The sequence below is a fragment of the Leopardus geoffroyi genome, chromosome C1 (genome assembly GCF_018350155.1).
Source record: "Leopardus geoffroyi isolate Oge1 chromosome C1, O.geoffroyi_Oge1_pat1.0, whole genome shotgun sequence".
Lineage (NCBI taxonomy): Eukaryota > Metazoa > Chordata > Mammalia > Carnivora > Felidae > Leopardus > Leopardus geoffroyi.
In genome coordinates, this window is record NC_059328.1 from 129,592,084 (window position 1) to 129,736,262 (window position 144,179).

Below are 144,179 nucleotides of genomic sequence, written 5' to 3' on the forward strand. Positions count from 1 at the left end.
TCTCCAAAGCCTTAAAATTGTTACAGATAAAAAACACTTGGGGCAAAGCCTGGAATCTTCTTGAATTTACAATAGGTAAATAATCCATACTATATGGTCATTTCTGTGCATAATTTAAGTTATTATGCTTTGGATTGGTGAATCCTAAACATCTCGTGTGACAAACACCAGACTCGATAATACCACTCTACCATCTCTAGGCATCTTTATGATGGTTGCACCACAATCCTAAGTAACTAATCCTAGTATTAACCAGCAGCTACCCTTAGGAAAGTTCTCCAGAAATCCACTTGGATTCCAAACACCTAATGCCAAAGACAAAGGGCGTGCTTCTCTCATCCTGTTTATTTGTGGATGGTTTTCAGTGATTAGGAAAAGGACCAAACTGTAAATGCAGCTTGTCAACCCCAACAATGTGGCTTTTCAACTTTTGGCTGATCGAAACATGAAAAGGTAACAATTTGACTACTTTTTGTATAAATATAAGTGCATATTTTCACAGCTTTGCTTCCAGACTTAAGCTCCTCCAGCTGATTATTAATTGCCAGGAAATGTCTGCCCAGTCTATCACAGGGTCTTAATTAAGCAAATTCATAGAAAATATAAGGGGGGGGGCAGAGGCCCATGGAATTCAGCAGGTGTAATGAATTCTAAAGAAGCAGTAGTTAGAGATTTCCCAGGGTGTGCTAATAATACACACAAGTTGGAGGACAATAGAATTAAGAATTCTTTTTTCTCCTTTCTACCAATCTCCTCCCTTTTTAAAAGATACTAACTACTCAATCTTTAACCCTCAATTCAGTGCCCCTTCTTTCCAGGGAATTTCTTAGTCTCCCTCTTCTGCACTCGATTAGGCTGCATTAAGTGACCCTTCTCCGCACTCCGACCGGTAAACAGCATTGCTATTGTTCTAACCACACTCTGCTTTATCTGTTACATGTTTGTCTCCCCACAAAAGTCTGTGGCTTTGCCTGGTCCATGCCTTATTCATCAAAATACCTCCTGAATGATATAAAATGTCCAGTCCACAGCTACCTCTCAAAACTTGTGTTGGTTAAATAGAACGTACAAAAATCACCATTTTGAGCTATCCAGAGCACTTTAGAGAGCAAGAGAGCAGAAGGAGTTATTTATTTTTACATTTTAAATATTATGCTTATGAGTGGCACCCACAGTGAGCAAACCTTTAGTTAATTTACTACCTATTTTTGCCAAGCTGGGAGAGAAAACATTTTTGGATCATATTCCCTGTGAGCTGCTGTGTTTTCCATAATTCATTCCTCCGAGGGCTTTACCAGGGGGTGGGGGCAGGGAGGGGCCCACCGGTAAACAGCAGATGCCCAGCAGGCCCAAGGCATGTCTGACACACGGATGATGAAGGGGAAGGGAGAACGGGAGCAGCAGCTCCTGGGATGACATATTTAGGAGCCTGAGGAGGTGTATTGCTTTAAAATTACTGATCATAAGAAATAGTCCCTGCAAATGGTGTGTGGTATGTGCCCTTCTGTCCACACTAATTCAGGTGGTAAGCACAGGGAAACAGAATTCTTCTTGTTGAAGCTCATAGAAATGTCAAGAGTGAAAAGGATAGGGCCGTTAGAATTCCTTTGCAATCTGAAGCTCTCGCTTGAAGATGAGACAGGAGGAAGGAGCTAAGAGTGAACAGAGGAGCAACACGCAGGAATAATATGCGGTTCAATACTTGCTTAAAGTAAGGGGGGATGAAATATTCCCTACCTTAGAAAAAGTCAAGTGATCACTTTTCTGAGGTCGTGCCCTTCCCAGAAGAGATATTTCTGGGCAGTAGATGAGCACTTTCTCCAAGAAACTGAGGGTTTGACTTTCTTAATCCTGCAAAAGAAGAAAAGTAAAATGCAGTCACTGATGTTTAAAGACGGAAAGGGGAGTCAGCAGTCACTGACTGCAGAACTGTTCATTACAATGACGTTCCTGGATTACATCCTAAGGAAAGGCACTGGCCCTGTTCAAGGAGGACCCATTTGGTTAATAATTATTGAATTTCCATTCACTTTGGAATTTAAAACAGCAAAGTGTAATAGCCACACATTATGAGCAAGGTAGTTAGGGGGTACAAGAAGCAAGAGACATTCTCTGTCCCAAATGACTTTAAGGGCTTGTTGTGAAGATTGTATAATACATTTAAGTGACCAAACAACAGAATATATGCTTGGCATAGAGTGGGCAACAGGTTAATACTGGCATGGATTTTTGCTGAGTGATGAAGTTTGTGGTCTATGTACTAGATACTACTAGATTTTAAGTACATAATATTATCCCAGCTATGCTCATCCCAGACAAATAGTGAGGCCTGGGCTTGGTAATGCCCCCTCCTCAGGCCTGCACACTGAGCCCCTGTGTTTGCTCTTCTCAGGGACTGCTGCCCTTTGGTCTCCTGGGGCTTTTTTCAGACCCAACCCCCTCACTCTGCCCTTCTCTGCTAGCCTGTGTGACTGTGAAAGTACATACTAATATACATGAGGGGAATATGGGATGATTTTTGTATTTAGATTTTGTATTTAGACAAGTGATGGATTAGCTCTAACACAGAAGATGCTGCACTTGGAGTCAGAGGTGCAAAGTGTGACCCACGTCTGTCTCTTATAAGCATGTCCCCTTGGGTAGCTCACTGACATACCCAGCCCAAATATCCTCATCTTCACAGGGATCCCAACTGTAGAGAAAGTCACAGTGTGGGCCCACCAGGAATGGAAAGTATTGAGTCCATTGAATGCCTGGAAATTCACATGTTCCTGGAAGTCCTTCATGGGTGAGTATAAGAAAAAGTAAGTAAAACATAGGTTATAGCCAATTTTTTAACCTCATTTATGAGTCCTGTGAAAACTGGGAAAATTCAGACTACATATAACAGGAAAGTATGTCATTTTCCTTATAAGGTTTTATGAGAGTCAGCCACCAACTACAGTATCCAAAAGTGTCTAATTGCATTGCCCAAACATTTCTTGAAGCTGCTACTTTGCAACTGAAATTATTTAGTAAAAAAAAAAGGGGGGGAGGCGCCTGGGTGGCTCAGTCGGTTAAGCGTCCGACTTTGGCTCAGGTCATGAACTCGCGGTTTGTGAGTTCGAGCCCCGCATCAGGCTCTGTGCTGACACCTTGGAGCCTGTTTCAGATTCTGTGTCTCCCTCTGTCTCTGCCCCTCCCCTGCTCATGCTCTCTCTCTCTCTCTCTCTCTCAAAAATAAGTAAAATATTTAAAAAAATAATTAAAAAATGTTGTTGATAGTAAAACTAGAAGGCTTAGGTCAGAGGCAAGTAATTCAGGGGTTGTATTCTTGTTTTTTTTTTAATTTTTTTAAAGTTTTATTTATTTATTTTGAGAGAGAGAGAGAGAGAGAGAGAGAGAGAATATGAGCAGACATATTCTGACAGACAGAGGAGAGAGAGAATCCAGACATATTCTGACAGACAGAGGAGAGAGAGAATCCCAAGCAGGCTCCACACTGTCAGTGCAGAGCCTGATGTGGGGCTCGAACTCACAAACTGTTAGATCATGACCTGAGCTGAAATCAAGAATTGGGCACTTAACCAACTGAGCCACCCAGGTGCCCCGGGGGGTTGTATTCTTAATACGAAGGCAATAGTCACACATTCTGTATTTCCTCTGGGGTCACTCCAGCTGCCAGCTTTCAGTACCTTGAGCCACTGACTCCAGCTCATTGATCTCCATGTCCTCCACAACAGCTAATAAAGTGGCTTATTGCACCAGAAGTTCAATATAGATGTGCCAAATAAAAGATGAATAAAATTATAATTAGAAGTTCATGACAGCAAGGAGCTGCAACGCTAATGCAGGTGATACTGTGTTTACCGAGGAATTGTTGAGGAGCCCACCATTGGGAAATGCTATGCTCATGGGGTACACCGTTAATTAATGAACAGCCAAGTGCTGAGTTCAGGAACGAGAAGAGACAATTATAGCTCTGCTGCTGGCGAAGCAGCTCTTTCACTGACATGTAAGCCCTGCATAAAGCCTTGGAAATTTCCATGTTAATAAAAACAACCCTGGAGAATCACAGGAGACAGGGGAATCTGCTTTTTATCCCTGACAGTGTGGTTGTCTCCTAAAATGAGGTTTTGCCAGCCTAATGCAAAATTCTGGTTGCAGGTTTCGTTTACATTCACAGGCCACCTCTTAGTGCTCTGTAAAAGAGATCAGAGAGAGGTTGTGGATATTAAACTCCTACCAGGCCTCCTCTCATGCTGAGTATAATTAGATTTTAGTCTGAGGTCAGAGGGAAATGGGTAATTGGGGCAAATTGCTATCAAGCCAGGCACTTTCTCATATGACTTAGATTCTGAACTCAAATGAACTTGACCTGTCTTGCACAGTCCTGCCTCTGCTGGGTCTCTCCTGTCACTCCTGGCATCTTCCTCATTACTAACGGCCCTCTGCACACAGCAGGCCTCTTTGGGATCTCTCAGTCATTATTTATGTTCTTGATAGACCCTCTTACTCTTTCCCCCTTAGATCTCTGGCTAAAGATTCCCATTTTCAGTAGTCGCAATACTTTGCAACTCTAAGAGAAACGCCCTTACTTAATAGTTCTTTGTGGATTGGCAAGAACTGGACCCCAGCAGGATAGTTTTTCTGGTTGACATCAAGGATTCAGTCAGAGCTGAGCTGGGTAATTGAAAGCATTTTTGTTTAAAAATTGTGCATGGAGAGTTCAATCGAGATAACTATGATTCATCCATGTGCTGAAAACAGTCACCTAAGTGCGTTTGAAACCTGAAGGGGGAAAAGAAGATACAGTATGCAACCCTCTTTGTCTCTATACAATGTCAAAGATTCTCAGGAGGTTTGGTGTCCTTGCCGATACTCTTTTCCAGGGGCTAACAGTGAGTGTGAGGGAGGACAGCCAGAGCTAACTCAGTGACACTCTGCAGTCCTGGGACTCCAAGCCAATAAGGAGCCAGGACTGGTCCACGTGCAGTATGGAGAGGTGACTGGGTGTTCTAGCAAAGCAGAGGACATATCCTGTAGGAAGAGGGAACCACTCCTGGGAACCAGGGATTAGGGACAAGGACAACAAGACCAGAGTAAATGTCCTAAACTAAAGCAACCAAGCAAGAGGACTTAATAATCAATACAATGTTGTCTTTTTTAGTTTCCATTACTGCTCTAACAAATTACTACAAATTTAGGGGCTTAAAACAATGTGCATTTATTATCTCACAGTTCTGGAGGCCAGAAGTACAAAATGCATCTCGCTGGGCTAAAAATCAAAGTGTTGGTGGGTTGCCTTCCTTTCTGGAGGATCTAGGGTGGCATCCACGCTCTTGCCTTTTCCAGCTTCTAGAAGCTTCTTTGACTCGCCCTTCAATCAAATGTTTCTCATGATGTCGTTTCTTTGGTTCTGCCTCTTCTGCTTCGTTCTCCCACTGTTTTGAAATATTCTGGACATCTTGTGTTGCCTTACTTCCAGAACACTGACTAGCAGTCAGAAGCTATACCCCATGGCAACAGTGAAGTCCTCTCTAGAGAGATGGAAAAGTCCCAGAAAATCTGTCTACATGTTGTCAGTAAAGGAAGGCTCGGTGAAAAAGCCAAACTTGGTAGCAAACTCTACCTATGCACCTCAAGCGAAACCCAAAGAAACTCAGTATTAGGAGCTCAGTATCCATGGGTGTTACAAACATGCAGACATTTATATAAACTGTTTTCATTCCCTAACCCTCAGAGAACCTGGTGTCTAGATCCATCACACTCTTACTCATTTCCTCCCAGAGTTATCCTCCTGAGATGTGAGAAAGCGACATTATGTATTCTAGCAGCTGTCAACCAATAGAATATCCAGAATACATAACTGAAACGTAAAGTGTCTGATCTGAAGGCCAAAGTACGGTGACACTCACACGCACTTAAACAGGTATGATACACATTATTTTAACAGGAGTAAAATGAGGAGTTGGTGAGAACACAGGAAAATGGAATGCAGAGTGGTGACACAGAGGAGAGAAACACTGTATCTCTCGGGGAGATTTTTAGAAGCCTTCCCAGAAGGAGGAACCTTTGAACAAGGAGTTTCTGAAAGAAACATGTAGATAGTATGGTTGAATTCCCATGTAGAAAGAGGCATCAAGTAAGGTATCAGGAAATCGTAAAATCGTCTGTTGTTCTCAAGAAATAAAAAGAAGTTATGAGCGATGGAATGTTGGCCCTGAGAAGAAATATTTCTTCACTCTCAGAATCAAGATGCACAGCAGCTATGCGCCTAGAGCATGATGTTGTTTCAGAAAAATACAGTTGTTTACTTACTCCTTAAAATGTTTTAGGCTGTCCATTTTCATTGTCTTCCTCACTGTGACTCTGTCTGCCCACCTGTTACTTCCTCTTTCCTTAACTACTTTGGTTCCTGTATGTCTTCCATTACTCAGTAATTCAGTAGAGATACGAGGCTTACTGAATCAAAAGGAAACAGGAGTGATGTAAACATATGTGATTGGAGCTGCAGTTTTAATCCATATCTACTGCTATCAGAAATCTTGGTGGATTTTAGCTTTGGCTGTGAGTTTTGTAAGAAATCATTAAAATGTAGATATTTACAGCTAGATGACTATATATATATATACACACACACACTATATATATATATATATAGGTCTAGATATGTTATAACATTGAACAAGGTTACATGGCTCTTAACCCTTGCACTCCAAAAACTTAGATCTCAGGTACACCATGTCAGCGTTTCTTTTATTCTGCTTCAGCCCTGCCGAAATCAAGAATCAAGTTTCTCCCTTCAGTGGAAACAGGGTCACAAGCCACCAGGTGGCAGTGGTTGTTAAAAGTGGTTACAAATCAAGAATATTCTGTACTCACTGCACCTCTTTCCATTCTGGCCATATTTGAAGAACTTTTACATGTTCTAAAGGTTCATCTAAAACACCATCCAGACATTCTTTTCTATGGGCAATGCCATTCTCTCAATTTCCTAAGTTTGGAATTTTAAATTATATTATACCCTTCTAATTCCTTAATAGTTATTATCCATTAATCTTTACTTCTTGAGAAAACACTTTTTATTTTATAAAGCATCTCAAATACTCCCAATGGATTATTATTATTTTTTTAATGTTTATTATTTTTGAGAGAGAGTTGGGGAGGGGACAGAGAGAGGGAGGGAGACAGAGAATCTGAAGCAAACTCCTCGCTGAGAGTGGAAAGCCCAATGGGGGGCTCAAACTCATGAACCCTAGGATTAAGACCTGAGATGAAGTCAGACGCTCAATCGACTGAGCCACTCGGGCACCCCCTCACAATAGCTTCTTAACTACTGAGCAGAATCCAAGCATTTCAGGCTAATAATCAGGACTCGAACAATCCATGCCGATCTACTTTTTATATGACCATGGAATCATACGGTATAGTGTTTAGAAGATGCTTAATAGAATTTGTCCTTTGATTGATATTTGTATATAATGATAAATACACAAGTTTATACAAATGAAAATATAAGAGATATTGTCCTTCAACCATTTTAATTACTGCTGGCTCTCTGCAAATAATATACCCAAAGCAAGAAGTCATTCAAAGGATACAAGCCACTGAAGCATAAATATTATTCAAGATTTCATTATCACCTCAAAGTTTAACCACAGACCCATGCTAGAAGACTGTACATCCCCCTGTGTAAGAACTAGCCCTTTCTTCCATCAGATAAACTAGTTCAGTTCATTCATATCAGGAAACAAGCTTAACAACTGATTTAAAATTTCATGGACAGTATTGGTAATAATAATTTCATCTTGCATGCACAGAATGATTTATAAGTACATAAGATGATTTTATTTATTATACCACTTGAATTTATTATATCATTTGAGATATCACATGTGGTTGACAGAAAAGTATTAGATGTTCTATCTTACAGAAAAAGGAATTTAATTTTAGTGGAAATAATGTATTTGCCTTGTCCTTGTCCCTGGTGACAAGGACAAGAAGTGGCAGAAATACAACTTACACTGGGTCTCTAGACCCCTGGTTACAAATATGAACTGAATGGTCTTGGAAAGCTGGAGGAGAAGCAGGCAGTCACTCTGGCTCACTTTACTACTAGAATTTCCCACCCACGTCTGGAAGAATAGCTCTGTCTTGGTATCTAGGGGAAATCCAGAAAAATTAATGGAATTTGATACACTAAAGAACTTCTTTGCCACCCAAATATAATTTCTAAACTTTTTTTTTCTTTCAGAAACACTTTTTCATAAGAAAATGTTAAATTGAGCTGCTCTGGTTGAAGGGGACAAAGACCCCAGGAAACTGCAGGTCTGGCTTACTCTGTTGCTCCTGAGATACTTGCAGAACCAGAAGATTCTAAGAAATAGAGAGAGAGAGAAAAAAAAAAAAAAAAAACATGTGCAGTATTCAGGGTCTTTCTTTACCAGCAGCACAAACTGGGTCTAGTTAATGTGGGGGAAAAAGACATTACTTTAATACTCTTGAGGACTTTGCTGGTCTTACAGGGAGGCCTGGAGAAGACAGACCAGAACCATGTCTGAGATGATGCACTGGGGTTGACGTGGTGAGGTGGCTGCAGCTGCATACATTTATATCAGTCTCTACTGGGGAATCTAATACATGGTGAACATTGAAAACCACTGGCTGTGCTGGTCTCTAAAGTAGTTCCAGCTCTGTTTTTAGGATTTGATTACAACAAGCCCAGTGCTCTTTCCACAATGTTTTGCACATTTTACTTTTAGGAAACTGAGTATCTCACACCAAAATAGAGCAGACCCCAGGAATAATCATCCTAAATCTTTTGCCTTCCAGCCTGTCCAAGTTTCACAAGAGAAAACCTTTTATCCCTGTTCTTAAGGCAGAAAGAGTGACTTTACATTGTCCCAATGCTACTCTTGGGGGGCTGCCCATGTACCCAGAATTAACTGACATGAAGTCCATTCTTCCTACTGACCAAAATGAGGAATGAAAGAGAGACAGGAAAAGTCTTTCTCTGACTTACAAAGGAAAGGAAGCACAGCTCTTCTGAAATATAGTGATGGACACCCCCTTGCAATCCAGTCCATCTATTAGTTTAACTTATTATCATGTTGCAGGAACCGTGAGAGGCATTGGGGATCCAATCATGGCTCAAACACATGCTTCCTTGCCCCCGTGGCATGTCAGCCTAATGAGGGAGAGTTTTACAAACACTTTGAAGGAAAAGATCTAAGTTCTATCGGAGAGTAATAGGCTGTAGGAGGCCAGGGAGGGGACTGGATTATGGGGGGCGAGGACCATCCCTCTGATGAAATGACTCCGGTGCTGCTTGATGAGTTACTAGGACCAGGTCAGGTCTCGAATGGAGCCACCAACACTCTTCTACGTTTTTTCTCAAGTCAAAGACAATTTCTTTTTCTCCATTTAAAGAAGAGATCAGACAACCAGATGGGCATTTGCTCAACTGGTTTGCTATTTATACTTTGAAACATATTGAGAAATACTGAATCTACTACAGAAGGCAAAACATACAACATTTGGCAAAACCAGTCTCTTGAGGAAATTTCTCAGGAAGTGCTGGGGCCCATCTTTCTTGAACTATATCTGGTTAATAGGACCAGATTTGTGCTTTCCTAGACAGCTCTCTCCAACCATTTGTGAAACAAGGCACAGAATAAATAAAGATATTTATCTGTAGTTTACCACCTCCTGCCTCATAAGAGAAAGCCTGTCTTACGTGTTCATCCTTGAATTGGTCAAATTTCTCTCCTTCAGCACATGGGAGATGAGATCTCAGGCACTATTTCCTGCGTTTCGATTTTCAGTTTGATGATGCCTACTCTGGAGGTGGTCTTTCACTTAAACAACACTGTCCCACTGGAGCTACCTATTTCTGTGGCTTTTCTACACCCAGTTGAAAGGGTAAGAGTGAGCCCATCAACCCGGAATTAGCTGCAGTGCCATCCCTAAAAGACAAGCCCAAAGTGGAGATCATTGATTCACTTCCTACCCATGTCCTTTGGGCAGCAGACCCCAAGGACCTCAAGGATTTCACTGGGTGTGACACTGCTATCAGGAGCTCTGGACAGCAGGGGCTATCTGTGGTTGGTTGTAGCCTGACACCAGTGCTTAGAACCAGGAATCCCAGCTCAAGTACAAGCTTTTTCATGTACTAGCCTTGTGACCATGGACAATTCATTTTTCTGGGCCACAGTTTTCTCATCTATAAAATGGCGGCAATGACTCCACCTACATTAGCAAGGTGTCAGAATATTAAAGGAGCCAGTTTCAGATTATCATAAGCCATGACACACTTTACAAATAGAAGGCAGGGTTATCATGATAGCCTTCTATTTATTTCTTCCCTATTCCCCACCCTTTGGTTTTGCAATTTGCCCCCGTCAGACCAACCTGTCTAGACGCCCTGTCCCTGCCAACGTTCTATAAATTTTTTCCCAGAAGCACATTTTCTCCACTATCAGATTGCTCTTGCCCAGGTCTGAATTCTTTTCATCATCATTAATTTGAGGACTTGGTCCGCAAAGGTTTTGTTTTGTTTTGTTTTGAAAAGAAGAGAAATCAGGAAATCATAGCAAACCCTGGGAAAGAGGTGAAACTAAGGAGAGGTGGAAGGGAAGTCTTTGAAATAGTAATTAGGGAGGCAAAGAAGTACTGGGTAAATGTCAAGTCGACTGGTGCACACATATAACATAAAACCAAACTGATGCACTTTTAAAAAATGTCAAAGTTGACCATGTTTGCTTGTTTGTTTAATTTTTAATTTACAAAGAGTAAAATCCCTCTTCCTGGCATACAGTTCCAAGGGTTTTGACACATGCACTACCATGGCACCCAGAGTACAGAGTTCATCACTCCAAAAGGAGTCTCTCTTGCTTCTCCTTTACAGTCTGCTCCTCCCCTGACCTTTAACCCCTGTCAACCACTGAGCCAGCTCTATGTTGCTACTAGAATTTTAAAACGGGAAATGAAAATCTCCCATCTGGTCGGTAAATGTAGTTTCCTTCCTATCTCAGCATCGCCCTTGGTCTGGAGTTTTGTTGTACTGTAGCTCATAGTAATAAAGTTCAAAGAAGAGCTATTGTTTTCTAAGCATCCCTATCATTGTTTTGGCAAATGCTCTCCTGTCTGGGTGCCAGAGAAAGGTCCTGGGGGTGGGGATATATTGTGTTTGCAAAAATGAACACGATCTCATAGAAAGGCCATTTTCAGCACAGAAATTGCAACGCTGGTATAAAATTAGAATTGCTTCTCAAGGAGAAACAGCCTTTATTAAAGTAAGTACAAATTCTTTCTGGAGAATCCCAGGTTTGATATAACTTTTAATTAAGTTTCTCAAAAGCTGGAGCTCATTTATTCTTCCCTCTGTCTGCCACCTAGCAGCAGTATGCAGGGCCCCGTATTCACTGAGACCTTGCTTTGAATTCTAATTCCAATTTGAGTTTTCATATATAATTTTGGCTCATTCCATGAGTTTTCTAAAATCATTTGTTTGAATATCATCAATATCTCCCTCCACTTTCACTATGGAAATCTCTCTGGATTTGGCTATTAAGGAGTTTGAGCTATCTGTTCTCAATACTGGATTGCCATGAGTGTTTTAGAGCCAAATTAAACAAAATGAATTCCCTAAACAAATTAAATTCCAATATGCATTCATTTCTTATCCTGACTAGAGATAAAAAGGTGATAAAATGAACTTTAGAAAAATGATTCTAACAGCAATATTATGAAGAACAGGTGAGCTTTTTGTTGTTTATCTGAGGAGTGAAAGGGCCAAATACTGCAAATACTGTGAAGTTTTAACCAACTTTGAAATTCCAAAGAGAGCTTCCTTTGGCATCCAAAGTTAAAAGCAGACTATGTAATACACAGCAGGCATGTGTGGGAGGCAAAACTCACTCTGCCTTTTTTTTTTTTTTTTTTTTTTCTGGTGGCATGACATTCCAGAGGCAAGAGAGCTCACATATGTATTCAGAATTCCCAAAAGCAAATTTTCAAAACTTAACAAGTCAATGCCACATACCTTCACCATCCTTGACACAATCTGCATTTCATTTCTGCTAGAACTGGATCAATGGAAGTATTTATTTGCACTAGGCAAATAGAGAAGTTTTGTAGGCACTTTGTACATATCATGCCTCCTTCCTTAACCCTGTGTTTATTGGCTGCAAGTTTCACTTGACTGCACAAAATGGATTCACAATTGATAACTCTGAAATGTAAGGGCAATTGTGTTTATGGAAGACCATCTTCTAGCTACTGAAACTGGCTGACACCCCCTGTATAATGTCTGATTATAGAACGTGCTGAGAAAGGAGCTTATTCTTCAGGTCCTTTAGGTATCCATGAAAACTCTTAGAGGCCTAAATAGGAAACAATAAAACAAACATTGACACATATGCTTTTTGTTTTTAATTAGCCATACTGATAAACAGATCTTAATTATTTTCCACTGCCTGAGAGCATATGGGTAATTAGAATGATTTCCTTCTGTTTTCCAAAGAGTGCATTCTGATGGTATAATCTGTGCTTAAAAATGGAAAATAGCTTTGGATTTAGAGAAGGGGTGGTGCCATAGAATCAGAGAATGAGGTATACAGAGTGCCAAATTTCTGAGAAGTGGCATCCTGCTTCCAACCGGAAATACTAGCCATATCTTTGAATACCAGGTTTAAACTCAAGTATCCTTAGAATTTTAGAACTGGAAGTGAGATGATGGGATCTAGTTCTTCACATTTGAAGAAACTGAACTCCCACTGACTTAAGTACTTACCCAAAGTCACACAGGGAGCTAGGGAGTAGAACTGAAGAAGAACCAGGGCATCACACACTACTCCACTTAGTAACTTCCTCCGACTGTCTGAGACAGGGACCTCCTGACTTTGCCCGTGGCTAACTCTGCAACTTTCAGAGGCTAGAGGAGTCCCAGGTGCCCACTGATGATTCTTCCTCATGAATTTAATGAACTCCGATGAATTCCGAAGAGATAATTTCCCAGCAAATACCTTCCTCATAAACAAAGCCAATCTTCCTGATGTCCTAAGGGAGTTAATGATCATAGTCAATCGTCTCCACTCTTTAAGATTTCATTAATACCAGCCTTCTTTTGACCCTATAGCTATCATATTAACTATAATAATATCATATAATATGCAACATGCAATATCATAATAGCTATAATAATATCATAATACAGTGAAAATACCTTTATTTTCACTATTTTACTGTGATTACCTGGCATTCATTGAGTATTTAATATGTTCTAGGTGTTTTGCTTTACATTTTTATACTTTTTTAATTTAATTCTCACAACAAATCAGCATAGTAAACACTTGTGCTGGTCACTGGCTGCTATCAGATCCACTTTTGGTCCTTCTCCTGCTCTGTTCAGTATTACAGGGGGCTGAATCTTCCAAGTTATATCACTCATGCTTTCTTGCCAGCTTAGTTTTCACTCAGCTTTAGTAAAGAGGGACACTGGCAAAGATGAGGGCATAAGAAGAGGGAAGATGCTGGGTATTTCTGTCCATTTCCTTTGGTTTCAGGCAGCATCTCCAAGAGTAGCTGTGTCTCGTCCATTGTTCTAGCTCTTACTGGGTAGCCCAGGCTCCAGAGCTTTGGTAACACATGTCCTCCCTTTATTCCTCCAGCCCTACAGGTGGTGGGAGCTTCCTGATAGATTGCCTCAACATCTCTGTTTGCCTTTTCAGCTCTTTCAAGACCTTTTAAATTGGTTGACAGTATTAAAAATTCCCTCTGAACCACCTCACAAGAATTCTGCAATTTGGACTGAAACCTGGCTAATAGAGTATTATTGTCCTCATCCTATAAACGAAGAAACTGAAGGTTAGAGAAATCTGTCTCACTCCAGAGAGATTACTATGGATTAAATACTATGCTGGACATTTTATACACATTATTCCATTTAACCCTCACAAAAATATTATGAGGTAATATTATTATTCCTATTTCACAGATTAAAAAAAATGAGGCTCAAGGAACATAAATTACCTATCCAATGTCATACTAGTTAGTGGCAGACCCAGGAGTAATGCTGAGATCAGTTTCTAGATCATAGTAAGAGAATAGCCAATTAATTAAGAGATGCTGGAATAGGGTACCACTTCTTCCAGAATTTGAATGGTCAAACTCTTTAGCAAGGTCATGCTAGAAAGCTGAAAAAGGAGGCCTTTGTCACATTGCCATAGCTCAGCTGTTTTACCAGAAGGCTCAGGGCCACCCAGCAGCTTTGCAAATAATCACAGGGCTAAAAGCATCTGTGTACTGCTGTTTAACAATCTGCCCTCCAGAAAAAATTAAAAAGTCCTGATTCATAGTGTTTGCCCATCTCCATAGTGTAAATATTCTCACCAAGGCTGATTTCAAGCTATTGATATGATATCAACCGACTCCCAGAATTCCTGAAACTCCACCATACTACTGGCTAAAGGTCTAAAAGGCACATGATTGGGGTGCCTGGGTGGCTCAGTCAGTTAACTGTCCGACTTTGGCTCAGGTCCTGAACTTGCAGTTTATGAGTTTGAGCCCTGCGTTGGGTTCCATACAGACAGCTCAGAGTCTGGAGCCTGCTTTGCATTCTGTGTCTCCCTCTCTCTCTGCCCCTCCCCCACTCACGCTGTCTCTCTGTCTCTCTCTCTCAAAAATAAACAAAGATTTTCAAAAAAAGGCACATGGTTAGTTTTTGTTGACCTGATTATATTAAATAAATACACTTTTAGATTAAGGATTTAAAAACTGTAAGTTGATGAATTTCTGTTTTTCAAAAGACATCATCAAAAAATGAACAGCATGCCACAACGTGGAAGATATTACATATGTGTATGTATATATATGTATATAATGTGTACATATGTATAGATACTCACACGTATATGACAGGACTCATCTAGAATATATAAAGAAATCTTATATAAATCAGTAAGAAAAGAAGCAAACAATACAGGCTTTTAAAATGGACAAAAGACTTTAACAGACCCCTCACGAAAGACTACAAACTTTTTATGACCCACAAGTATTTGAAAAAACACTCAAAGTCACTAATCAGTTGAAAATGAAAATTGAAACTACAAAGACATACTGCCATATACGCCCAGAAGGGATGAAACAAAAGTGGTTGGCAGTATCAAGAATTGATGAGGATGTGGCACCTAATATCTTTATATTTTGCTAGTGATTGTGGACATTTGCAGATCTTGTTTGCAATATCTTCTAAAGCTAAATATTTGTTTATCCTATGACATAATTTCACTCATGGCAACAAAAACTAGTGCGGCAAAAGACATGTATAAGAATGTTTCCATCAGGTTTATTTATAATAGCCCCAAACAGAAATGGCCCAAGTGTCCATTAAGAGAAAAATAGATAAAAAATAATACATTATAATAATATTCAACAATAAAAAGAATTAACTGCTGATGCCCCACCCCCCCCCCAAAATTATGGGACTATCTCAAAAATATTATGAAGAGAAAAGAAGCCAGGCACAAAAATATACATTCTGTGTGCCCCTTTTATAGGAAGTTAAGAACAGGAAAAAGTAATCTATGGGGATAAAAATCAGAATGGTCGTTATCTGAAGGGGGGGCTGTATTATTAATTGCAGACATAAATTAGTCTTCTAGGGTATATCACATATAAACCTTCCTCAAGCTGTACACTTGAGATTTGTGTACTTTATTATATATAAATTGTGCTTTGATTCTTTTTAAGTAATATCTGAGCCTCATAGGCATGTGCATCCTTTTAGTCTCTGGATCATGTACAAGCAAGGCTTCTCAGATGGGAGAATGTTTTAACCCATCATATACTTGAACAAATGCCTCTGTACCAAATCCCAGAGTAGTCTGTTTACCATTAACACTCTCTTTATAAAAATTTTCTTACATGAACCCTTAACCTTCATAGACCCCTAATTCAACATTAGACTTACAGTCACTGAGACAGTAACTGAGATGATCTGTATAATGGACTCAGGCAAAGGTTGTTTGATGAATTGCATCCTTTTATGTTTGTTTTGTTTTAATAATTTCCCAGTTCCTGATAATATATCAGGTTCTAAATATTTACCGTCTTCTATCTTTGGAAGGGGATCAAGACCTTTCCAGGTGACTTTAAATTTTTGGATTATTAAATAGGAATTAAGTTCTCTATTTCTTTTTTGTCTTGTCTCATTACTTATTCCTACCCTTAAACATTTCTTAAATCTCTAGAATATCATTGGTTACTCTTCTATATTTTTTTATTTTCTGTCTACCCATCCACCCTCTTACCTCCCAAGTAATTATTCCCCAAATATTTATTCTGCATTATTTCATTTGGTTTGTCTTCAATCTTATTGGGTATTTTGGACCTTTTTAATTTTTCTGTTCTAAGTTAATTAAAACAAAAGCATAAACTCCAGGCTAAAAAGGAGCAATTGAAACAACTATGCCATTAAAAACAAGACATAATGGCATTATTACCAGTTGTGTGAGTTTAAGAAATTTCCATTGATAAAATGTGGCCAGGGATATTTCACATAAAGTCAAGGGGCTGCTTACCCAGAGATTATCTTCAGGTTATCATTTATGATTCATTGATAGTCTTTGTATACGGTGGCTCTGCTAGTTATGAATACATCTAACTTTAGTTTCATAAGCCCAAAGTAATTTATCTTTTTTAAAAGATGAAGACTAATCAGAACTTCAAGGAACCTTAAAGGTCATCTAGTCTACCTTCTTTCCCCATATTTATATATAGTAGGGGTGGTAGGGGATGGGGGAGGAAGTTTAAAGCAGTTACATCATTTACCTGATGTTATTTACCTAGTAAGAGGCTAAGCTTGTATATAGTGCTCAAGTTTCTTGCTTCTTAGCTTGTTTCTACACTTACAAGAAACTTAGCTAAATGTCCTGTTAAAAGTAGGATTCTGATAATCTATCATCTGTGCCTGATGTTACCAATCAAATTGAGCTCTAATATTTTATGTACTATGATTTCAAACCTCCCTTCAAGACCACAGTTGGGCTAAACTGCTTGTTAAATTTCAAGTAAACTAGCACATCAAATAAGCCAACCAATTTGTATAAAATACCTTCCTCCTCCATGTTTGTCAAGAGAAAATAAAGTGGGACTCTTGTAACTATCTGATTAAGACAATTTAATAATATTGTCATTATCATTTACATATATGTTATGCTATGGGGCATATAGCTAAGGATAAGAATAAGGCCAATAAAAATAGTGTTCAAAAGACTACAGACCAGAGTGGAGACTGCTGAAGAATGTTACGTACCATAAAATGGGTCCTTGGGATTTTGCTATCGTTTATTCCTCTTTTGTTCATTTGTTTGTTTTTTGGCATAGCACATTCAAAGCAATAAGAATAAAAGGAAATTAAAAAAAAAGCAGAATCATACCTATAAATAGAGAATAAATTGATGATTGCCAGAAGGGAGCAGGGTGGAGGTTGAAAAAAGTGGGTGAAGGGGAGGGGAGATACAGGCTTCCAGTTATGGCAAGAATAAGTCACGGGAATAAAATGCACATTGTTAAGAATATAGTCAATAATACTGTAATAGTGATATATCAGGACAGACGGCAGCTACACTTGTGGTGAACACAGCATAATGTATAAACTTTTCAATTCACTATGTTGTACACCTAAAACTAATGAGACACTGTGTGTCAACTATACTCAAATAAAAAATAAAAAATAAATTTAAAAAAAAGAATAGGGGTGCCTGGTAGTTCAGTCAATTGAGTGTCCGACTCTTGATATCTGTTCAGGTCATGATCTCATGGTTTGTGAGTTTGAGTCCTGACTCAGGCTCTATGCTGACGGTGCAGAGACTGCTCGGGATTCTCTCTTTCTCCCTCTTTCTTTTTCTGCCCCTTCCTCACATGCACTCTCTCTCTCTCTCTCTCTCAAAATAAACAAATAAATTTTGTTTGTTAAGAATAAACAAGAGAAACCCTTTCCTTTATGACCTAGCATGGACATTATTATATTAATAGGTGATAGGAAGAATACAGAATCGCTCTACTTTTTGTTGGTTCCAGAGTTTTCTAATATGGAAAATAATCTTCATTTTGATAAGGTACAGAGTGGTAAGAAGTAGTATGATATAATTTTTAAAAATAGTCCATGGAGTTAAACAACATGAATTTGAATCCAGATTCTTCTCTCATGAGATATATGATCTTGTACAATGTATTTGTTCTGAGTCTTGCTTGATGATATCAATAGTTCCATTCCCAGAGGATTAGGAGTATAATGAGATAATGTGTGAAAGGTACTTTGACACAGAAACAGCTTAATATATGGTAAGTAATAGAGGACAGAAACCCCAATAGGTAAGAGAACATCTAAGAATTCTAATTAAGACAATCTTTCACAGCCTAGAAGAATCACATTGGAATATACCAATAATTTATAAGAGCAATGATGTTATTGCCAGTAAACTTTGAGAAGTCATGGCAAATGACAGATGTGCCAGACAGTTGCTCCCATTTTCAAAAAAGAGGGGGAAAGAGGGCTTCTAAAATTTAGTTAATTCCTACCAGCCAGCTAAATGTTTAATCCCCAGGGACATTCCAGATGCATTTTGGATTATGAAACAGATATTTTATTTGCAATTTTATTTTTTTAATGTTTATTCACTTTTGAGAAAGAGAGAGAGAGAGACAGTGTGTGTGTGTGGGGGGGGGGAGGGTCAGAAAGAGAGGAGGACAGAGGATCCAAGCAGGCTCTGAGCTGTCAGCACAGAGCCCAATGTGGGGCTCAAACTCCGTGAGATCATGACTTGAGCAGAAGTCGGAAGCTTAACTGACTGAGCCACCCAGGCGCCCCTCTATTTGCAATTTTAAAAGGAAGTTGTGATTGCTAAAACCAGCGTTCAGTTAAGTGCAAGTCATGCTGAAAGCAACAAGATTTCCCTTTTTTGAAGAGGCTAAAAGATTAATCAGAGAAATGCCAAAATGCCATAGACATGGTGTATCTGCATTTTAACAGGGCATGTGGCAAAGGTTTTATAAACCTTTCTTATGTTAATGTGAATTATGACTGTCCAGAGGAATCTGTTGAACTCGGGGCTTTTTTTGTTTTTGGGGTTTTTTTTTTGGAAAGCAGTAGTAACATCTGAAAGAACTCGGATTGGACAGAACATGGTTGGGAAATATTAGTCTAATCCGTACTGCTTAGGCAACTTTTGGGAGACTGTGTTTATTTCCAAACACCATTTTTTTAAAAAAATATTTATTTATTGGGGTGGGGAGGGGCAGAGACAGAGAAAGAGGATTTAAAGAAGGATCTATGCTGACAGCCCGGTGCAGGGCTTGAACTCACAAACCCTGAGACCATGACAGAAGTCAAATGCTTAACCTCTTAACTAACTGAGCTACCCAGGCGCCCCCCACAACACCAATTTTTTAAAGAAAACCTGACAAATTCGTTTGTCCAAAGGGGGAAACTAGCATAATGGATTATATAAAGCTATACTGGAAAGGAATGATTAGTAACTGTTATGGACCAAGTATTTGTGTACCCATCAAATCACATGTTGAAAGCTTAAGCCCCAATGTTATAGTATTAGGAGGTGGGGGTCTTTGAAAAGTGATTAGTTCATGAGTGTAGGGCCCTCATGAGTAGGATTAGTGCTCTTAGAAAAGAGATTCCAGGGAGCTTTCTTGTCCCTTTTAACATGTGAAAAGGCAGTGAGAAGATGACTATGCAAAGAAATGGGTCCTCCCCAGACACCCAATTTGCCAGCACCTTGATCTTGGCCTTCCCAGGCTGTAGAATTCTGAGAAACAAATGCTCCTTGTTTAAGCCACTTAGTGTATGGCATTTTTGTGATAGCAGCCCACATGGACTAAGAATTATGGAACTACGAAACAGACACCTTTGAGAGTAGGGCTATCCTATGAGCCAATTTCAAAATTTTCAATAAGTGTTATATGGGGAAGAAACTAGAATCCTTCCATTCAGTTTCAGCAGTACCTTGTATAAGTTACAGGGAGGCAGATTTGGGCTGAACATAGTTTGTGAGAGCACCGGTTAGGGATTTGAAATATTAGAATTACATTCCCAGTCCTGCCCCTTCCTTGCTAAGCATGCTTGAGCAAAGGACCCAACCTCTCAGAATCTCAGTTTTCTCATCTGTAAGATAGGCAAGCCCACAGAGGTGCTTCAAAGTGAAAAATCCTCTACTAAGTTAGAAAAGATCCATATAATTCCTGGCACATAATAAGAACTCGATAAATGGAATCATAGTTGTATATTAACAGAGTCCCCCAATAATGTAAAGGATGAAGAGTATCTGACAGTGGAGAGTAGCTCAATAGTGAAAATGATAAAGTACAATTTTAGTCATTTAAAATAACTGAAAGCCTACTGTGGGCAGCACACATCACGGAGAGTTGTGACTCAATTCCTGTCTCTATTAGCTAGCAATCACATAGGGACTAGCAGGGGGGACGAGGCAAGTATGTTAGTAAACCCTAACATAAGGACAAATGCCATCAAAGTTGTAAGAGGCTGAAAGTTAAGAGCACAAGTGCTAATCCTTTTGGGGGGAATATGGAAGGCTTCATGGAAGTGGTAGCCTATGAAGAGTAGGAATATTTTCAGTGGGTGGGGTAAGAGGAGGAACTGAAGGAGGGGCCGTTATGTGGAGAGGGATAGGAAGGAAAGCACAGGGATACATCCAGAGAAGCAGCACAGTTGAAAGGGACACACTGGCAAGTCCAAAGGAAAATGAAACAGAAGTCTGGATGATTTGGGGCAGGGGGAGAGGGTGAGGGGCAAAGAGTGAGTCTTGGACTTAACTTGGGGTATGGTGGAGAGACAGTACACATTTTGCAGGGAGAGGAGTGACTTTATCATTACTGTGCTTTAAAAAACTGAGTTTGGCAGTGGCAATAAAATTGGCGAGGATCTGTGTGACTCCTAAGGCACGAAGGCCAGGAAGAAAATAGCAGAGTAGGTCAACAACAACAGCAACCAGAATCTCAAGTAAGATAGAGGCCCTGAGAATGGGGAGGAAATCCTTAATGAAACATAAATGAAGGGCTGACTGTTGGAGAAAATTTGACAAGGGACGCAGGTGATGATCTCAGGTGAAGAATGAGTTTTAATTAAAAGCAGGTTTTAGTAGGCACTTTTGAAGTTAAGGTCAATGACATTTCTTCACAGCTGAATACACCCTTACTAAATATTTGTTTAGTAGATGAATATGTAAATGAATGATTTGGATTGAGTGTTTAAGAAAAGAGCAGAGGCGGTAATGAAGAACCAGAAGCTTGTGAGAGTCAGTTTGAGGAAGACAGGGCTGGTTGGATAGACATGGCAGTTGAGTAGCATATATTTGTATGTGTGTAGCCCTAGGAGCTAAGTTAGCGCCTGGTGGTCAAATCCAGCCCAGCAACATGTTTTTGTGCAGCCCATGAGCTAAGAATAACTTACATCTTTCCATGACTGGAAAAAATCCAAAGAAGAGTAATATTTCATGACATGTGAAAATGACATGAAACTCAATTTCAGTGTTTTTGTTTGTTTGTTTGTTTTGTTTCTCATCCAGAAGGGACCAGCTTGCATTTTATGGGAGCAGTAACAATGTGCTAAGCATAAGGTACTTGTTATCCACATAATTCTCACTAAAACCCTATCAGATTTTAATTCATTGTTCCCAGTTTACTGATGAGCAAACAGAAACTTGTCTTTCAGCCAAGGACACATAGTTACACACTACACCCACATGAATCTGCTTTTCCGGGTTTCCCACTCTCTCCTAGGATAAAAGCACAGTTCTAAGAGTAGTGAGACGATGAGGGCTCATAAAAGAGGATTTGTTGAATGCTTGAAGGGCAGTTTTGGAGCTGAATCAGAGCAGAGGAATGGCTTAGGCAGATACATTTCTAAGAGAGGCATATGAATTCACTCATTAATTCTTACAACTCTTCCATGAGTTGGATACTATTATTAACATCCTGTGCTGGAGAAGGAGTGGTCTTCTTCAACACCACTTCCCAAGTAAAAGCTCTGGCACATGAACACTCTAACACTGTGGGTCTCTGATAGGTGACACCACTAGGCTGCCAGAGGTTCATCCAACCCTAAGTATCTAAAATCTCATGTTCAGAAGAATTTAGGGAATGATTTTTAGGGACTTGGCTTTTACCCCTTCTCCTGCATTTTGTGCCCTAAGACTACTCTCATTCCCCTGATTCTTCCCCATACTCCAGCAGGCTTCTCACACCTTCCAATTAATAGTTTCCAGGTCCCTCCAGGATGGTTTCTGCTAAGGAGACTTCCTGAATCACAACAAACCAGCATTTGAAGAAACGCAGTGGAGGAGTGTAAAAAGTTCATGTTCTGAGAAGGGTGAAGGCAAGAAATTCTCCTGTAGAAAGCATGGAGGTGGACATCCATCTTCTGTCAAAGATTTCAGCAGGGGTATATTTCTGAAAGTGGTTTGTAGCCTTGTAACTGGCTGTTTACCCTGTGTTTGTCGCCTTTGGCCCTTAAAGCAGCCACTGTCCCACTTGGAATTCACTCCTGGCAAAGGCTGACAAAACAGGAAGTGATTAGAATGGGATCAGTTTTTATGACTTTCTGAACTTCAGACGTTTAAAAACAAGTTATAACAATGGATTTATTGCTTTGCTTTACCACCTCCGTTTCTTATAAAGGAACACTGCAGGGGTTAAAGTATCAGCTCAAAGTCCTGCACAAATAACTGACGTAAGAATGTGATTTGCACACCAGCCTTCGTTGCATGTTGAAACTCAAAGCAGGCTTTTCTGGCAGGGTGGGGGGAGTGGTGCGAGAAGTGGGGATAGGAATTGGTGGGGGTGAGTAGAGAGAAAAGGAACTGGGAAGAGGAGGGGAAGTTAAAGCTTCCCCTCCTTCTCTGCCTTCCATCAGAAACCAAACATGGCATCTTCCATGAGGAGCCTGTTTTCTGACCACAGCAGATACGTTGAATCTTTCCGGAGGTTTCTCAGCAGTTCCACGGAACACCAGTGCATGCAGGAATTCATGGACCAGAAGCTGCCAGGCATAATAGCAAGGTAACAAAAAAGGACGTTTTTGTCAGAGCCAAGCCTCGGGCTCTTTCTATGCGGTGATAGATGGGTCGAGCCCAGCCCTGCAGGCTGGGCGAGGGGATAAGAAGGAGCTACTGATAGCAGCTGCCGCCTGGCGCTCCTCGCCCCCCTGGCGCCCCTTCTCCTGCGGCGCTTTAGTTAGACGCTCGCTTTCAACGTTCACAGGCTCTGATTTGTGCAGTGCTTCCAGCCGCGCCGAGATAAGCGTTAACCATTTGAAGGCACACATCCATATGTTCATTTGGGAAAAGATACAGATCTTTGAGCTCAGATTTTTCAGCCCTCCTCCAGATTTTACGTGTCTCAAAAAAAATCCCAAACGGAGAGTCTAGTATTCTTTTCATTAGAATCAAATATAAATAATTACCAACTCCTGTTTGCCCCTGAGGATTGAGTGAGTGCTTCTCAGTTCTCCTAATGTCCATTTAAATTCACTTCTGTACTCATTATTATAGTTATCACTCCAAAAAAAATTGTCTTTTCCTTTCAACTTAATATTAGCAATGTGGTTCTTAAAAAAAAAAAAAGCATTTTTCCATTATCAGTGAAACTCACTAGCTCCTATCCTTCTTGCAGACTTCTTTTTTTGGTGATTAATGTGTTCAATTTGTGCCAGAGCTGATAAGCATTACGAGAGTAAAAGATTCCACATGCTAAAGATAATCAAATCACCTATCTGGAGGTGGATTGCTGTAACTTACTCTGCTTCAGGAAATAATGATAGAAAACTGGGAAGAAATGACTGACTGTGGATCCAATTTACAACAGCAACAGAAACTGATATTTTATCTTTTGCTGGATTTCTCTATTGTAGGCCTGACATTCTTTCACCAGGACAGTACCTCTGCCTGATCAGAGCAGGCATTGCTGGATGTGTAGGGGATTCCATTCCCCTATTTTTCTTTTTACTGTTAAAAATTTTTTTTAATGTTTATTTATTTTTAAGAGAGAGAGACAGCCTGACAGAGTGTGAGTGGGGGAGGGGCAGAGAGAGAAGGGAACACAGAATCCGAAGCAGTGTCCAAGCTCCAAGCTGTCAGCACAGACAGTCATGGGGCTCAAACTCATGAACCTCAAGATCATGACCTAAGCAGAAATAGGATGCTTAGCCCACTGAGTCACCCAGGCGGCCCTCCCTTTCTGTTTTTTTGTGGTTCAGTTTTTACTTTTTTTTTTACGTTTATTTATTTATTTTGAGAGAGGGAGAGAGTGCATGCTCAAGTAAGCAGGGGAGGGGCAGAGAGTGAGGGAGAGAACCCCATGCAGGCTTTGCACTGTCACTGCGGAGCCCAACACCTGGCTCAAACTCACGAACTGTGAGATCATGACCTGAGCCGAAACCAAGAGTCAGACACTTAACCTACTGAGTCACCCAGGTGCCCCATGGTTCAGTTTTTAAATGTTTTTTTTTAATAGAGTATTATATAATTTATTACTAATTAATAAGTAATAGATAATGATGCCAAAATCAAAGCATACAGTACATTCAGATAACTTCTTCTCTAGGAACTAATAATTTACTTTTTTGGGTCTTTTTGCTCATTTATAAAATTAAAAGTAATGACTTAATTTCCGAATTCTTTTGTAGTACTAAAGGTCTGTGTTCATGTCTGTAGTTTATCCAGATCCTTGGTTTTGTTCAGTCATCAGTGGCTTGAATAGGTACCATGGATGGTTATAACATAATGAATGATGACCCCTATCTTCACAGGGTATACAATCTAGTTGGAAATCTTGAATATAGAATTTCTGAAAGACTGTAGAACTTTCAAAGGCATAATTAAATTTGCATTACAGTGGTAAAAATACTGAAAATATTGCAGAAGTAAAAATTCCTAGCCCTACTCACTCCCATCTGAGTCCCACTCTCCAGAAGCAACCACCTTCAACACTTTGCAATATTTCAGTTGTTTCTTATGAAATTTTCTTTCCTAATTCTAAATAACATGTTATTCTTGTCTTTCTTAATTTTACTGCATTAAAATAGCTAAATACGCACATTTCCTCCCCTATCATGTCAGTATATTTACTTTTTTAATTTTTAAAAAAAATTTAATGTTTATTTATTTCTGAGACAGAGAGAGACAGAGCATGAGTGGGGGAGGGACAGAGAGAGAGGGAGACACAGAATCCGAAGCAGGCTCCAGTCTCTGAGCTGTTAGCACAGAGCCTGACGCAGGGCTCGAACTCACAGACCGTGAGATCATGACCTGAGCCGAAGTCGGTTGCTCAACTGACTGAGCCACCCAGGCACCCCTCATGTCAGTATATTTATGTCAAAATTTTTGGTTAAATAATTTGAATGTTTATATCATTTTGCCTATGTACATATTATTCATAATTGAATGATGAGTTATACTACAATCACATTTCCTTTCAGGTATTTTTTTGTTTTTCCTAGAGATAACTATTGTTTTCATTTTAGTTTCTTTTCTTAGTTTTCCATATATCTACTGATGTGAAAATGTAGGGGTTTGGGAAGGAACAGATAAGAAAGAATTCTTGAGACGTCTTTGGTGCAAAAGGTGTTTTTTAAATTTTTAGTTATTTAATTTTTCATATTTACTTATTTTGAGAGAGAGAAAGAGGGGTGGGGAGGGGCAGAGAGAGGCGAGAGAGACTCCAGAGCAGGTTCCATGCTGTCAGTGCAAAGTCCTACACAGGGCTTGATCTCACAAACCATGAGATCATGACCTGAGCCAAAATCAAGAATCAGACACTTAACCGACAGAACCACTCAGGTGCCCCAAAGAAGGTGGTTTTATTAAAGCACAGGGACAGGACCCATGGGCAGAAAGAGCTGTACAGGGGTTATGAGGAGTGGCTGATTATATACTTTTGAATTGGAAAGGGGTTAGAGATAGCATTAAGTGTCTAAAAATTTGGAAGCAATGTTTCCAGGACCTTGAGGAACTAGCTTTTGTTAGGAAAAGGTCATTTACTACTATTTAGTTAAACCTTAGTCAAGAGACCCTTCAGATGTATATCAAAGGACCATCTGCTTGGAGGATGATTGCTAACATATATCTGGGGAGAGTAGAGAGAAGGGAAGCTTCCAAAGGAATTTTTATATGTTAAAGGAGACTTCTAGAATCCTGAAGTTCAGGCTAATGTTAAGCCAAGGCTGCCTTTTGCCCTTAGCAAAATATTAACATCTAGGTAGCTAAGCTCCTTGAGGAAGGTCACTCTGTCTCAAGGACATGTCAATGGGCTGTAAGTTGTAAGAAAATTTAATTTTTTTCTTTTGTTTCGTTCTCCACATCACTATCACTACTTATACCCCAAGCAGAAGTATTAATCCTCTCAATACAGTCCAGCAGATCAAGACATCTGTTAACTTTTCCCCATGGGAACGTCTATTCTGGAGCTCTGTTCATTTTTTCAGTCTGTGGTGATTTGCTGTCCGTCTGCTATACAATTATTAAGATAATTTATTTCACCTTCTAGATATTCTCTTCCCTTCTCTGCAATATTGGATTCTCTAATTCTAGATCTCATGCCATTCTTTTCTTGATTTCTTTTGGATTGGAAACAATCCCCTATCTGTAGGTGAAGCATGGGGTGGGGAGAATTCCAGTATAGCTGTAAATAATAAAGTTTTTTGTTGTTGCTATATGTAATGCATTTAGAGCCTTGACTCTAAAGTCAATTAGTAAGTAGTAAGTGGTAACTTTTCAATAATTATTAATCATTACAATATATGAAATGGGATAATAATAGTGTCTAACTCATAGAAGACTTGTGAAGTTTCAGAGTGAAATCACTTAGCTGTGCCTGGAATAATAATAATTGCTAATATGTGTTGAGTGCTTGTCACGTACAGACATATTTCTAAGAGATTTACATGAATTAAATAATATAATACAACTCCTCCTTAAGCCAGCTACTATTATTACAGTCCTACACAGTAGATGGTATTATTATCCTATTTCATAGGTAATAAAGATGCAGAGAAATTAGACAATTTGCTCAAGGTAACATATCAGTAAGCTGGGATTTTGACCTTGGTACTCTGCTTCATAGCTTCCCTGTGCTATCTACAATACAAAGCAGTTTTAAGAATTAACCAAGAGCATAGATAGAGATGGGTGTATCAGGACTATGATTATGAATGGGAAGATAATTAGAACTAGGAAAGGCAACTCATTCATATGTGCTCTTGACTCTATCCTTTCCAGTTTTCTTAAAAACCTTGCTTCAATCTCTGTTTTTGTCATACTACTCTGTGTAGGCTCTTTCACTTCAGGGGGAAAAAAATCTAAAGTGCAAAGAAACAAGCACTACTCTTTCAGTTCCTGCTTCCTCTTCCCATTCTTACTCTTTAGACCTATGTCAACAATCTCTAGCTTCTTCCTCTTTATTTAGTTTGCTTTTAATCTCACTGCCATCAGACTTGTGCCCTCAACTTTCTTTTAAAACTATTATCAAAGATATTCATATTGCCAAATTCATTGGAGATGATTCCTCCTTTATTTTTTGGTAGTACACTCGGCTACTGTTGACACTACCTATGGCTTTCTCAGAGTTTCTCTAATTCTATCCTCTATGAGCTTTATTGTTTTCCTCTTTGTCCCCTTTGTGGGTTCCCCATAATGCAGTGACTTTTAAAAGTTGACATTGCATATCATCCCACTGATCATCTAATTCTTTGTAATATGCTTGGGTGATGAAATCTAGTCTCCTAGTTTTGACCATTAGCTTTATGATGCTAATTCTCCAGAATACATCATCGACCCTGATCTCTCTCCCACTCAGCTTAAATCTTGCATATCCAAATGTCTGTAGATACATATTTATTAAAAACATTCTTGAGGGTTTTTATCACGAAAGGATGCTGTATTTTGTCAAAGGCTTTTTCTGCATCTATTGAGAGGATCATATGGTTTTTATCCTTTCTTTTATTAATGTGATGTATCACGTTGATTTATTTGTGGATATTGAACCAGCCCTATAGCCCAGGAATAAATCCCACTCGATTGTGATGAATAATTCTTTTAATGTATTGTTGGATTCAGTTTGCTAGTAGCTTGTTGAGAATTTTTGCATCCATGTTCACCACGGAAATTGGTGTGTAGTTCTCCTTTTTAGTGGGGTCTTTGTTTGGTTTTGGAATCAAGGTAATGCTGGCCTCATAGAATGAGTTTGGAAATTTTCCTTCCATTTCAATTTTTTGGAACAGTTTCAAAAGAATAGGTGTTAACTCTTCTTTAAATGTTTGGTAGAATTCTCCTGGAAAGCCACTCAGCCCTGGACTCAAGAAAGTAGGGAAAGAAACACCTCATGATAATAAAGGCCATATACAAGACCCACAGCTAATATTATCCTCAATGGGGAAAAACTGAGAGCTTTCCCCCTAAGGTCAGGAACACAACAGGGATGTCCACTCTCACAATTGTTGTTCCATATAGTGATGCAAGTCCTAGCCTCAGCAATCAGACAACAAAAAGAAATAAAAGGCATTCAAATCAGCAAGGAAGAAGTTAAATTTTCACTCTTTGTAGACGATATTATACTCTACATGGAAAACCCAAAAGACTCCACCAAAAAACTTCTAGAACTGATAAATGAATCCAATAAAGTCACAGGATAAAAAGTCAACGCACTGAAATCTGTGGGCATTTCTATACACCAATAATGAAGCAGGAGAAAGAGAAATGAAGGAATCAATGTAATTTACAATTGCACCAAATACCACAAAAAACCTAGGAATAAACTTAAGCAAAGAGGTAAAAGATCTATACATTAAAAACTACAGAAAGCTTATGAAAGAAATTATAGAAGACACAAAGAAATGGAAAAACAATCCATGCTCATGGATTTGAAGAACAAACATTTTTAAAATGTTGATACTGCCCAAAGCAATCTACATATCCAATGCAATCCCTATCAAAATAATACCAGCATTCTTCACAGAGCTAAAACAAACAATTCTAAAATTTGTATGGAACCAGAAAAGACCCCAAATAGACAAAGTAGTGTTAAAAAAAGAAAAAGAAAGCTGGAGGCATCAGAATTCCAGGCTTCAAGCTGTATTACAAAGCTGTAATCATGAAGGCAGTATGGTACTGGCACAAAAACAAATACATAGGTCAATGGAACAGAACAGAAAACCCAGAAATGGAGTCACAAACGCATGGAAAACTAATCTTTGACAAAGCAGGAGAGTATCCAATGGAAAAAAGACAGTCTCTTCAGCAAGTGGTGTTAGGAAAACTGGACAGCGACATGCAGAATGAACAGGGATACTTCCTTACACTATACACAAAAATAAACTCAAATTGGTTGAAAGACCTAAATGTAAGACAGGAAACCATCAAAATCCTAGAGGAGAAAACAAGCAACAATCTCTTTGACCTCGGCCACAGCAACTTCTGAGTATGCCTGTCTGCAGAGGGAAGGGAAACAAAAGCAAAATTGAACTATTAAGATCTCATCAAGATAAAAAAGCTTCTGCACAGCAAAGGAAACAATCAACAAAACTAAAAAGCAACTAACTGAATGGGAGAAGGTATTTGCAAATGACATGTTGGAAAAAGGGTTAGTATCAGAAAATCTATAAGAATTTATCAAAATCAACACCCAAAAAACAAATCATCTAGTGAATAAATGGGCAAAAGACAGGAACAGATACTTTTTCAAAGAAGACATCCAGATGGCTAACAGACACATGAAAAGATGCTCAACATCACTCATCATCAGGGAAATACAAATCAAAACCACATTGAAATGCCACCTCACACCTGTCAGAATGGCTAAAATTAACAACTCAGGAAACAACAGATGTTGGCAAAGATTCAGAGAAAGGGGAACACTTGCAGTGCTGGTGGGAATGCAGACTGGTGCAGCCACTCTGGAAAACAGTATGGAGGTTCCTCCATAGAGGAACTACCCTATGACCCAGCAATTGCACTACTATTTATCCAAAGGGTACAGGTGTGCTGCTTTGAAGGGGCACATGCACCCCAATGTTTATAGAAGCGCTATTAATAATAGCCAAATTATGGAAAGAGCCCAGATGTCCATCGACCAACAAATGGATAAAGAAGATGTGGTGTATATATATATACAATGGAATATTAGCAATATAAAAGAATGAAATCTTGCCATTTGTAACAACATGGATGGAACTAGAGTGTATTATGCGAAGCAAAATAAGCCAAAGGAAGATAAATATCATATGATTTCACTCATATGCAGATTTTTTTTAATTTTTTTACTCACATGCAGAATTTAAGAAACAAAAGAGATGAACATATGGGAAGGGAAGGAAATATAAGATAAAAACAGAGGGAAGCACACCACAAGAGACTTTTTTTTTTTTTAATTTTTTTTTTCAACGTTTATTTATTTTTGGGACAGAGAGAGACAGAGCATGAACGGGGGAGGGGCAGAGAGAGAGAGGGAGACACAGAATCGCAAACAGGCTCCAGGCTCTGAGCCATCAGCCCAGAGCCCGATGCGGGGCTCGAACTCACAGACCGCGAGATCGTGACCTGGCTGAAGTCGGACGCTTAACCGACTGCGCCACCCAGGCGCCCCAAGAGACTCTTTTTTTTTTTAATTTTTTTTTTCAACGTTTATTTATTTTTGGGACAGAGAGAGACAGAGCATGAATGGGGGAGGGGCAGAGAGAGAGGGAGACACAGAATCGGAAACAGGCTCCAGGCTCTGAGCCATCAGCCCAGAGCCTGACGCGGGGCTCAAACTCACGGACCGCGAGATCATGACCTGGCTGAAGTTGGACGCTTAACCGACTGCGCCACCCAGTCCAAGAGACTCTTAAATAAAGAGAACAAACTGAGGGTTGCTGGAGGGGTGTGAGGGGGGGATGGGCTAAACGGGTGATGGACATTAAGGTGGGCACTTTTTGGGATGAGCCCTGGGTTTTATACATAAGTGATGAATCACTAAATTCTACTCCTGAAATCATTGTTACACTATATGTTAAGTAGCTTGGATTTAAATAAAATTAAAATGATTTTTTAAAAAACAAAACAAAAACAAAACATCTTACAAAATATAAACTTGTCATCAAAGTATATTCTCCAGCTTCCTTTTTCTCACCATGATTTTTGCAGTTATCCGAGCTTGAAATTAATCAGTCACTGTGTACTCTAACTTTTTTCTAATACCCCCCCCCCACCTTTTTTTATTAACATCAATCAAAAACAAGTCGATGTTACCTCCCAGTCCATCAATTCCATTCCATTTCTAGTACTAGAACCAAAATACTGGGCTCTATTTTTTTCTTTATTTTTATTGTTTTAAATGTTTATTTATTTTGAGAGAGAGTGCAAATGGAGGAAGGGCCGAAAGAGAGAATCCTAAGCAGGTTCTGTGCTGTCAATGCAGAGCTTGATGCAGGGCTCAATCTCACAAATGGCGAGATCATGGCCTCAGCCAAAATCAAGAGGCAACAGTTAACCAACTGAGGCACCCAAGTGCTGCAAGTATTTTATTCTTTTTAATGCAGTTGTAAATGGGATTGCTTTCTTGATTTTTCTTTCTGCTAGTTTGTTGTTAGTGTACAGAGATGGTATAGATTTCTGCAATTAATTTTGTATCCTAAAATTTTACTGAACTTATACTTTTAATAGTTTTTTAGTGGACTCTTTAGGGTTTTCTATATATAGTGTCGTGTCCTCTGTAAACAGTGGCAGTTTAACTTTTTCCTTACCAACTTAAATGCCTTTGTTTCTTTTTCTTGTCTGATTGCTGTGCCTAGGACTTCAGTATTGTGTTGAATAACAGTTGTAAGAGTGGAAATCTTTGTCTTATTGCCGACATTAGAGGGGAAGCTTTCAGCTTTTCACGAGAGTATGATGTTAACTGTGGGTTTTTCCTATTTGGCCTTTATCATGTTATGTTATGTTCCCTTTAAGCCCACTTTGTTGAAAATTTTTATCATGAATAAATGTTTAATTTTGTCAAATGTCTTTTTTTTGCATCTAATGAGATGATAATATGATTTTTATCCTTCATTTTGTTAATGTGGCATATCATGTTGATTGATTAGCAGATATTGAATCATCCTCATATCCCAGAATAAATCCTACTTGATTGTGGTGAATGATCCTTTTAATGTATTGTTGAATTCAGTTTGTTAATATTTTGCTGAGAATTTATGAATCTATTTTGGATCTTGGCCATTTTGTTTTGTCTTCTTTTGTTTTTGTAGTGTCTTTGTCTGATTTTTACTTTGGTATTAGGGTAATGCTGGTTCTGTAGCATGAATTTGGAAGCATTCCTTTCTCTTCCCTTTTTTGGAATAATTTGAGAAGTATAGGTATTAGCTCTTTAAATGTTTGGCAGAATTCCCCAGTGAATCCTTCTGGTCCTGGACTTTTGTTTGTTGGAAGTTTTTTGATTACTGATTCAGTTTTGTCGATAGTAATCTGCCTGTTCAGATTTTCTATTTCTTCCTGATTCAGTCTTAGAATCTTCTATTTCTTGGTGTATGATTTGTTGGTATATAATTTTTCATAGTAGTCTCTTATAATCTTTTGTATTTCTATGATGTCAGTTGTAACTTCTCATTCATTTCTGATTTTATTTGAGTCCTCGCTCCTTTTTTCTTAATGAATCTGGCTAAAGTTTTATGAATTCTGTTTATCTTTTCAAAGAATCAGCTCTTGGTTTCACTGATCTTTCCTATTGTTTTTTAAGTATTTAATTTATTTATTTCATCTCTGATCTTTATCATTTCCTTCCTTCTACTAATTTTGAATTTTGTTTATTCTTTTCCAAGTTCTTTTAGGTGTAAGATTAGATTGAGATTTTTCTTGTTTCTTAAGTAGACAAGTAGCACTATAAACTTCTTAGAATTGCATTTGCTGCATCCCAAACACTTTGCACTGTCGAGTTTCCGTTTTTATTGTTTCCAGATATTTTTTTTTATTTCCTCTTTGATTTCTTAGTTGATCCATAGGGTTTTTAGTAGCATACTGCTTAGCCTCCATGTTTTTTTTCCCCATTTTTTTCTTGTAATTGATTTCTAGTTTCATATGGCTATGATAAGAAAAGATGTTTGGTATGATTTCAGTTATCTTAAGTGTATTGATACAAGTTTTGTGGCCTACCATGTGCACTTGAAAAAAAAGGGTATTCTGCTGTTTTTGAATGGAATGTTCTGTATATATCTGTTAAGTCCATCTGATCTAATGTGTCATCCCAAGCCATTGTTTGCTGATTAATTTTCTGCCAGGATGATCTATTCATTGATGTAAAGGTGTTGTAAAGTTCCCTATTATTATTGTATTACTGTTAATTCTTTATGTCTGATAATATTTGCTTTATATATTTCGGTGTTTCTATGTTGGGTGAATAAATATATATAGTTGTTAATTGTTTTTGTAGTTCGTTTCTTTTTCTCTTGCTCTATTGCCATGTGATTTGATGACTTTCTTTAGTGTAAAGCTTGGATTCCCTTCTCTTTATTTTTTGTGTATTTATTACAAATTTTTGGTTTATGGTTACTATGAGACTCATATATAACATCTTATGTATATATCAGTCCATATTAAGTTTATGGTTGCTTAAGCTCAAACACATTCTAAAAGAAAAACATTTTTACACCCCCCTCCACATTTTATGTATATGATGTCATATTGTATATCTCTTTATTCTGTGTAATCCTTAACTAATTTTTGTAGATATAATTTATATATATATATATATATATATATATAATTTATTTCACTACTTTTGTGTTTTATACTTCATTTTAGCTTTATTTGCTTTTACCAGTGATTTTTTTTCCTTTCATAATTTTCTTACTTCTAGTTATGGCTTTTTATTTTTCTTGTTAAGAAGCCCCTTTAACATTTCTTGTGTGTCTGGTTTAGTGGTAATAGACTCCTTTAATTTCGGTTTGTCTGGGAAATTCTATATCTCTTATTCAATTTTGAATGTTAACCTTGCAGGTAGAATATTCTTGGTTGCAGGTTTTTTCCTTCTGGCCTGGAAAGTTTCTGGTGAAAAATCAGCTTATAGCCTTATGAGATTTCCCTTTTACACAACTGTTTTCTTTTCTTTTGCTGCTTTTAATATTTTCATCTTATCTTTAATTTTTTTATATTGTAATTATTATGTATCTTGAGGTAGACCTCCTCTGATACATCTTATTTGGGGCTCTCTGTGACTCCTGGAGCTGTTTCCTCCCACAGGTTGGGGAAATTTTCAGTAATTATTTCTTCAAATAAGTTTTCTGCCTCTTCTTTTCCTTCTGGCACTCCTGTAATATGAATGTTAGTACACTTGATGTACAGAGGACCCTTAACTTATCCTCATTTTTTTAAAAAAATTATTTTTTTCTTTTTGCTGTTCAGCATTGGGGCTTTTCACTATTCTGATTTCCAGATTGATCTGTTCTTCTGCATTCTCTAATGTGCTGTTGATTCCCTCAAGTATATTTTTCATTTCAGTTACTGTGTTTTCAAACTCTTATCGTCCAAGAGTTTCAAAACTCTTATTGGTTCTTTTTTACATTTTCTGTCTCTTCACTGAGGTTCTCATGGAGTTCATCCACTCTTCTTCCAAATCTAGTGAGCATCATTATAAACATTACTCACATTTCTTCATCAGGTAGTTTGTTTAGTTCTTTTTCTGATGTTTTGTCTCCTTCTTTTGTTTGGAACATATTCCTGTGTCTTCTAATTTTACCTGATTCTCTGTGTTTATTTCCACACATTAGGTAGATCAGCTATATCTCATAGTTTTGAAAGTAGTGGCCTTGTGTAGAAGGCATCCTGAGGGAGCCAGTAGTGCAATGCCCCCATTCACTAAGGGTACACTAGGGGTATCCCCTCTGTGGGATACATATGTATTCCTGTTGTGACTAGGCTGAAACTACTATGGGCACACTGATGGGTGGAAATAGCCCATAGCCTGGCTGGCTGAGAGACAAGCTATAGCTTCTGTGGACTCACTGGTCAGTGGTATGAGCTCCCAACACAGCCCGCCAAGAGGCCTAGCCACAATTACTGCAGTCATACTGGCAGGTGAGGCTGCCCCCAGTATCCTTGGCACAGAAGTCACTTTGTAGGAGAACTGATATCAGCTGGGGTTGTCTTCTGGGTGTGGTGGGGTATGAGCCGCTTTGAAGGGGTATCTGGTGGGGCAGGTCTGGTGGGGCATGCCGGGCAGTGCAAGCAGTAGATGGAGAGTGTCATCATTGGCTCCTACCAATATCCAGCAAGCTAGGCTGAAGAAGGGCAAGAAAAATGATGCCTTCCAGCATTTCCACTCCTGGAGAAAGCTTCTAAAGGTCCCTGCTCCTCCAACACAAATCCTAAAATTAGTCAAGAAACTTCCTTCCTATATGGTTCAGGCACTTTTCAAATTTCAGTCTCTGTACTGGGTCTCTGATTGAGTGATATTAGGAGCAGAGTCTTGGAGAGCCTGGGTGGTTCAGTCGGTTAAGCGTCCAACTTTTACTCAGGTCATGATCTCACAGTTTGTGAGTTTGAGCCCTGCATCAGGCTCTGTGCTGACAGCTCGGATTCTGGCACCTGCTTTGGATTCTTTGTCTCCCTCTCTCTCTGCCCCTCCCCACTCACACTGTCTCTCTCTCTCTCTCTCTTTCTCTCTCTCAAAAATAAACAAACATAAAAAAAAAAAAAAAAGCAGAGTCTCAGTTTCCTATAGCCCTCCTGGCTCTCCTGGAGTTGAGTCCTACTGATTTGCAAAGCAAGATGCTATGACAGCTTGTCTTTTTGGTATAGGTTCCCTGACAGGGGATGCCTCAGGTGGGGCTTGATCTCCTCACTCCTCAGGAAGGATCCCCATGCCTTTGATGTCCTTCCAGCCTGTAGTTGCCATGCTAGGGTGTTGGTTCCCTAACACATCTCTGCCCCTCCTACCCTTCTCCAAAGGGCTTCTTCTTTATGTCTTTAGCTGTAGAAAATATGTTTTGCTAGTTCTCAGGTTGTTTTCAGGGTGAGTTGTATTATATGTCATTGTGACCTCAGCGTGTCTGTGGGAGGAGATGAGCTTGGGGTCTTCCTACTCTGCCATCTTTCCCTTCTCTTAATATTGGGCTTTATTATCTCACATTTCAACTTTAAAGCAAAGTAGTGTCTTACTCATTTTTATATCCTCAATGCTAAATATAGACACATAATAAATGTTTAATAAACATTTTTTTCATTGAAAGGAAGTTAGCAAGGAAGAAGGAAGGCAGATATACAGTATGAATCTCCTTAGCCTTTTTCCCATCTATAACAAATGGCTTATTAGATCACTAGACTCAAAGGCCCACTTTTTCTGTTCTTACTCTCCAAGCAATCTCTAAATAAATGGTGTTTCCTATTTCTGAGATGTTTATAGTAATGTTACTAAAAGTCTTCCAGTCAAGATCATTAATGAGTGGGACATATTTTCTAAAGATTTCTAAAGACACTAGCGTAATCACTGACATGAGTGTGACCTTTCATGTTGGCCTAGTTTTTGTTCACTATAAATTTTTCTCTTCCACTAGAGTTGATAATCAGATTTTACAAGGCACATGGCAATCTTTTTCTTAAACTATATAATTTTTTTTTCAGGATTGGAGATACAAAATCAGAAATTAAGATTCTAAGCATTGGCGGAGGTGCAGGTATGAATAACACATTTTTAAAATTTGTATTTCACCCCAAACATCATGCTTTTTGATGGCATATTGTTCATTCTTTAAGAAAACTATTTTTCTTTGCTCCTGGAAGAGATTAGCTTATTAAAACTAGTAAGAGCAGGATCACTTCAACTAAGATTAAGGCCCCCATCGTTTTATAACACTTAGGACTTAAGCCTCCATTAGTATCCAGAATATGGATAAGATATGGCTTTTTAATTCTTTTTTATAAGTGGAAAACCACATAGGATGCCTTTGAGGATAACTTTTGTGCAAAATGATCTAACTGTTCACAGTAAAGGGAAATTTCATTAGACATTCCTTAAGCTTGTGCCACTTAAGTGAGGTCCATGGACCGCTTTCAGCTTTGCAAACTTACTGGACCAGGAGGAGGTAAGAATCCACTGGAATGAAAATCAGTGCACAGCTCCCTTCATTGAGAAAGTATCACTATGGGGGAAAATATGTTTAATGACATAGTTAACTTATACTGTTGTGACCCAACTCTGAGTTGCACTGGCTAAAACTATTTCCTTCCTCTGATTCAGTTCCAAAACTGCCCTCCAAACATTCAGCACACTCCCAAACCCACTTTTTTTTTTTTTTAACTTTTTTTTTAACATTTATTTATTTTTGAGACAGAGAGAGACAGAGCATGAACAGGGGAGGGTCAGAGAGAGAGGGAAACACAGAATCCGAAACAGGCTCCAGGCTCTGAGCTGTCAGCACACAGCCCGACGCGGGGCTTGAACTCACGAACCGCGAGATCATGACCTGAGCTGAAGTCGGACGCTTAACCGACTGAGCCACCCAGGCGCCCCCCAAACCCACTTTTATAAGCACCTCATGGTCTCTCTACTCTTTGACCTGTGCTTTCATCCCAGGAGAAAATGGGAAATCCGGAAAAGCAGATTGATGTGGGTGTGGTATGAAACGTTGTGCCCTTGGCTGATACATAACTTCTGTATAATCATCAGTAAAATGGAAACAATGAATTATATCTTATAAGGTTGTAGTGAGAATTATATAGATAACATTTATATCATGGTTAGCACATTGTTACTACACCTGTAAGGTACAGGCTGGTCCTTCAAAAATAAAACAAAAAATTTCACGTGCAGACTTTGCCTCATATCAAACTCCTGAGTAACATTTGTTTTATTTTTAACTTGCTAGTCATCTGGAGATCTGATTTAATATATCAATATATAAAATAGAGTTACATATATTATTCACATATTTATATCTTTCTTTATTTTCTTTTGACTGAGCAATGGTTTAGTATTGGTTACTTCTTGGTAACAAGTCAACAGTACACTACAACTTTTTATATAGTGCCAAGTGTTAATCTCTCTAGTTTCTTAAGTACTCTAGTGACACATGAATGAGTTAAATTGTGGCCCATGTTTACACAAAGATAACCAGGAGCCCTCTAATGGAATAGAATTACTAGTTTTATGTAATCAATTTGTTCATTTTTTTTCATAAAATATACTGTGTGTGATATAATGTAATGAGGGCTAACTCTTAAAATAATTTTTCTTTATTATCATCTTTCACCAAGAAAATAAAAACCAACAAGGACAAATAATGAAAGATATTATCATGAATGATATTATAGAGATTGTTTAAGCTAAAGTACCCTCTCGTTGCCTACTGATATTCTAAGTCCTAGGTATTATAAAAGGGAATTCATTTCACCAAGACAGTCCTTTCCAGTGAGTTTTGCATATTAGTTTCAGGCATCCAACAGTCACTGAGACTATCGTTTGATAGTGTCACTTGTGCTTGGACAAGAAGTGAAGCCCCACAAGGAGAAGTAATTAAAAACAATCTCTCTCATGGCCAAGTTAATTGACCTTTTAATATAAAGTTAATTGAATTTCTAATGTAAATTTATCCAGATGCTTATAAGCTACCTAGAGAAAGGAACATTTGGCCCGCACAGTGATTCCTTACATAAAGGTGCACATAGGAGCTAACATAGAGAACTTACCAAAATAAAGGTAGCAACACTTGGAGTTTTTCTGACTGAGCGCTAACACTGTATTAGTAACAGGCTCTGCCTTGGATAGAATATGGGTGCCTTTTAAGGTTATTCTTCCTAAGAAGCTGATCAGAAATAGAAGAACTCCAAGGGAAATTCAAATTATAGATAACTTAGTTTTCTCTGCTCCAGTAACTAAGCTACATGAAATTAAAATTGATTTATTTAAAATTCCTAGGTCTACATGTTCCTGGCATGAAAGAAGCAGTGTGTTGTAGGGAAACGACCCGGTTAAGTTAGTTTGAGTGCTCACATAGAACAGGGAGATGCTTATCTGATAACCTTACATTGCCTAACTGCAAGCACTGTGCAAAAGAACAATGTATCACTTTACAATGAGATACCTCCTGTCTTTGCCTTAGAGAAATGGTCTCCCCATATGTTCTGCAATCTATAGCATGCCTGAGAGTTTTGCATTGTCCTGTGGCTTCAATATCCTTTCAAGTCAGTCACTGAATTCCAATCCATGGCAAACAAGATCATTGGCCCTATCTAGTACTTGTGCTCAACAATGTATCTTTTTTTTTTTTTTTTAGTTTATTTATTTTGAGAGAGAAAGAGAGAGAGAGAGAGAGAGAGAGAGAGAGAGAGTAGGGGAGGGGCAGGGAGAGAGAGAGAATCCCAGGCAGGCTCCACAGTATCAGCACTGTTAGTGCAGAGCCCTATGTGGGGCTCAAGCTCGTGAATCATGAGATCATGGCCTGATCTGAAGCCAGATGCTTAACTGACTGAGCCACCTAGGGGCCCCTCCCATAACGTATCTTACAAGGTTCTACTTCGTTTTTAGCTTAGGGACCTCTCTGGTTTCAGTGTTTAAATGTTCTCTTCCTGGTTGTCCAGATACCTGCAGATCATTTTCTGTATATCTTTGGTGCAAATATTTCCTCTGCATTCATAATGGTGCTACCACTTCTTCCCATCACAACAGAAAAACAAATCAAAAGCAAACAAACTAAAAACCTCTCTAAATGAAATTGATGCTTTTATATCACTTAAGGCTCATGTTCTTTGACAGCCTATCTTTATTTTCAGAAACATGAGCAGGGGGTACATATGCACCCTTTCTGTCTTCTGCCTCTCTTCTGTAGAGGTTGGTGATTGTGTAGAGAGAGATTCCATAGTTTAAGAGAATGTAACATTTTTGAAAAAGGTGTTTGGTTATTCATTTCAGAAGCTGAGAAATTATTAGGGCTCTGAGCACTTCAAAAGAGAGGAAATTCATGGCAAACTTTTTAATGCCACTTTTAATCTTCCACATCAATTAAATACAATTGACAAATCGCACTGCTAGCCATAGATTATATATTTAATATTAGGAAAATGTATGAAATACGTATGTGAACCCAAAAATAAAGAGAGAAAATCTGGAGAAAAACATCATGAAAGGAAATACAGACCATGTAGCTTTTACAGAGCCCAAATGGGAAGTATAAAGTTGTGTTGTGTACATTGCATGAGCTTGTGCTTTAATGAAACACGAGGTATCTGGAATTGCTTTATTCAAGGTCTTGAAGTACTCACACTATGTTCACTTCAGCAGTTGTTTTTAGATATTGAGAACAACTGCACTGTTATTCTAAATCTCGTAGAATATGCTTTTTGGTTCATCCTCAATATTGATAGTTCTTGAAATTAACCACCCAATGGAGCTTCATTATTATTTGTTTTTTAATGAATATTGTGTCTTTATGTTACATAGTACATGGAGAAAAAGAAACCCATATTCTTTTTTGGTAAAGGAGAATGCTAGTTATTTATAGTGCATGCATTTATTCCTGGAAAAATGTTCCAAAAGGCAGTAATGGGCAATGTATTCTCCTTGCCCTGGGCTCTGCTTAAAGGAGAATCTGTGTTCAGTTCCTATGTTCAAACACCAGAAAGTTTTATAAGGATTAGACAAAATGATAACTCAAATAATCTAATTTTACCTAGCTTTCTACTTCTATTTTTATTAACCTTTTGTGTACTAACTCAATTGCCATAACATGTATAATAGTATGTATGTTAATAGATAATTTTCAATCAAGGTAAAACTCACATATGAAATACAGGTAGTATGAATGCTCCCATAACATTTTTTTGGTAATAATTTTGATGACATATATTGAGAGCAGTTAGGTAGTTTTATTGTTCTGCCACATACAGACATTGGCATTCCTACAGAGGTTAAAAAAGAGAAAGTTTGGAGACCATCAACATCTAATTTTAAAGATGTTGAAACCTGAGAAGCACCAAGGCAGAACAAAATCCAAGTCTCTTGACTTTAGTCCAGTTCAACAAATTATATTAAACAGATATAAAAGTTAATTATTGACTTGAAAAAGGAGATATTAGGTACTTAGTAATAACCAGCTATTTGAAAGTTTAATCTTTTCAGATTATTGATTTTGCCTCTGTTCATAAGTGATATGTTAAGGTGACACAGAAGTTTAATTTTTTAAGCTAGTTGGATAGAAGTGAAACAAATATAATTAGGGCAGGAACTAAACAATCCAGTGTGTCAGGTTAGAAGCCAGGAGGTGGCAAGAAGCAAAGATTAATGTTTTCCGGTGATTCAGAGTAAGCCAACAGTCTGTATTAGCAAATTAGGAATAACTGGAGAAACGCAGAGAATCAGGGATTTTTTTTTTCTTGGCCCAGAGAATAATTTTTTTTAATGTGCACATTCCCATCTTCATATATTTCCTGTTGATCAAACTACAGAATATTTGCTGCTAAAGAACCAATGATTGTAAGAGAGAAAGATTTCTTGATTCATTATGAGAATTTAGTAATGATCAAACCTGTCCAGAAATGAAAGCACACATCTTGAGAGATAAGGTATTATCTGTGACTCTAGGCAGCAGCCTAGGCCAGAAAGTTACTTTTCAAACATGCTGTGGAAAGGACTTAAGCACTGATTTCTTGGATGGTGGGGCCATTAAAGGTGCTTTTGGTCCAGAAAATCTATGGTTTCATGAGTAACCTTCTAGAAAAAAAGTAGGCATTTCTCCAGAGTGGAATGGCTAACACTGTGTTTGGCTATATTAAGGAGGTGGAATTTAACTGTGACTTGTAGATACCTAGATAATTTTTAATCTGTATTCTTATTGCTTATAACTTAAAATGAGTAAGTACTATTTTACTAATATGCAGCATGCTAGCAGTTAAGTCGATAGAAGGATAGAGACTCTACTGATTGACTAGAGAATTTAGGACTGTCTACTTTGTGTAATCATAGTTTGGGGCCTCAGATATAAAGGCATTTTTTAAAGGCATCCATAACTATATCATTCAAAAATAAACTTTTCTCCATATATAATTTAAACAAAATAATTAACCCCATTGTATTGTATTTAAAGCTTTCAGTGAACATAGAAGTATTGTTAACAACAGATACATTACCAATTTGAGAGAAGCAAACTAATGCTACAACATTGGAACCATTGGCATTAAAGCCAGAGTAAACAAGAGTGTTTTGACTAATTCAATAAGGCTTGAAACAGGAAAACAGGATAATGAGCAGAGTGAAGACAAAACTACCATTATTTGCAGATTAAATGACTGTATACTCAAAAAAGCAAATAAACTCAGTTGGACAGCCTTAGAATTAAGAATTCAGTAATGGCTTGATACAGGTAAAATAGATAAAAAGAAGTATGGAAGATCCACATTATTTTTTGTTAACACATGAATGTTTTCATTCACAGTTTGGAGTATCTACAATGTACTTGGAAGTCCTTAGCATGTGCTTATCTGTAATTTCCCTGAAGAAAAAATTTGTATCTTGCCAGTCCTTTTATGACACTTTAGGACAATCTCTTAATTAGTGAATAGGCTTCCACTTGACATTTACTATTGAATAAAACTTTGTGATTTAATATACACCCTCATGCAACTCTGGTGCAGGGGGTCTGTTATCATCTTCATTTTATAGATGGTAAGCCTAAAAATATAGAGAGACTGGGGTCAATGCACAGGGTCTTCTGTAGCTTTGTCTCTATTAGCAATAACAGACTGATAGAAATGATGAAAAAATGTTGGATTAGTTAGCTAATAATTACATTTAATACAAAAATAAGCAGCCTATTTGGAGAAAAGTTCAAATTTTTTACTGAGAACAGTTTGAGAAGATTTAAAGAGCCAATATGTAATACCAATGAGATGATAGGGATATGGAAGCTTTCATGTACAAAAGGTAAAAACATGAAATGAAATGAAATTTTCCTGAAAGAAATGTGACATTATGTATCAAGAAGAGCTCTGATGTTCATCTAAAACACACAGGCCTGGTCATGCTGGTGGTGAAAATATTGACATAATAAATAGCCACTCCCCTGCTGTCCTAACACACCCTAGCTGCTGCTTCAGCCCCTCCTCATGGACTCCTGGACATCCCTGCATCCATTCTGTACCCCTGCCCCCTTACCCCCCATCTCCAAGTGCTCCAGCAATTAGATTGGTCTTATCCAATGAGAGGGCCTCTAAGAATGTGCGACAGGTCATCAGTCTGCATCCTTTCTCCGCATCTGGCACCTTTGTCCTTAAGGTTTTTTTTTTGTTTTGTATTTTTATTTTTAATACCACCAAAGATAAAGGGTCTCATTCTAACCATTAATTCTGGTCCTTGGAATTAAACTGAAAAAATTAAGATTTTTTTCACAAAAATCATGGTTTATTGTCAGGTTCTTCACAATAGTGAAAAATTTAAAACTAACTATATAGTAACTATATGTAAAAATGTATTTACATATATAAATGTTTTATATATTTCCACAAATAAATGTATACATTTATATAAATTTATATTGTATTTATATTATAATATCAAAGATAATAATTAAATCAATCATTCCACATACCCATTTTAGAGGATATAGTGTTGCTGCCACAAATAATTACTCATTTAAACAAATTTTTGATATATTAGTGGTTTAACCCTCAAGTAAGAAAATCAAAATAACTCATATGCATAATAATCTCACCTGGGTAGAATAAAGAAAATTGTTTGTTTAAAAGTGAAAAAAAAAAAAAAAGGAAGAACTTACAAGGAAATAAACCAAAATGTTAACTTTTGTTTTCTCTGGTAGTGAGACATTTATTTTATTTTCTATTTTATACCTTTGTCTATTTCTCAAGTTTTCTACAGTAGTTGTTTATAGCTAGGTGCAGGAAAAAATAAACCTAGTTAAAACTATAATGTTATAGTTGATGAGACATGATGGTAAAGAGTAGACTGACTTCTGATAGCAACTTTAGCTATGTGGCTCATGTCCAAAGCGCTGCTCCCACACATATGTTTTCAGGACAGTTTTCCTTTGGCCATTTTTTACCCACTGGCGATAGCATTATACCTGTATAAATATCTGAAGAACTATCTCATCTGTGTTGTAGGTTAGCAGAGATTTTCTTCAGAGTACACAGATTCTATCATGCCTACTCGAAGTACATGTTAGCCATGATGATGGACAAAAAAGAAGGTGGCTGTCCACTGTCTCTTCCTTAAGATTCTTGATAATACTGATTATTTCTTTTTTTTTATTCCATGAGGACAGCAGGTCCTCAGTCTCTACTCATAAAGGGTATAAATCAGTGATAATTTTCCTCAACATTTGTGTTCTAACAATCATTAATGTTGCAGGCTCTTATGAGAGCTTATGAAAGTTATTTGAGAGAGAGAAGAAGAATGAGAAAGCATGCATGCGTGCCAATATCAATGAAATCACACCATCTACCTGATTATCTTGGACTGTCTTTGCCAGTCCAAGTACTTTCATCTTATAAATCCTGTCTTTGGGCTTAAGGAAGGTAGGAGAGAGTTGGCACTTCATTAAGGGTAACTCAGTATAACTTTTAAACATTATAATATTCTATAGATAGAACTTGCTACTTTCTATGTATGTGCTAAAGTAGCAGTCAAATATCTATATGTTTAAAATTTAAAAATTAAAAGGAAAAATTAAGTCTTTTATGTGAGCTGTCTATTAAATATCTCTACACTTCAATGTTCAACACCCTTTGGGAAATTTTCTCTAAGTTTGTATTTCATGCAACATTTTGGTAGCATGGCTTTTCTTAGGCTTCCTGCAATTGCAAAGCATCCAGGCAGTTTTGTTCCTGGGCTAACAGCCAGAAGACACATGAAAGCAATGGCAATGCCCTTTTGACTCAGAATTTATGTTTATAATCCCCTTCCTGAGACCCTATGGTTATTTTAATATTCTACTCTCATATTTCCATACTGACAGAATTGTCTCAGTGGTGAATACTCAATACTTACCCAGGAAAGAGAGAAAGAGAGATTGAGAGAGAAGGGGAGAGAGATGAGGTGATCCTGTCAACAATCTTCTATCTTTCCCATTGCTGCTCAAAATCAGATTGTTCTTGCTCTGGTTGCAAACCCATAGCTGAAATTATTTTTCATCACTAAGCACAGAGTTATCTGGGCAATTTTTCTCCCTACAAACAATTTTATTTGTGCTCGATATTCTGGTAGAGAGAAAAGGAAGATAATAATCTTAATGCAACATATAATAGAATAAAATTTTTCCTACTGATAATCTAAAGAATTCACACGTATTTCGATATGAGAAATGAAGCAATAATAGACGGAAATCAAGTGGCAAGAGATATCTCCACAGTTATTAATACTCCATTTTCTTGATCTGCAGATTTTCTCATTTGGGGAAGACCCAGGGTTCTCAAGCTGGGATTTGTGTTTCATTTGATGTAGGCTAAGATAGAAGAAAAAAGCAGACAATATGAATATGTGATGTGCACTCTTCCAAGTTGTCATTTTATTATGGGGCTGCCCATTTAGAAGACAAATCTTCATTCCCTCATTCCCAGCCTCCTTCAACTTTCTCTTAAGTGTCACTTTTTCCATGAAGCCTACTTGACCATGCAGTTGAAAATCACAAACTCCCCACTATGGCTTCCCCTCCTTCCTATTTGCCTTGGTTTTCACCATGGGGCTTATCACTATCCGCAACAGTTGAATGTTTTCATCTGCATTATTCATTACTATATGCCCATTGATTAGAACCTGGCAGTTAGTAGATGCTCAAAAATATTTGTTGAATTAACGTATAATAGTTTCAATTTATTGAACAATTACTATATAATTATGAACTGAAGTAAATTACCTCCATATAGTGCCTTCAACCTTTACAATGACCCAGTAGCATAAACCACATTATCCCTAATTTACAGATATGTACTTTAAAGGGCAGAGATATTAATAAATCTGTATAAAGTAATTCTGGTAAATACTAAATTTGAGCCCAGTTTTGTCTGTCCATAACCTCTAACTTTTCTTTTCATTTTGTTTCCATTGTTAATCAGCTGACCTTGGGTTTAGAGCAAAAATACAACATTCCTCTGCTATCTCAATATATCATGGAAGTTTAGGGTGAGAAAAGATGTCTAGAAGATGAGATTCCCTCCTTTCCTTGTTTTTGAGCTTTTTATAAGTTCCACTGTCATAGGTTTCAAATATATATCCCTCTAAATATAGGCATGATGAATTTAGAATATGGCTCATGTGAAATCAAGATATTTGACTCTAAAATTAAGTAAAGCATTTAACATAGCCCAAAAGGAATCATGAGAAGTTATTTTATACTTATGGCTGATTTGAGGGACAGGGTGGTACAAAGGAAAGAGATTTGCAAGGAGGGGGATTTTAAGAAATGACTTTTCATTTAACTTTGTAAATCAAAATCAGCATGTTTTGTTTGACAAAAAATAACACAGGAAGAAGAGAGAGAGAAGAGGGCAGAAAATTTATGTGAAGATATAATAGCTGAAAACTTCTGTAACCTGGGGAAGGATATTCAGATCTAAAAGCACAGAGAACTCCCATCAAAATAAGAAAGGCAGATCCAATACCAAGATATATTGTAATTAAACTGGCAAAATATAGTGATAAGGAAAAAGTTTTTTAAAAGTAGAAAGACAAAAGAAGACAATAATATGCAAGGGAAAACCTATAAAGCTAGCAGGAGATTTTGCAGCAGAAAGTTTCTTAGCCAGAAGGGAGTGGCATGATATATTCACAGTGCTGAATGGGAAAAATCTGCAGTCAAGAATACTCTATCCAGCAAGGCTATCATTCTGAATACAGGAGAGATAAAGAGTCTCCCAAACAAACAAAAACTAAAGGAGTTCATGACCACTAAACCACATTGCAAGAAATATAAAAAGACTCTTTGAATAGAAAGAGGATACCAAAAGTAACCATATAGAGCTAGGAAACACAAAAGCAGTAATAATCAATATTTCTATAAAAAGTCAGTCAATGAAGTCACAAAATGAAAGGATGTAAAATATGGCAACGTATACCTCAAACATGGGGAGGAGAAAAGTAAAGAATGGGTTCAAACTTAAATGGTTATCAACTTAATATAGACTGCTATATTCAGAAAAGGCTATATACAAACCTAATGGTAACCATATGTTAAAAACCACTAATAAATATCTAAAAAATAAAGAGAAAGAAATCCAAATATATCACTAAAGAAAATCATCAAATCATGAAAGAGAGAAAGACAAAAGTTCAGAGAAACTACACAGAAACAATCACAAAGCAAATAATAAAATGACAATACATATCTATCAGTAATTATTTTGAATGTAAATGGACTAAATTCTCCAGTAAAAATACTTAGGGTGACAAAATGTATAAAATTCCAAGACCCATCGATATGCTGCCTATAAGAAACTAGTTTCAGACCTAAAGACACATGCAGACTGAAAGTGAGGGGAGGGAGAAACATGGATGGCAAAAGAAAGCTAGAGTAGCAATACTTATATTGGACAAAACAGCCTTTTTAAAAATGTTTATTTATTTTTGAGAGAGACACAGAGTGCAAGTAGGGGAGGGGCAGAGAGAGAGGGAGACACAGAATCCGAGGCAGGATCTAGGTTCTGAGCTGTTAGCACAGAGCCTGACATGGGGCTCGAACGCATAAACTGCAAGATCATGACCTGAGCCAAAGTCACATGCTTAACCAACTGAGCCACCCAGCCACCCCCAAAACAGACTTTAAAACAAAGACTCTAACAAGAGATGAAGGACACTATATAATAATAAAGGGGAAAATCTAAGAAGATATAACAAATTGTAAATATTTATGCACCCAACATAGTAGAACCCACATATATAACTGTTTTATATAACAGTTAATAACAAATATAAAGGGACTAATTGATAATAATACAAGAATAGTAGGGGACTTTAACACCCCACTGACATCAATGCACAGATCATCTAAACAGAAAATCGACAAGGAAACAATGACTTTTAATGACATACTGGAACAAATGGATTTAACAGAGATATTCAGAACATTCCATCCTAGAACAGCAGAATACACATTCTTTTCAAGGGCACATGAAACATTCTCCAGAATAAATCACATAAAAGGCCAAAAAACAAGCCTCAAAAATTCAAGAAGATCGAAATCACATTCTGCATCTTTTCTGATTAACACACTATAAAACTAGAAGTGAACCGAAAGAAAAAATCTGGAAAGACCACAAATACATGGAGGTTAAATAACATGCTACCAAACAATAAATGGATCAACCAGAAAATAAAAGAAGAAATAAAAATGTACAGGGAAACAAATGAAAATGAAAACATAACAGTTCAAAACCTTTGGGATGCAGCAAAAGCAGTTCTAAGAAGGAAGTTTATGGCCATACAAGCTGACCTCAAGAAGCAAGAAAAATCTCAAATAAATAACCTAACCTTACACCTAAAGATGCAAGAAAAAGAACAACAGACAAAACCTAAGAACAACAGAAGGAAGGAAATAATAAAGATTAGAGCAGAAATAAATTATATAGAAACTAAAACCACAACAGAATATACCAATGAAACCAGGAGCTGGTTCTTTGAAAAACCCCAATAAAATTGATAACCCCCTAGCCAGACTTAGGAAGCAAAAAAGAGAATGACACATATATATAAAATCATAAGTAAGAGAAGAGAAATAACAACCAACACCCAGAAATACAAACAATTAGAAAAGAATATTATGAAAAACTATATGCCAACAAAATGGACAACCTAGAAGAAATGGATAAATTCCTAGAAACATATAAACTACTAACCCCCCCAAAAAAAAAGAAGTAGAAAATTTGTAATAACCAGCAAAGAAATTGAATCAGTAATAAAAAAAACTACCAATAAACAAAAGTCCAGGCCCAGATGGCTTCACAGACAAATTATAGCAAACATTTAAAGAAGAGCTAATACCTAGTCTTCTCAAGCTATTCCAAAACAGTAAAAATAAAAAAAGCAAAGAAAACTTTCCAATTCATTCTATGAGACAAGCACTACCCTGACACCAAAACCAGATAAAGACACCACTAAAAAGGAGAACTACAGGCCAAATGTCACTGATGAACATAGATGCAGAAACCTCAACAAAATGCTGGCAAACAGAATCCAACAATACAATAAAAAAAAAAAAATCAACACAATCAAGTGAAATTTATTCCCAGGATGCAAGGGTGGTTCAATATTCACAAATCAATCAGTGTGATGCATCAATCAAGAGAAATAATAAAAACCATATGATCATTTCAATAGATGCAGAAAAAGCATTTGGCAAACTACAACATCCATCCATGATAAAAATCCTCAACAAAGTAGGCTTAGAGGGAACAGACCTCAACATAATAAAGGGCATATATGAAAAACCCACAGCTAATATCATGCTCAATGGGGAAAAACTGAGAGCTTTTCCCGCTAAGGTCAGGAATAAGACAAGGATGTCCACTTTCACCACTTTTATTCAACATAGTACTGGAAGTCCTAGCCACAGCCACCAGACAACAAAGAAACCTTAAAGGCATCCAAATCAATAAGGGAGAAGTCAAACTTTCACTATTTGCAGATGACATGATACTTTGTACAGCAAACCCTAAAGATTTCACCAAAAATATAGCTAGAACTGATAAATGAATTCAGTAAATTCATAGATACAAAATCAATGTACAGAAATTGCATTTCTATATGCTAATAATGAAACAGCAGAAAGAGAAATTAAGAAAACAATACCACTTACAATTGCACCCAAAATAATAAGATATCTAGGAATAAACCTAACCAAAGAGGTGAAAAACCTTTACTCCAAAAAATATAAAACACTGATAAAAGAAATTGAAGACAACACAAAGAAATAGAAAGACATTCCATGCTGATGGATTGGAGGCAACAATATTGTTAAAATGTCTATACTACCCAAAGCAATCTACACATTTAATGCAATCCCTATCAAAATACCAAAAGCATTTTTCAAACAATTAGAAAAAAATTCTAAAATTTAGATGGAACCACAAAAGACCCCAAATAGCCAAAGCAATCTTGAGAAAGAAAAGCAAAGCTGGAGGCATCACAACTCTGGACCTCAAGTTATATGACAAAGTGTAGTGATCAAAACAGTACAGTACTGGCACACAGTGCCACAAAATAGACACATAAATCGATAGAACAGAATAGAGATCCCAGAAATAAACCTACACTTATATGGTCAATTAGTTGACAACAAAGGAGGCAAGAATATACAATGGGGAAAAGAGTGTCTTAGGTAAATGGTGCTGGGAAACCTGGACTACATGCAAAAGACGAGCCCCTTATTACACCTACATACAATTAAACTCAAATGGATTAAAGGTCTAAATGTGACACCTGAAATCCTAAAACTCCTAGAACAAAACATTGGCAATAATCTCTTTGACATTGGTCTTAGAAATATTTTTCTGGATCTGTATCCTCAGGCAAGGGAAACAAAAGTAAAAATAAACTATTGTGACTACACCAAAACAAAATCTTTTGCATGGTGATGGAAACGAAAAACCAAAAAGGCAACCTACTGAATGGGAGAAGAGATTTCCAAATCCTATATCTGATGAGGGGCTAATATCCAAAATATATAAAGAACTTTTACAACTCAACACCAAAACAAACAAACAAACAAACAAACAAACAATTCAATTAAAAATGAGCAGAGGATCTGAATAGACATTACTCCAAAGAAGACACATAGATGACTAACAAACACATGCAAATATATTCAACATCACTAATCATCAAGTTAATGAAATTCAAGACCACAATGAGATATCACTTCACAGTAGTCAGAATAGAGAGTATCAAAAAGACCAGAGGTGGCTCAGTCGGTTAAGGTCTGACTTTGGCTCAGGTCATGGTCTCACAATTCGTGGTTTTGAGCACTGTGTCAGGCTCTGTGCTGACAGCTCAGAGCCTGGATCCTGCTTCAGATTCTGTGTCTCCCTCTCTCTTTATCCTTCCCCTGCTTGCACGCTGTCTGCCTCTCTCTCTAAAATAAATAAACATTAAAAAAAAAAGACAAGAAATAACAAGTGTGGGCAAGGATGTGGAGAAGAAAATGCACCTGGGTGGGAATGTAAATTGGTGCAGCCACTGTGGGGAACATTATGGAAGTTCCTCAAAAAATTAAAAATAGAAGTATACATACAATCCAATAATTCCACTTCTGAGGATTTACCCAAAGAAAACAAAAGCATTAACTTGGAAAGATATATGCACCCCTATGTTCATTGCAGCATTATTTACAATAGCCAAGATATGGAAGCAACCTAAGTGTCCATCAATTGATGAATGGATACAGAAGATGTGGCACACACACACACACACACACACACACACACACACACACACACACATCTTGCTCAGCCATAAAGAAGAATGAAATCTAGCCATTTGCAACAACATGGATAGACCTAGAGAGTATTATGCCAAGTGAAGCGAGTCAGTCAGCAAAAGACAAATACTACATGATTTCACTTATAAATGAAATCTAAAAAACAAAACAAACAACCATCGGGTGCCTGAGTGGCTCAGTCGGTTAAGCGTCCAACTTCAGCACAGGTCATGATCTTGCAGTTCGTGAGTTCAAGCCCTGCATTGGGCTCTGTGCTGACAGCTCAGAGCCTGGGGCCTGCTTCGGATTCTGTCTCCCTGTCTCTCTGCCCCTTCCCCGCTAGTGCTTGCTCTCTCTCTCTCTCTCTCTCTCTCTCTCTCTCTTTCCCCCATCTAAAAAATAAATAAACATTACCAAAAAAATTTTTAAAATAACAAAACAAACAACCAAATGAAGTAGAAACAGACTCATATATACAGAGAACAAATTGGTGGTTGCCAGAGGGGAGAGGGTTGGGGGTATGGACAAAATGGGTAAAGGTGAGTGGGAGATACAGGCTTCCAATTCTGGAATGAATAAGTCACAAGAATAAAAGGTAAAAAGGGTAATAATGAAAAATAACCTATAATTCCATCACCCTGAAATAACCAATGATTGTAAATTGGTGTGTATGTTTCCAAACACTGTATATTGAAATGAAATACTCTGTAACATTTTGACATGTTTGGATTTTACCAATTTTGCTAAAATTTCACATATTAACCAACTGAGAAAATCAGTTACATCAGAATAACATGCACAGACTCCAAAGAAGGATGGTATGTTGAAATAGAGTTGTTTAATCATTATAATTTTTCCATTTGTCGCAGGAAACTGCAGATTTTCTTCCAAAACTTTAAGGGGAAACACATAATAAGGCTTTAGTTAACCCAAACAATTGTTGGCATTTATTTACCTAAGGTTAGGATATTAAAAATAGTCTACTGGGGCACCTAGGTAGCTCAGTCGGTTGAGTGTCTGACTTTGGCTCAGGTCATGATGTCATGGTTTGTGGGTTCAAGTCCTGCATCAGGCTAATGTTGTCAGTGCAGAGCCTACTTCAGATGCTCTGCTCCCTGCTCTCTCTGCCTGTCCCCTACTTGCACTCTCTCTCTCTCTCTCGAAAATAAATAAACATTAAAAAAATAAGTAGCCTACTATTGTCAGAACTATAATCAAGCAATGCCTAATGAGAGATCATATGTAAAAGGAAACTGACTTTGAGATAGACATGCATGCCTTCTTCCCCTTAAATGCTGTGTTTTGGAACTCAAAGTTAAGATTCCCAGGAGGCTTTTCAATACACAATACAAATAGGCTACTGGCTTCCACATTTCTTTTGTTTACCCCTGAATTTGCTGACAATTTCTGAATTATTTGATTGATTCATTTCTAGTTTACTTTTGGCACATTAGTTTGGCTTGTGTGCTCTCTAAAAGCATTTATAGGGTGCTTAATGCCTGATACTGGAACACATTCATAATGTTACAGCTCCTACTCAGGAGGACTCAGTTAAGAAAGAACAAATGGTCTCCTTCTCTCTCTCTCTCTTTGCTTTTGTTTGTTTGTTTGTTTGTTTGAATCTCTTTACTGCTGGCTCATGATACTATAGGGTCTGATAATCCCTCATATGCTTTTCAGTGATTGATGATCAAACCTGCTCAGTTGTTCAATCTAGCATTTTAGAGTCCTTGATACTTTTTAACAAACTCATTGGAATCAAGCCTTTGCTAGTGAATAAAATAAGTGAAGTAAAGCAATAATTTATATCAGGGCACACAAGGTTTTATCTTTGTTGCCAACTCTAGTCAAATGATGGGTAGTTTCTGTCTGAAGGATTTTGATGCTATCCCAGACTCTGTGGGAAAGACCACCAAGGTAATTGGTCATGTGTAGAAGAGTTCAAGACACATAGGAGTTAGATGATATAAGGAAGTGAAGGGAGAGGATTCCTGGCAGAGAAGCAAACATGGACAAAAGACTAAAGGCATGGAAGAGCATGGTGTATATGGAGGGCAGAGAGAAGGGTAAAAATGCAAGAAATTCAAAGTTCCTAGAGCTAAAAGTTTCAAAATATGAAGCTGTGAGAGATGAGAATAAGGAATCAGGCAGAATGGTCCATGCTCAGTTAAGGAGCTTGGACTTTATCCAGTTGATTAGTCCTTAGGTTTTAAGCAGGGAAATGATGGGTTTGCTTAGCATAGAGTTTTGGATGATTGTTGTAGTGATGGCTTTGGAGGAACATAAAATTCAGCAAAGATAGGGTGGATTTTTAGGGTATTTTTTGCAGTATTCCAAGACAGATAATTTTGGCCTGAACAAGGATTGCTAATAGGAGTAAAAAAAAAATAAAGAAACATTTGGCAGGAAAATTTACACATGGCTAGGGAAGGATGAAGCAAAGAGCAAAGCTTGAAAGACTCGATGGATAGTGAACAGCACTGGTGATTTGTTAAAAACATAAAGAATTGCTAAATGTTTAGGCTAGACTATAGGACATAATACTGTAGGTCATCTGTTATTCACTTTTTGTTGAAGATGTTCATATAAATCATTTTTTAAAATGCATGTCTCCTATTTCTGAAAGATACCAGAAAGCAAATTATGTAGGGTATGAGATCGAGGAATATTTTATATTTTGGGTGATCTCTACATCTATCTATCTATCTATCTATCTATCTATCTATCTATCTATCTTTTGCAATAAGAAAAAAGAGTCCATTATAAATAATAAGCATAGCACAGAAAATAAGTGTCCCCATATCACCATTAGCATGATGGTATTACTTACTGTCAAACTCAGGATGCTTTTATTAATGAGAGTTGTAGTGAGTGAGTAAAGAATTAAAATTATTATAATTTTTAAAAATATTTATTGATATTTTTATTATAAAACTTCTTTATAAAATAGTTATGTATAAAATACTATAAGTACAATGAAATACTAAGAATACTATCACTATAAAATAGTTATTTAAAAAACTATTTACAAAAATAAAACTCTAACAATATTTGTTTAAAAATAATAATTAAAAAAATCTTAGAATAAGAAACAAAACCAGATGGAACACCAGCACAATAAGCATAAAGTGGAACTGTCCCTGGCAAACGAGAAGTCTGGTTGCTCAACTTATGAAGTCAGAAATGGACTTTATGTGCTAATTCCTGATGGAATAGTTTCATTATCTCCTTTTGTTGTTCATTCATTTCTGCTAGGGATCCAGCAGTGAATGCACAAATGTTCATGGGCTCACATTCTAGAGGCTGTCATATAAACCCATGCTTTCCATGTTTCAGTTGTAATTCTAGCATTGTCTCTTCCATCACTGCCCTAAAAAGAGACACTGGCTGGCTCTGACTGTAGTAGAACATTCTGCTGGTTGGGAAAGTAACAATATAGGAATATACCGTGGAAATGTGCTGGATACATCCTGCCATTTGGGCAGATCCAAAATGTTGGGGTCCATCTTAGGAGAAGTAGCTCATCAAGGCCCAAGAGGAAATTACTGCAACCTTCTGAGTTTCAAGGGATCCTCAGAATTGATGAATCCTCAGAATTTTTTTTTGTTTAAAATATATGGCTAGTTTGATAGAGGCAAGAATAGAATTTTGGGCCTCTGATTCTTTGGGGCAAGGTAGAATCTGTTTCTCATTAGTCCACAGCGTTTTGCTCTAGTTATTATTATTTTTTATCATTCAAAAATAGTTACTGGAAAGAAGGGAAAAAAATTTCTTAAGCCCTTTTAGTATTTGGTGTCCTCCACCAAATACTTTCTTAGTATGACGTAGAAGAACTAACACTTCAGAGTCAGAAAAGTGTGCCTTAACTTTAGGCATATTAATATCCCCTGTGTGTCAAATTACTCAAATCACCTTATGTGGTTGGGAATAATATTGTGGAGTGATGACATTGTGTGCAGGATTAAGTGAGATGATGCAAGTAAATTGCCTAGCACAGTGTTTGACAAATAGTAGGTGGCCAGTAAGTGGGAGCTAGAAGAATTATTAAGGAAAGTATAAAAGGCTTCATGTTGGTGAGGCCAGAAAACTGTCACATAGGCTCCTTTATCCTCCATTTCAGCTTCCTTCCCGTTCCTTCCCCTCCCAACCCGCATCAGCTCCTATTACCAGTACTTGGGCTTTCATGATACGGTTAAACTATCCTCTTTTCCTGGTCTAGCATCTTTTGTTCTTGATTTATCTTCCTCATTTCCCTCCTTCCAGATTTCCTAGTCTTATAACTTATGCTTTTGCTGCTGCCTGCTATATCTAACCTTGTAAAGGTTCTGTTAATGTCATTTATGCCAAAATGTTAAAGACTAACATCATTTTCATATGCTAGTCTTGCCAGCACATAGGTCTACTTTAGTAAAGGTCAACATCATAACCTTAGAGAACATATGCAGAACATAAGTTGGAGGTATCAGGAATAGGGACAGAGGAGATATTTTCAAAGAGAGGCATGGCACTCAAAGATAACAATAAAACTAATGAACAGCTAACATTTATTGGGTGTCTATTTTGCACTGAGTTTTTATATGCATTGCCTCACTGAACTCTCACAACTAATAAATTCTGTACTATTATTATTGCTATTTTTCTGATGAGGAAATTGCAGCTTGAAAGGGTAAAGCAAATTGCTGAAAGTTATATACACCTAGTAAGTAGAGAAGACAGGTTTGGAATTCAAGTCCATCAAACATCTCTATCTCTCTCATGCAATCACTTACAAGCTAAATTTTCATGAAGACAGATAGCTCTGTGCTCTTCCTATCATTTGCTAGAGCCTAGTGCAGTGCTTGACACATAATAAACAAGTAATTGTTGGTGCATGAATTAATGAATAGGTATCTATTCTATCATAGCCTCCTCTTCATTTACCTCACTAGAATCACCTTTTGCTTGGAGGCTCTCCCTTGTCCAATATTCCAAAACTCTGAGCTTCCAGTAGTCCATGTACACCATTACGTTTTCTGATTTCATATCTCTAACTTGCTATCCTATCCACCTGCAATTCTTCCTTTCCCCAGAGGTCTCTCAGTTAACTTCCACCGAGCCTGTAACACAGAGCTCAGGAGTGGTCTACTTCCATAAATCTTTCCATTTCTCTGACCTCTCCTCCTATCCTCTTCCTCTCTGTCTCCTTTCCTCTTGCCACCATGGCCCAACTTGACAGGGTTACTTCCATGTCTGTGTCTTCCACTAGACCATGGTGTATTTGAAGGTAGATGTTTGGCATATTTCTGTATCATTTTTTTGCACCTAACATATTTTTCTTCTGACACTTCTCTAAAGTTTATTTATTTGTTTTGAGATGGGCGAGGGGTAGACAGAGGGAGAGAGAGAATCTCAAGTAGGCCCTATGGTGTCAGCACAGAGCCAGACGCGGAGCTCAAACTCATAAACCATGAGATAATACCTAAGCTAAAACCAAGAGTCAGACACTGAGCCACCCAGGTGCCCCTCTTCTGACATATTTTATATGGTTCTGGCTTAGCCAAGTGTATCAATTCTAAGGTGCTTTTTTTTCATATTTTAACATCTTTGAAATTGGGATACATCTTTCAGTTGATGGAATCTTAAAATTATAATTGACAGTGTTTTTTTTTTTGACTTAGTAGAAAAAGAAGAGTTGATTGAGTCCTATAATCAATGGCAGCTTCGAGTTAACATAATGCAGTACTAGATAATAAATAAAGGTTATACGAATGAAGGAATGAATAGCAATCATAGCCCTCCTCAAATCATATTATTATTCCTACTTGCAACCTAGCACCACAGACAGTGTGGCAGGGCCACAGTTGAGCATCGTTCTTTACTTATGCTGAACTTTCCTAGTACAAGTAAGACAGGCAATAAACTACCTCAAATTATTCCTAAGCATTTCTTTCTGGAATTACATGATTTGTTCCATATGCTTGTCTTTTAGGTGAAATTGATCTTCAAATTCTTTCCAAAGTGCAGGCTCAATATCCAGGAATTCATATCAACAATGAAGTTGTTGAGCCAAGTGGTGAGCAAATTGCCAAGTACAAAGGTACCTGTAACCCATGGTGTTGTATGTCAAATCCTATCCCAAATGGCTTATCATTCCAAATATGTCCCCTCAATCATTAACAACATAATTGCTGTGATATATTCTTTGTAAGCTTACTGGGAAAAGAACATATTTAATTTTTTTTTCTTGACAGACATGACTAACACCTCATAAATATGAACAGTGAATAATTAGACTTCCTTTTTTACCGACTTTTCATCTATTCCCTGGTTATCAGCTATTATCGTTGATGTTTTTTCTTAGAGACGGAGTCATTAATTCATTAATAAATATTTAAACAGAATCCTTGCTCTTAAAGAACTTGTGTTTAATGGATTATAACAGGAGTCAGCAAACTTCTCTGAAAAAACACACAGTCAACATCTTAGACATAGAAGGCCACATGATCTCTGTCACCACTAATCAACTCTACTAATCAACTCTGCACAAAGGCAGCCATAGATGATACTGATAAACTGAGTGTTCATATGTTCCAATAAAACTTTATTTATAAACATTAAAATTTGAATTTTATATCATTTTCACATATCATGAAGTATTATTCTTCCTTTGATTTATTCAGCCATTTTGAAGTGTAACGACATGAGATATAAAAGATAGGCATAAAGTCAGGAAGTACAGTAGTATATATATTTTAGCTTGTAGTCCATTTAGAAATAGGTGGTGGACCAGATATAGTCCACGGACCATGGTCTGCTGACTCCTGGGTTACAGAATCATATCACTTGTTTTCCATTGATAAAATTCACCAGTTGATTCCTCATCAACACAGAGATAATGTAACCTATGTCTGATAAGTGTTCTCATTATTTCTTACTGACTCTTTCTTTCATCTCTAATTTCATTTAACACTAGAAAAAAAAATCAGTATGAACTCTGGTCTTCCAGAGCTACATAAAAAAGAAAAATGTGCTTTATATCTGTTATGTATATAACATTGATTGCATTAAAATTCGAAATGGAAATGGATTCTGCATTTGCAATTAAAATTGATGGTGTGCCACCTCTTCCCTGTATTTTAGAGCTTGTAGCCAAGACATCAAACCTTGAGAACATAAAGTTTGTTTGGCATAAGGAGACATCATCTGAATATCAAAACAGAATCACAGAGAAAAAAGAAATTCAGAAGTGGGACTTTATTCATATGATTCAGGTAAGAAATATTTATTGTTGTATATTCTCAGAAAGGAGATTTTTCAGAAATATGTATGAAGAGTGCCTAATATTATACCTTTAGGAAGAAAAATGAAAATCTGATTTCTGATTTTACAAGTGAACATTATCTGTCCAAAATGAGGATAAAAATGTTTATAATACTAAGAGATTCACTCTAACACTCAAAAAGCTAGTTTTTTATACTTGAAATACTTTACAGTTTTTTTTTTTCAATGTTGGTTTAATTAACTTTGTAGGATTGAAAGTTCATAGGTAGGTTTGAGGACAGGAGAGTGTAACATATCCTAGCATAGTTCTTCAGTAGTTCTAATGGTCTGGATGGGACTCTGATGTCCCAGAGTTTTTCTGAATCCTCTTGCTTTTGTCTTATGTTGGTGACCTGGCTAATGTGCATGTAACTGAAGGGGCATGTTAGATGATTTGTCATGTCAATAAAGTTTACTAATACAGTCAGCCATTCAGTAGGAATTTATTTCCATAATCCAGCACTGATAGCGTATTTCTTAGAAATACACTAGAGTATGTCTTGGAAAGGACATGACTATTCATTATATGGTATGGGGACACAATTACGAGAATCACTGATATTTCTGGATAGCATATGGGTGTATAATCTTTGAGTGTTGACTACCATTAGAAAATGTGTGTACTTTAGAAATACCAATATTAACAGCAAGAGACTTCTTTCTTTCTATAGTCCATAAGTTCAGTCATCCCAAGGGAATAAACTTATAAGAAACCCAAGGAAGAAATGACTCTAACATTGGCATATCCAAGCAGTCCTACACCTCTGCTCTCCTAGCTGACAAAATCTTTTACCTATAAGGGAGCATGTAAATTGTCCAGCAAGCATATAATGTTTCTCTATCAGACTTACTTTCCTATTTCCTCATATATCTATTTCATACCTTCTTCTCTCTCCTTACACTTCCTGTAACCCCTCCCTCATGATTCATTCCTAACTGATGACCTTACTTCATACTGTATAGTGAAAAGTGAAATCATTAGATGGAAAGTCATCTTTTACCCTCCAAATTTACAAACATAGCTGCTCCTGTACCTACCATCTTTTTCTTTCATCTTATTATAAAAGTGTCTTTTTATCAAAAGCCAATCTCTCCACTTGTGCTCTGGATTCAGTTCTTTACCTGTTATAAAATGTTACAGCTTTAGAGATCATTCTCCCATTTCTCTCAAACTTTGCACATGTCTTCTTTCTTAGAGCAATTCTGCTTGCTCTGCATTACTATACTATTCTATTTCTCTATCTTCTTCTCTGTCTACTCTGCATTTTATGGGTTATATTTTTGTCTCTTCATTGCTCCCTATAGCCTTAACACTCTCATGACATTCTTTCAACTTAATACTCACAGTTAACTTCAGAGATCTCAGTGTCTATTAGATCAAATTTCAAAGAATCTGTTATGGGCCACCTTCTCTTTTTTAGCCAGGTCACATCATAGGCTGTTAGGCATCTTATGGATTAGATTATGTATCTGGGTATCTCTCCCCCTGTGAACAGCATGGAATGACATGAGACTAAATATGGCCCTGAAGCAGCATTGGCCATGTGCAGGTCCATTTTATCTCATTCATTCATGTGAGAGGGACACAGTTTAAGTTGTATTTGCTTTATGCAGTAAATTCTGTCATGGGCATCTACATAATATATTGAATTCTTGTCCAAGAGAGATGGAGATGAGATATAAGAAGTGTCTGTGGGAGTAGATTCCCAGGATGCAAGCTCTGGGGAAAATTTTCCACCGTCAGTGTATTCCAAGCTCTACCTGTATTGAATGAAAAGGCCTCTCCCTGTGCTTCACCAGATATAGTCCAGAGTTATTTAAAAGTGGTGGGTTGACCCCTAGCACCTTGTGTCCAAGCATGTAACCTCATGCTTTATTCAGTCCATTTTCCTAGAGAATCTGTCAACATCAGAGCCTGCCATATTTTCTGTGATTTTAAAAAAGCATTTGTGAGCATATGGTGAAGCTAGTGCAAAGGGCTTAATTTTAAAGCAACGTTCCATGAAATGGGGTCTGTTTTTATGGTGCCAGCACTATCTTCTCCCATAAGAACTATAATTCACAAAATATAGAGTACGCATAGAATCAATGCCCCCATGTGGAGAGGAGACTAAGTATCTCCAGCTATAAATGTCTGTGTTATTGAAGCCAGAAAGAGTAAATTTAAAACAACTTGGCTGTAATTGAGCAAATAGCATAGTTTTCCCTTTTCCCTAATATTTTATCACATTATTACTCTCTCTTTCCATATAACCTCTTTAATATTTAAAGTGTTTTGTTGAGTAAAAATCTACTCAATTTGAAAATCAAACTTTCTAGTGAATATCTAGCCCAAGTAACAAAGACATTGATATAGAAAAGTGTCTAATTTCTCTTTTCCTTCATTTCTAGATGCTGTATTATGTAAAAGATATCCCAGCTACCCTGAAATTCTTCCATAGTCTCTTAGCTACCAATGCTAAGATTCTCATTATTCTTGTGTCAGGTAAATTTTTTACATTCATCCTGAATTTTTAAATAGCAAAAGTGCATATGTGCTTGGATATATTTATTTGAAGGCAGCTGCTATATTTTGTCTTTATTATGAAATTCTTGACTTGGCTTCTGATCATAGTCAATTAATACAGTATTCAGAAAGTCCTTCACGATGGTTCTCAATATAGGGAGTTTAATGGAATTAAATGTCTATTTACTCATTTCTCTTGGGGAAAATTTGTCTTTATTGTCTCTATATAAATTCTTCTTTATATAACATGGAGCAAATAGCACTAATAGGAATTTTTTTAATGAGACCGAAAATAGTAAATATTTCTGTTTACCTCCTTTTTGTTTCTTGAATATCTCTTTTCCTTCTATGGTGTTTATTAATACATAAATACAGGCTTAAATATTTGGGATGCTTTCATATTTTATTAATTTGCATTTCTAGAGCTATTGCCAATATTGCTCATGATAGATTTTCTCAAATAACCAAAAATTGTTCACTTATTTTGTGTTATTATTTTCCAAAGAAGGCATTTGATCATGTCATGTTGCTCCCACTATATAATAAGTACCACACAGAAAATATAAGCAAACATGTTAATAAATGAAACACTGACACTGTCGAGTTCATTAATTCACTACTTATTTCATTCAGCATTCTTTGTGGATTGTGCACACAGTGGGAGTCAGGTTGATTCTACATATACAAGAGTCTTTATCTTCCTAAACTTATATCAGACCCCATACTCAAAACCATAACTCACAAAATTCACCTATTCTTAAATATGAGGAATGACTTTAAAGATGGCAAGCTTGCCTGTTGCTTGTAATCCTAGGCTTGAACTCATGTGGCAGTTTTGCAAATGAGAGCTCCGCCATACAATCTCTTCCCCAAAAGGAACATTTTGATAAACTATTTTTATCTCTGGTTGGTTAAAAATACCCATTTATGTGGGAGAGCTCTATCTTCCCATTTAGAAGGGCTTATGTAAACCGGATGCTTCCTACTAACCTCTCTCCAAATTAAGACACTTGGATAAAGCCTTTATAGTACATTTAGGAAATGTAAAAATTAGTTGTCACCATTGAGGGCAGTCTATTCTTGATAATCTGTGTCAATAGTGAAGAGAAAGTGTTACAGACAGAAACAGCAATTTATCCAGAAGTCATGTATGTTTTATTTTAGGATATATCTCATATCAATAGCATATCCACTCTTATTTATATTTTGTTTACTCTTAAATATTTTCAGAAGTGAAGTATTTCAACGTCAGAAAGCAGTTTTCTATGAGTCTATTTCTACCAATAGGAAAAAAACAGACTAAGGGTTAGAAAGTGGCATGAGTAGTCTACAAGCAACTGAGAATTGACTAAGTGCCCTTACAAATACAGTATTCTGCTCACTATCTCATGAATATATTAATACAATCCATGGCTTGTTGGCATCAAGAAATATGCAAACCAAAACAGGAACAGTGAAATGTATGATGACACATGCAGCAAGAATGCTGAGGCACTTCCTAGCTGTGTGAACTTGGTCTGTTAGCCTTCGTTTATTCCAGGGATATTTCTGGATAATCATACCTACATTACATTGCATCTATGTATATATGTGGTTCATATGTACTATGTGTATGTACATTAATGGGGAAAAAATCAAAGAAAAGGAGTAAAGACTCAACTATCAGTGAGCTTTTTCTTAAAAAAGTATTTTGAATCAAAAATTAGTCTGTGTAGTTTGATTTTACTAAGTTTGTATTTTACTATCTTTTCTTTATGCAGTAAACAACTCTTCATTACTGTACCAAGCATGGGAGACAGGTATCCCAAAGAAGAAAAAATTGTTCACAGATACTGTTCCTAAACATAAGAATGTAACAAATAACAAATGTCCAACTATTAAAGGGACTCTAAAGACCCCTACCTTTATCACATACACTTTTTTTTCTTTTTTCTTTTTTTGTGGCTAGCAGCTAGGTTTGAGAATGCTCAATGGGTCATATGAGGTGACTGAGCAACTTACCCCCTCATCCCTGTGTAAAAACCATTGCTCTAAACTGCCCTTCTCAGTCCAAACTATGATTCTTGAAGCCCCACTCTCCATATTTGCCTTATGAAAACATTCATTAAATTTGAATATTGCCCTAAAACTTGGAACACACACACATCAAAATGGTTCACATTAAGTTCTGTTCTTATCTAGCTTCTTGCAGTCACTTTCTAAGTAGACCTTGCTTCATAATTACCTGGAAGTGAAAAAGCCTGTTTGCATATTGTCTTTGTTTCAGGGCAGTACTATAGCTGCCCATAGTACATCCATAGCTACGCTTCAATGCAGAAAATTGATTGCTCATTATAGACAGATTCAGACAAGCCTGGAACTAGTCACTAAATTAAATTTCTAAGAATACTCATCTAGATAATATCTAGGCAGATAATGGTATGTCTGGATTATTATCTTGCTCCAAAGGGTTGTCTTAAATATGCTACATAACTAAGGCTTTTTCCTGTCTATTTCAGTCAGACAACTGACCTGTTACTAAATTGACAATGTATTTCTCTGAATAGACTGAATTACTGTTTTCTGAGTACCATAGACACCCACCTTTGCAATTTATTAGATCATAAGATAATGAAATATGGTGTCAGTTTCTAGATTTAATTATACAGAGACCTAGGATGGCTATATGCACCATGTGTACCAAGGTATTATGTGCGTTCAGCCATATTCAAAACAGTACATAGCCTGTGTTCTCAGTTCCTTGTTGGCTGCACAGTATAGCTGTTGTGTAGATTTGGTTCTTGCAGCTTGTATTGAGTTCTTACAGTCAGTCACTGGTAGGCTATGAAGGATGCAGATGACTATTTACTTTTTTTCTGCCTTTGAATGGCTCCTAACTAATGGAGGATTGAGACATGGAAATACTTGGAGCAGTATGCTAAGTGTGTTATCAGAGACATATGGGGAGTTTCAGGAGAGCTCCTTGAGAGCAGGAGTTCTGTCTCTTTGGCACCTAGAAGACAGACACTCAATAAATATCTGAATTGAACTGAATAAATCATTTTTTAATGTTTTTATTTTTATTTTTTGAGACAGAGAGAGACAGAGCATGAGCAGGGGAGGGGCAGAGAGAAAGGGAGACACAGAATCTGAAGCAGGCTCCAGGCTCTGAGCTGTCAGCACAGAACCTGATGCGGGGATCGAATTCACAGACTGTGAGATCATGACCTGAAATGAAGTTGGACGCTTAACCGACTGAGCCACCCAGGCGCCCCTGAATAAATTATTTAATAACAATTTATTAGAGCTGCCTTATAATATTCTAAACTACTAGTTCTGAATGTCTTTCTACAAAAGAGAGTATGTTTTAGCTAAAACCTACTACATGACGGACATGGAATCAGAGGATATATTAAGTTCTGGAGATCTAAACATATGTTTAATAAACAGGAATAAAAGACTCAACAAAAAAGCTACACATATACACATACTCGCACACATACTACAGTGTATGCTGAAACAGGCAGACAAAAGTGATGAAGGGTAGGCAAGTGAAACTCATTAGGAAAAGAAAGAGAAATTGATATCGTAATTAAATGACAGAGTTTACTGGTCACCCTGTTAGAATACATGTTGCTTGAGGGAAGAGAGGCTTTCCTCTGTGTTCCTTAGTAGCCCAGCTCAATAAATATTCATTTAATTATAACAAGCAGAAGTTCCTGGTTATACAAAGATAAAATATTTGATTTGGGTATGAAAAGGAAGAGAAATAAGGACAAAGTGGATTTTTAAAGTGAGTATCTCACACTAAAATGATATCGGGGGCACTTGGGTGGCTCAGTCAGTTGAGCATCTGACTTCAGCTCAGGTCATGATCTCACAGCTCAAAGGCTCCTGCATTCGGGGCCCCCATAGGGCTCTGTGCTGACAGCTCAGAGCCTGGAGCCTGCTTCAGATTCTGTGTCCCTTTCTTGCTCTGCCCCTCCCCCACTCACACATGCACTCTCTCTCTCTCTCTCTCTCTCTCTCTCTCTCTCTCTTTCTCAAGAATAAATAAATGTTAAAAAAAATTTTAATGATAACAGTAGCACAGTTTTCTTCAAATATAGTAGCCAGGCATTAGTTGAGAGAGTTGCTAATTAAAAGGCAACTTTTCTGGTTAAGGAGTATTAGCCAGAAGGAGACAGTTTTGGGTTTTGTTTGTTTGTTGTCCTTCCCTCTCCATACCTGACTAAGGAAGGAGGCAAATCATGGTATGCTATTTTTAATACAATGGGGAAAAAAGAATCTCATTTATATCATGTTGGAGACAAAAGTAACACCATATGTTGTGCCCACCAAGAGCCATTATGATAACTCATCAGTTAGAAACTGTATAATTGCTCAGCTCAGAAATGGCACCAACTCACACAACACTGACACCAGCAAATTTTCTGCAATCAGTGTTTGGATTGTTTTGTTTTTTTTTTTCCTCTGGCAGGTTAAAAATAAAAAATAATGATAATAGAGCCTCTCCTCAACCACTGAAATATTTACTTTCTTGTGAAGTCTTATTGGTAGGCAAATTCTTATTTGGGCAGATGATCACTCTCTTTGGAATGAAAGAATTTTTAATACATAATTGTGACCCTAATTTTTTCCCCACTGGACTGAGGTTTCTTTTTTTTTCCTGCTTAATTCCAGTTGTACCTTCTAGAGAATACCCTGCAATTATTGCTCCCTCTTCTGAAGTATTAGTAGAATGTCAACTATCTAGACTATTTAAATTTTACCATTTCCTGCCTTGGATAGTCTCTTTTGTTGACGTCAGTTAGGAGACTTTAGCCTAGTCCCTTGATGAAGGCCAGGGGTCTTTGAGCATCCAATAATTTTATGCAGAATATGCATATATATGGTTTGTGTACTTTTCTGGACAGTTAATCATTTCATTAGACCACAAAAGAGGTTTGGGAACCAAAATACCTTAAGCCTTTGAAATCTTCACTAATAATCCTGGAAGCTCACAGAAAATATAGGCTTTCCCTTACATTGCTTTGGCCAGGTCCAACTTAATTTCCTAACACTTCAGCGATGTTTATTTACTATGTGCCTGTCATGGTTCTCAGTATCTTTACTTATTCTTGCCCCAATTCTATAAATAAATTTTATTATTATTATCCCTATTTTGCAGATAATAAAACTGAGGCAAAGTTTCATAAAGCTAGTCAGAGGAAGAGCCAGGCTTCATATTTAGGCAGTTGGGCTTTAGAGACCTTCTTAATTACTACACTGTATCAACTGTGTATATAACATCCCATTATTACATGCATGTATTAGAGGTTCCATAAATAGATGCTCATTTGTGTTAGTTTATTAGTATTATAGATTTCCAAAGAGCAAGCTTGCTTTTTTCAAGATTACAACCAGTGAAAATACATTATCAAACTAATTCCATATAATATTCATTTATTTTGTAAGTAATTATTACTCATCTGCCACGTGCTTAACATTGTGCAGCAATTCACTTCAATTATCTCATTTAATAACTGTAGTTCCATGTGAGGTAAGTATGGTTATCCCCACTTTACAGATGAGAAAACTAAGGTTCTGAGAGACTAAATAATGAATCTCATCTTATTCATGAAGTGTCAAAAGTACATTCCAACCTGTGTTTCTCTCTCAGAGGCTGCATCTTTTAGCTTCTACACTGGGCTGGGTTTTCAATTAAACATAATAGACATTGCTAAAACATCTTCTAAAGCTGGCAACAAAATTTCTAAGAATCAGCCTCATTTTTGGCAGTCCAAGGCAGCATCTTAGAAGTGGGGACATGAGAGGCTACCTCATCTTCCTTTTGAGAAAATCATGATTGTATTTATTGTGCTCTTTCTTTCTATTTCAATTAACCTTAGATCCTCTCCTCTGAATGCAAGACTCACATAAACAACTGCCTTCCTCCAATCACCAATGGAATATCCAATAGAGATATCAATAGATATCTCAAATTTACATTTCCAAAACCAGACCCTGATGATACATTTTAGACTGCTCCTACTTCAATCTTCCCATTTCCAACAATGACAGTTCTCTCTTTTCAGGGGCTTGGGCCAAAATCATTGGGGTCATCACTGACTCTTTGTTTTCACTCACACCCAGTATCCAAATTGTTGGCAAATCTCACTGGATCTAGGAGCATAATAATAATAAAAATAATCGAACCACTTCTCATCGCCTCCAACTTACTATCATCTGTCACCCAGATTATTGCCATAGCCTCCTTACTGTTCTCCCAGTTTCTGCCCATATTCCCCCTATAATCTATTATCATGTGTGTGACCAAGTGAACTTATTAAAATGTAAATCAGGTTAAGTCACTCTAATGTTGTGTTGTCCAATATGAAAGCCACATTTGGCTATTGAAATTGGTATTTAAGTGAGCTGCAATGCAATAAAACTTAAAAATCATTTCCTTGATGACACTAGCTGCAGTTCAAATGCTCCTTAGCCACAGATGGTTGGTGGCTACCATACTGGACAACACAGATATAGAACATGTTCATCAATACAGAAAGTTCTATCAAATAGCACTACAATGGCTTCACATCTCGCCCACATGATTTGGCACCTTATCTACTCCCCCGACCACTCATCCAACCTGTCTCCTTCTACTCTCCCCCTTGCTCACTCAATTCCAATCTCACTGGTTCCCTGACTAGTGTTTAACATGCCAAGCATGCTCCTGTCTCAGGTCCTTTGTAGTTGCTCTTCTCTCTACCTAAAGTAGAGAGATTATTCCCTCTGATATCTACATGGTTTGTTGTCATGGGGTGCCTGGGTGGCTCAGTCGGTTAAGCATCCAACTTTGGCTTAGGTCATGATCTCACAGTTCATGAGTTCAAGCCCCGCATCAGGCTCTGTGCTGACAGGTCAGAGCCTAGAACCTGCTTTGATTCTGTGTCTCCCTCTCTCTCTGCCCCTTCTTGCTCATGCTCTGTCTCTTTCTCTCTCAAAAATAAACATTTAAAAAAATAATAATACATGGTTAGTTGTCATGTCTCTGCCCAAATGTCACATTATTACAGAGACTTTCTGTGACCACCTATATAAAACAGCAATCCATCCAACTCTTTGACCTTCCTTATTCCTTGCTCTAATTTGTTTTTTATTAGCACTTAGCAGCATCTGATATGTGATTTATTTACTTGTGTATTTAACTTTCTTTCTCCCTGCTGTGTACTCCTTAAATTAAGCTACCCAAAGGAAAGAATATTTCTTTATTTGACTGATTTATTCTAAACATCTACTATACTGCCTGCTAAAGTAGGTAAATGAAAATAAGAATAAATGAAAGCATGAACTTTGTTCTGTCACACAGGAACCAGTGGCTGGGACAAGCTGTGGAAAAAGTACCGATCCCGCTTACCCCAATATGACCTCTGCCAATATGTTACATCGTCTGACCTCTCTCAGATGCTGGACAAATTGGGGGTTAAGTATGAATGTTATGACCTTCTGTCCACCATGGACATATCTGATTGTTTTATTGATGGCAATGAAAATGGTGACCTGCTTTGGGATTTTTTGACAGAAACCTGCAACTTTAATACAACAGCACCACCTGATCTCAAAGCAGAAATTATGAAAGATCTGCAAGAGTCTGAATTCAGTATAAAGAAAGAGGGAAAGGTTCTTTTTAATAACAGTCTGAGTTTCATAGTGGTTGAAGCATAAATATGAATTATGAAACTATTCAAAAAGTTGTATTTCGAATAATGTTGATCATTTATTTCTATATTAAAATTACAAACACATCTTCTAATATAAATAGACAATTTTGTCTTATATATAAAACTTAGAGAGTTCCAAGAAATTCTCAGATTTCCATGAAGAATCATATATGATACTGTTGGTCTTACCCCATTCCTTCTCCAGGTCAAGAGGCCACATTCAGGCTAAATATAGGATAAGCTGGAAAAATGAGCCAACTAAGTTTCACTGGCCTATTGACCAGAAAATTCTTTCCATTTGTTGATTGTACTGGAATTTACCAAAATTTTAATAAAACATGTGCTGTGAATTCTTTATATACTAAGAAAGTATATATTTATTGATATATAAGAAAAAGTATATGTTTATTGATTTTTCCTCTTTTGTGAAGAATTGTCTGTGCACATTCCTCTAGTAGTTTCTATCTTGTTGTTATTGGTTACTAAAAGTTAGCACCTTAGGATATTACAAAATTAATTCTTTTTCATGTGTTCTGTTTCCTTCCATTTTGTTTTCTCTTTTATCTTTATTGTTTACCTTTTTATCTTTGATTTTATAGTGTTTTGTTTTTTGAAAAGCTGAAGTTTTTCTATTTTATTCAGTCAGCTTTCAGAGTTTTTTCCTTTCTTATTTTCTGGGTTTCTGACATGTTTTAAAAGGCCTTCTTAAACCACGCTTTTGGAATATTAACATATTTAATTACAAAAAATTAAAATTTCACTTTTTTTTCTAAAAATAAATCTTTGTGTAGGAAGCTGGGAAGATTGCAGAATAGAAGGACCCTAAGCTCCTGTCATCCCATGGATACAACTAGGTAACATTCACATTAGCATAAATAACCAAGAAAATGACCCGAAAACTGGTAGAACAAACTCCACAGCTAAAGGTAGAGATGAACCCATATCAAAGAGAGTAGGAAGGGTGAATGCAGTGGAGAGTTCAAAGGTCCCTGGCTGTCTGAAGTTTGGAGAGAATCAGGAACACAGAGAAAGGTGAGAAATACACTGTCACACTGGGGAACCTGCATGGGAAAGGTGAATCCTCATAACATTTGGCTTTGAAAGTAAGAGGGGCCAAATTTCATGAGTGCTTATAAGCAGAAGGACTTAAAGCCTGGAATTTTAAAAATTAACAAGCTCTGCTCTGGGAGAGCCCAGTGAGGTATAGGAAACTGAGTCCTCACCCCTAAAAAGATAGTACAACAAATAGCCCACGGAAATACAGCATTGAAGCAGCAGTTTGAAATGCACCTGGCCTATGGGAGGGAGAGTTATTTACTGATCACAGAGCATGTCCCAGAGAAACAGATTTCCCTGGGAAACTCCTCCAGAAACAAAGAAGCTGGCAGGCACTATTTCCTCCCCCATGCCTCAGCATAAACACTTGGCCACCTTCAGAAACTAGCAGAGTTCACACTCCTTACCTAACTTGCTTACACCAAGCACCTCTCCATATGTCAGCAGATCTGCCCTTCCCAGTCACTTGCATGCACTGCATGCCCTTCCCTAGAAGACTGGCATAAACCTTGCTAACACCGAGTCTCCCAATCTGCATGTTTTATGGGGGCTTGTTCCTGGCAGTGGGTCATCTCTGCACAAACCTTGTCCACCTGCGCTTTGCAGAGCAGCACTGGCCAGTCCTGTACTGGCCAGCTGCTGTATGTACCCTACGGAAGATGACCAGCACCAACTTATTAAAAGTGTATGCCCTGCCCACTACTTTAAAGAGTAGGAGATGTATCTGACTTTCCCAACACAAAGAAAAAGACAGAGAGACAAACTGAAGAGACAGAGAACATGTCCCAAGTGAAAAGAACAGAACAAAACCACAGTAAGAGACCTAAGCAAAATGGATGTAAGTAATATGCCTGATAGAGAAGTCAAAGTAATGATCATAAAGATAGTCACTGTACTATCCTATGTCCTTATAAGTGGAGGACATCAGTGAGACCTTTAACAAAGAGATAAAAAAGAACTAATCAGAGATGAAGAACACAATAAATGAAATTAAAAATACACCAGATGAAATAAATATCAGGCTAGAGGAAACAGAGGAACAAATTAATGACAATGAAGACAGTAATGGAAAAGAATCAAGCTGAGCAGATGAAAGAAAACAAACATACAAAATGAGACTAGACTTAGAGAAATCAATGACTCCATCAAGCATAATGACATTTGCATTACAGGGATCCTTGAAGAAGAGACAGAAAAGAAGGCAGAAAATTTATTTGAGGAACAAATAGCTGAAAACTTCCTGAATCTGGGGAAGAAATAGAAATCCAGATCCAGGAGATATGGAGATTCTCCAACAAAATCAATCCAAGGAGGTCCACACAAAGACACATAGTAATTAAAATGGGAAAAAGAAGTAATAAGGAAAATATTTTTAAAGCAGCAACAGAGGACATTTACTTATAAGGGAAACCACATAAGGCTATTAGTGGATTTTTCAGCAGAAACTTTGTAGGCCAGAAAGGAGTGGCATATATGCAAAGTGCTGAATGGGAAAATTTTACAGCCAAGAATATTCTATCGAGCAAGGCTAGCATTCAGAAAAGAAGGAGGAATAAAGAATTTCTCAGACAAAAACTAAAATACTTTATGACCACTAAAGCAGCCCTACAGGAAATGTTAAAAGGGACTCTATGTACAAAGGAAAGACCATAAGAGTATGAAAAGTAGGAAACACAAAGCAGTAAAAATATATTTGTAAAACCTAGTCAAAGGATTCACAAGATAAAAGGATGCAAAATATGATACTATATAACAAAAGTACTAGGGAGAAAGGAATTAAGAATAGGCTTAAGTTTAAGTGACCATCAATTTAATACAGACTGCTATATACAGATGTTATGTACAAACCTAATGGTAACCACAAATCAAAAACCACTAATACATATGCAAAGAATAAAGAGAAAGAAATCCAAGTGTCTCACTAAAGAAAGCCAGAAAACTGTGAAAGAGAGCAAGAGAAGGATCAGACGATAAAAAAAACTACAAAAACAAACACAAAACAAGTAACAAATTGGCAATAAATGCATATATATAAATAATTATTTTGAATGTAAATGTAGTGAATGCTCCAGTCGAAAGATTCAGGGTGAAAGAGTGGATAAAGGAAACAAGATCAATTTATATGTTGCCAACAGGAGACTAATTTCAGACCTAAAGACACATATGGATTGAAAATGAGGGATGAAGAAACATTTATCATGCAAATGGATGTCAAAAGAAAATCAGGGTAGCAATACTTATATTGGACAAAATAGACTTTAAAAAGAGACTGTAACAAGAGACAAAGAAGGACACTTTATAATAATATTAAAGGGAACAATCTAACAAAAAGATATAACCATTGTAAATATTTATGCCCCCAAGATGAAGGTACCCAAATACATAAAACAGTTAATAACAAACATAAAAGAAGCAATTAATAGTAATACAAATATAGAAAAGGACTTTATCAATCCTTAACAACACTTTAACAATCCTCCTTAATCAATGATGGATAAATCATCTAAACAGAAAAACAACAAGGAAACAGTGGCTTTGAATGATACAGTGAAATATATGTATTTAACAGATATATTCAGAATGTTCCATATGAGGAGGCCATAAAGCAAGCCTCAACACATTGAAGAAGATCAAATGCATACTATGCAACCTTTCTGACCATGACCCCACGAAACTGGGATTCGACCACAAGAAAAAATCTGGAAAGACCACAAATACATGGAGGTTAAATAACGTGCTACTAAACAATGAATAGGTAAACCAGGAAATTGAAAAAAGAAAAAGTTCATGGAAACAAATGAAAATGAAAACATAACAGTCCAAAACCTTTGGGATGCAGCAAAAGCAGATCGAAGAGAGGAGTTTACAGCAATACAGGTCCACCACAAGAAACAAGAAAAATCTCAAATAAAAAACCTAACCTTACATCTAAAGGAGCTAGGAAAATAACAACATACAAAACTCAAACTCAGCAGATGGAAGGGAATAATAAATATTACAGCAGAAATAAAGAATATAGTAACTAAAACAAAACAAAATGAAACAAAAACAAAACCACCACCACCAACAACAACAATAACAACAAAAACCCCTAATAGAACAGATCAAAGAAGCCAGGAGCTGAATCTTTGAAAAGATAAAAAAAATTGATAAATTTCTGGCCAGACTCATCAAAAAAAGAGTTGGGGGGGGGGAACCAAATAAACAAAATCACAAATGAAGAACAACTAATACCACAGAAACACAAACAATTGTAAGAGAATATTATGAAAAATTATGTGCCAACAGATTGGACAACCTAGAAGAAAGGGATGAATTCCTAGAAATATATAACCTACCAAAACTGAGGCAAAAAGAAATAGAAAATTTGAATAGACAGATTACCAGCAATGAAATGGAATCAGTAATCAAAAAACTCCAACAAACAAAAGTCCACCCAAGATCAGATGGCATCACAGGCAAATTCTACCAAACATTTAAAGAAGCATTAATATCAATTGTTCTCATGCTATTCCAAAAAATAGAAGAAAGAAAACTTTGAAATTCATTTTATGTAGCCAGTATCACCCTGATACCAAAATCAGATAAAGACACCACAAAAAAGAGAAGTATAAGTCAATATCTCTGATGAACATAGATGAAAAAACCCTCAACAACATACTAGCAAACAGAATCCAACAATGCATTAAAAAAACATTCAACCCAATCAAGTGAGATTTATTCCCAGGATACAAGCGTGGTTAAATACTCACACAATCAATGTGATACATCACATCAATCAGAGAAACGATAAAAACCATATGATCATTTCAATAGATGCAGAATTAACAAACTGCAACATCCATCCATGATAAAAATCCTCAACAAAGTAGGCTTAGAGGGAACAGACTTCAACATAATAAAGGCCATATATGAAAAACCCACAGCTAACATCGTGCTCCATGGGGAAAAACTGAGATCTTTTCCCTTAAGTTCAGGAATAAGACAAGAATGCCCGTCCATTCTCACCATTTTTATTCAACATAGTACTGGAAGTCCTAGGAACAGCAATCAGACAACAAAAAGAAAAGAATTCAACTTGGTAAGGAAGAACTTTCACTATTTTCAGATGACATGATAATTTGTATAGAAAACCATAAATCCTCAATAAAAAAAAACTATTAACTAGAAGTGATAAATGAATTCAGTGAACTCACAGGTTACAAAATCAATGTACAGAAATCTGTTGCACTTCTATACATTAATAATGAAGCAGCAGAAAGAGAAATTAAGAAAAAATCCCATTTACAAACGTACTAAAAACAATAAAATATTTGGGAATAAACCTAACCAAAGATGTGAAAGACCTGTACTCTGAAAACTATAAAACACTGATGAAAGAAACTGAAGATGACACAAAGAAATTGAAAGACATTCCATGCACATGAGCTGGAAGAACAGATACTGTTAAAATCTCTGTACCATTGAAAGAAATCTTCAGATGTAATGCAATCCCTATCCAAATATCAATAGCATTTTTCAAAGAACTAGAACAAACAATTCTAAAATTGTATGGAGCTAGAAAGGACCATAAATACCCAAAGCAATCTCAAAAAAGAAAAAAAAAATCAGAGGTATCACAATTCCAGACTTCACATTACATTACAAAACTGTAGTAATCAAAACAGTAGTACTATCACAAAAACAGACACATAGACAAATGGTACAGAACTGACAAACCAGAAATCAACCCATAATTATATGGTCAATTAATCTTCAACAAAGGTGGCAAGAATATGCAATGGAAGAAAGACAGCCTCTTCAACAAATGGTGTTGGGAAATGTGGACAGCAACATACAAAAGAATGAAACTTGACCACTTTATTACACCATACATAAAAATAAACTCAAACTGGATTAAGGACCTAAATGTGAGACCTGAAACCACAAAAATCCTAAAAGAGAGCACAGGTAGTAATTTATCTGACATCAGCTATAGCAACATTTTTCAAGATATGTCTCCTGAGGCAAGAAAAATAAAAGCACAAATAAACTATTGGGGTTACATCAAAATAAAAAGCTTCTGAACAGCAAAACTGGTTGGAAACAACCAACAAGACTAAAATATACCCTACTGAATGGGAGAAGATATTTGCAAATGACATATCTGGTAAAGGGGTAGTATCCAAAATATATAAAGAATGTATACAATTCCACACCAAGAAAACAAAAACAAAAACAAAACAAACAAAATCCAATTAAAAAATGACCAGAAGACATGAACAGATATTTCTCCAAAGAAGACTTACAGATGGCTAACAGACACATGAAAAGATGCTCAACATCAATCATCATCAGGGAAATGCAACTCAAAACTACAATGAGATATCGCTTCACACACACATTTAGAGAAAAAGGAATCTCGGTTGCACTGTTGGTGGGGATGCAAACTAGTGTAGCTACTGTGTAAGACAGTATAGAGGTTCCTCCAAAACTTAAAAATAGAACTAACCTGAAATCTAGTAGTTGCACTATAGGGTATTTACCCCCAGATACAAAAACACTAATCCAAAGAGATACACGTACCCCTATTTTTATAGCATTATTTGCAATAGTTAAGATATGGAAGTAGCTCAAGTTTCATTAATTGATGAATGGGTAAAGTAGAGGTGATGTGTGTATGTGTGTGTGTCTGTGTGTAACACACAATGGAATATTACTTAGCCATCAAAAATAATGAAATCTTGCCTGCCGTTTGCAACAACATGGATGGATCCAGAGATTATAATGCTAAGTAAAATAAGTCAGTCAGAGAAAGACAAATACCATATGAGTTCACTCATATATGGAATTTAAGAAACAAAACAAATGAACAAAGAAAAAAAAAGTAAGAGAGAGACAAACCAAGAAACAAACTCTTAACTATAGAAAACACACCGATGGTTGCCAGAGGGGAGGTGGATGGGGTGGGTGAAATTGGTTAAAGGGATTAAGAGTATATTTCTCATGATGAGCACTGAGTAATGTATAGAATTGCTGAATCACTATATTGTACACCTGAAACTAGTATTACACTGTTTGTTAACTAACTTGAATTTAAAGAAAAAAAATTTATTAAATAAAGGAATTTACATAAGTATGAAATGAGAGTGAAAATGAGAACAAGCTTTTTACCCTCAAAAAGATAGGTAGCTATAGCAGCATAATTTACTTGGGGAAAAAGAAAAAACTCTGCGACTTAAAATGCACCTTGTATTATTTATTAAATTTCCAGAAAAACTTGAATCTATTTCAATACTCTAGAGTCTCTTACATTCCTCTAGTATCTCCTCTGAGACCAAGAGCCATCCTTTGACAGTAAGATTTCAGGGGATTTTTGGAAACTTATTTAATGTTTTAAATTTTATCTTTAATGGTAAACATCCATCATTCTTATATAAAAAGCATGTCTCTTTAAATAAGTAAATAATTCAGTAATTTATAATTAAGAAATAAAGATATATTTAAAGTAAGTGAATAATACTAGTCTATTAGATATAGAACAAAAGTTAGGTTTTACCGAAGGGCTCATTACCCTCATTCTTCCAGCAATGAAGCCTTCAACATAGTGTGGTATTCACTCTTTCATATTACAGAGCCACCACTTAATGCTGCATGATAGTCAGTTAAAAGAGTTAATATCCCTCCCTAATATACTGAAGTGCATAGCCTTTTTTTGCTAACAAAAGACCAACCTTTGTTGTTCATTATAAGTAAAACTGACTTGCCCTGTCCTTTTTTCTTGGACAACTTCATCAATGTTTTCTGAATTATCAGTGACAACAAATGAAACGACAGTTATCCAATCAGGTTTCTCATATGAACCCTGAACCATTAATCATACTGATATGTACAACTGACAAAGGAAGTCTGTGAAGCAGGCATAATTGATGGATATGGGCTATGACGACCTTGAACAATTTCCCCAAAAGGAGAGAAATCAAGACTCTACTGAGCAAATTATGGCCTTCTCTGAAAATCACACATGCAAAACAAAACAAGAATAGAATTAACATCCTACTTATATAGACAGAGAAGAATAGCACTCCTGTAGATGGATATTTATTAAAATGCATCTCATCTCTCACCCCTATAAACAGGCCTTGCTAAAAATAAATAAATAAATAAATAAATAAATAAATAAATAAATAAATAAATAAATAAATTTTCACTTGCTTAAATTTATTAATGTCATGGAAATATTTGAGCCTTAAAAAAATAACCCTCATTACTACCTACCATATAGTGGTGCAAATTTATTTAGGTACAAGGGGTGAAATTTTTGGCTTCTGCCTAAGCTGCAAGATAATACAAGGATTTAGGGGCAGTCATATATTGACTTCTCAAGTGTGTTCTTGTGGTTCAGAAAAAAGTCTGCAACATGAGTTAGGAATATTGTTTTTTACAAAATTATACATTTCCCAGTGGTTAATTATACATTTCCCAGTGGTTAATACATTTCCCAGTGCCATGCATATGGATACTAAATAACAGGTATTTAGTGAGTTCTTTCTTTCTCAAGCATCCATCTTGTACCTATGTGTTTATATTCTTTTTCTTTGACCTATGTGTTTATATTGTTACTATAAGCATAACTCAAGAACCCATTAAAATTGTTTGTCGATCTTAGCATAAACCTTAATTTATTTAAACTAGTTCTGACACATTTTTATTTTGTTGTTAGGGAGTATTGCCAAAATCCAGAGAAAACATTAAGTGGAGCACAGTATTACAGGGCCTTGGTAGTTGCTTATTATAGAAATTGGCAACTTTCTTAGTAAAAAAATTCTGCCAGTCTAGGGAAAAAAAAGTAATAATTTCTGGTGTATATCCATAAAAACAGATAAAAACGTCACAAGGAATACTACATCTTCAGTCAGTGAAACGGCACAGACTTAAATGTATATTTAATGTATTTTAAGTGTTTGCTTAATAAGGATAGCTTACACAGAATATTTTGTCATTTTACATGCATATTTACATGTGTTTAGCCCATCAGAATGTTATTTCTAAGAAAACAAGGACCTCTTGCTAAGCCCCACAGGGGAATTAATGCATAAAATAAATAGTCTTGATAGATGGAGAGGCAGAACCAGACTTCTGTGTAAATCTCGGTTCTGTTCGTTAGTCACTAAGTGATCTCAGGTAACTTTCTCTCGATTCTCATACTTTTTCACCTTCAAAATGAAGATAATCATAGTTTCTACCTCAGAGGATGGTCATGAAGATTCCAGGAGTTAAGCTACATAAATATGCTCATAAAGTGGCAGACTCAGGTAATTTCAAAAATATTAGCAGTGATTATTATTAATTGCTCATAAAAATTCAATATAAAATGCACAGAAGATAAAAAAAATTAGGAAAATTAAGACTGAGGCTAGAGAGCTAGTACCTAGAGAAGACAACCTAATTCTTTACCTTGACTAGAGCTGAGCTGGTACTTCATGAAGTCTACGGTGCCATCAGGGCTGGACCACTCTAGCCCCACTTTGGGATGCCTGCCTGTCTGATGCTGTAAGTACCTGTGCTTTGTACTATCTGAAGTGGTCCCATCTCAACCCTGTCTGGGTAGACCAATGGGTGGACAGCTGACACAAAAAGGCAACTCACCAGTTGGCCAGAAATTGATTGGAGTGGTTTCTCTTAAAAAATATGAAATTGATCCTCTAATAATTCTTCTCTTAAAAATTTTTGAAATTATAAACCTGGGGAGATTTATTATGTCACTTACTCATGAAATATACATTCAACCAATATTTTTTGTGTAAGGCATTGTTTTAAGCAAGAGGACTACTGCAGTGAAGAAAAGAAAGTGCCCAATGCCACTAGCTTGATTTCTAGTGGGATGGCAGACAGAAAAATAGATACATGTCAGATAGGGATAGGCACTATTAAGAAAATAAAAGTCAATAAGGAGAAAAGACTGCCAGAAAGTACAATATTAGCTGGAGTGGTCAGGGAAGGTCTCCTTAAGGGGGTGAGATTTGAACAGAAGTTTAAATGAAGTGCAAGGGCCAGCCATGCAAAGAGCTGGAAGAAGAGCATTTCAGAAAGAAGGACATGTGAGTACAAAGGCCCTGATGTGGGAATGAGCTTGACATATTCAAAGGACTGTCAGGAGGGTAGGTGGCTTTCTGTAGTAGCTGAGATGAAAGGTCTTGAGACAGAGTCAATCCAGAGTAGCCACTGTGGGCCATGTGGGCCTCACAGGCCCTCATGGGATGTTGGTTAGAAAGACAGGAATGGGGCACACACAGGAAATGAGAGATGCCAGGAAGGTAAAATCACATGGCATTTGAACAGGAAATGAGCTTTGTTTGTCTCAAGTAATGTTCCTTGCCATTTCCAATCCCTGTCCATGTCTTTTCTGAAAACAAATACCCTTTCCCTCATAGTATCTTGGTGGGTGTCTGCTTCTTGCTGCCCAGATGTCCTAGACAGAACAGCATATAACATTTCATGTGATTCTCACTTAATTGGAAAGATTGGTGAATATTATCCCATTTTGAAGATGAGAAGGCTGAGATACTAATAAGTTAATTTAGCCCACTTCTCAAAGCAAGTTTGTAGCAGGGGGTAAGCTAGACTCTATACCTTCTAACTTCACACTATGTGTCTATACCGTGGACAAATTAAGTTAATGATGCTCTTTTATCTTAGATGCAGTTTGTCATAAAAGGTAAGACTTCATGGAACTAAATTGCCTCTGCTCCCAAATGTCCATCTGAAAATTGAAGGGGATCTTATTGCAGAAAGGAAGAAGCATCAGAGATTCAGAGGGTAGTATAAAAAATAATAACCTCCTTGAATGGTAAAACAGCACTCTTTCTAAACAGTATGCTTCACTAATAAATTTGTTTTAATCAAGTCCCAAACACCTGGGTTCTCCCAACCATTTGCCTTGATTTTTGCCTTCATTTCTCTACCTCTATTCCTACCAGGTCCCAGGCATCACCAATTTCATGTTTAAATTATCCGTCACCCATATCCTAGCTCCCCTATGATTCATACACCATACAATACACATCCATAGTACACAATCAACTAATGCAGGGTAGTTAAAGCTACGGGTTGTGTAATCCATTTCTCAATGTGATATACACCATGAAGAGGCAACTGCAGTAAAGGGGTAAGGGTTGATTTAAGAGGCTCCGTGGGCTACGACAGTCACAATTTCCAAATGTGCCAAAAATTCATTAGGGCTCCATGTCAGATTGCTGTAATCTCTACAGCAATGGATTAATAAATACAGTGATGCGTTGTTCTGGAGGCTGCAATGACACATTGTGGATATTCTGTATAAGCAGTGTCTTACCATGATCATATTCTTCTCTTGAAGAATTATCTGTTTTCTGATTCATCTTAATGATACTTGAAGGACTTTGCAAACAACCTGCCTAGGGTAGAAAATGTTGAAATAAATCATAGGGGCCATCAACTACAGTCCAAGCTTGGCGAGTTCTCCAAAGATATTTGATACAGAGGATGCAGGAAAATGTCAGTACCTCTATTTATGTCCTACAGCGAACTAATTTCATGCTAATTTCATTTCTATACTGTGATTCTTCTTTCTACAAGTGTTGATAGATGGATTTCATGAGTTAATTCTCTAGTTTCCGATGCAGGCAGACTGGACATAAATCCCAGGGTTTTGTAGAAGAGACAGTTGTTCCATGCTACTTATTATCAGCACAAGCACATTGCAGCCTTGGCTTATTTATCAAGATATTGCTACCATTCTGCACGTTGTCCAAGAGGCTTAATCTACTCCATGATAGCTTTTAATGGGAGGTGCTTTACAGTCTTTGTGGTTTGTTTATTATTATTTTTATTAGGTTTTATATTTCTCTAGGTCTGATTGGGAGAAGATTTTGGACTTCTTTCTCATTTTATAAAACAAAAATCCCCAGAAAGTGAGACAAGGAAATTAGCCAGGGCTTTCTGCTTCAGAAGAAACCTCAGGAGATGGATTTGTTTGGGCAAGGTTGGCAACCCATGGGTTTCCCATCTGTGTGTCCTAGGAATGGTGGAGTAAACATTGGCTCCCAGGCTTAGCTGCTTCCCTGTGTTTTCTTTGGTCTAATTTATAGATTTCCAACTTGAAAAAGAGTTGATCATGCAGAAAGGATTTGTGCTAAATAAAACAGACCTTAAAGAGTTTTAAGGACTCCATATTAATAATAGTTAATATTTATTGAGGGGTTACTATGTATTAGACACGGTGTTGCGTTATTTAATCTAATCCTTCTAACAACTTGATGAGTTAGTTACTATTTTTGTCACAATTTCACAAAGGAAGCTGAGGTGTAAATTGCTTGTATCACTTCCCCCACATTCTCACAGCTGGTGGGACCAGAATTCCAAGCCACATAGATGAACCCCAGAGAGCATGTTCTTAACCACCACATCCTAGTTGTTCTTAATGTTGATCCTTGTGGATTCTCTGTTCCTGTCTCTCTTAACCCTCCGAACTTCATGATAGGAATTAACTCCTAGCTTCTAAATGTTCACTATATTTCCTGGGGACTGTTCTCACTTGGTATAAAGCGAGTATAAAGGGACTCTTGGTATAAAGTGAGTATAAAGGGACTCTGGTATAAAGACAGCACTTGTTGGACTTAGCCAACTTTGATGTACAATGTATTACCTTCACAAGGCAAGTCCTATATAACTGTGGCCTGCCCTCTGGGGCAGGGGAGGACAATCCCAGTGAATTGATCTAGTATTCTGGTCTTGTGTAACATGTTATCAGTTCTTGAGTATCCATCACAAAAGAGACTTAGTAATGGCAAATGATAAGGCCTATGTAACTCCAGCTGAGTGGAGAATTGTAAGGTAATGTGGCAGAGACTATTTCCTAATAGCAGTCCTCCCCTTCTTCTCTGGTAACATAATGCCTAATTTTTAATGAGGTACATGGCTCCCCAGATGAAGACTGTATCTCCTACCCTCCCTGTGAGCTACATATAGTCATATGACTAAGTTCTAGCCAATGGGATGTGAGAAGAAGTAATAGTTTGTGGATTATGCTGACAAAGTAAGACCTATGTTCTCCTCTTCTGCTTCTCCTCCTTCTGGATGACTGGAATGTGGATATGATAATGAGCTATCTAGACTGTTCAGAAAGAGCAGCAATGCCATAGGGAATTCAGAGCAACAGGTAGAAGGAGCTGAATCTTGACGGAGTTACCATAACAGGGTGTACTGTTTATCCTCACACTATTACATGAGATAGGAACAATATTTGGCCTTTCGTGTACAATGTTAACTTATTTGGAGTAAATTAACACCCTAACTACCACAAATAGGTTAATCTAACCCAAGTCTTTCCCATGTTTCTCAGAATCATTTTTCTAATCTGTAAAGCAGACCAAGAAGAAAATAAGACAAAAAAAAAAAAATTGAAAAATACAACACAGGGTATATTTTTGAGGAAAAAACATTTTCCCCCAAATAGGCCAAAAAATTAAGGTGAGAAGTGTACCTATTTTATCAATCACCTGGATTCTAGATGTTTAATCAGCACAATGTCAAATCTCACCTACTAGATGATTTAGTCATTCATCATGGTATTTTAGTTCTGTTTCAACAAGTTACAGAGATGTGAACATCAACAAAATCTGTAAACTATACCTATGCATTGCTTTTAAAATTTCAGTTGGCAGAAGAATCATCTGGGAGGCTTGTTGGATATGCAAATTTATTGGTCCTATCCTAGATCTGAACCACATGTGAGTACCAGAAATCTATTATTTTATGAATCAACCAGGTGATTCTCTGGCTTACTAGAGCCTCAAAACCTACAAGATCTGGAAACTTGTAAGGAATATTAATAATAATGATGATAGTAATAATTATAGAAATATTAAATCATTCACTGACATATCTAGAACACTATTTCTCTAAATGCTGCAAATAAAATAATAACTAAAATGAATTATGCACTCATTATGTGTCACACACTATGCAAATTTTTTGACATTATTTAATTTTCAAAATCAAAAGGCATTCTTTACTAATTATTCTCATTTTTCAGGTGAAAACTCTGATATTTGATAGGTTTAGATAGACTTGCACACAGTCCAAGCTAAGAAGTGGCAAAGCTAGGTCTCTTCTCCAGAAGCCAAGAACTTAACTCTTGAACATGAAGGCCACTCATCAGTCTTAGCACAGTCATGGGTCAGAGAGAAAAAACAGTTCAAACTTTATTCAAGTAAGGACAGTAGCGAGTGCAAATGTATTCATTACATGTGTACCTGCCATTTGCAAGATATCATAGAGGACCTATGGAAAAATGATTTCAGGGATTAAAAGAAAAGGTAGAACATTAAAAATATGTTTTCTGAATTTAAGGACCAAGCTTTTTGAAATTCATCTTTTTAAAAACATCTTAGCTTTTACACACACATGCACATCTTATAGATGTAAAACGTTTTCGGTAGGTTCCCAAGGCTGTGCCTGCTCTATGTTCATAATTTTATTTTTTAATTTTTAATGCCTATTATTTCTTCTTATTTATTGTTAACATACAGAAAGAGACAGAAGGCACAAGAGGGAGGAGAGGCAGAGAGAGAGAGGGAGACACAGAATCTGAAGCAGGCTCCAGGCTCCAAGCTTTCAGCACAGAGCCCAATGTGGGGCTGGAACCCACAAACCTGTGAGATCATGACCTGAGCCGAAGTCAGATGCTTAATCGACTGAGCCACCTAGGCACCCCTCTACATTCGTAATTTTAAACTCATTATCATGTAACTCAAAATCTTTTGGTGAATTGTTTCATTTTTTATTGTTTAATTTTATTGAATTATTTTTGGTCTATACTTGACTAAACTGTGGTTCACATTTTTCAATTTTGTATGTTTCTGTCAAGGTTTATATGTATATAGACTGTATGTGTATGTGTCTGTGTGTTTATCCCACACACACGTGGAAACAAATCATTTATATATGTAGTTCCACACTTATTATCACAACTGTCAATCTTCCTAGTGAGAGGAATCATGATGTGGATTATAAATTCATGTTAACTTAACATGAATACTTGTGGGTTTTCTTAATTTAAAATAATACTTACATAAGAAAGACACCAGCATATATCAAATCTTAACTGGGTCCTTCATTACAGCAGGAAGTTAAACAAAGAAATTAACATACAAAACGTTACATTTAACTCAAAGACATCAATATATCTCATATTTTTGTTTTATAGCAAGAATTTTTACCCAACAGTACTACTCAGGAGAGAAAATAGTCTCCATTTTTAATAAAAATAAAAATGCTAAAATTAAATAGATTAATATCTAATTTTATACTTTCATTTATATTATGTGGCAAAATTATCTTGAATATTCGTTATGGATGAAGTGGCTTTCTACCAAATTGGGCCTTTTCATAGCAGAAAATGTTAACATAAATTGTAGCATAAATCATTGCCTTGTAGAATACCAGAAGGCGCATATAAAAACCCATATCTTTACTGCACATATTTCCCATTAACCATAATCTATTAGTAATTGAAGTTCATTACAAATTCTTGTAGACTTTATTGCTATCATGCTGCATGACATACCGAACCTGGCTTGCATAACAAGAAGTCCTTGCTGGGAAATATCCTATTAACAATGACAGTGCATTTGTCATTGTGATAATAAACCCAAGAGCTGCCTGTAGACTATAAATTATCAAGGCGCCATTTGTGCTGCCCTGGCTTGAAGGTTTGTCAGTGCTTCCATTTTAAACCCCTGATTTTCAGTGAGTTGTAACTCAACTATCAGAATCTGCAGTGAGCTGCAACTTTGCGTCCAAGGACTCAGCTCAAGACTCTGTTTTGGAACAATTTTTAAATATGATTTACATTTCCCAATCAAAAAGAATAGAGATCTGCTGGCTTGTGCACGATAGTATTGAAGGGAACTGTAAGACATAATCATTTCCCACGAAGAACAATATGTTTAAGTCTGGCCCAGACACAGATGAATATTTAAAATCAGAGTTTTTAGCAGTCCCAGTTTTGTGCCCTAAAAAGACATTATTTAATTTTTAGGAGGGTAACAAGTAAACTGAAATGTCAGGTTTTCAGGATAATCATATATGTCAATTGACTGGTCCTTTCATGCAATATCCCCCACTACTACCCTCTTCAGATCAGTAATTTGATAAATAATTTCCATAGAGCAGTGAGAAAACATTGAGAAGGGAGAAGAGCATTGGAGAAGGAAAAGTAATATTGAAATAAATAGCCACAACTATGTAAATGGGTGTGCCTTTGGCTTGGAAACAAGCTTAAGAGCCTATGCCATTTCTCAGCCAAGGAGCTGGAAGACAGCAGGATCAGAAAGGCCTTTCTGCATTACAGGGTGACTGCACAACCTTTCTTGCCTCAAAATGGGGTTTTAGATCATTACAGCCACCTGAAAAATCTTTCCAATTCCCAAATTAAGCATTTCCATGGATATAATCACAGTACCCAAGGCCCTCAAGACCTGGGGTTACTTCAGAGAGGGAGTCATTGACAGGGGCTGACTTTGTTCGGACACCTGTGCACAGGACTGGATGCTAGGTACAATGGAAAAGTTGTGGTGAATGAGAAGACAGACTAGCTCTCATAGCAGTTACAGACAGCTAAAAGAGACTGGTAAGAAAATAAACATAATATAGGATAAAGAAAGACATAAGTAAAAAATCAAAGAGTAGAAATCACTTGATGGAACATAAAACAATTAATTCTTACTAGATGATTAAAGATTTCTTGGACAGGACACATTTGAGCAAGATCTTCAAGAGTGCCATCCTTTTTTTTTTTTTTTCCATTTTCTTTCAAGGCTCCTCCCCCACCCCCACCCGCACTGTCCAGTGCAATATCCTTTTTTGTAATACATCACAACATGAGGGGGATAATAGACTCCTATTTCAGGAATGACCATTGGCTTGCAGTGGGGTAGACTAATTTATACTTGCCCAACTTCTAATAATGACAAATACAAATCACAGCCAAAACATATCAATTGCTTAGAGACACAGGCAGCAGCAAAAGCATAGCCAGAAGGAATAAATCTGCTTTCTATTTAAGGAAAACTAATACTTAGGTCTTTCTAGCCCTCTTCCCATGGGACTCTAGGCATTAAGTTTTACTCAGTCATTAAAAGGGGAAAAAGCAGATCAAACGGGCTCTCTTATTAAATTTATTCTCAAATATCTTTTAAAGAAACATTGAAAAGTTCAGGTGATATCAGTGCAATCTGTTGCACAGCAAGTTTACTGGGAGGGACAAGATGCAAAATCCTCAATCTACGTTCCAGACACTATGCTAAGTGATGTATGTATTTTACCTCAGTTCTGCAAATTATGAAGTATATTTTAATATTTCCATTTTACAGAAGGAGAAACTGATACTTAGGCAGTGGTACAATGGGAGATCAGATTCAGGTCTGATGGTACAGGCTGTGCCACACTCTACCCTTGATACACGACTATTGTCTTTGAGTTAATCTCAAGTAATAAACTAGAACTTTGAGTGAGCCACTTCCCACTCTCTAAAATTTAGTTCATATTACTCATTAAATATGCTTCAATATTTTTCTTTCTTTATTTTTGGTCCAAATAATTTGATTGATGTTCTTCAGTCATATATCATTTAGCTTTACTTTTATTCTCAAGAGCTATTCCAAAATACAGTCATGTCATATTTAACTGCACAATATTCTCTTTGACTTATAATTCAAAATACTCCTGGTCTCTACGACAATGGAGCACATAGAGTTTGCACATTTTGCACACACCTAGATAAAAGCTCTACCACCTTAACTTCAAATTCCACAATGTTCTCAGAATCTTTTCTTTCTCTGTTAGCATCTTTGCCATTTGGTGATGGATATCTGTTCCTTCACTTGCTTTCTTTTCAAACTTCATCCCAGTACTCTAATAAATCACAAATTTTTTTCCTAGCAAGTTTTATGTCCTTTTATAATGGTGAACATGACTTGCATAGTACACAGAGTACTGAAATATTCTGAACAAATGGAGTAGGGTCATTTTGATTCCAAATATTTGCCCAGGCAATAGTTTACCATTTGGAACCAACCTGAAAACCAATGAAAGCATGACGAGCCATCTGCTCATTCTTTCTTTCTCAGTCTCAAAAATTTAAAACAATTATTTCCATTTCCATAGCACCTTTCTTCCAAAAAAGTTTGGCTATTGCTATACATATTATTTCACTTATCAACCCAAGCTTTTCACTAAAGTAAAAATAGATAATCCAGGAGAACATAAAAACTTACTATGTATCTTATCCAGTGATAGCCCTCAAGTCTTCTTTTCATAGGGAACCACACAGTACAAGGGTATCAAGTGTCTTACTACAGGGATAAAGCCTATGACTTCAGTAAGTAATGACTTCCTCTCCCTGCCCTGACCGAGTTCCCATGTTTTCATGAACTAAAGATGGTTTGAATTCAGAATAGTAAATACAATTATTAGAATAACAGGAATGTTAGACATAAAAGAGAATTCTTCTCATTGTTGAGCACTGGGGAAGAAACACACATGTCCAACTCTATAGCAAATATGTGGGGTAACACAAAAAAAATCCACTTAAATTTGGAGATATGAAAATACAGGGCATCTGGGTCTTCTGTCCTAAGTCAAGCCCAGGGAGAGCAAACCTCTTGGAGAAATCTTTATGCAGTCACAGGTAGCTACTGCAAAGTAAAACTATCACTTCTAGTATAGCATGGCTATACCTGTAAGGGCAAAGAGAAAAACAAAGGACACCACACCTCAAGATGTGTTCTCATAGGCCTATGAGTGGAATGAGCAAACATTTTAAAGATCCCTATCCACCTGCCCACTACCACCCAAATGAGTGTGTAAAAGCCAAAAGATGGCCACTAGTCCTCATCAGATCTCATGTTTATGACAAGGAGATGTAATCACAGAGGGCAGCTTTGGGCAAGGGGATTAGAAGCCAGTGAGAGCACAGCAGATGTCAGTGATCACACTGCATTGCTGACAGAGACTGTGCCACCATGTTTGATCACCTTCTGTCATGTTACAGATTAAATGTAAGCACTGACCTTCCCCTGAATGAAGATGGACTTCTCTCTACCCTAGACTTACAGTGTTGACACTGGAGAGAAGAATGGGTAGAGAAAAAGTATGAATTTGAGCTTTTACTTGAAAGGACTAAGTGAACCATTATTTATCTGAATTTACCTAAAAGTGAATGGATTATACTCTCCACCATTAGGTGGGAATGAGGTTGAAAGCAACAAAGAGTAAGTCCAATTGATGAAAAAGTACAATAAAAATTTACTTTTGTGGATTTCAAGATATGTATCAATCATTCATGTAAGGTTCAAAATCTATGTCAGTCAGTTCCTTCCTCTTCCCACCCTTGAAATCTATATTACCAATAGCAGGGCATGACATATTGCCTGTAGCATGACAGAGGAAGGAGCATCCCATAATACTAAGTCAGGGTTGATTTAACATTCTAACAACTCCTTCTTCCCACTTCCATTCAGTTTTTTCTTAATCTGTAGTTATCTCACCATCCTGACCCAAACTCTGGTTTTCACCCAATTTCCATACATTATCTCAAGTACAGTGCATCATAGCACATGGAAGATTATCTCTTAAACACAATCCAGTTCATATGTATTCAAGTCTGTGCACCTTGCCCCATGACAAGAAATTAGTCCTTCCATAATTAAACAAAACTATAGGTCAATAGTTTTAAAAAGCTAGTTTCAACAAAAGAAATCCACGTTAAGAAGTCCCAAATCTCCATCATTATAAATATCATATAGAATCCTTCATTGTCTATACTTTCCATATACTTATCACCATGGAATCCTTTTTTGATCACATCTTCCAACTGTATGTAGCCAGTTCCTAAAACTCTTCGGGTATGACTTATAGAACTGCTGGTCCCATATAATGAAAGACATCTTATGTTCTAGTCCCTGACTCTTTCTTGAGAATGCCACTTCCCCAATAGCCCTTTAATAATAGCTGTTGGTCCCTCTGTATTCTCAGACACTGGGCTTGCAGGAGGGAGAGGTGTCCTCTTACCTCTTCACTGCTCCTTCCTTCTCCATGAAAACACTCAGTTTTGAATCTCAAATGATCAGGTGCTTCTACATACCAGTCCTCTTCGTTATAGTTATCAACTCATACTTTGAAGATTTTTGATCCTGGTTCATTGCCATTTTCTTTTATACCACTATTGCTTCTTGCTGATTTCAATGTCTTTCTAATCTAATATGATCCTGATATCCTGGCTTCTCAGTCCCTGACCTCCCCGCTTCCTATGATCTTCTCTTTCTGTGATTATACCATAGATTTTGTTATTACCTGAATTACATTCCCCCCCCATATTCTCTATTTCCAGCATCATACTCTTTGACCACGACCTGCCATTTTCCCTTCCATGATCTTCTCTCTAACCTCCCTTTAGACCTGTCAGGACCTAAAATTCATCCATGATGTTTTACTTTTTCTGACCCATCTTGGATTCACTCCCCTTCTTATCCAGCCTTAATTTTGTAACCAATAATTATAATCCCTCCTTTGCATTTATTAATGACTTATCTGTCCTTCTGTAGCTTCATCATAGGCTAAAACACATCCCTAGTTAAATCCAACTCTGTCAACTCTATGCCTGCAACTGTGTAACTGAACTGGACAAAAGAAAAACCTTAAAACCATGATAAAGGCCCTCAATTTAAATTCATGACCACTAATCTCAAGTGGGGTCTTAACACTAACTGGAAATTGAATTTCCACATCTATTTCTCTTCTACTCTTCTAGTGGACTATTTCATACTTGAAACCTCCAATACCTCTTCCCCCAGACTCCTTTCCTAGTTGATGATTTGATTCCTACTCCTCAGCTTCATACTTGACTGAGAAAATAAAAGCAACCAGAAGAGAAGTTTACAAACTCCTACCACAACTACTCACCTACCTCCATCTGTGCCCATACACTCTGCCTTCTCTCCTGGTACTATGGATGCACTGTCCATGTTCTTAACTAACTTGTGCCCTAGGCACCAACTCCTCCAGTCTGATCAAAGACTACATAGCAGCAATTATCCCTTTTATCCCTGAACCGTGATTTTGTCTTCTCTACTACATCTTCCTTGTCAACACAATAACTGACTGTTTATTCTCCTACCTAAAAAAATTTCTGCCTAACTACCTCTACTTCCTTCTCTAGCTACCATTTATTTCTGTCTTTCCCTTTACAGAAACTCTCCAGGTATTTTCTACTATATACCTCTCCTCTTATTTTCTAATCTGTCCTTCCCTGCCATGTCATTTCATTCTCCCTTGAGCCTACTCTGTGTTGTATCCATTGATACTACTCCTTTCAGCATCACCAGTGACCTCCAGATGGCTAGATCCAATGGTAAGTCCCTAGTCCTCACTGTATTCTATCCATTAGTAGCATTTGGCACATTCTATCTTCAAACATATCCTTCACTTGCCTTGCACCTCATTTGCCACTACTTCTAAGTCTCTTCTTATGGTTAGTTTTAGTGCCAACTTAATCAGGCTGAAAGATGCACAAATAAATGGTAAAAAATCATTTCTAAGAGTGTCTGTCAGGGTGTTAGCTTCCATAATTGGGGGTGCCAGCCCCTTATAATAAATCCCTTTAATGTATCTTGTATCTGTATATAAATCCTATTGGTTGTTTTTCTCTGGAGAACCCTAATACAGCTTCTTTTTGATCTCCTCCTCATCTCCCTGACCTCGTAATTTTGGAGTGATGAGGACTCGATCTTCAGCCTTTTATTTTCCTATCTATGTTTATTCTCATTTACTTGGGGCCTTAAATTTAATTTAAGTACTCTTGATATGCTGACGACTCTGAAATTTCTCTTTGAATTCTAGATTTACAGATACAACTGCCTATGTGGCATCTCTTCTTTAATGTGCAATAGGCTTATCGTATTTAATATATCTAAATATTAAGCTCCTAATCTCCCCAAACTCAACCCAACCTCCCCCATCTCATTTTTGCTCCGTTCGATTAATAAAAATGCTGTCCTTCCACAGGCTCTGATCAGAAACCTTGAATTCCTCCTTGAGTCTCTCCTATTACTCCCATCTCATCCAAATATGATGCTGTAAGTCCTTTCCCTCTCTCGGCCCATATACTCTTTACTCACAAGATCCATGACTATTTCTTTTACTTCCTCAGGTCTTTACTTAAATAACATTCTATGTGAGGCCCTCCTCGACCTTCCTATTTAAAATTCTAACCCTCTACTCCCAAAACTTACTATTTATTTCCCTGCATTATTTTACTCTATAAAATATATTACATTTTTTACATATTACTTATATATTTTGTTTATGGTCTATCTCCTCTGTCCCTCACCTCTATATTATACACTCCATAAAGACAGAGTATTTTTTTTTTTTGTTCACTTACTGCTCTATCCCCAGTACCTAAAATAGCATGGAACATGGTAGTCATTCACTAATAGTAATAGAATGACTGAACAAAACAGCTATCCTTAATGCTTTACTGGACAAACACTGTCACCCTATCATCCTTTCAAGTAAGTATTTTGAATTTTGCACCCCCACCAGCTATCCTGAGTATCAGAAGTTTTCTTATGCACTGCCTTAGTGGCAGGAGTCTATTACTTCCCTGATGAGTACAAAGGAATTTTCAGAGGAAAAGCCCAGAACTGTATTCTTGTATGGAAGAAAGCTGTGGTTTTGATGGGTTAAGGTCTGAGTGTGATTATTGTATGGTAGTTTGGTGAGTACGAACCTCCTTTCTTCCTGCAACATTGCATTTACAAGCCAGCAACATCTTATTTTTAATCTGAATCATTTCCCACAACATATACATTCCTCATAGCATAATCTTTGTTCTGCATACCATATTCATGAATTTATGCTTGATTCTACCTCACCACAACCACCTTTTCTAAAATCAGCCTTTATCAGTCAGGGCCCAACCAGAAAAGCAGAAACCACTCCAAGTATGTAAAACAAACACAGAGAATTGGTTCCAAAGCTATACAGGGAACAGGGAACATGCTATAAAGCTATTTGGTACAGAGGAAGCAACCCAGAGATGATCAAGAACAGGAGACCCCTATAATCCCAAGTTTGAAGGGACAAGAGAAGAGTGTTGCCACTGGAGCCCTGGGAAGGGGGTGACCCAGTGTGAGCTGGAGCCAATATGGGTCATTGCAAAGTTTGCTGGAGACACAGAGGAGAAGCAGCTGATATTCGAAATCCTACCACAGGCAGAGAAATGGCAGCTTCTCCCTTCTTCCCACCAATGTCCAGTCTTCCATCAGTGCCTTCCCGTCCAAACCCAACCATAAGTGTGTGCCTGCAGAATAGGAGTTGAAAACACAGCCTATGGGGATTAGTCAACCTTCCCCCGTCAATGCCTCCCCACCCTTCGTGCTGCAGAGCAGAGCAAGGAAAAAGCAGAGAAACAAATCTGAGGCTCCATTAACCTCCAGCTCCATGAACAGCCACACAAGATGGGATTTTGCTCATTCCAAGCTATCAGAATTTGGGGAAGTTAATTTCTCCAAAAGATCTGAAGATGCATATGGGGGCCTTCAGGATACGAACTACAGCCAAGCTTGCTTATGTTTAACAGGCTGGAAGGAGGTGGGGGGTTTTTATTATAGGGGGAGCTGGCAGGGGCATAGTGTGCAGGAAGAGTGAGAAGGGAAGAGTTTCTCATGTTCTAAGGCTGTTTCAGGTCCCACAGAGGCAATCTCCTATGTCTCTAAGGGGAACATGAAATGAGAAAGAGGTCTGGTCTAGAACATGGACACCAGTTTCCCATCCCATCCCAGGGTTCATAGCTGTTTGCAAACTTTTTTCCCCATGACCAGGGCTCTGATTTTCATGAATCCATAAACCCTCAAAAGGGCATAGTTCTAAAAGATTTTATTTTAAAGGCTATAATTACATTAAGTCCCAGATTAGTACACATAACAAAGGATACTCTTTACAAGAAGTTAGGTAACAGAAAGGAAGTGCATACCAAGCAGAATCACATGATTTTCTGGAGGAAACTATTTACATTTTTAAAATTTAAATACAACCAATAGAATGTATGTCTATGCCATTCCTACCAGTAACAGATTATTGCACAGCTACTTTCCATTTGGTTAAGAGTCAATGTTGATGAAGCAAAGCTTTTGATGTTTGACAACAGAACACATGCCCAACCCAGGAGATGTCATGAATCAGGGGCAAGAAGATGAGCACTGGGGGAGAGAAACCAGACCCAATTCATATCCCAGTTTTTCCTTTTACTATTTGGATATCCTTGGGGAAGCTGTCTAATCAAAGTATATTTCTTCATCAGTAATAATGATTATAATTTATATTTACTGAATGTTTCCTATTTGCCAAGTACCTAAGTACTTTATATGCATTAACTAATTTAGTCCCCAGAAACCTATTATTGGCTTCACTTTACAGAAATAGAGAGAGGTTAAATAATTGCACAAGCTCACAGAGCTAAAAAGGAGCAGAACTAAGGTGGTTTTTATATGTTGTATACCACAAAAGGTGTCCCACCTAAGGGTTTGCCATTCTGATTATAGTCATGGTAGATTTGTGTATTGATGGGGCAATTTTCCGGAAGATGGCAGTACAGTGTTTTATCCTAACAAAATCAGTACATTATGACAGTTTTGACAGATGGAAGTAAAGCATTTTTTAAAAAGTGCACCTTTTTCAAGCCTGCACAAATTTGCCATATGGGCAGCCAGCAAAGGCATTGAGTAGAACCAGGATACAGATCTGGGCAGTTGGGCTCCAGGGAAATGCTAGAAGTATGTTAGAAAGATGTGTGACTTCAAGTTAAATTGTGAAAACAAAATAAGGTACCATATGTAAAGCATAAACATTTGTTGTTGCCACATATTTTTCAGGGAAGAAGAAACTATCTCTGTACTAATGCAGAACTATAGTGCTCCTTTATTTCTAGATATTTTACCAGAACTCACAGACCTTAATTTTTATGGCCTGGGCACTCCATTTGTTATGGAAGAGTGGTGATTTCCTACCCTTATTTCAGATCTTGCTTGTCCCCCCCCAAAAAAAGGCCTAACATTCACTTATGTTGATAATAAACTTGACAGTCTCCACAGATGTCTCTTGAAATAACATTCCCCTCATTCCTCTTTGAAATAATTCTCCCCTCATTCCTCTTTTTCTTTCCAATAGTTCTGGAGAAACTTGGGGGAAAAGTTCAGAGCTGGGCTTTGTCCTTGTCTTACGTGTGTTGCGTTTAAGTTATTAAACTCTCCACATACTTTTTCCTCTTGACCTTTTCCAAAGCATCCAATCACATCACTTTCACCTGCACTGACCTGGCAAGATCATTACTAACACATAAGGAGCCCCTCAGGGAAGCTAGATGTCTTCTCATTAGGTGGCTGACCTTCCAGAGTAGAATCCTCAGTTCTTCTGGACAGACACCCTTCCTTTCATTTCCTTTGCAAAATTTAATTGTTCACTATAACCATGCAAATACACACTAGTTTGCTTAATTAGTTGGAGAAATAAAATGTGTTGACAAAGTGGTGATGACAGGAGGTTCACTAATTGTACTACATAAAACATCCTGGTAGGGTGGCCTGCTAATACATCCTAATGATAGTGACAATTCTTATAATAAGTAGGATGTGTTGATCACCCAATAACAGAAAATTCTCCAGGTATTTCTCTTTTTTCTGCCTCATGTGAAGTCAGAGCTATTATTGAGGCTCTCTGAAGTCCCAGGGGGAGGCGGAGTAGGTGAAGCAAGACAATGTTGGTAAGACCAATACCTGTCTGGTGAGAGCCAGGGCTCTTACCTTTTAGAACTATGCAGGCCATTTTATGTTGAATAGCTCTTCTGGGGAGAGCAAGTGGGGTGATGAGTGACTTGGAAATAATTTACCAAGAACTGAAATAGAAAAAAAAAGTACTAGACAGTTTAAATACTACATTTTAAACAAAAGACCCATGGGGTAACAGTGGGAATTTGTAAATCCCTGAGAGTGACTGGTTTCTTAGACGCTTCAAATTCTAAATAAAGGTTATAATCTACATATCAGTCCCCTATTCTTTTCTCTGTATGCTACATATTTTTTCTCTTGTGTCCCTCATGCTGAAAGTTAAGTTGGAAACAAATATTATAGATAAAGGAACTAAACAACTAAAAAAATGTATATACATAGCAAAGATTAATTTCCTCTGCTAATACTTACTAAGCACAGATTATGGGCCAGGAACTGGGCTAAGAGCTAGGAATTCATCAAAGAACCAGATGGACAAGATCCCAGCTTTCATTGTGTATATTCTAGTGAGGGTTACAGAAAAAAAGCGGGAAAAAATAACAAGGTATTAAATGGGGCTCTCACCATCTGGGAGTTTTAACTGAGTTCCTAAGACTAAGAACAGTAGGTGTAATATACTCCAAATTCTAAATTGAAGTGTTAGATCTTTAAGGTTGCCTATGTAAGAGGATTGGTTGGATAGAATTGGTTCCACCATATATTGCCAAAACTCACCTCCTGGCTATAAACAGCAACAAAGAATAGAGGCCTGAAATTAACCAGTGATGGACAGGGTGTTGTTAGCAAGCAGCTCAGGGTATAAGGGAGCAGATTATTTCATCCTCAGAAAGTTTAATCCTTATAAAGCAGAAGTCTGGGAGACATAGGGTCTGATATCTTACTACTCATGGCTGAAAGCCTCCAGCCAACTTTGAGTAACATCTGGTAGCAGGTTTCACTGGAAAGTATTTTCTATGATCTAAATGTGTCTACCTCTTCAAATTCATATGTTAAAACCTAATCCACAATGTGATGGTATTTGGAGGTAGAGATCTTGCAAGGTGATTAGGTCATGAGGGTAGAGCCCTCATGAATGGTATTAATGCCCTTATAAAAGAGCTCCCAGAGAACTCCCTTGCCCCTTCCATCATGTGAGATAACACTGAGTAGGTGGCCATCAATAAGGAAGAGGGCTCTCGCCAGACACCAAATCGGTCAGCACCATCATCTTGGGACTTCTCAGCTTCCAAATCTGTGAAAAAGAAATATTTGGTGCTTATAAGCCACCCAATTTACGATATTTTTGTTATAGCAGCCTGAATGGACTGAGACCATCCTGTATACCCTCACTTCGGCAATACAAAGCTGAATTATTGTCCCTGCTCCAGATATAGCCTCTGCAAAAGGGATCCGTGTATCATGTTATCTCAAAAGGAGACTGCTCAAAGGATTGAGGCTACCCTAAAATGGTTGTTTGGGGGAGGAAGCCACAAGAAGCCAGGAGTGTAATCAACCAGTATCAAAAGTATTAACTGTGTGAGAAAACTGCCGATGGGGAATCTGCAACTTGAGAAAGAATCAGTAGTTAGGCCTACAACACAGAAGGCCTGATGCCAGGTTACAATGATTCAAGTGAATTAAGTCATTTTATATCTCTCCTACCTCTGCCCTTGTTCCAGTTCCGAAGACTCAGGGAGCCTACACAGTTGGGTGGGAAGAGGAAGGGAATGCAAGGTAAGGGGAATAGTAAAGAAGCTGATGTCCCCCTCTTTGTCCAATGCAGTCTTCCCAGCCTGAGGCAGGCCCAATCTGGGACAGCTAAAAAGCTTTCAACAGTATAAGTCAAAGAAACTAAAGTGTAGATGCTTCACTGGATTGGAATTTTAATATTTGACAGGAATAGAAGAAGCTATGGGATTATCCATTGTGGAGGATAATGAGTCAAGGGATCAAGGTTAATAGAAAGTTGTTTTCTGCTTATATATACCAAATCCGGCTCATTCAATAGTCAGGATTTTAGAGAACAAATAACTTTGCAGATTGTGATCAGTGCTGTCAATGAGCTAAGCAGGTCAGGAGAGGCCTCTCTCAGGAAGTGTCTTTGAATCTGAGGCCTGAGTGATGAGAAGGAGCCAACCAAACAAAGAGATCTGGAAGAGCATTCTCACTAGAGAAAAGAATGAGAATGAATGCCATGAGGCAGAAGCTTTAATAATCCAGGCATGGACCAAAGGACAGCATCAAAAACATCAGAGAGAAGAGGCCTGATAGTGTTGGCACTGGAGGCAGAAGCCTAATTCTGAAGTGCCTTTTAGATCTTGGTTTTGAGTTTGAAATTAATAATGAAGGCAATAAGAAGCTATTAAAGGATTTTAAGGTGATCATGTTGGTATTCAAGGAACAACAACAAAGAAAGAAAACAACTCTGGTTTCTGTGAGGACAATGTATGCTGTTGGGTCAAGTTTGACATAGGGGCACCTGTTGGAAGCATTTTACCAGTTTAGTTATGACATGATGGGACCTTGGCCTAGGTATAAGTGGAGTTGAAGTGATGTGGAGAGATTTCAGATATAAGCTGTAGGAAGAACTTAGGCCACGCATTGAGGGGGTCAACTAATCTTTTGTGGCTGCTATTGGTGCCCTGCGATTACCTACTTTATTGATAGATACAGCCATTCCCCAGCTGCCATGAGTGTTAGCCACTAATTGCTCACAGCTACCATCTTCTCCAGAGAATTTTCACAAGTTAAACAGTAGCTGTAGTACTCAGAAAATTATGTCCTCTAACCTCCCATTCGTGGGGATCCAGAAACCTGCCATGCACTTATAAAAAGCCAGCCTCCTTGCCTCAAGATGAAAACAAGTTAGTGTACAATTTGTACTCCAGAGCTTCCCTGTGGGACTGTGCTGAAGCTACTCTCACTGAGCTCTTTTACCCAGCCCTCCCTTGTTTTCCTCCCCTTTTCCTGAGGGCACTCACTAAATAAGTCACTGGAATATCACTAAATCAATACCAATATAATAAATCACCCGAGAATCCCTGTCTGAGGCTCTTCTTCTAGGGAACCAACTTGAGGGAGGATTTAATTTGGAACATGTTACTTTTGATATGAATTTGAGGCATCCCAGTAGTAATGCTAAGTGGGCAGGTTGATACATGACTCAACCTTGGAGAGATGGAGTATTTGGACATCAGTAGCATATGAATGGTATTAACAGCCAGAGCAACGGATGAAATCTCCCAACAGGTATAATTATATAAGAGAGTCTAGGATTGCGCCGTGAGATCAACAACATTTAGAGGCAGAAAATGAAGATCCTGCAAAGAGAAAACATGACATCTTGGAATCTGAAGAAACCGTAACTTTATAATAGGGTTCTAATAGGGTTCAACAATATAATATAATGGAAAGTATCAGACTCCCTAGTGACCACTGACTGTCTCCCTTGCTATACAACATGGAGAAAATTCAAGAAATGTGATTTTCTGTTACAGAATCTTTTAATCATTGGTACCTGCAAACTGATGCTTTTAGAGTCTTCATAATGCTAGGTAAGGTTATTTCATGTTAACTGCACAATTAACTCATGTCATCAATGAAGCTTTTTTCATTTGAATTAAGTCCCAAGTCCCTATAAAATTAGAATTTTCCTCATTTGCTGAAGTCTTCCAATTACTTTCTAAGTTGAATTAGTAGTGCACTAAACTTTTATTTCCAGAGAAATGAGTTCAAGTAGAGGTCATCCATGCAAATGAGTTGAGTGATCTCAAACTAGCATTTTAGTGTGTCAGAAAGTTCTATCTATATTGGTATATTTTTAAAGGCAAATGAAAGATAAGAATATGGATTTTGTGTATTTATTTAAAGACAGATTTTTGAAAGTGACAGTATTTTCACCTAAATCTTCAGCACCCATTAAGTAACTTATCAGGGAGCAAAGTTTATGGCAGGTCAGAGAATCACAAAATGAAGAGACAACAAGCCAAAGAGGTAGGTCTAGTAACAAAGATGCTCTGAGTTAAAGATGTCATGGACAGTTAATCTATAAATAATTAAATTTTATACTAAGTTATAAGGAAATGAATTCTTATGAAAAAGCTCAAAGCTCTCAATTCTCATTTAATCTTTACTGCAATACTTTGAGCTAAGTGGTGTTTTCTTCAACTTAATGATGGCCTAAATAATCAAAAAAGCTAAGCAACTTGTTTAAGGAAGCAAAGCTAGTAAATGGTATATTAAGACTCCAATCTAGGTCCCTCTGCTTCCAAGGCTCATACTTCTCACATACCAAGATCAATCATGATCAATACATGTTCCAAGTTTCTTCAGTGTTGCAACAGAAATGAAATCCAGAGATAACATTCAGTGGAAACGTGAATTCTACATGCCTAGTCTTTGACTCTCTCCCCATGGGAACACCTCACAGCAAGTCATGATTCACTGGTCCTTGTACTTCTTTTTGTCCCTACAATGTAAAGATGGACTCTTCTTTGTCTAAGCATGGTTTACTGAGACATATATTTTTCCAAGGAATTCACAAAAGGTGCCAGGGATGTGGGTAGGGAATGATACCAAGTGAAGGCATATAACTTTATTTATGTCTATTTGTATTCCTCTTTTGCAAAGGGTTGAAACAGATCTGGACAAAGGGGAATGGAATTCTGACCTCCAAAGCTTTATACCCAGAGATATAACAGATTGCCTGAAAAGCAGGGAATCGTGTTTAAATATTAAATTGCAGAAAAGGAAAACAGGACTCTTTGAGAGTAGGGAGGCTGGATATTTGCATGAGCTTCCCCACCAATACTGAAATTGTTGGAATTAGTAAGTGTGGGAAAAAATGTCCATTGATACCAGAACCTTATTACCAATATCTGGTCTGGTAAGCACTGAAGAGCTACAATCCTTGGAAGCTTGGGTTATCTAACTGAGAACCCAGCTGTGGATAACACAGGTGATGCACTCTTCTTCTGCCTTGTTCCAATACAGGAACACTTGCTTCTTTTCACTACAGAGGGGCAATGATGAGGACCCCTAGACCTAGGGTGCAGGGCAAAAAAGATGACATTCTCCAATACTAGAACACTCACAAATGCTAGATGCAGTAGTGGTTTTCCCAGGGAACTAAAGTGGAGGCCAATATTTATGAGGTTCAGTTGCTAGCTGCCTGGGACTATTCCTATTAATATTAGTCTTAAGGGGCATCTGATTTCCTGTTTAACTAGCAGGTCTTCAAAATGTATAAGACTGATTCACTGTGTTAGTCAACTCACTGCCATGTCCCCATTCCTACTTGGGGATTTACAGAAACATTTGAGTCAGGATGGTTCTAGGAAGACTGTGCTCACTGAAGATAAGCAGGGGGAAAGTTCAGAGCTAGTCAGACGTGGAAATTAATATTAAAACAATCATATCTGTACTCAGAAAAAAGATTATTTTACATGGGGTTATAATCAATGTCTAGTAATAGTCCCTTCACCCAAGCTTATTACAAACTAGGACAATCTTGCCTAAATTCATTCTCTACTATTTTCCTGACCAACTTCTCATTATTATCTCAGTGAATCCACTAACTTCTGTGCTTCCATTCAAGTGATGGTTTCCTTAAAGTTTTTGCCTTATCCCATGCTACTAAAGGAGTTTATCTTCTAAAGCTAACTCACTATAATTTCAAAATATATCAGTGCACTGGGCTGAATGGTGGTCCCCACAAAGATAACACTTTACAGCAGGAGAATACAAAGAGAAGAAGGCCATAGGAAGGCAAAGATTGGACTTAAGCAGACACTAGCTAAGGAACACACGGAGCCAGTAGAAATTGGAAAAGGCAAGGAAAGATTATTTTCTAGAGCCTTCAGAGAAGCCAGGAAAGCCAAGTGTTGTCAAAATCTTGATTTTAGACTTGCCTCCAGAACTGTGAGACGACAAATTCTTACTGTTGAAAGCCACCAAATTCATGGTAATTTGTCACAGTGGCCACAGGAAATAAATAAAACTGGTAGCAACATTGAAACTATACAATAACTATAACACAAATGTAAAATATGGAATACAGACTGTGAGAGTATGGTTATTGAACAAGAGGTAATGTTACTGAACACCTGCTAACGTTTTGGAAGCATTTTGTGCGCAGAACTATCCACAATTTCTCTGTAATGTCAAACTTATAGAACATATAAGGTGGGAAAGCCCATCCTGATTTTACAGTTGGTGAAACTGGGGTCAAAGAGGTTAAAATTTTTTCCCAAAGACCAGTGCAAGAAAGTAAGAGAGTAAGGGTTTGTGTCCAAGTCTGTCTAACTTCAAAACCTGTGCTCTAATATATCATTCAGCCTGTTCCACATGGGAATCATTGATTTTAGGCCATCTCAAAATTACAGTAAACTGGTTTTATAGCTGCAGGTAGTCTAACACAAACACCAACCGCCAGAGACTTAGTGTCATTAAAGGTACTATAATTTTCATCTTTCGGTTTTAAAATATTTCTTTGGGGAATCTTCATTCTCTTCCTAGAAAAAGGCTACAAATGAAGTATTGGTGAGTCAGAGTTACATCCTCCTTTGCTTAATGTCTTCTGCAAGATTTTTAGAAAGCTAAAAATTACTCATGAGACTGACAGGTCACTCCTAAGTAATTATCAAAAATTCGACAAAAATTATATTTGTTGAATATGAACTATGAGTATAGTAGGTTTAAAGACTTTTTTTTTTTAGTAGGTTTAGAGTAAATTTGGCAAAGTCTGACATTTTGGCAAATTTGGGGGAGGATTCCAAAAGTTTCCATGCCTCTCATGGTCAGAAGAAGGTTATATCTGCATGAGAAATTATGCCCCAAAAAACCTCTTAGAATAACTTTAAGAAAAAGAAAACAATATTGTAACCATCCTCTAGAAGTTATTCTTAAATTGCTAATACACTCCTGGTTCTTTCCTTGGACAAAGTGAACAAACTGCTGAGATTGTGAACATTTGTTATTGTCATAGCAGAAGGTAAACTATTTTCATAAATATGCAAATATCTCCTACTGGGCTTCTATAATATTTCCAGCAACTCTGCTGCAGCGTATGTCTATTTCAAATCTGATGATATTAAAAAAGAGGAGAAAGTGCAGAGCGTGCAGCTTGGAAATATTTCTGCCCAGGAAAGCTAGCAATTAGAGCAGGGGATAGGCGAGCAGCCTGGGATAATGAACAGTACCAAGACAACCTGCTTAATTTGATCTTCCTCCAAGCCTGAGGTCGTTGTAAAGGAATGGGCTTTGTTTCTGTCGGGGAATATAGTGAAACAAGGGCGATGTCTTTATGATCTCACTGCTTATGTACTCAGAGGTTTGTATTCTAGAGAAGAAAAGTAATACTTAATCTAAGACAAGGGCCCCTTATCACACTCTGTTTGTCTGTTTGCTTGTTGCAGTTTGGGGACTTTCTCTTCACCATTCTGTGAGCTTAGGGAAGTCAGGGACCCCTGAGAACAGAGCCTCAGAATGTCCACGTACCCTGCCATGCTGTTGAAGCAAAGGAGGCTCTCATTAAGTGTGGATTAAGTGAATGAGTGAATGAATAAGAGGCAAAGATAGACATAATAATAAGAATAAAGGTTTTGGAATCAAACAAGGCTAGGATTAAGTCCTTGCTCCACAAGCTACTTGATCCCAGAAAGGTTCATAACATGTCTGAGCCTCAATTTTCTCATCTGAAACTCACCAAGCACTGGGCCTGGCTTATATTAGGCATTTAATTTATGGTAGCTGTTATTAAGTTCTCATGATGGTAAGCTCCATAGCTGACCTTGGGAGAGTAGGCCTAGCAAGGGATTTATTTTTTTCACAGAAAAGGTATTTTGAGCCCCCATGGTATGACAGATGCTATGCCTGGCTGTTGAGATACAGATGAAACACTAGGGTTTCTACTTTTACCACATAGTGGAGACATATATCCTTAAAATGTAAATAATAAGTATAAAATGTATTATCTATTATTATAAAAATGTTACTGTTGGTATTAAAATATGATAAATGTTTTAATAGCCATGCACAAGGATAAGTGGGAACACAGAAAAAATGTCAGAGAAGACAGGAAGACAGGGAAACAGGGATACTTTCATGGGGGGGGGCGGTAGTTAAACTTATTAGTGATACCTGAAATTACATAATAATAATAGGATTTTTTGGAAATGGACTGATTTGAAGGTCACAGAGTATTTCAGGGATAATAGCTAATCATTGCCATGACACAAAAGCAATTATCAGTGTTCCTAGAAGAGCTGTAAAAATCTCCTTGACCCCAAATCTTTTCCCAACAGACGGTTCCCTTTCTTTTGAACACTGCCCTGTCCCCTGCAAATATCCCTGGAAAGGTAGAACACTAAGTGTCTGACGCTGCAGTGTGCATGGGTAGTTCAGAAACAGTTTCCCGTGGAAGAGACCAACTCCCTGACCCTCCAGGCAAGGCTACACAAGCATACAGCAAGGCAAGCTAGGTTCCGTAACACATTCCAATTTTCCATAAATTTGTCTAAAATAGGCCTACTGAATTTACAACATTTAGAGTAATACATGTTTAAGGGGAATATTCATAGCTTCCTATAGCATTTCCAGTCTCAAAAGTTTTGGGTCTGGAGCTCTTTTAAAAGAGCTGTTGCCTTTTCTCTTTTACAGCCACATGTGGATTTGCAGGAGAGCTGGGGCAGGAGCTGGGACTTCCCAAGGCACATCTCTGTTACTTTGCACTCCCTAAACCCAACTGCCCCTTCTGATTCTGTAAATATTCAAAAGTCTCTTTTTTATGTACAGATTTGTGAATAGCTCACCCTAAAACAGCTTCAGGGGTTATAGAAAACCTGAGCGTAAACGTTAGTGGCAAAGTATCTTAACATGATGTGAATTGGGGCAGGTGCTTATTAACATAGCATGTCACCAATCCTTATCTGAATTGTATCTCCTGGGGTCCTAAAGGGTCCCTGGAAATGTTTTCAGGTGCTGCCATATGTCTTCAGGAACGAGTAGATCTTTAGGCTCCTCATCTCCATTTCAAGCAAAATGACTTGCACTTGCCTGTATCTATATTGAACTTTTAGCCAAATTTTGTTTAAAGAAACTGTTTCTGCCACTTCAAAAATTTGAGAACATTGATCTAGAGAAGTGGTTCTCAAATGAGCAAGTATCCAAGTTACCTGAAGGGACTTTTTAATACACAGATTGCTCTGCCCTACCCCCAATTTCTGATTCAGTAGCTGTGGAATGGGGCTGGAGGATGTGCATTTCTAACAAGTTACAGATGCACTGACACTGCTGATCTGCTAATTGCACTTAAAGAATGAATGGTCTAGAGAGACAAAACTGGCTTGGGATGAAGGGGCCCTAGGTTCCAAGCTTAGATATGTTACTAACTGGTAGTAAACATTTGAGAAATCATTCTCCCCCTCTGGGCTTCAGGTTCTAAAATTGGAAGGGATACAGGAGTACTGATGCATAGGGGCACTTGTACCCCAATGTTTATAGCAGCACTCTCAACAATAGCCAAATTATGGAAAGAGCCTAAATGTCCATCAACTGATGAATGGATAAAGAAATTGTGGTTTATATACACAATGGAATACTACGTGGCAATGAGAAAGAATGAAATATGGCCTTTTGTAGCAACGTGGATGGAACTGGAGAGTGTGATGCTAAGTGAAATAAGCCATACAGAGAAAGACAGATACCATATGGTTTCACTCTTATGTGGATCCTGAGAAACTTAACAGAAACCCATGGGGGAAGGGAAGGAAAAAAAAAAAAAAAAAAAAAGAGGTTAGAGTGGGAGAGAGCCAGAGCATAAGAGACTGTTAAAAACTGAGAATAAACTGAGGGTTGATGGGGGGTGGGAGGGAGGAGAGGGTGGGTATTGAGGAGGGCACCTTTTGGGATGAGCACTGGGTGTTGTATGGAAACCAATTTGACAATAAATTTCATATATTAAAAAAATAAAAAAAATTCAGACATGCAAAAAATAAATAAATAAATAATAAAATTGGTAGGGATGGGGGGGTATACTTTTTCAGATGCTAGTGATAGAAAAACTCAGATTGGTTTACTAGCATAATGGAATTTATTGGTTTGTGAACCTGGAAAGCCCACGTATAGTGTTTGACTTTATACATTGCTGGACACAGGTTCTCAAACAATGTTGTCAGGATTCTGTGCCTCTCCATGTCTGGGTCTATCTTCATTCTCAGACAGGCTCTCCCTCATGAAGAGAACCCTCATTAAGAGAAGCAATGCCAGACATATATTCTACCAACTTAGCATCCTTAGACAGTATCTTTCTCAATAGTTTGAGCCAAAAGTATGAGGACTGATGCTCATTTCTTGGAATAAGCCAATTTGGGGCTCTGTTGACCAGACCAAGGACATGTGCAAATTCATGGAATTAAAGGATAGGATAGACACAGCTCAGGCCACAGGAATGGAAAGAAGGGGAGAGCTGATTTCATGAAGTTACACCTAGATGTTACAACCAGAAGAGCCAGGAATGGTGAGACAGTCAAGATAACTAAGGGGTGAGTAAATCAGATTGATCTTTCTCAACATCTTTTTTTAACCTAGAGACCAGCAACCAAGAACACTTTGTAAAACTTTCTTTGAAGGGTTTTATTCTTTGAAAGTCATTGCAAGGTTTTTTTCCCCTATTTTGTAATATAAAATTATGCTGACTAGTTTATGTGCTTTTCAAGTATCACTCCCTCTTACAGGGTTTAATTCCCTAGATGAGATCAGGTTAGGTGTTGCCAGTGAGGGAGTGGAGGTTTGGGAGTTAGCCACCCCTGAGTTGAATACCAGCAATACCACTGACTACCTTTTCCTCCCATCTCTGTGGATATCAATACCTATCTCCTAGGGTGATGGTGGGCACCAAATTAGGTGATGTCTGCAAAGTACCTGCCCCACTCAAGAGACTCAAAAGATAACAACTATTTTTATTATTACTGCTAAACTTAATGGAGTCTTTTTCGTCAAAATGGTCTAGATACCAGCTAAAAGCTTGGGGCTATTTTAGTCTACGGTCAAACAGACACAGACAGCCAATTAAAATAATCAATTTGCCAGACTCAGGTTTGGCTTTTTTTTCCCCCAACTCTCAGCAAGTCCTGACACCTATTTAATAAGGTTTCTGGAGCATTTCTGGGAGTTTATAAAATAAGGTAGAAAGTAGCCTGGATGAGATGAGCATAAAAAGTGGAAAACAAAGAGAACCTGGAATCAGTGGGAAACTTCATTTTCTTTAATTAGCATATTTAAGTGAAGTTTAGAAGCTGCTCCTTCCCTGAAACACTGCATTTTATTAAAAGCTGTTTAGAGCTCATAACCATTCTGCTGATTTTCTCAAAACACGTTCTCCTTATAGGCCGGTGCTAAACTGTGCATATGAAATGAGCTCAGCTTAATGTTGTGTTAAAAGAATTTGGTCTCCAGAGCTGTCTCTCTTCTTAATAATATGTAATCATACTCCATCTATTTAGTTTTCATTTAACTTGCCCCATGCAGGCAATGAATCCAGTTTAATTAAATGTGCCTTTAAATAGTTGAATGGCACTCATTTGCACCTAGCAAGCCTCCCTTTCATCCTATTAAGACCCCCCTCAAGATATAAAACCCAATAAAGAAACCATGTAAGACGTGTGTCTGATAATGCAAAGGAAGTCTGACATTTCCTCTGTACTTTAGTGAAACTTGCAGTAGCTTTTAGGCACATTGTCACAGCTGAATGGAGCCAGTGTGGGGCCTCTTGGGATGTGGGGTGGTTATTTGGATCAATCGTCAGACACAGAACATTTGGAAATGAGCTAGTGATTCCCTATGTTGGAATCAGCCATGCCCAAAGTAAGGCCCACTGAGACACCAGATAGCCTCCTTTGGCGACTCTCAGAGAGTTTTTGAAGAGGGCGTGGCTCTTGCATTTGGCCATATTCCCCAGGGAAAATGGGTGGGTGAGGCTGCAGTTTCTCCAATTAAAAGATTTGGTAAAAGGGCAGGGCAGTTTGTTCTGAAAATTGAGAGAGGTGAGTTAGTGGTATTTTCCAGTCAAGAATACATAATATTAGAGAATTGTTAAAGGACCATTCTAATCAGAGTCCCTCAGTTAAAGAATGGAATCAGTTCAACCTAGTGCTTCATTATTCATGCATTTAACACATTCAGTGATTGCCAATTGCTAGCCCCTGTTACTGACCAGGGACACAACAACAAACCAAACAAAGTCCTTATTGTTTTCAAACTTAACATTCTAGTTGAGGGACGAAGAAAATAAACCAAAACAAGGAAACAAGAACAAATAAATATATGGTGTCAGGTGGTGAGAAGACAGAAAATAAATCACGTTAAATAGCAGTGAGATTAGGGGTGGGGAGTTGCAAGGCAGTGTGAACACTGTCAGAGGTCAGAGAAGACCTCTTTTATTAGACACTATTTTGTAGGATCAGATTTGACACACTCTTGTGAGCTAAGTCCAATGCTGAGGCTTTCACATAGGATATTGGAAATCCGGCTAAAAGTTATAATGATGCTCCATTGATTGACTTAATCAGGTTGATTGGGTGGGCGCCCCTTTCTTTATTTGTACTCTTCCTCAACAATGCAAAGGAATGCAAAAGAGGGAGGACCTCCCCCAATTATTCTCCCCAGCATTTATAAGTGCCATATAATATTGTTCTCAATGAGTTCTAGCACGCATAAGCCTTGCCTGCCTAGTGAGAAGATAAAATCCTTAATGGGCGGGGGGTGGCTCAGTCTTTTAGTTATTTATTTACCACCCAGCAGACATGTCTTTGTAATGCAGGGTAACACAAACTTCTAAAGTGTACTATGATTTTTTTCATTTAAATTTTCATACTTTATGCTTTTCAAAAAAATGGCATGTGTATGATCCCAACAACCCTGTACTGTAGAGAAGCTTTACAATGTCTAGATATGTGGTCCTGGACAAATTCATTCATTCACTCACTAAAAACTATCACTAAATCGCTCTAACTTCAAGAAACTGTCAGACTAATAGCACAGAGGCCAGTGCAAGTTGTAAAGTGGCAAAAATGAGCTTCTCTTTGGAAATACTTTCAGCCAGAGAGGACACAGCCTAGGCGCACTCAATGGTTATACATGTTCTGGTGACTTGTGTGTGTACAAAGTCATTTATCCTTCTCTGCAGTCTGCCGCCACTGCCAAATTCCTTCTCCTTGTTAGTCAAGAGCATCTTCTTTAGGAAAACTCACGTGGAACAGAACATAAATCGTAGGAAAATCTGTTCTCCCAAAAACAGTTGCATTTTGTACATGTCAGATTAAAGATCATAAGGCAAGAAAGATGAAATTTTGTTCATCGCTGGGAGAGGTAGACTAATGTATACATTCTACCCAGAGTTGCCCATTCCAGTAATTGCAAGAGGGCAAGCACTACCCCTCACTCTTTCCACTCTGGACAGTGGAGTGCCAACAAGACAACACCCACTAAGTAGGATGGGAAACACTCATCATAAGAGCTACACATTCTCTACTTCAGTTGCCAGCTACTCATGGGCTCATACTGGAACTCTGTTGAATGTGTAACATTTTGACTTAGACTTAGCAGGAGGGAAAGATGAAGAAAGAAGTAAAGAGTGAACTTTTTTCCTTGCATTCACAGACTGAAAGATCATCTCAGTTCTGAATTTGGAATGACTGATGTGGCAATCAGGGGAGAGAATAAACACCTCATAGTAGGATCTTTGGATTGTTCTTGGAGTTAAAGGGTAAACTGGAAAGAGGAGAATAGTTTTTGGATATATCTGCATGATTGGTATGGAGACCATGTATGCTTTCTTGGAATCCGGTTCTAGAAACTGAGTTCTACAGATTTTGAACTTACTATCTGTAGTGCACATAGTTGTCTAAAATTGAGTCTCAGAGAAAGAAGGAGTGATAAGGAAATAGAAACAATTAAGTAAACTAAAGTGCAATTTTGACCCAAGGACCTTAAGAAGACCAATAGGTTACTCAAATATTCCTTACTCTCAATAAAGAAATGAAATGAGAGAAGGTAGGTGATTACTGGTCTTATCACCTGATGAAAACCTCATTAAGATGTATTTTAATAGACCATAAACTTAATATAAAATAGTACTATATGAAAGGTATTTTTAAGTCAAAATAAATAAAAAAAGATCAAAGATCACTGATAAAATAATGGAGTAGATTAGTAAGAATGTAACATGAAGATCACATTCTTGACTAAGCATTTTCTTAGATATTTCTCACTTATACTAGGGATTCTGGAGCAGTAGCAATGAATTTAGTATTCTAGGGTTCAAATTCTGACTCCAACACTTCATATGTGACTTTGGACAAGTTACTTAATCTACATTTCACCATATGTAAAATGGGAATAATGAGAACAGTGATCTCAGAGAGTCACCATGTTGATTACATATATAATATGGATTAAGTGCTTGGTACACGTCTGGCACAGAGTAAGTGCTTAACAAATAGTTTAAGTAAGTGTTAGTATAAGCGAAAGAAAGTGAACCTTAGTCATTGAGGTGATGTGTGAGTAGGATATAAACGAGGACAGAAGGTTATAGGGCCATATATGAATACAAATGGCCAAGGTGAAGTAAGGACTCTGTAATATATGACACTCTCATTCAGAATAGCAATGAAAATGTGAGATTCCTTGCTTAAAAAGCAGAAACAGTTTCATTAAAAGTACTAAAATATGATTTTTTTTTACCTGTCTTCCATGTATGTCTTTTGCTCAAATATATGCTCCATTGTACTATAGTACTTCATTTATAAAACACACAAAGATTAAATTACTAACTTTTAAGACAGCAACATAAAACATTAAACCAAGAGTGGGGTTCTTCTGAGGCCCTGCTCTCACTGTTCCATAGTAATCACTAAATTGTTGGAAATGGGGATCATTAAAAAGAATTAGGGCTTTTCAAATATAATTGGAAAGTGAGTCTCAGGCATTTTTTTTCCTGGAAAGACCATCTGGGGTATGTTTTGGGGGGGTAAGGTGTTTTTAGTTGAATATAGCTGGATTATCAACCCATCTCACTTATTGTGCTATGGAAAGCCTACTTACACATAGAAGTATCTAGAGAAAACTGCATACTAAGTTATTTAGTATATTTTGCCCAAAATACAACCTTAAAACTAGATCTAGATTCTCAAGAAGCACCCCAGGTCTAAGCTGTGTCCCCAAAATTAGATTAATAGAATGAACTCATAGGATATGCTTGCCTAAGCCATATGGAGCCCCGATTGCTAATTTGGGAACTTTATTAAATAATGGATTAGGATTCATGGGGCGCCTGGGTGGCTCAGTCAGTTGAGCGTCCGACTTCTACTCAGTTCATGATTTCACAGTTCGTGGGTTTGAGCCCCGCATCACACTCTGTGCTGACAGCTTGGAGCCTGGAGCTTGCTTCCGATTCTGTGTCTCCCTCGCTTTCTGTCTCTCCCCCATTCACACTCTTTCTCTCAAAAATAAATAAACATTAAAAATTTTTATAAATAAATAAATAAATAAATAAATAAATAATTCAAAGGGAATGCTTCAGGGAATGGCTAGTGAAAGTTTCGTCAAATGAGACAATTAATATTGCACAGAGTTATCTATTGGGTCTCAGTGGGATTGCCACAGTTATGACACTGCCCAGCTCATAATCAGTAGGGCAAAGAAAAGAGGTCTACATAGACTAAATGGCCAAGAACAGATGAACAGCAACCTAATACTATAGTAATTAGGAACAAAGCCAATGCAGGCCCCACAGATGGCCAATGTTAAAGAGAGGCAAAGACAAGTGTTGGATTCTGAAAAATGGACTGATTGGAACAGGTTAGTTATCAGCATGTATTTTTATTTCTCACTTTTTAAATTTTTTAATGTTTCTTTTTTGAGAGAGAAAGAGAGAGAGAGAAAGCATAAGTGGGGGAGGGGCAGAGAGAGGGAGACACAGAATCCGAAGCAGGCTCCAGGCTCCAAGCTTTCAGCACAGAGTCCAACATGGAGCTCAAACTCATGAACCCATGAGATCATGACCTGAGTCGAAGTCAGATGCATAACCAACTGAACCACCCAGGCGCCCCATCAGCATGTATTTTTAAACTAGGATTGGGGAAGAAAGTAATAAAAAAAAGTTTAGCCCCATAACTCAATTTACTTAGAGATGTGATAAAATATTTGCAAAGTCCTCTTTCTCTTTTCATATAATAATTAACATTAGAACTTGTTGTTTTGTAACGAGGCTGTTAAGATTTGCAAAGTAATCATTTTGAAAAGTAGAGTTTGAAAGAAAGTCTGCCTAACGCTTAAAGGAAACGCAAAGGATGCTATCTTTGAGTAGATCCTTAGATGGTTTTTGATCAAGGCAAGGTGGTACCAGAAGAGACAGAATTCCAGTCTCACTTCTGCTGTTTACTCTGTGTGACCTTTGTTAGGTTTCACTTCCTCACTGGCCTTCAGGATATTTCTCTGTCAAATTGAATGACTAGACAATTTCCAACTTTCTTCCAGGTCAAACATTTAGTGATTTTTCCCTCAAAAGGACCCTGTGAGACAGTGGAAGAATAAATAACCACTAGAACTTATTCCAAAGTGAGACTGTTATCTGTAAGCATGTGAAATTACCTATGCTTATATTTTATATTGCTATGTATTTCCCCATTATCGCTTTAGTCTTCCCCATGTCCTTTCCATATATATTGGCATGTGTGGCCAATTTCCATAACAATAAAAACATAATTACAGTTTTAAATATTGTAATCATCATATAAGTTTGATGACACCCTTTATTTCTTCAAATTAAAATAAAACCAGATCAACCCCCAGAGGAAGTTGAGAAGACAGCTGGCCATCCTAATCCGGTTGGATTTCCATGTCCAAAGAAAGAGAGGCTGGCTTTCTAATCAGTCTGTTGTACCTTCTGTACCCATAGTTTTTTACTACCAAACGGTGTCACTGAAGAATTTGGCTGATGATGTCCAGCACTGCATGCTTTCATTGGGCCAGCTTCCATCAATGATCTTTCAAGGGAAGAAGAGATTAAAAGTAACTCCACTTTTTGGTGCTGAATTCAACCCAAATGTACCCTACTTGGTTCCTGACATCAGCTCTCTTAGCCCACTGTCATCCTTCTCTGAAGGATCAAGAACGTTTTCTTTTTTTCTCTGTGAAACAGAGGATTATTCCACCTCTCTTCTGGACCATGAGGCCTTACTTGACAGCCCTTCTCAAGGGTAGTTATGTGTATTGCCTTAGGGAACCCATACACCTAAGAGATTTGCAGTATAGTTTCAGAAACCCCTTATCAAAATAAACAAGTTACATGAGGACAAATTATTAAAATCCTTTATCCTCTATGCCTAATTAGCAAAAATAATAATAAATGGGTAATATTTTCTGAGTATTTACTTGATAGTGTTGTTTTTTCTCATTCTTGGGAAGAAAACTTAACCAAAGTGTCTTATCTATGACATTTCGGAACCAAGGTTTGAAGGCATTTTTCATGTCAAGACCCGAATTTATACCTGGAGGCACAAATAGAATGATATATTTGAGCAAGGCCCACAGTGTCTAGTATGGTTACGGCATCCGGTGAGGGAAAGAATGTGATAAGAGATAAAGAGATAATTTAGTTCGTATTTCAGAAGGATTTGATGATCAGACAATATCTGACATTATCCTATTTGAAGAAGAGAACCACAACACTGTACTTTGGAGGAGCAAGGAGAGAACTTTACCATGGCACACCGTTTTGAAATATCAAGACATATGGGTGCCCCAGGTAAGCTGATAACTTGATGTACTTTCAAAATAATTTTCTTTTAATATATACTCAACATTTTCTTTTAATATATACTCAACACTTAAAGGAGAGGCAGATCACTATGTGAGGAACATTGAATAAAGGGAACCCATAGTGGAATTGCTTGGCCTTGCATGTACCTTTTTGAGTTCTGGCTCCAAGCTTGCATGTAAAATAAAAAAAAGAAAAAGAAAACATTTTCATCAATTTGAAAAAGAAAGAAAGAAAAAGCCTTATATGTATGGGCATCGATCATTATTCAATCAAGTCTTTAAAGGCTTTCATTCTTCCTCCAAGGTTCTGAATAGCATCCTGAGCATTTGTCATATTTCCTGGCTCCCTAAGACTTTTCTAATACTACCCTAAGGGAGAAGCTAGAGAACTAGCTTTGTCAGCTTCTCGCAACTGGAATTTGGCTATGCTACCTGGGCTCCACCAACTGGATGCACCTTTGCAAAACTGTGATAGAAAGTTAATAGTGGTAAAAGCAAGGACTGCACAGAATCCACTTTTCTGCTGTTTTTGCTGTTGTGTTGCAAAGATTGACGTCAAGCATTAGGGGTCTATGGTGGTTGTAGAAAATGCAGAGCTGCCTGCTGGTGCAGAAAAGGCATCAGTACAGGCAGAAACAATGAATGCAGAAGCAATGAGGTCCTGATGCAAAATGGTGATGGTGCAAATCATTTTATCTACTCTGCAGTGGACTTAACTATAGTTTTCTCACAGACCAGAATTTCGGTGTGGTTTTGGAGCACTGCCCTGAGAGCTTAGTATCCAGCTTGCTTTCAATGATTCTGTGATCTGCTAAATATCTTTTTAATAAATTCCTTTTCTGCTTAATCATCCTGAGCTAGCTTCTGATGCTTGGAACTATGATTCTCATCTGGTATACTATATCCTTTCCTTTCAGATAAACTCAATTTTCTCTACTTTGCTGCATGTCCAGTGATGTTTTCAATCCTCAGCTGATGGTTTGGCAGCTCATATGGATGGCTGCCTCAGGCAGCTGTTGTGCCAACCTGCTATTGGATCTGGGAACTGCATATTAGAAGGAGAAACTCCAGGAGGGCATCCAGGGAGTGGTGAGAGAACATAGATCACTGTGTGGCAGAAAAATGGAGAAGACCACTAACATGAAGGTTTAACTCTGAAGTTGAAAAATATTACCCTCTAACTCACAGTTTGTCTTGGGCTAGCCTTGAGTACAGCTGTAGGAACATTTAAATTGTCAGCTGCTCTCAACTTCGAGTTCCCATAGCACATAGTACTCGTTTTTATTATAACACATCACATGCTGTACTACAATTATCAGTTCACTTGTTGTCTCTATCACTGGAATTAAGCCAGAACCATGATGTCACTCTGTGTGCACACTAGTACCGACTGTTGGACTTCATGGGAGACCCAGTAAAAAGCATCTCCTCATTCCCACTCCTCAAATTATGTACACATTGATATGTGAGATAAGGGAGCAACAGCAAACACTAACAAAGCATTTGCCTAAGCACTTTCCATGAACTCTTTCAATCTGTAACAATCCTATAAAAAAGTACAGGCATTCTCCCATTTTACACCTAGGGAAACAGAAATAGAAAGGTTAAGTAGTTTGACAAAGATCATCTAGCTTATAAATAGAAGTCTTTCTCGTGTCTACAACAAGGCAGAGAGAAGTAAAAAATATCAACTTTTTCAATTACAGAGGTGATAGAGATTGTGATTTAAGTGAAAAGCAACAGTAGGTTTCATAATACTGCTCCTTAATCTTGAATAGTCTGAGAAAACTGTAGGCCTCCCCAAGCAAAATCGCAGACACTAAGCTTATCTCATGGGCAAGAGCAGAGAATATACATTTCTGAAGGCACAGAGAGCCCAAAAACAGGGGAAATAAGGGACTGAGCATCCCAGTTCCTCTCCCTATCTCATTAATCTGGTCACTCACTCCACCTGCCTTTGAGAGGAATAAGTAAGATGGGAGGGGAGAAGCCAAGAGGTTATACTAATGTTGCTTCTTTTGTAAACGTGAACCAGAATAAAGGATGCTTTCCAATTAACATTCCCAAGACCTTGGTTCTCTTAACCCATTTGGCTTACTCTTAAATATATGGTCAAAATTGGTATGGATATCTCCTTGGGGGAGGAGATTGGTAGCCCATTAAGGTGGTCTTCATAAAGCTCTCCCCCATACCAATCACTGGAAGACCCTCTTGAGGTTGCTGATGACAGTATAAATGTTTCTTCACTGAAATAGGTCATTAACTAAACTAATTCCAAGGCCACTGTAGATAACTGAAATCTGTCTGCCTATTTCCCCCAATCCTGCATTCTGTTCAAGCACATTGCCTAAATAAGTAACCAGGAAGGGGCGCCTGGGTGGCTCAGTCAGTTGAGAGTCCTACTTCGGCTCAGGTCATAATCTCGCAGTCTGTGAGTTTGAGCCCCGCATCAGGCTCTGTGCTGACAGCCCTGGGCCTGGAGCCTGCTTCGGAATCTGTGTCTCCCTCTCTCTCTGCCCTCCCCTGCTCATGGCTCTGTCTCTCTCTCTGTCAAAAATAAATAAACATTAGAAAAAAATTAAAAAATGTATATAAGTAACCAGAAAACTTTAAATTAACCTAATAATAAAAATTCCAATACCTGAATATGAACCCCCTTCCAGAATCAAATTCCTTGTGAGAAAATAAAGTCCATGGATTCGATTTCCTTGAATATTCAAGTTCAAATACATCAAAATTCAAAGTAATTACATAAGTGATGGTGATAAAGGAGTGTGCTTGTTGTGATTAGTGCCAGGTGCTATGTGGATGTGTTAAATCACTATATTTGTACACCTGAAACTAGTATTACACTGTATGTTAACTAACTGGAATTAAATAAAAACTTTTAAAAATAAAATAAATACTCTTTAAACAGGAAAAAAAAAGTCCAAAATCAGATATTCTTGAACATGGGTATGAAAATCCCAATGAAAGTGAAGTCTTTGTTGTATTCTGTTCTAGCTGAATATGTTTTTTTCAATGCCTGAATAGAGTTTGGCTCTTTTAGATGCTATAGCCTGTGCTGCCCATCACTAGAATACAGTTCCTTTAGACCACAAGAACTGACTTAGTTCCACATCAAGTCTGTCATGTACCTCATTTAAAGAGTCCAAAGATTAGTACATAAGAGATTATTCTGGTACTGCTACAAACCTAGCAATGCATAAATGAAGGCAACTCTCAGTCCTCAAGTCCTCATCCAAGGCAAAGAAATCCAGAACTAAGGACTGTCAAAGAATACAGAAAAGATTCAATGATATTTGAAAGAAGTGATTATATGGGGAAAAATGTGGTTTCAGCTCCAAAGGATATCAGTTAGGATCAGCCTGTTAAGGAAGTCCATCACCTTGTTCATTTGAAAGATCTTTTTTTAAACAAAGGTTAATTTATGCACCATATCTGATTTAGGGAACTCGATCTACAGAAAGTGCCATTTAATATACTGTCTTCTGGAGTTTAGACATTCGCAATGTAGCAGTACAAACATTGTGTCTTTTTCAAGGTATCACTCTTTCCCATTTAGTGTATTCAGGTCTTTTGCAAGGTATCACTCTTTCCCATTCAGTGTATTTAAACCTTCCTAATTTCAATTTCTCCTTGATCCCTGTGTCTGTGATATCCTGGTCCTCTATTGGGTACAGCTCTTTCTAGAAGCAACTTTCAACACTCTCATGGTGTCAGGCATTCTTCCCTATGCCTCCATGTCTGCTAACAAAGCCCCTTGCTGTGGCAGTGGTTAGGCCTATGAAAGCTGCCTCCTAGAGAAAGTTTCTCCCTCTCTTTACCTGGATGTTAGTGTGACCAACACTGAGAACTGAAGCTGTCTCGACTGCTTCCAAAACTTGTGCATGGGGGCCCTGTGTGGACCCAAATCTCTAACATGTGCTGTTCAAATACAATACAATACAGAAATATCTTAGTAGTTAACTAATGGGGAGCCAATATGAATCCAATTTGTGTGGTTTTCAGGGGGCTGGGGGTAGTGATACAGAATGCATGAGGCAATTGGGACTGGCAGCACTATCTTTTCTACTAGAGATACCTGGGTCAGAGGAAAGTCAGTCATGAGCTAGGACTAGAAAAAACTGGGCCTCTTACCATGAGGCTGGGAGGCAGAAGTCTGACTGAATGAGTATTACAGTTTCACAAGGAGGAAACTAAAGACCCTTCCATAGGTCGGGCAAGTTAGAGTCCCTTCCATAGGCCTGGACTGCACTAGGCCTGACGCAACCACAAAGACAGAGAAGCAGGTGCTGTTCTTTCTTTAGGTCTTGTGGATAAGGGGGAATTGACTGTCTTAATTCTTGACTCCTCCATTTTCTGTTGTTTGGATGTTTTCACGGGTCTCACTTTTACCAAAAGGTATAATCTTCATTAAAGTCCATATTTCTTCCAAAACAAAGTCAGAGCATAGATTCAAGATCTGTTTTAGCAAAAGAAAAGAAAAAAGGGAATCTTCTGTAGAGAAGCTTTCCATTGTCCTCAGGAATAGAGAGTTCCCTCCATATTCCTGAACATGGAATGGAATTTGGGGGAACAAATCCAGTGCAACCTAACATTTTACTATTAGAATCTTACCAGTGCTCTGTATGCAGATTTCAGACATGTTCAGATTTAGAAGTGGCAAATATTCTTTCCACTAATGCCTAAAATGACCCTTCAATACCAGCCAAGCTGAACTTGAGTAATTTAAGCCATGCAGCCCACATCTAAGTCCAAACTTTTGGGCAAAGGACCTTGACAGAACTGGTTACATAATTTGTGGGGCCAAGTGCAAAATGGAAATGCAGGGCTTTGTTCCAAACTTAGTAAGAATTTCAACAAGATGATATCAATGCATGAAACCTAGTATGGGCCCATCAAGTAGCAGAGCTCTGTGTGACTGCACTGGTTGTATACTCATGATCCTAGCCCTATACTATGGTGGCCCATATGCGGATTGTAGACCTAGCACCCCTTTGCCTGACTCCAGCCAACTTTATTATTAATGAACTCAATAGAAAACTTCACATAGGTGTGAGGCAAATTGGATTTCACAATACTGAGTCTTCATAAGACTGACAGTTCTAGTCACAAATATCAAGGGGAAACTACAGACTGGCCCCCATTAAAATAGAACCTTTGTTGTTAAGCTTAACACATGACCAAGAGCTGATCAGATAGATTCCAAAGAGAAGGAAAAGATTAAGGGACTGAGTTCTTTGAAGCTCTTCAGTGAGGTAGGTCACTGTCCCCCTGGGAAGATATAAGTGTATAGGGGTGGAAAGATACCAAGTGATTTCTTAAATGTTTATTTATTTTTGAGAGACAGAGAGAGGGAGGGAGAGAGAGAGAGTATGAGAGGGGCCAAGAGAGAGAGGGAGACAGAATCTGAAGTAGGCTCCAGGCTCTGAGCTGTCATCACAGAGCCTGACGCGAGGCTTGAACCCACAAACCGTAAGATCATGACCTGAGCCAAAGTTGACGCCTAACTGACAGAGCCACCCAGGCGCCCTGTGATTTCTCTTCTTACAGAAACCTGAAACTAGGGAACAAAAAATCTCACCCTAGCTCCTAAGATCCCTAGACTGCTACCACAATGTTTGGCATGCTGTAGATATTTAATAAATATTGTTTAAAGAAGGGATGTCCCATGACTCAGAAACATGTAACTTGGCTTACAACAGAATCCCAGGAACACCTCTTTATTCTCCATCAAACCATTTTATCTCCACCAGCAGCATAGCATTAGATGACAACATGATTCCTTGCATATGTTATGAATTCCTTTCTCTCATCATTGTGTGGATTTTCCATTCTTGGCTTCCTAGACAGCAGCTTCTTCTAATCCCTGTTCTCAGTCAATGTGCAAGACAATGTGCTGGACAGGGAATGAAGAAGACTCAGTGTGAGTCTAGGCTTTGACTCTGGTTTGCCCATGAACTCAGGACAACCAACTAACCTCTTAGCTTTAATTTTCTACTATAGAGTAAGGGAGTTGATTCACAAGCATAGCTTTCCATATTCACATTTCCCAGCAGTTTGTGTGTCTAAAGCCCAGGATCTCCAAGGAAAAAAGAGGAACTTCTTACTTTAGATAAAAAATATATGTTTACAGCATTCTGTATTAGGTTGAATATTTAAAATAGATCATCAGAAATCTATTTAAAATCCTACTAAAAGTATTTGCTATTACGTAAAGGAGACAGAGGATTCACTATAATAATACATAACAAGATAATTCCTCATATTCCAAAAGATCCTAGATAAATCATCACTAGTAATATCTTCGATACATAGCATATCACACTTAACAAATGTTGAACAAAAATTAGTTCTTGGTAATTGTTACAAAATCCCACCAATCCCCATAGACAACTTTGTGTCCCAACAGCAGCCATTCATACTACTGGAGGAGAGCCAGTGCATCAAGTGGTGATGGCTCTACTATCCTACTGTCCTGAGTAGTGGAAATGTGATGGAGAGAGGACCACTCTCATAGTGCTATTAGGAGTTCTCCCATGAGGTCAAGGCTGACTCAGGGCAAAATTGTGAAACAGGTGAAGTTTTTCCTTTGGAACTCTTCTCATGTCCCATGAACAATTCTTCTTGGCCACTTCCCTGGTGGCAGTGCTTCCTTCAAGATCAATAAGCGTAAGATAGTACTGTCACTAGTATATCATGGCACATTCCAGTATGTGATTTACAACAAGGGATGGAAAGGTAAGTGGATAAAGTTCTTTGGGCTTTATATTTTGTATGTCTGGATAATTTTGCTGCTTGTTACTCTGTAAAATCTGGGTAGCAGAAAGCAGACGGCCTACCTCTTACATTCAAATGAAAAAGGAAATGATGTAACAGGTTATTATGTCCATTAGTGGTATGACAGAAGACATTTGGGTATGACAAAAGAATATGGGCTCCCTCAAGAGGGAGAAGCATAGTCCACAAGTTTAACTGCAGACGAATCTCTTTTACGTCTCCTCCTCCTATATCAGAGTAGATCTTAAATACGTACTCTGACATTTTAAAAATTAAAGGCAAAATAACTCAGTCACACCAAGCTAAGAAATTAATGTGGGTAATATTTGATTATTAATGTCATTTTGAGTAGAAAATAAAAGAACTTTGCTAAAACCCTCTCTGTCTAAAGTTTCTCTTGAATTTTCTTTATTTTCCTCATTGTCTTATAAAAAGAACCAATTAATTTGGAGTCTGAGAAGGAGTTGGGACTCTTCCATAGTACCTGGACAACAATGCTCCAAAAACAGATACAGACTATTTCTCCCTGGGATGGTTTTATTATTGAAATTTCTACCTACAGTGGTTCCTCTTCCCTGTAACAGGCCCCATTTTTTACCACAAAATAGGCCAAGGATTTCAGTAACCTTAATACGAAGCTTGTTAGACTTAATTACATTTATCATGTTCTTTTACATCAGATTATGGAAGCAAAGCTACATCACAGTAGCCAGACCCAAGGATTCAGGCAAATGTCTGTAACGTCTCTACAATTCATCTTTCCCTGCCACTAAGTACTCTATACTGCCCATCTGGTTAGATTGTAGTTCCTCTACTTTTTGTTCCACATCTCAATTTGGACACTAAGCTAATTTTTAGTGTGTCTTAACTTTTTTTTTTTTTTGAAGTAATTCCAGTTCTTATAAGCGTACACTCTCTTTCCTCCTCCTTTCAAAATATTTTTCAGGCATCGTTTTCTACTTCCTTCCACCTTAGGATAAGATTACTCCTCACCTACTCCAGTGTTCAAGGCAATGGGCAGCTATGTATTTAAATTAATCTCATTTAATTTATGCAATCCCATGCAAAGCAATGAGGCAGAAGTGCTAAAGTCTGGTATGTTTGGAAGGCTAGGACTTCCACTGTGCCTTTTTCACCCTGGACCCTATGCCACTGTTCCTCCTGAGGGGTCCAGCATACTCATTCAGGCTTTCCACTTTCTCTACTCAATGACAGAGATCTAAAAACATTGAGCACACTGACATGGTGGTGGCCTAACGTAGCCTTTCTATCAGGAATCTTAGCTTCAATAGAAAAAGATTTAGGAAGAACTGAGAGTTATGCTTAATTAAAAAGGCATACATCACTAGTCTTTAGAACAAAGTAGATGGAAGGTCACTGAGGAAGGCAACTTCTTATTTCCTCTACTTACCAAATTAAATCTGCTTGATTATTAATCTACCTAATGGTCACTTGGGCTCCATTTGCAAGGAAGCATTCAAAAAACTAGTAGAGGGTATAGAATAAGTAGAAGTTTTGAAGAATACATTTGCCAGCCTTCTTATTTTACTTGAAGCCTTTCCCATTTCCCAGCCTTTTAAAATAGAAACTCCAGAGTAAATTACAACACAGAATTAAACAGCCTCAAGCAGAAGCACAGGCAGCTGAAATTTGGAAAGAGTGGTAAAACAGTATAAAGTAGTGACAAAATCCAAAGATGAGAAATGGTTTGGAAGGTGTACTGTATTGTTGTGTTTTATTTAGAGATTCAAGAAAATTTCTCTTTGACAATCTCTCTTTTTTTCCCCCTTCCTTTTCTTTTCTTTCCCTTGCTTCCTCCTCCTCCTTCCTTCCTTCCTTCCTTCCTTCCTTCCTTCCTTCCTTCCTTCCTTCCTCCTCCTTCCTTCCTTCCTTCCTTCCTTCCTTCCTTCCTTCCTTCCTTCCTTCCTTCTTTCCTTCCTTCCTTCCTTCCTTCTTTCCTTCTTTACACCTCCCTCCCTTCTATTCCCCATTCTCCCTCCTGCTCTCTTTCTCTTAGCAAAAGAGTAATGCAGCTCTGGGCTCAGAATTTGTTGGATCCTGAGTCCTAGTGGTCTTGATCAGCTAGATGTATTGGCAACTTTAGCACTGCAAGAGTGAAAGTTCTTTGTCTCTGTTTCCTGCATAGACTGTGTTCTAGAGATGGAAAGACCACTGTCAGGTTGGATGACTCACTGAAATAAATCTGATGTGCTCCATGCAAGCAGAAACTGATCTCCAAGTAACAACACCAAACTTCAGGCCAGAAGTTAGGAAGGAGAAGCACAAATGAGATAATGAGTAAATACCTATCAAGATAAAATGGACAATAGTGTAAGCTACATACATAGCTATATGGCTGCTGGGTGTTGAAAATAGGCCTAGGAAACATTCATGTAAATTTTAACAAAGGAATGATGAAGAATGTCTTAAAAGACTATTGTGGAACTCTGTTATTCTATTCCATCATTTGGGCAACTGTCCTGGTACAAGCCTCTACCATATTTCCATGGGCCTAGCTACTTTAACAGTGTCCCCAACTCCCATGAGCCTACCTTCCTGTCCATGTTGTCACCAGGATGTTTGTAAAACACAAACCCAGTTGTGACACTCTGCTGTTTAATCTCTCCAATGGCTGGTTATCACATACAGGATTAAACTCAAACTCCTTAGGAAGGACTTGGCCTACATGTATCCAATATCAAGGTTCTATCAATATACTCATCCTTCCATATGCATATTCTGTTATCTTAAACCTGTAGGTCTTTTCTTTAACTTTTAAATTTTAAACCAAAGACTTATAGAAAAGTTGAAAAAATAGTAAATTCTTTCCGTATATTCCTTACTCCCTCTAACATGTTACGTAAAAACAGTCCATTTATCAAGTAATTCACATTGAGATAACATTGTTAACTAAATTAGATGAACTTATTCAAATTTTGTGAGTTTTTCACTAACATTTTTTGCTATTCCAAATCATATTTAGGATCCCACCTTGCATTGAGTAATTGCTTCTTAGTCTCCTGTAGTCTGTAACAGTTCCTCAGTCTTTCCTTATCTTTCATGACCTTGTCCATTTTAAAGAGTATGGACCAGTTGTTTTGCTGAATGTCCCTCAGTTTTGATTTGCCTGATGTTTGCTCATGTTTGGACTGAAGTTATGTGGTTTTGGTAAGAACAACACAGAAATGTTGTGTTCTTATCAGTGCATCATATCATGGGGTTCACAATGTTGATATGTCCTACTATTGGTGATATTGACCTCTATCAGAAGATGGTTTCTGCAGGACTGTTTTTTTTCCTGTAAAATTTCTATCATTGCCTTTGTAGTTAATATATATCTTGGCAGACATACTTTGAGACTATGTAAATCTTGTTTGTTCTAAAGCTTTTATCCACTAATTTTAGCATCCAACAGTGAATCTTGTCTACATCAATTATTACTGATGCGTGATCTCATTCTCATTTTTTTCCCCTTTGCCTTAAATATCTATCACCACTTTTTCCTCACGGTCAATTTCTACTCATCCTGCACATCTCAGTTCCAGATTGTTTCATTGTTTCTCTTCTGTGAAACCTTTCCAGACCGCCCCAGGCAGATGAAGAATTCCCTTCGCCTCACTTCCTTAGCAGCCCACACATAGCTACATAATACACATCACTATGTTTGTTGGCTGTTTTTCTTTTCCTGTGAATCACCCCACATGAACTTCTTGCGGGTAACTACACTGTCTCAGCATTTTTTCTGCCATTTTTTTCTGCAGTGTTGGGTCTATAATAGACGTTCAATATGTTTGGAGAATAAATGAATGAATGAATACATCTGTTGTATTCTTTCCAAAATTCATTTCCAGGCTGAATAATTTAGAATTTTTATTGTTACAGTTAAAGAATAGTGCTCATTTCTAAATACATAATTCTGATTTTCTGCCAAAATTTTACCCTTTTGAGAAATTTACTTCATCATGTTCCTGGCAGAATCCTTACTTAATCCTTGAAAAACAAAACTAAAATCCTGCTTGCTGCTTTTTTTTTTTTTTTCCTACCTCCCCTTGTCACACAACGGCCTATCTTTTCCTCTTCTACTGTGATTCAGTTTGTAAGTATATTTTTTCAGGGGCAGAAGAGAAGAAACTGCTCTTTTATTCTTTTTGCTAAGCTGCTAGGTGTTTCCTACTCTGATCCTCATGCATAAACTTCCCTAATCCTTGGTGATACTTTTCCTCCTGTGTGTTTGCTTTATTCTGTAAATTCAAAGGAGGTTTTCTAAAACTGCCTTTATTTCCATGAAGAAGCAAAACAAACAATGGAAATTGACTTTTTGGCTAACAGTTCTCATTATTATTACTACATAATCAGTGATTTGAATCATTAATGTAGGAAACCAGGCATGCATGTGGATGAATAGCTTGCCTGGCTATATTCCCATAGACATGTCAACAGTAACTAACATAATTGTAGATGCTAAAAGGAACTTGTCCTCCATTATCATTATCAGCAGCAGCAGCAGCATCTTGTCATTGAAACCTGTACCACATTGTATAGTCTGCACAGAACCATACATATTGTTCTTAATCAGTAACATCGCTCTTTTGAACCCTCTTATCACTTAGAACGAATCCTTATAATACCTCACTTTGGTAGTTATGTTAGACTGCATTGTAGCCAACCGGAGTTGTTATCTCATCCTTCTCAATCCACTGTCTCCCTACCCACACTAGACCAGGAATTCTTTAAAGTCTGAAACTGAGTTTCATACCCTCTTTATCATTAGTGCCTACTGCTATGCTGAGAACATAATAGGAGCTCAGAAGTATTTATGGAATTCAACTGCTTTTCTTCCATCTAAAACAGAAAACAAAGAAACAGAGAAGTTGAGGAAGGGTGTGTAGGAATGAACAATTATAGCATCAGAACTTTTTTTTCATTGATACAATGTTATTGATGAGCACATGTTAAATAGAACAAGGTTTCTAGAAGTTCTGAGAAGTTAGAGAAAGAAATCAACAATTGACATTTTAACAAAAAACATGGACTACAGAATGAGACCGGAAAATACAAAAGATTCATTTGGATTTGATTTATGTAACACTTTTCTAATGGTGGGTGATATTCAACCAAAGAAACAGTCTAAATGTCATTCTCTTTGCCTCCAGAGCAGTATTAATTTTAAGAATCTACCTCCTCTTAATTCTCATTGACAATGTCTTAGTTCTGATCCTCGTTTTTTTTTTTATCAAGATAATTGCATTACCTTCAAATGATTCTCCTGCTTCCAGTTTTTTCTCCCTTCAATTCTTAAGAGATGGCTCCCCATTGATCATAAGACCAAGTTCTAGTTCTTTATCATGGCATATGAGATGCTTCAATTTTGGCTATCAGTCTATTTTATTAGACTTTCTCTTACCATCCTCCTTATGCAAAGCTATATTCTAGCCACATAAAACTTCACAAATCTCCAGGAAGGAGTATAGCATGTTTTTTTTTAGCTTTCTACACATTTCCTAATGCTGTTTCTACAAACAAAAATTCCTATCATTTTCATCTGATCCTCCCAAGACCCAAGTGAAAAAAAAAAAACAACAACTACACACACACACACACACACACACACACACACCCCTCAGTGATATATTCCCTAAATTTACAAAGCAGAATTAATCTCTCTCCATCATTTGCCATAAAAGTTGGTCTGTACGTTTTTACAGCATTTCTCATATTGTTTAGAATTCTTTGCCTGTAAAACTTATATTCCCTAAAGCTAACAGTTATTCATCTCTGCATCACCAACACCTAGAAAAAGATTTTAGTAGACTGCGCTGATATAACAAATTCTGAAATATCTGTGGTCTATAATAATGAGAGTTTAATGTTCACTCATGACAGACCAATATGACAGGGAGAGGAGAGGAGTTTTTGTTCCACATAGTTACTCAGGGATCAAGGCTCTTTATATCTTATAATACCACCATCTTCAATGTGTGAAGTTCAAGTGTGCCACAGAAACATTAAGTAGAAGATCGCATGTGGGAGATTTTTATGGATGAGACGTAGAAGTATCATACAAAACATTAAATCACATTCCATTGCTGTAACTTGTTCACTGGCCCAAACTAATTTCAAAGGGCCTGAGAAATGTAGTTTATCTGTGTGCCCAGAAAAAAAGAAAAGAAATGTGGATGTTAGAGAGCACAGCATTCTCTGTCAACATGTGCAGTAAATAGGTGCAGAATAAGTACAATGAAAGAACTCTGTCTAATCTGAAGCCATTGTGATGGATTCAAAGGGACAAAGAAAATCGTTTTTGAACAAGAAAGTCCTGGTTTCAGACTACAGCAATTCAAGCCATTTACTAACTCTGTAGTCATGGCAAATATTTAAAGCTCTCTAAGCTTTAAGTTCCTCATCCATAAATGAAGTTAATACAGAGATTAATTGAGATAATACATGAAAAGCATCTGGCACATTTGAAAAGCTATTTAATAATTATCTATATTTCATTCAAATCATTTTTTTTTTTGCCTTAGAATCTGCATTGTGCTAGTACAAAGTGCTAAGTATCAAGACTAAAATCTCTTAAAAATATTCCTTACCTTTAGGGAATTTACAGACCAGTTGTTGGGGCATAATAATAGATACGAAAATATACCATTTAAAATACATTGTGATAGGTAGGCTTTTCACAACAGAGGCTATCAAAATATCCAGTAAACAAATAAAAAAGTACACACATCATTAGTTACCAGAAAAATGTAATTTAGAACCACAATAAGTTCCTATGACATACTCACCAGAATGAGTAAAATTAAAAAGATGAGCAATACTAAGTGTTGGCAAGTATATGGAACAACTGTAAACTGCTTATGTAGCCAGGAGAGTGTAAATTGATCCCATCACATAGAAAAAAAGTTTTACAGTACCTACTAAATATTAAGAAACACATATCCCATGATCTACCAATCTCACTCCAGACATCTGCCCACAGGAATGTGTGTTTACGTCCATCATGCCAGACGGGAGTGTCCACAGCATTTTTACTCATAAAAACCCTACACTGAAAAGAAACCAAATTTTCTGGGAAATGTTCTGGTGAAAGGAAACGTCCTATACCTTGATATAGATACCGATTACACAGTACATGCATTTGTCAGGACTGTTAGAACTCACACCTAAGATCTGTACATTTCAAAGTATATAAATTATGCCTTAATAAGAACAATTACAATAATGATAAAGTAATGAAGTATAAAGCAGATGCTTCCAAATCAGCTACAAGAGTCTCTTATACCTCAGTTTTGGTTGTTTAGAGGATGGCTCCTATCTTAAGATATGCCATAGTCCCTCGTGCATCCAAAGAAATTTTATTAATAGCACATTATCTCAATAATTGTTTCAACATTGTTAAAGTCATTATTATTGAAAAGCCATCCCCAGTTTTATCTTCTAGATAATCTAGCTCTTTAACGGCCCCCTGGAACCACTATTGTGAGTTCCGCATACTACCTAGACTATATTTTAAGGCAGACCACCTAAACATACCATCCATTTTGGGTAAGAACCCAGACCACCATCTTGAATTACATATATATTAATCTTCTTCATAAAAAAGGTACTCTTTCTCACGTTAGTAGTAAAAAGAAAGAAAAAAGAAAAAGAAAAAAAAAAACACCAAGTAGAAAATATTTTGTTGCAAATCTGACTTAAAATAAGAGGTAATGAATTTCCTCAACGTCCTCTAAAGTACTATCTTTTGAAAACTACATTCTATTCCCTAATTATACGGTAAAATATGAATATAGAAATATTTCAAAATATAACAACATAGAAAGGCAAAATTATCACCCAAACTCCTAATCCCAAAAATAACTACTTTAATCTTCTGCTAATAGGTAGACAGATAGATACACAGATATTCTTTTTAAAGCTATTTAGATTAAAAAGTTAGAAGATAAAGAATAAGTATCAGCAAAAAAAACATAAAATTTACTCACAATTCCATCACTCAAATGAGGTAGGCATCATAAACTTGACACCACAGAAGAATTGCTTGTTTCCTTCGCTGTCCATGTCTTAGGAACAGAAGAATGTGTCTGGAGAATAGAAGAATGGAATGTGAAGGATTTTCCCATCTGGCTCCGTCTGCAATGGAGAATTTTACTTTGATTTTGGCATTATATTAGTTTCTAATTTTAGTTCCTTTTTTCTGAGTTTTCTTCTTTTGCCATTTCTGTATTTCTTGTTCTCATGTATTTGCAAGCATATTTTAGTGAGAACTGGGAGAGGCTATCAGGGAAATTGTTTAAGTCAGAAATCTAACAGCTATAGGATGAGGAATCCCAATGAATTAGATACCAAGTAATATCTACTATCAAACATCATAAGGGTGTCTGTAGCCTGGGTTATTAAGGAAGCTAGAGAGGATTTCTGGAAGGTAAAGCCAATGTAAAAAGACTTCTAAAGGCAAAGAAAAATATGGAGAAAATTGCCCTATTGTATTACACAAAGCAGATTGTGCTTTTGGCCTCCTCACAGATTCCTGCATGAAGAAAGAAAATAGATTTGGCATACCCACACAGTCTTATTGGAATTAATCTTCCTTTCTACTTAGTGACATTTGTTTCAGATCATTAGCAACTAAGAAGGCAGTGTGTAAGCTGGCAGGATAATTGAAGTAGAGATTCTTGGTTTACTGTTTCCCACTAAACACCAAGGTCCAAATACTCAGGGATTCTTAAATAGAGGAAAAAGAAGTAACCTATGGTAAAAATAATGTGAACTTTATCTCAAAAATATAATTTTATTTGATACAGAAAAAATTATTTCATTTCCAAGAGAGGAGGTTGTTTTTTAATTGAGGTAAAATTGTTATATAACATTGTATTAATTTCAGGCATGTGACATAATCATTTGATATTTGTATACACTAAAAGTGACAATCACAGTATGTCTAGTTACCATCTATCACCATAAAATTGACCTCCTTAACCCTTTTTTCACACCTCCATCCTGCTTCCCCTTTGATAACCACCAATCTGTTCTCTGATTCTGAGATTTTTGTTTGTTTGTTTTTTTAATTCCATATATAAGTGAAATCATATCTCTCTCTCTCTCTCTCTCTCTCTCTTTTTTGCTTAGCACAATACCCTCAAATTCACATTGTTCAAATGACAAGATTTCTTTTTTATGGCTGAGTAGTGTTCCATTGTTTATATACTGCACTTCATCAATTCATCCACTGATGAACACTAGAAATTGATCCATTTCTTCAAAATTATCCAGTTTGTTGGCATATAATTGTTCATAGTAGTCTCTTATGATCCTTTATATTTCTGTGGTATTAGTTGTAACTTCTCTTTCATTTCTAGCTTTATTTATTTGAGCCTTCTCTTTTTTTCTTGGTGAGTCCAGCTAACAATTGTTAATTCTGTTTGATAAAAAGAAAGATATACAGGCATACCACTAAAGAAAGGCACCAAACCAAAAAGAAAGACAGCAGGAGAAGAAAGGAACAGAGAAGAGATTAAAAAAAAAAAAAAAGTCAGAAAACAATTAACAAAATGCAATAGGTACATATTAAATATAATATGGACTATATATAAATATAAATTTACAAAAAGATTCATCTATATGCTTATAAGAGATTCATTTCAGATCTAAAGACACACAGAGGTTGATTGCTGCCAAATATGCCATTTTTAATAGAATTATAAATGGTGCTTTTCTTGGAGAAGAGAATCAAACATGGAATTCTAACCCTCTCAATATTCTGAAGGATCCCTGCAACATCTTGTGAAATCTGACATAGCTCATAGAAAACAGAAAAATTTTTAGGATTTCTGATAAGAAATAAAACAATGTGGGAATAGACATCTTCATATTTGAGGAAATAAGACTACCTTGCCATAGAGACATGGAGAGAGTTCCCTCTCTCATATAAATCTAGTCTAACCCTGGTTAAATCTACTTCTCTGCCTACTATACATCTGTTTCCTAGTAACTGAGCAGTTGAACATGGATGGAGAAGAAAACACAGAACTGAACTATTAGCATTACTTCACTTTTAGGACAATTAATCTGAAATTGTCCCATTGTCAGGCTATCCTCACAATAACAGCTGACATTTCACAATGCCAAGCTCTTTTAATTCACCAAACAATCCTATGATGTAAGTACTATTATTATCCCAACTTTACAGATCAGAAAACAGAAGCACTTAGTTGTTAGGTAAGTAAGGACACAGTTATAATTGATACAGCCAAGACTGCATTCCAAACAGTCGGGCTGCAGGATCTATGCAGATAACCATTATACTATATTGCCTCTGTCATCTTACCACATTTCCTAGTGAATGTGTTTTCCACTGTTAGAGACCATTATTTACAGATGCTCTCATAAAATCTATAAAAATTACTCCCCTTTCTTCATTCCTAATTGATGACTTTGTTTTTTTACTTCCCCAAGAAAATAAAGTATTCAGAAGACAATTCCCTCATCTTTCCATCACCAAATCTCCCAGGTTTTATAATCAGTATCTATATACTCAAGTTTCTGATACAGCCAGTGAAATATGCTTACTCAAATAGGGCTGCTAAAACTAGTCTGTCTAAAAGGGAACTGACTTAATCCCCTCCTGCCTGCTCAGGAATTTGGTTCTTAAATTTCATTTACTCTACTATGGTGTCATTCCTACTGACTTACGTGGTGGAAGCCCATTAAATATTTCAATTGCTTTCCTAAATTTTCTAGTCACTAGGCAGGCCATGTGATTACTTCTGACCAAGTAAATGTACAACCATCTTGCACTAAGAGAGCGAACAACCCCATGTACATTTTTCTAGTCTTACTCATCTGCTGTAGCAGTTGAACAGTTTGCATATTTAAGATCATGCACATATAAGACAATGGAACCTCAGTCAGACTGTGACCTCAAGGAACTTTGGGTAAGAGAGCTTCCAGCCTACCTTCCCTGAATCTGTAGGATGGGTGAAACATAAGCCTTTGTTGTAGTAAACCACTGGAATTTGGGGCCTAATTTGTTACTGCAGCATAACTTAGCCTATCCTGACTAACAGAGCACACAAATACATTATAAAAAAAATATATCTTAACCCTACGTTCTATTCCAGCTAGTGTCAATTTATTCTGCTTTCTTTACAGAAAAATCACTGAATGTATTATCTACATTCAGTCTCCACTTCCTTGCTTTAAAAAAAAATCTATAATCAGCCTTTTTTTCCTCTTTATAATGTCACAAACATCTTTATCTCACTAAATCCATCAGTCGGTTCAATGTCCTTATTATTCAATCATTATCAAGCTTTGAAATACTCCCTTCACTTTATTCTCAGTGAAATTTGTTTATTTCACAGATGACTTCTCTTCAGTTTTATTTGCCAGTTTCTTTTCCTCTACTCTTTCCTGAATACTGTCCTGCCCCCCAATCTTGGTCTTTGGCCCTACTCTCTCTCTACCCTTCAGTGATCTTACAATTTTGTGCTTTTATAAAGCATCTATATGCTGATGACACCCAACTTGTATTCTCCATCCAGACCTTTCCCTGATGCTAGACTCACCCCTAACTGAATATTAATAGTAATAGTTTAGAGGTATCTAAAACATAACATGTTCTAGTCAAAACTTTTTATTTCCACCTCAATCCCCCCAAACATCTGTTTCTTCACTATTTCCCTCATTGCATTCACTTATTTGCTAAACTCAATCATGGCCTGTGCATGGGTGAATTTTGTGCTCTGCCAAAATTCTACATGGCTCCATTCTTCCCGTTATTCTTTCTCCAATCTCAACTTTATCCACGTCTAATATATCAGAAAGCTCTTTTGGGTTTTACTCTCAAAATATATCCACGTCTCATTATTTCTGCTCACTTATCCAAACATGACACACTTCTAAGATACCATCTCCTTTGTGGCCTTTAGAAATTGACTCACAACTGGTCTCCTTGCTTCTACTCTCACCACGCTACAATTTATTCTCTACACAGTCACCAGGGAGCTCTTTAAAACTACATATCATAGGGGCGCCTGGGTGGCGCAGTCGGTTGAGCGTCCGACTTCAGCCAGGTCACGATCTCGTGGTCCGTGAGTTCGAGCCCCGCGTCGGGCTCTGGGCTGATGGCTCAGAGCCTGGAGCCTGTTTCCGATTCTGTGTCTCCCTCTCTCTCTGCCCCTCCCCTGTTCATGCTCTGTCTCTCTCTGTCCCAAAAATAAATAAACGTTAAAAAAAAAAATTAAAAAAAAAAAAACTACATATCATATTATGTCACTTCCTTTAGAATACTGTTCTGCTTTTCATCACATTTAGAATAACAGCCTAGCTGCTTACCAAGGATTCCCCTGGCCTATACAACATGGCCTCTGCTACCCTCTAGCCTTACCTCCTGCTTTGCTCCTTCTGACCCTCTTCACTTCAGCTACACTGACCTCCTTGAGGTTTGTAAAACACTCTAAGCTAGTTTTTGCTTCAAAACATTTACACCTGCTATTCCCATCCTATGTTATCACCTCTCTATTGAACAGTTTGTTAGAACTTCACACTACTTTTTCCTACGTATCTTCAGATCTCTGCTTAAATATCCCTTCCTCAGAAAAGCCTACCCTGACATCCACTCTAGAACAGCCTTTAAATTTCCTACACTCTCCCTCCTTTAATTTCTTGGTAACATCTACCACACTATAAAAGCATATTCTTGTACATACTTGTGTATTTAACTCTTGTTTCTGTCTTCCCTACTGTAACTTAAGTGTGGGGTATTTACCTTGTTTGTCCCTGGATTTCCAGCACTCAGAATAGAGCCAGGCATCTAGTGGATGTTCTATGCATTGCTATTGTAATAGCAAATGAATTAATAAGTCACACATGTCTAATTTTGCATATGGTTCTTTTGGAATTTTATCATTTTTCTTTAAATTTTAATTCCCAAAGAAAGGGAAGGATTCACTGAGGCAGAAAATCTCTCTGACATAGAGAATATCAGGAATGATCCCTAGCTGAACAAAGGCCAATTTTACAAATAGCTGACAAATTGGCTGAGTTTTGGTCAATTCATTTTTTAAAGTCACTTCCTGAATGTGTAGGTTTTTGCAGGTACTGGATCAGCCATGCAGTCAATCCAATTCAGCCTCAGAAGTGGGAAATAGATTGAATGTTTTTAAACCTATATTTTTACTCTCTCAACAGGGGGAGTCTACACTTTGGACAATTTCCAACACAGAAACCATAAGTTTATGAAAATCTCTGTAGTGTTAACCTTGTTGCATCCACTTTCCCGCTGCATGATTTCCTCTTCACATTCAAGTACTTAGAAAGCACTTGCCCTTGTTACAAGAAAAACTAATGTTGGAATCTCTTCTAATCTTCATGTTTCCTGAATTCCTATTAACAGAAGGGAAAGAGACCAACAATCTCATGTGTGGTTATTCGAAACACAGCCTCATCTTCATCTTCACATTTGAGCACTAAGTTTAAGAGCGAAACTCATTACAGAATAGAGAAAAGGGGCACATTTTAGCAGTTAAGCTTCAGGACAACTTGATCCGACCTAAATGCTTTGTAATCTCTCTTTAAACAAAAGCTTTAGCTTCTGTAATCCTCCTCTTTATCTATTCCTATGATGCCTCCTGAGGTTGAAGCTGCTGCTCATGTCATTTTTATAAACAGCCTAGATCTCTGCCCACAAATTGTTTTCCAAGGGTGATGGCAGTGGTGTCAACTTAGCTCAAGTGTCATGAGTCATGTTTCCCTCCCCTTGGAGACACCTGCCCAAGCAGAGCCCGAACATCCTTTGCTTGTATTCTCACTGCACAGGCGTCCTGTTACTGAGCATCCAGGCAGCCAAGGGCCCTGGCTCATTAAAGTGTGGCTGAGAGACTACTGTGTCTGTCTGTACCTTCTGTTCTTGAAATTCCAAGAAAAGCCTTCCATTTGTCCTGTAAATATGCACTTTGCTTCACTGTGCCACACTGTACCCCAGGCTCCACCCGAAGTCTGGTGTCTTTGATAGGGTCCTTTGGTGCCTGTGAAATTCTCTTTCCTTTCCTAAAGGGAAACATTAAGGAAGCTCAGGCTCCATGACTCCAGACTGATGCCCTAAGGAAGAAACAGTCTAGCCGGGATTGAAATGGCTCATGCTGGCCCAGTCACTGTGAACAGGCATCTTTTTTTTTTTTCCAAGCATCGTTAATACATGCTGATGAATGCCAGCATATAGAGACAGTGAAAAACTACAAGTCAAATAAAAGCCAAAAAGTAAAAATAATTTTACAAACATCACTATGCAGAAACATCACAGAGAGCAACCAACTTCTGCTTTACCTATTATAACAGAGCCATGTGACCGCATGTACACACACACAGACACACACAAAGACTCTGCAAGGAAGCAGCTGTCCTTTTGTTTTCTTACAAACCAATGCTCTAGCTATTTGTGAAAGACAGACAATCTCTAGATAAATCGTCATAGGATAAAGACCTATTTTGACTTTATCTTTGACCTAGAACTCTGGGATCAGACACACTGATAAGAAAGTTGCTATCACTGGGAATCAAGAGAACTAGATTGTCAACAAGTGGCCTACCTTAATGAAAGGAGTGTGGACTTTAGCAATAAAGAGACCTGGCTTTAAATCCTTCAGATTCCATTTACTAGCTGTGCAGCTATGAGCAAGTACCTTAAGCATTCTGAGCCTTAGTTTCTTCATATGCACAAAGCTTCTTAGAAGGATGATGTATATGAAGTGGCTAGAACAAAGTAAGACCTCAGGGCTTTATAGGTAGTTTCTACTAGGGGCCAACTCTTACTCATATTGGACAAGACACACCACCTCTTTGGGCCCCAGTTTTTATCCTCAAAAAATCAATTCTAGGGCACAATAATGGAAGGAAGACTGATAATGTAAAGATTCAGGATTTTCTTGATAAAACTTGATGAGTCTCCTTCTCCGTGGTGTTTCTGGATGGTAGATGGGCAGAAGTTCTGTCTCGACATATACACAGGTGTTAATAAAATAGGATGTGATGATGGTAAGTCCTTAGGGAAGGAAGTATAAAATTTCCACTCTCATCTTGACTTTGTGCTCACTAGCTCTCTCTCTCCCTTCCACTTTCCCATTCTCTTTCTCTCCCTCTCTCAAATGCAGCATGGAGAATCTGCTGTCTCAGTCTTACATTTCATGAGATTATTAATATGAACATCCTTATAAAATGATATATAAACACTAAGTTATTATTGCTAACTATTTAAACATTATTAGAGTGTCTCCAGTTTTCCTTGGATATAAATTATGTTCAACCCTAGACTGTCCTAGAAAATAGTAATTGAAAAGAAGTTAATGTCCTTTTGATATTATACACAGAAAACCCGATAGACTCCTAGAGTCTGCTAGAACTGATACATGAATTCAGCAAAGTCGCGGGATACAAAATTAATGTACAAAAATCAGCTGCATTCTTATACACTAATAATGAAGCAACAGAAAGACAAATAAAGAAACTGATCCCATTTACAATTGCACCAAGAATCATAAAATCCCTAGGAATAAACCTAACCAAAGATGTACAAGATCTGTATGCTGAAAACTATAGAAAGCTTCTGAAGGAAATTGAAGAAGATCCAAAGAAATGGAAAAACATTCTGTGCTCATGGATTGGAAGAATAAATATTATTAAAATGTCAATACTTCCCAAAGTAATCTACACATTCGGTGAACTCCCAATCAAAATTGCACCAGCCTTCTTCTAGAAGCTAGAACAAGCAATCCTAAAATTTGTATGGAACCACAAAAGACCCCGAATAGCCAAAGTAATGTTGAAGAAGAAGACCAAAGCGGGAGGCATCACAATCCCAGACTTTAGCCTCTACTACAAAGCTGTCATCATCAAGACAGCATAGTATTGGCACAAAAACAGACACATAGACCAATGGAATAGAATAGAGACTCCAGAATTTGACCCACAAAAGTATGTCCCACTAATCTCTGTCAAAGCAGGAAAGACTATCCAATGGAAAAAAGACAGTCTCTTTAACAAATGGTGCTGGCAGAACTGGACAGCAACATGCAGAAGGTTGAAAGTAGACCACTTTCTTACACCATTCACAAAAATAAATTCAAAATGGATAAAGGGCCTGAATGTGAGGCTGGAAACCATCAAAACCCTAGAGGAGAAAGCAGGAAAAAAACCTCTCTGACCTCAGCCGTAGCAATTTCTTACTTGACACATCTCCAAAGGCAAGGGAATTAAAAGCAAAAATGAACTATTGGGACCTCAAAAGATAAAAAGTTTATGCACTACAAAGGAAACAATCAACAAAACTAAAAGGCAACCGACAGAATGGGAAAATATATTTGCAAATGACATATAGGACAAAGGGTTAGTATCCAAAATCTATAAAGAACTCACCAAACTCCACGCCTGAAAAACAAATAATCCAGTGAAGAAATGGTCAGAAAACATGAATAGACACTTCTCTAAAGAAGACCTCCAGATGGCCAACAGGCACATGAAAAGATGCTCAATGTCACTCCTCATCAGGGAAATACAAATCAAAACCACACTGAGGTATCACCTCACTCCAGTCAGACTGGCTAAAGGGAACAAATCAGGAGACTATAGATGCTGGAGAGGATGTGGAGAAATGGGAACCCTCTTGCACTTTTGATGGGAATGCAAACTGCTGCAGCCACTCTGGAAAATAGTGTGGAGGTTCTTCAAAAAATTAAAAATAGATCTACCCTATGACTCAGCAATAGCACTGCTAGGAATTTACCCAAGGGATACAGGAGTGCTGATGCATAGGGGCACTTGCACCCCAATGTTTATAGCAGCACTTTCAACAATAGCCAAACTATGGAAAGAGCCTAAATGTTCATCAATTGATGAATGGATAAGGAAATTGTGGTTTATAGACACAATGAAATACTACTTGGCAATGAGAAAGAATGAAATATGGCCTTTTGTAGCAACGTGGATGGAACTGGAGAGTGTTATGCTAAGTGAAATAAGTCATACAGAGAAAGACAGATACCATACGTTTTCACTCTTATGTGGATCCTGAGAAACTTAACAGAAGACCATGCGGGAGGGAAGGAAAAAAAAAGTTAGAGATGGAGGGGGCCAAACCATAAGAGACTCTTAAAAACTGAGAATAAACTGAAGGTTGATGAGGGGTGGGAGGGAGGGGAAAGTGGGTGATGGGTGTTGAGGAGGGCACCTGTTGGGATGAGCACTGAGTGTTGTATGGAAACAAATTTGACAATAAATTTCATATTAAAAAAATAAAAATAAAAGAACAGACTGAATATTAAAAAAAATGAAGCTTCTATGAACATTGAAGTACAAAAAAAAAAAAAAAGTTAATGCCCTTAAAGTTCCCTATATAAAGAATACTGGGTGAAGGTATCATATCATCTTGTATTTGGAGAGTTTTCTAAGTCTTCTTTCCATACCCTATATTTGATTTGTATTAGACAATTTCATTTGTAATCCAGGACTGCCACTAGTCTTCCTACAAAATAAAGTAATGCAGCTGGACTCAGTTTCATCATTTTTTAAATGTATGCATATACAAGGACTCTCTTGATCGTTTATTTAAAAGGTAGGTAACAGAATTTAAATGGGATTAATCAGCACATAGCTATACATACACATACATACATACACATACTGTTTTGAGTTGGGTAGCTGGCATTTTTCACTTGCTTTTTTCAGGTGATCGATCTATCCTTAAATAGCTTTCAAAAGACATGAACTGGTCTGGCTCAAACACTGGAGTTTTCTTTTCTTCTTGTATTGATTATAGTGACTATAATAACAAGCCAATATCCACAGGGTAAAACAAATCTCTCTCATACTGGTGAACAACTGGTAAATTACACTGACCTATTTTTCTTTAATGATGTAAACTATGTTCAATCATTAAAAATGTTCTCAGATTGCCTGATTACCACTTGTTTTTCAGCTTGACAGGGCACTAGTGAGACAAAGTGATAATTCCACACACCAAACCTTTTGTAAATGAATTACTGAAAGACAGAACCTCCAACCTCAGAACAAATGCTACAGATAAGATGGAGTCTTACCACTCATCTGGTCCCTACTTGGCTCATCTTTAGCATCATTTTGATTTGTACTTCTAAATAGGTAAAATAGTTTTCTGTTGCTTTGTAACAAATTATCACAAACATGGGAGCTTAAAACCACACACGTATTTTATAATCTCACGGTTTTAGTGGGTCAGAAGTTTGAACACCTCTTAATTGGGTCTCCTGTTTAGGGTCTCACAAGGTTGCAACTGGTGTCTGCTGCATTGAGTTCTCATCTTAAGGCTTGAAATTATCCATATCCAAACCTACTGCCATTGTTGGCACAATTTACCTTCCTTGTCATTGCAGGGCTTAGGGCTCTGGCTTTTTACTGGTTGGATATTGGGGCTGCCCTCAGTTCTTAGAACCTGCCTCTAATTCCTCACCATGTAGACTTTCCCCAATGGCTGCTAACTTCATGTTAGCAGGACGAGTCTCTAGAGCAGGTTTGGTACCAAAGTAGTCTTAAGTAACAGTGTAATCATAGGAGTGATATCCTTTACTTTTGCTGTATCCTATTAGTAAGAATCAAGTCACAAGTCCCACCCACATTCAAGGTAAGGGAATTATAAAAGCATGAAGACAAGGAGACAGGAGGCATTGTGTGTGTATATGTGTGTGTGTGGCGGGGGGGTGGGTGGGTATGGCTCATCTTAGAATCTGTCCAATGATAGCTACAAAAGGCAAAATATTGGGAAGGGAATAAAGGAGCATTCAGGGCCACCAGTACTCTTCAAGAAGGTAAAGTTCAAGACAGATATGGAGATGATAATGTGACCAGCCCAGGAAGACTAACATTTGGCACATTTCCAAATTCATATTTTAAAAATATTTGCTCTAGGGGAGGTGGGTTGGGGGATGGGTGAAATAGATAAAGGGGATTAAGAGTGTACTTATTGTGATGAACATGGAGTAATGCATAGAAATATTGAATCATTACATTCTACACCTGAAACTAATATAACACTGTGTTAATTACACTTTAATAAAAACTAATTAAAAATATAAAAATATTTACTCCATGTTTACATAAAGAAGAAATGAAGGGCTATGAAGGAGGGAAGAGAAAAAAGTCAAACTTGACTGAGGACAGCAGTCAAGTTTGAAAACTCACTCAGTGAAATAAATCCTTGCATTTAACTGCCATCACTTCCTTTAGAAGGTAGTCTACTTACCATCTGCTGTTATCCAGTTATGCTGTCCACAGCCTCACCATTCCAACCTAAAGTATCCTATAACATTATTCCTTTTGGCTACAAGTAATACTCATCCTAAGACCAATTTTGGCAAATTCAATTTTCTCTCTTTCCATTCCTGAGGATACAGCAAAGTCTAACAGGTCAACTCCAAAGTAAAAGACTGTATTTTTATGTTTTTATGCTTACACGGAGCATTTTTAAATTTTTTTTAAATTTTAATGTTTATTTATTTTTGAGAGAGAGACAGAGCCTGAGCAAGGGAGGGGCAGAGAGAGGGAGACACAGAACCTGGAGGAGGCTCCAGACTCTGAGCTGTCAGCACAGAGCTCAATGAGGGACTCGAACCCACAAACTGCGAGATCATGACCTACGCTGAAGTCAGACCCTTAACCAACTGAGCCACCCAGGCACCCCTACATGTCAGCATTGTTAAACTTGGCAATGCAAAGAATTAGGATGGGTAACAGTCTTTACTGTTATTAGGTCTTGTCAATCACTAAGTGGAATAACTTCTAACTTATAGGTTTATCTTTCTAACTGCCCAATTTAGGTTTCTGGAAACTTTACTCTGTTAGAATTCAGGTTTGGATAATTTATCATCCTACAGAGAAATTAGCGTGGGGTGTTAACATTGTAAATGAAACTACAGGACTTCTTATAAATATTCTCCTATTCTTTGAAATGAGACAATATAGATGGAAAAACAAAGAGAATACCATTTATGATCTAGATAACCTAAATTAGAAAAAAAGGAAGGAAGGAAGGAAGGAAGGAAGGAAGGAAGGAAGGAAGGAAGGAAGGAAGGAACAAAAAAGAAATATACAGTTAATTTCCACTTACAATCACTTCCTCTCAGGATTTTCTTTGGAAATTCCCACATAGACCAGCAGAACTCCTGAGGTAAGTCTCCAAAGGAAAGGGAGCCTCCCAGTTGTCTACACGCCTGGCCTCTAGAAGCACTGAACTGTGATCCAGGTTCAGTGCTCATTCAATTATTTCAGTGCTTTCTCTCCTTTAGAAGACCCATGAAGGGGGGTGGGGGGAAGGAAATTTCTTGGCCAAAACTTTATCTTCTTTTTTTTCCCCCTGAATCCTTAGTTTCCCTTATTTCCAGATACACCAAAAGAAGTACCTCAAACTCACTGGAACCAAAATATTCACTGTTCCCAAAAAGCTAATCAAGGAAACCTTCATGACTACATTAGAACTTGAAGTAAGAGTATTTGTGGTAGAATAATTCCTGTTCACATACCACAGACCTACCTTCCACCTGTGCAACAGGAGGCATTAGCTTAGGTCAGGCCATCTCTTTACGGCCCAAAGTGGGGCCATACTCAAGTATGACTATTTGTTCTCCACTAGTCTCTTGACAAGCTGTCAGTTTTACTCCTCTCCATGTATCAAAATCTGGCCAAGCTTTTAGGGTTCATCTTCAGTCCCTAAGACTCCTTTCTGTTTCAGTGGTCTCAACCTGGGCTGCATGATAGAATTTCCTAAAAGATTTAAATGCAAAAAAAAAAAAAAAAAAAATCCAATGACTAGATCCCAAGTATGCTTACTTAGCTGGTCTAAAATGGAGCATGAACACTTTTTTTTTAATGTTTATTTATTTTGAGAGAGAGAGAGAGAGTGTGTGAGCGGGGAGGACCAGAAGGAGAGGGAGACACTGAATCCAAAGTAGGCTTCAGGCTCTGAGCTGTCAGCACAGAGCCCGATGTGGGGCTTGAACTCAAAAACCATGAGATCATGAGCTGAGCTGAAGTCAGATGCTCAACCGACAGAGCCACCCAGGTGCCTTGAGCATGAACACATTTAAAGAGGTCCTTAGGTGATTGTAATGTGCAGCAAGATTTGAGGACGACTTTCACATTTAATTCCATTCAGCTCAATTATCATGTTTCCTTTGGTAGTTTAGTTATATCTTCCATATTTCCATGTGTAAATGTCTCAGAGTTAAAAACCCTCTTGTTACTCTAATTGTGGATCCTCCTTTGCTCATCCAAGTCAAGAAGGCCTTTTCACTTTTAAAATATAAAACTGACTTTGCTGGTCTTGAGCTTGTATATAAGGAGAGAAAGTGTCACTTTGGGGCATGGGGCCGAGAACATCCTTTATTGTTTAACAGTCACTGTGTACAAAGAGTATCAAAGCCTTACTTCCTGGCAGAAGAGGAGTTAACTATGTAGTGGGATTTGAGGGATTCTTGGCAGAGCATTTGATTTAAATATGTTTTACTCTTGGTGACACATTAATAGAACTTCTGTTATTAGAGATTCATTTATTTGGATTAAGCTTTCACCTCTTTAGGAACTTTTCATTAGTCATAAATAATCCTAGAAGGATTCATTAAGACCTTTGTGTGAAATAGTTCGCTAGGTCACTGTTGCTTGCAACAAGAGGAGGCATACACAATTACCACTTGTAATAGACTTTGTCTCCTTCTCTAGTCTGCACTCTCCATGAAGGCAAAGCTATGTCTGTATTAACTATTATATCCCCAGAACCTAGCTCAGTATTATGAACAAAGCAGGTTTATAGTAAATACCTTTTTGTTTTGTAAATATCTTTTTTTAACACTTATTTATTTTTGAGAAAGAGAGAGACAGAGTGTGAGCATGGGAGGGACAGAGAGTGGGAGACACAGATTCTGAAGGAGGCTCCAGGCTCTTAGCTGTTAGCACAGAGCCCAATGTGGGGCTCAAACCCACAAATGGTGAGATCATGACGTGAGCCAAAGTCGAATGGTTAACCGACTGAGCCACCCAGGCATCTTGATAGTAAATACCTTTTAAATTTTTTTTTTCAACATTTATTTATTTTTGGGACAGAGAGAGACAGAGGATGAACGGGGGAGGGGCAGAGAGAGAGGGAGACACAGAATCGGAAACAGGCTCCAGGCTCTGAGCCATCAGCCCAGAGCCCGACGCGGGGCTCGAACTCACGGACCGCGAGATCGTGACCTGGCTGAAGTCGGACGCTTAACCGACTGCGCCACCCAGGCGCCCCGATAGTAAATACCTTTTAAATGAATGAATGATGAATAAAAGAATGAATGAACACACTTGAACAAACTGATGGACACAATTAGTTATGAATCCTAAAAGAACAGAAAGAGAAGAAAAAAATAGAATTCTTGGAGGCAAAACATTACCATGTCACAGTTTTCCTAGCAGTTTGAGGCTTTGCACAACCTTTTCTCATAAAGCATACTAAAGACAATTCCCTAATAGTTCCATTTTGAGGCTGTTGGCTTTTTTGCTGGGATTTTCCCTCCATCTTTCTTATTCAATAATATTAATAAGAAGAACAATCAGAGCTACCATTTATTGAGCTATTACTAAGAACCAGACATTATACTAATTACTTAGGTATTTTTACCAATCCTCTCAATAACTCTGTGAGGAGGGCATTTTTATTACCAATTTATAAATGAGAAAACCTAAGATTAGAGAGGATATGTAAGTTCTGACAATCAAATGGCAGATGTGAGATTTGAGCCACAATCTGTCTGATGCCATGTGGTTTCATTGGATCCTAATGCTCCCCTTTTCATTTGCTTTCCCCCACTCCAACATATACTCTTTCTCCTTCTTTCTCTTTCAACAGTCACATATACATCTTGGGCATGAGGATGCAGTTTACCCTGTCTAAATGTATGGTGGCCTGGAGATGTTTGTTAGGAGGCTACAGGCAATATTCCACTAATAGAAATCAACACAAATTCTGGAATTGAACATGAAATGTACACAGTTTCTTGGCTGCCAATATGCAGAGGAAAATATGGTGAGGTTTTAATGTATTTTGTTCCTCAAGGAAACAAAGTTTTCCTGCTTATTAAGCTTGCAGATTGCCTACACTGAAAGGGGACATATATGATCTAAAAGTAAACATCCTCAGCCCCTACTTCACATCAAATGCAAAAGAATCATATGACGGTCCTTACAGAGAACTCTGATAAAAGAATCATAATACCAGAGTGTAATTTATTTTATTTTTTATTTGAGAGAGTGTGTGTGTGTGTGTGTGCGCGCACGCGCGTGCGCTAGCAGGGGAGAGGGGCATAGGGAGAGAGAGAGAATCCCAAGCAGGCTCCTAGCTCAGCACAGAGCCTCACATGGGGCTTGATCCCACAACCCTGGAATCATGACCTGAGCTTAAATCAAGAGTTGGATGCTCAACCAACTGAGCCACATAGGCACACCATCCCCCCAAGTATAATTTAGTAACTCTAATTTAGATGGTATCATGCACATAAGAGTGGTCTCATATAGTAACACTTGCTGAGAAAAGGAAAAAGTATAAGTAGGCCTCTGTGACCAAAGGTTGCTTGAAAGCTAATGGAAAAAGTAGAGTATGAGGGTCCAATATTTTTTAATGCTTATTTATTTATTGAGAGAGAAAGAGAGAGAATCCTAAGCAGATTCTACACTGTCAGCACAGACCCCAAGATGGGACTCCATCTCAAGAACTGAGAGATCATGACCTGAGCTGAAATCAACAGTCAGACAGTTAACCATCTGAGCCAAACAGGCACCCTAAGAATCTAATATTTAGAAGAAAATATAGAGTACACACATTTAAATATGACAGTATCTCACTATCACTCTGTACAAATTGTATGTCTTAAAAAAGAGCTGTCTCTCATATAAAGATTATATTCTCTATTCAGCAACTGGAGGATTAGTATTCTGGAGACCTAATTCTATACATTTATTAAAGTTTTGCAAACCATACAAGTACTTGCTGAAGTAACATGCTCTTATGGAATAAACAAATTTTAACCAACATTTTTACATAGATGGAAAGACAAGACCCCTCCTCATGGATTGAGAATGGCAAAACCTAGTCTGGAAATTTTTCAGAAGTAATACACACACACAAACACACACACACACACACACTATATATATATATATATATATATATATATATATATATATATATATACATATATATATACATATATATATATATATGCACATAGATAGATAGATAGATGTGCATATATGAGAGGTTAAATTTAGACAATGATGTAGACAAAGTCCAAGAAGAGATACATAGGGCTAAAAAAGGAACAGTCACTGAGACTATTGGATTTTCTGTGTGGACTCCTAGAGAGAGCATCAGAGAGACAAGATTACTGCATTTTTGGTGTGGAAAGTTGGCAGAAAGAGGATGTTTCAAGGAAAAAATCATCATGCAGATCGATTTCACCATGGGCCAAAGCATCTCCCACTGAGTGAGGATGAGGCAGGGACTTATATTACTTATTCAAATGTAACATGAAAGTGTATATATCATAAAAGTTCCAGGAAGTCAGATATGGGAGAGGAAAAGAATGTGAATGGCCTTAGGAAGAGATGGGAGAAAGGAGGATTAAAGAAGATGAGCTTTAGATGGCAAAAGAAGACAAAGAGATGAATGGTAGATACAAAAACAATACAATAGA

The 144,179-nt window shown here is 37.5% G+C and overlaps 1 protein-coding gene across 1 annotated transcript; it reads left to right on the forward strand.

Moving 5' to 3' along the window:
- The first annotated feature begins 22,795 nt into the window (after window positions 1-22,795).
- Window positions 22,796-69,292, forward strand: HNMT (histamine N-methyltransferase). The gene is made up of 6 exons (XM_045479673.1): window positions 22,796-23,073; window positions 36,654-36,706; window positions 57,414-57,521; window positions 58,565-58,695; window positions 61,136-61,229; window positions 68,584-69,292. Exons 1-6 carry the CDS (start codon window positions 22,937-22,939, stop codon window positions 68,937-68,939), a joined length of 879 nt encoding a protein of 292 aa, XP_045335629.1. The 5' UTR covers window positions 22,796-22,936; the 3' UTR covers window positions 68,940-69,292.
- The last annotated feature ends 74,887 nt before the right edge of the window (window positions 69,293-144,179 follow it).

Excerpts from the sequence above, each read along its gene's own strand:
- HNMT (XM_045479673.1), top strand. The coding sequence starts at position 22,937 with ATGGCATCTTCCATGAGGAGCCTGTTTTCTGACCACAGCAGATACGTT. Across the intron at positions 57,522-58,564 it reads GCAAATTGCCAAGTACAAAG|AGCTTGTAGCCAAGACATCA; the intron begins GTACCTGTAACC and ends CCTGTATTTTAG. Across the intron at positions 58,696-61,135 it reads ACTTTATTCATATGATTCAG|ATGCTGTATTATGTAAAAGA; the intron begins GTAAGAAATATT and ends CTTCATTTCTAG.